This window comes from Python bivittatus, unplaced genomic scaffold (genome assembly GCF_059951505.1).
Source record: "Python bivittatus isolate LINGU-HERP-01145 unplaced genomic scaffold, Pbiv_v1 ctg000480_np1212, whole genome shotgun sequence".
Taxonomy (NCBI): Eukaryota; Metazoa; Chordata; class Lepidosauria; order Squamata; family Pythonidae; genus Python; species Python bivittatus.
In genome coordinates, this window is record NW_028277075.1 from 4,603,557 (window position 1) to 4,747,735 (window position 144,179).

The window sequence follows — 144,179 nt, forward strand, 5'->3', positions numbered from 1 at the left end:
GTTCTTGGTGTTCTCTGAGCTTGGTTGTTTGCTTGCAGATGTTTCATTACCCATCTACCATATACTATAGGTAACATCACAAAACCTGGAATCTTTTTGTGCAAAGTATATGCTCTGTCACTGATATATAGCCCATATTTTTTCATCCCAATGCAAAGAATTGTAACTGCGATCCTTGACAAACATGAACTGGGGGAGAAAATGTCCAGACAGTGTGATCCCATGCCCTCTCCACATGTGAAGTGTGAAAGGAAAGTATGCAGGATTTAGCAGGAGATACTTCTCTCTGAACTTCTGGAGTAAGGTATACTAATTTCTGAATGGGTTAGAAGAGAAAAAATAATCAAATAAAGCCAGGAATTTTATGGCCTGAGGAAACCAAGGCGAAATACATTATTTTGATCATCCATAGTTTGCAGTCCTGGATGTCTCCTCTAAACTGTCCTCTTCTGCTACAGATGTGAAGTCCTAGGATCACTGCCTGTCCAGGTCCTAATGAATACTTTTGTTCTTTAAGGAAAGCTCTGCACAGAAGCACCCTACAGGAGAGCTACTAACCTCGGTTTCAGCCTAACCAGTCATAATTCTTTCCCCCAGATGTGTGAGAAAGTAGCCAAAATGGTGAAAGGTTCAAAGAAGCATGCATTTGCATGCACACATGGCTGTTGGTTTAAGTGATCCCAGACTGGCAGTTTTATTGCTCTACTTGTCTTCATTATCTCTTATTTGTGCTTCTGGGTTTGATGCTACTTCTTGTGCATTTTCTGCCATTGGATACATTAAACTTCATTGAGTTTAATCAGGAAAAAACAAACACTTTGAGACAAATTATTAAACAATGTCCATATTTGGTAATTCTGGATAAAATAGTTGTTTATAAAACAAAATCCAGGGACTTCCTCCTCTTTCTTTTTATACATTCAGTGGTGAAGAACATGTGAAGAAATCATATTGAAAAGCAAGAGAAAACCATCTTACAGTTGCAGATCAGAGGTTTTATGTCAAAGGGGGTAAAAAACAGCAAGAGACCAGCGGATGGGAACTTCATTTCCTTTTTTCAATTCATCTCCTGTTATAAAATTCACTGAATGGAACTTGTTAATTGCAGAGTTGATTGCTGAATTGATTTGGTTTACAGAAAAGAATACTACTGTTGCTACTCTTCGCTCCCCCCACCTCACTCTAAGCTTTGCTGAAGCATTTTAAGGAAATTTCTTTTCTGACTACTAAGATAACATACATAGATATATTTTCATAAAGTCTTTTACTTGATTTGACATTTCCAAAGCCTGTGGGCAAAGTGCAATTATCTCCTTGGAGTGATACCATCTCCAGATGACAAAACCGGAGCTGAACATTTGGCCCAAACTAAGCTGTCTTTGCCATAACCCTTATATCAGGGAAGGCAATCTTTGGCTGCTGCACGACAACGAGGCTGGGTTGCTGGAGGGGCTGGTAACAGAATACAGAATGTTTTATCTCTAGGTCACAAGTTCAAGACCAGCTGCCAGTGATATTAATTCAAAGCCATTCCTTGTGACGGCTGGTAAGATACAGGTTGGTGGTCATAGTCAGTTTAGGATTGCCAGATGTTCTCTGTATAAAGGAACATCCTTTCTTTTAAAATATATTCCCTTTATTATATAGTCCAGACTCCAGAGAGAATTACAAATGCCCCTTACACTAAAACTCTCCTTTTACTCAGATGGAGGGAAGTGGAACTAAAAAAAAAATGTCCTTAGAATATTGAAAAAAATATTCTTTATTTGGTTCATGTAATGAAGAATGCCATTAACAGTTTCTTTATGAAAAAATTAGCTGTTATCTCTATTTATCATGGGCCAAACAAGAAGTAATATATCCAACTGCATCCAATAACAATTAAACTAGATGTTAATAAAAACATAAAATTTCCTTTGAGTCAAGCTCAGCTGCTGATGACTTCACAGAGGTATCAGATCTGTCTAGTTTTCTTGGCAACAATACAGAAGTAGATTATCATTATCTTCTTCTGGGCCTTTTTTTTTTTTTTTAATATAAATATATTTCCCAGTCTAGCCAAGAGCCCTAGAATTTCACGGCTGTCTCCTATCCAAATACTAACCAAGTCCAATCCTGCTTAGTTTTTCAAGATCAAGGATAGCTAGGATGGCCATTAAAATACCTTAAGAAAGGAGGACAGTAATCGAAATAAACAGGACAGTGATAAGTTGTTTTTTTTAACAACTAATCCAATCCCAACCAACTCAAACCAAACCAAACCATTAAAGATTAGTATCAGATATCTGCTCACCAAACCCATACAGGTTAGTGCTGATGCTTGTGCCTCTTTCTGACATTGCTGAGCAGCTTTTTGTTGTCTAGGAACGTTTTGAAGAGCATCCTTTCCCTACAACACAGGGATCAGGATGCAGAATGCATGATGATCATCCTTTTAATCGTTGTTATAAATGTGTGTTCTTTTGACTATTTTGGGGAAGCTACCTAAACAGTTCAGTTTCTAGAAAACTGTGTCCTTGGGTCTCCCAATCTAAATAAGCAACATATTTTCCTCTGAAAGATACACCTTTGTTTGTTTGTTTGTTTTTCCCACCCTAAACTTTTTCTCTCTTACACATATAAAACTTTCTCTTTTCTTCCTTATCACTTTATACATAAACACATGGGATGATGATGATGATGATGATGATGATGATGATGATGATGATGGTGGTGGTGGTGGTGGTGGTGGTGATTTTTGGACCACTATCAGATCTGGGTTGCAAAGATCCAGGTTATTACTAAATGGCAGCAAAGAGCTGGATTTACCAATATCTATGTAACTGCCATCTAGAGGTCATTTGGAATTTGCAGGCCAAACATCTTAGTTTGACCTCCTAAATTGGGTTCCTCTGAACTTAAGAAGAAGAAAGAAGCAGAGCAGATGAAAAAAGACAAAAGGTAAATTTTCAGAGAAGCTCAGATAGCAAAATTTAAAAATATGACTGTCCAACATAATTCTGGATGTCTGGCCACCCTCAGCTAGATGCTGTCATAAATCCTAAAAAGAATGTTTACATTGTAGAATTACAAAATTCTGAATATTATCAGTGTCTCTTATTCACTTGAGGTTTTTAGTGCAGGTTAAACTACCTTATGGTTAAATTATTTTATTAGTGTAAATAATCATTACTTTGAGGCAAACTATAGTAGTAAAATGGGAACAATAAAACTTGTAATATATAACAATAGAGTAATAGCATTAAAATGGATAGTGAGATAACTGAAACATCCATGAAACTGTTAATCCAAACATTAAAGGTGGGGCCATGTCTCCTAAGCTATGAGATGACTTTAGAAAGCTGAAAAGCTAGCTAAATTTTTGTAAAAAGGCCCTCAAAAAGGCAGAAACATCCAGTGAAATTCTTATGGGTGCAATGTAGGTTTCTTGTATGCCATCTTCTTTTGCTGTAAACTCATCTATCCAGCAGTTTGCAGCCTCCTGGCCTCCTATGCTTCAATTGACACTCACTCATTCGCTCTCTCTCTCTCTCTCTCTCTCTCTCAACTAATTGTATTAATGATCATAATTACAATAGTAAAAACTAATACAAACTAAATACAAACTAAAAGAAAGATAGAAAAATAGAAAAAGTAAAAGGTGCAAAGGGAAAAAATAGGAAAGACATAAAGAATAGGAAAAAGAAAAGTAAGAAAAGTAAGAATATAGTAAAGAAAAAGAAAAGAAATTAATAAGTGACTCCCAACCTTCATCACAAATATAAACAATTTTAGTAACTTTTCATCTCCTCTTAAATTACAACAAATGACCTCTTCTTCTCATATCCCATTTCTTTTCTATAAACAAATCCATAAAGCATCATCATCAGTCTTGATCAGCAAAAGTCCATTAGGGGTAATCAGAAATAACAACATATCTAATTTAACTTTGACCAAATAAACCAACTTTATATTCCTTTCTTTTAATTGTAACAATCTTAATCTTTAGTCCATTCAAATAATGTTGTAGAACTTGATTTCATTTCTTCTTTGTCCCTTCTCATGAGATTTTCAAAGTTTTAAAAAATCTATTTTGTAAGCCCAGTATAGAAAAGTGATCCAGGTCACTCTCTTGGTATATTGTTTGTATGTCCCTTTTAATTATTAAAACAGCCAGTTTCTTTCGTATGTCCAGTGTAACAATTTTTTTCCCCATGTCATTCTTGTAACCTGTCATTTGTAAATCCATTTTCATCTCAATCTCTGTCTTGTCAAGTAAAGGTTTTTCCTATTCTATAACTTCTTTTAGACACAGTCTATCAATAGAGGCAGATAATATTGACATTATTAATATTAATTTCTGACTCCATTTTTCAAAAAAAATATCCTTTAATATTTCCAGTGTTTGTGCCATTCTGTAACTGTTAGTCAAATTAATGTATTCTTCTCCTTTAATTGAAATATTTAGTTCCCTCTAGTGCCCAATTTTTAAAATCTTACTTTTTTTTTTTTTAATCAAAGCAAAAACATTTTCCCACAGGAAGGATTCTTTATAATTAATTCCAAAATTTTATTTCAAATTTATCTGGAACCTTAGTTCATTAGTAACTTTCTAAAATCAAAGTTTTAATCAACCCTTTGCTGTTTATTTCAAAAAACTTTTTTTTTAAAGTTCTTAAGCTTGTAGTTAAAGTTTTCTTTCATTAAAGATTGAAGACAGACTCAATTGGTATTTTCAGACTTGTTGGCCCAAAGGTTTCTAATAGCTGAAAAGTAGTTAATAAGCAATTTCCAAATGTGATTAGAAAAGAAAGTATGTGAACTTAGTGTCCCTTTGAAGGTGTTGACTGTATTCTGAGCAAGATGGCTATTTCTTCATCTCCCAGTGCTCAAAACCTGCTGGAGACTGCTGTCTTGTGGTCTCCTTGCAAGGAGCAACTATCTGGAGCACTTTTGGGCAATCTCCCATCCTCTCTTTGTCCAGAGAGGTTCAAAGAGCTGGTCTACTCACTGGCTTTTCATTTTTCACTGTGGTCGTCAGGTCTGCTTTTCACAGAGTTGTTTTCAGTCTGCCATTTCTTCCTCCAGGCCACTTCTTTCTCCAGGTCACTTCAGTTGATTCTCAACTTCCATTTTTCCCAAGTATTCCAGGAATCCACATTGATATGAATACAATGTAGAAATTCCTCCAATGGGGCTTTTTAAAATCAGGAAGCCTAGGCAGCCAATGAATCTGCAGAATAATGTGGAGGTATCTATAGTGGGGGGCACAGCAGTATCTTTGGCCATCTTGCAATGGGGAAAGCAATAGGCCACAATTTGCTTGGTACCTAGCCTTTCACAGCTGAAATAGCAGACCAAATCTTACATACAACCATCTCTCAGCTTTTATTGGTAATAGTATCTACACTGGTATAAAGATTAGCATGTAAAATGGAATGCAAAATCTTCAGAATGGGCTTGTCCTTAAGAACTATTATGAAGAAAGTTCTTCACCTTTCAGAAAAACTTCATTGATATACATTCCAGGGATGAAGAAGTTTAGACACTAATCAATTTGTCACATTGGATTTTATTAGTAATAGGTGAAAATTTAATTCACTTCTCCTTTTTTACTAAAAGAACTCAACAATGTTTGAAAAATTATTCATCGATTGAAAAGAAAAAAAGTCTGGATTTTTGTGTTCAACATGTTTCTGGATTTTAAATGTGTGCTGCTTAAACAGGTGAAGCATGTTTCTGATAGGCTGTACATTTTTCATTATTATATGAGAGGTAGATACAACATGTTTGTTTTCTGGAAAAAAAATCTACCAAAAATGTAGAAATTTCTTCATTAGGATGGACAGATGAAGGGAGGGAGAGAGAGATTCTCTGTGTTATACATTTATATGGGAGTAAGTGAAACTGACATATTTATCTAACCCTACAGACTTTTTGGTATAATCACATTTTCAATTTGTGATTCTATCCTCTTTATTCCTGATATTTCATAATTAAAATGTCAGTTTTCCATCTTTCAGTAGCCCTCAAAGTCAAGAAGCAATAAAATATTCCCTGAACCTAATAATGTACAAATTAGTGTTTCTATTAATAAAATTATATAGCATGATTAGTATTCACAATAAAACAACAATCAAAAACTGTAAAAACCATTTAGGGAATCCTTGAACAAAAGTTTCCTACATAAGCAGATATTTATCCAGCCAAAAATTAGATGATATGATAGATATGATATGCTATCTAAAATAGCAAAGAAATGTAAACAAGCAGATTTTGGCACTGGATATCGGGTAGAGCATTTCCAGATGCTACCATTCTCTCTTAAGCTTTTCATGAGGTGGAGAAAAGAGTGACTGCAGGTGACATCCATTGCCGTTAAAACATGGTTCAGAGGGGTGACTTCTAGCATCATCCAACCATCATATAACACTATGAAGACAAGCTTTATGTTGCCTCAAAAACAGCTGGGTGTTAAAATTCTAACATGGGGAAAGGTTCATGCTGTGTTATAAACGTAGGACAGCTTAAGCCACACCTCATCTGTGAGAAGAGTCATGGGAGATGTAGTGTCTACATTTCCATTTTTCATACTGAACTTTTAAGCTATCTGCAGGCCTGGCCTAAACATTGCTCAAACCATAATAGAATATTCTAGAATTCTTCATTACAATGCTGATTCCTGTAACAAGCAAACAGAAACAATGAAGCACTATTATTTTCCAGATCTACTCAGAAATTTAGCATGAGAGACAGTCAGTCTACTTGGTATCAAATTAACTATGATTATCATTTTTTTTAATATAATGGAATTCAGTGTGACATATTCACATGATATCATTTATGGAGCATTGTGTCAAATATAGAAGCAGGAACACTTTCACCAGTATGCTTATTTTTCAGTCATTTACTCAAACATAATTCTGTTTTTGGTCCAATGAAAATTCTTCCAAATGAAAAGTATGAATTTCAATACAAAAATGACTACTATGGAAACATAAGCATTTTTTAAATGCATTTGAGTTATTTGCATGATTTATTCATAAGTATTTGTTCCCTTCTGATACCTGCCTTGGAGTAAACCAGATATTGGATTGTAAGTGCATTTTTTCATCCTCCTCCTCCTCCTGGAAATTTTTTTGTCGAATATTCAGTTAGAAGGTTTAAAACAGCTTTCTCCATCATAAAGCCTATATCACACACTACTTTAACAAATGCTATTTCCCATGCAAGCAGTGTGGAGGGGAGGATGTTTACATTGCTTCCATCAAGGAAGGATCCATATACAGCTTCACTAGATGATTTACAATATTTTGAAAGATGAATTAACTCTCCTACCTGAGATTTCTCTACTTCTAAAGTTCTGTGCCTCTGTATTAAAACTGCAGGGCAAACACAGGGTATTGTCCCACATTTGTCTGAAAACGGGAAATATTTTTGCCCTACGTCTGAATTCCCCTTTACCAGTAAGGAAGCAATAGTTCAAGATTCAATTATCTCTTCCTTGGCTTTGATGCACTCCTCAGTTACTGTCCCTTGAGTTTATCATTTCCAAGTGGAACATGTTTCCCTGACCTTATCTACTGCATTTTTAAGCTTTGAGGACTTCCAGACAGGGCCTTTGCACCACTTCAGGATCATCTTCAAATTTGTTTGATCTCATACTGCATTCTGTATTTGGCAGCAGATCCAGCTAATTTCAGGTTCAGCTAAGGTTGAATTTGGAACCTTGTTAAAATACTTTGTTTGAAATGCTGTCGCCTGTGGAGTTTGCAGGTGGTCTTTTTTCCCCACTTGTATGAACTCTTGCCTTCCCATCCTTTCTGCCTCCCGAGTTTCAGCCAGCCTGCTAGATATTTCAACAAGAAAGATGGCCTGGTGCCTTTAGAACTCTTCACCATTACAACAGTTCTGTTTTGCTTTTGTTGTTCTTATTTTGCATACAGACAAATGCACCAAAGTATGAAATAAAGACATGGGGGAGGTGTAAGCAACTTATTTTATTTATGGATCATGAGGTGAATGGATTATTGATACTCTAGGACTCAGAGGAGTGGAGTCATTAAATTATATGGAATTACTTTTGAGAGATTGGGGAGTGGAAATAGTATGAAATTGCCCTGTGGCTTCTTAGCTGTGTGTATTATATTAGTTGTGCAGAGTATATTAATGTATGTAAGATATACCAGGCCATGTGTACCAGCTGAGCCTCCAAAATCTGCATATATGCTACCTGACCTTTTCAATGCTTGATCTTCCTATGATGCAGGTAAGGGGCATGAAATCTAAACATGGCTTATTCTCATGTTCATTAGAATAATCGAAAGCTTTGATTAAAAAAGGGTCCCTGATTATGCAGATGCTTTTACATGCATTCAGGTAAGTGTCTTCAGAATTCCCAACAAAACACATTAAGCATTGAGGATCAGGATGGGAAACAGGGGACTGAGGACCCATGCCCTTTACATCACTTGGTAAATTTTATTAGGGCATCATTATGTTTGTACATCTTGCTGTATGCCATGTTCATCATTTATTAGTAGCATTAAAAGAACACTGCTAGAATCTTGATCTTGCCTTATTAGATCATTTCTGCAATTTGATCACTTTGGTCTGTGTATAAAATTTAACACATTTTGGCTGCTACTTATATTTTTAGCAGTTATAGTAGCAAATTTCATGACTATTCCAATGAGTAACTGGAAAATACTGTGAATAATTTGAGCTGTGAAATGTTCCTATCAACCAAAAAAAAAAAAAAAAGACAATTCCATTCAGATATTTATTTATTTATTTATTTATTTATTTATTTATTATTTAAATTTATTGGCTGCCCAACTCCAATGGACTCCTTTAGGCACTATTCTACACATGCATCTGTGGAATGAGGGTGGATTTTTTTTTCCTATTAAGTGCTAAGAATATTGTTCTTAATCATGGTTGTTTTTGATAAAAAAAATCAAAATCATGGTGAATTTTGCAGTATGGCTGAATTCTTCTCTTCAGGTATTTGGGGAAGGGAAATAGTAGTAGGACCAAAAGAGGCAAACAGTGTGTCTTTAGACAAGTAGCTAAAAGTTCTTGATACTTTTGTATGCTATGAGTTAGAATGAAAGTTCTGAGTTGTATTTTCTAAATAATAAGGTAAAGGGTGGGTTTTTTTCACCCTCTTGATGTACTATTTATAATAAAACCACATGATATTTTGATGCATAATATTTTAAACATATGTTCAGCAGTGAATAAGCTTGGAAGTGATATTTTTGCCATAAGGTATGAAGTAACAACAGGCTTGATTTGTAGACATTATGTGGGACTTGTGGATTCATTTGCTTCCTTCATTCTTCCACATCTTCCTGAAACTACGGTCATGTTTATTTGGAGACTATTCCAGAAGATTCAGAATCCTTTTATTTTCCTTTTGCTGTCATTTTTAACAATGCTTAATCCAGACAGCTGTTAAAGGGTTTCCATAATAAAATTTTAATGAAAACAAATTTAATATGGGCCTTACCAATTACTGTGTTAATGTTATAATGTGGAATCTTAGCAGCTGCCTGAAAGAAAACTGGTATTATTAATGAAATAGTATATAGCTGAAAATGTACTTTATTATTCAGGCAAGAACCCAAGAGAAGAAAATTGTTTTAAAGAAAAATACCTAAATGTATTGGGTTCTTAAGAGCACTTAGGTGGGAATAACAAATCTTGTGTGTTTTGAAACAGCTAAATCAGTAGAAACCACTAGTTTATACATGGCTACACTATGTACATAGCTATACTGAGAAAGTTATATGTTTTTTTTAGAATTTCAGTTTAAAAAAAAAGGTGTTTGCGTGTGCACAGGCATGTACACAGTTCTTTAATTCTTATGTTAAGGATCACTGTAAGTGTGCATGCAACAGCTGCAGGATTTCAAAAAGAAGGCTGTGAGTTATATAACTTACTGTTCACATGCATGCTATACATTTTCAATAAAGACAAAATTCATTCCTAAGGAAAAAAATGGCTATTGGTTGGTAGATAAGACTTTTAAACCTTATTGTCCTGCTTTCTCTGATGTAGACCCTCCTCCCATCTGTGCTTCCTCCTATTCATGTCTTCACTAAAGCTTTGGAGGTACGGTCAGAAGACTGAACTCATATTAGGAACAGGACTAGTCAACATAAAGCTGGTCAACAGGGATGAGTCTAGTCAACTTCCCTTGTTCCATGATATATTAAGACAGCTATGCTTAAATTATGCTTGCTATAATTGCAACCAGCAACACTAAAATGGTCTTTTCAAATTTTCCACCATATTTATGGGAAGAGCAGGTGAAAATACTGGCCCAACATTATCTGGGCTTAGAAACTAAGTACAATTGGGTCTGATTTGTTTTTGAATGGGGTTTCAGTAGAGAAATTCAAGACTTTGGACTCGACTGGAAAGTCCAAAAACAGCCTGGAAAAAGGAAATGGCAAACCATTTCTATATTGTTGCAAAGAAAATGTAGAGATGTATCCAGGTAGTCATCAGAGTTGAGGTTGATGTGGTGGCATTGTTACCTTTATCTTTTGAAATTGGTGGAAGTGTGATTTGAATATTTTAAGCAGAAGAATTTTTCCAATAATTTCTCAGGTATAGGACTTCTAGCAGTATTGTAGCACTAGTACTGGAACAGACTAATGAGAAAAGTTATTTCATGATATTTTTCTTTGGAATTTAATTGAAGAGTGGGAAGTTGGGGTGGTTGCAGACTACTGGAGACAAATTGAAACTATGAGAATTCTTTTCTCCTCTGAAGAATTTTAAAGGAAATTCTGTTTCACTAACTTGAATGAGAAAGGAGAAAGGGGAAAAAAAGAGAGAATTTATCTATCTAGCATTAGTAAAAATGCCACATGTGGGTGCATGATGGAGACAGTCAGAACCAATAAGTTCCACTAATGAAAGATGTGGCACAGAGTGGGATGGTCAACTGCTTTCTTAGGTCACTGTAGGGTGGGGTGGTGGTGGTGGTGGTGGTGGTGGTCCAGAAATAACAATTATTTCCGAAATCCACTCCACCTTTTCTTGTATATACATGATCCTAGACTATACCTAAATTATGTTAAGCCATCATTTTGCAAGCTAAAAGTGTCATCCTACGGCTTCTGAGAGTGGTCACCCTGAACTGTGCTGTGCATCCTGGTTTCATTCAGAACTTATTCCACAAAACTCATCATTCAATTTGGATTGCTGGGAATGAAATACTTGGAAGTACAATTTAAGTGTACTTAACTTGCATGGAAAGTTAAGACAGAATCATAGGGAATCCAAGGCCAAAATGTGATGGGAACTCCAATATAAAACAAGTACAATTACTGCCATAAATTTTGCAGTCTCTACAGTCTCCAATTATGGCTAGATTTATTCCTGATTATTCACTTTTCCTTTTTTTAAATTACTTTTTTAAAGTACTAGAAACTATCAGATTAAAGAGACTGGAACCTGGCTGTGTAATAATGTATATGGTTCAAAGTTACACAAGATTCTTTTTAGTTATTTAACCTGCAGAAAGTATCCTAGTATAATTTGAACTCTTGTTAATGTATGGGTGAGGATGTGGTGTGACATGGTATTAAGAATAACATGCTGTCCTATTACAGAGGTCTTTCTAATTTTGTTTTGCAAAGCAGGTTGGCATCCTTACTCCTATTGCACAGAATTACTCACATAACATGGAAGAAAGGAATTATCTTCCTGATAAAGCACTGAATTGAAGCAGTTGGCAGCATCTGTCTAAAGGTAGATCTATATGTTATGATTAATATAGAATACCTGAAAAAGATACTGATGCTTATATTTTGTTACATATTACAGAAGAGAGCCAGATTGATCTAGTGATTCACGTGTTGGATAAGGACCAGGAAGACCTAATTCAAGTACACCTGCAGCTTTGGAAATTCACTGGGTCACTTCTAATTACATTTGCTCAGCCCCACCTACCACCCGGGGATTTTGTTGTGGCAGATAATTGGAGGAACGAATACTGAGTAACCTACCATAAGGTCCTAGAGGAAAGGCAGGGCATGCATCTAACAAGCAAACTCAACATTGAAATACTGTTTTGATATCAAAGACATGGTTTTGCCAGTGGGCCTGGAGATCCCAGGTTGATACGGAACCCATCAAATGGCTAGTGTAAATATGTGGCTGTCACTGGGGTGGGGTGGGGGGGTGTAGTGGTTTTGTATTTGGGGTTTTTATCTCTGCAAGCCACCCAGAGTCGCCATGAGTGAGTTGGGTGGCCAAATATATAAATAAATAAATATCTTCTATGTGTGTGAACTTGGGTGCCCATGGTGTGACAAAAATTATAGATTCCTAGGGAGCCCCTTCTTAGGATCTTTTGAAAAGTTTTGCAAACCACAGTGTTATTCTTGTTTACCTAATCTATATTTACTGGTATTATGATATTTGCATTGTTTTTGTAAAGCAATGTCCTTCCAGTTGCAATTTAAAAGTTCCTCATTACTGTTCCTTTGGGATTAAATTTGTCTGCAGTGGAACACCTCTGAAGCATCCAGAAGCTTAATGAACCAGAGGAGTGTTTGGCTTCACTGATTATAAAGTTTTGCAAGCAAGAATGTCATATTTCTCATTGGGCTAAGATCAGTTGCATTGCAATTATGTAAAATAGACTGCCTTTACCAAGGCAATTTCTGGATTGTTCTGTATAACAATGATGCTCCTAGTCAAAAGCATTTTATTCAGTTCAGAGCTTTTGAAGGACTCAGAGGCAGTAGTTATATAGGCATGGAAGTTCTTAGCACAGTTGTCTGAGGGAGTGATGAAAGACCAGTTTTATTCTGTAGGGATAGGAAGATTTGGGGGTTGCTGGGGGAGGGGCAGAATCTGGTGCCCAAATAATTTGTCTGTCATTAGATATCACACACCTTAACTTGGATGAACTGTTTCACCTCAAGCAACAAAATGTCCCTCATTTTACTCCATATGTGGTATGCTGTAATAATAGTTGGCAATCTTCTATCTTTTTGTATTTTCAAAATTACAAGACCCAGAGTAAGGGAAGAATGTCTGAGGAATATGTAAATAGCAAACAGTAAAAGCATAGTACTTGACTGCTCTTCATCTGAAGTGTGCACTGAATACTGTCTATTTAGAATTGCATGACTAGGAACAATTTAATTGGGCACAGGCTGAATGCCTAGAAAGATACAATATTATGCATATTGGCCAATTTGGTAATCTGAATAATGACAGTGTAATGTTGTGAAAGTGGGGTAATTAGTACAGCATAAATATTTTGAGAATAATGTGTGCTCCAGAATTAATATCTCACCAAATTGCAACAAATCCAGACACATAAAATAATCATACACTCATTTTTTAAAAAATCCTGATGGAACAGACCAAGTGCACATCTGATCCACAAGTCCATTTTCAGTAGTAATGGAGGAATGCCAGATGCTACAATTCAATAGCCATCCTTTCATCAAGTGTCCTAATAGGTGGTTATCAGAGCTACATATATTGACTCTAAATATGGGGGATCCATTTAGCTATAAATGTTAGTCAATTATACAATTAATTCTTTACTTAGCAAAGCTGGTGACTATTTTGAGGGACAAATCTTGTTACAGAAACAGTGGAAGCCAAATGGAGCAGTTAAATAGTTGGAGAGAAACTAGATGTTGCATTCAGTGTGTGGCATCCAGTGAGGAATTAAAAGTATTTGCTGATACATCTGAGGCAGCAAACTATCTTTGGATGGCCATGTCTTGGGGGTAGGGGTAGGGGAGGGAGGTTGTTTCTCTCTCCTTCACACCTTCCACTTATTTTACCATTATACTGGAGGTCACGAGTCAGTATGTGTCTCTTGTTGCCCTGGAAGTGTGGGGAAAAACTCCCCTCATATGGGCCAGATGAAATCAATGACAGTGAGGCCAAATTGTAGCCTGTCCTCAATGACATCATTGCATTTCAGGAGAGTTTCAAAACAACAACAGCTTGCAGGAATGCCAACTGAGTTACCCACATCTCATCCACCTTGAGTCTTCTTCCTTGGAGAAAGGGTGAGAAAGCCCAAAGTGAGCCATGCTTGCAGGTGCTGCAGCTGAAATGCAGCAATTGCATTTTTCAGTGCAGATGACAGGAAAAGAGGGAAGGGGTTAGCCTGTGAACATATGCAGTCATGGAGACAAAATAGCTTGTTAGCCCTAGAAAGAATCATGCCTTGGATCCAGCCGTATCTGGAGAGGAAGTTTGCTGTTTTCTCATATGCTTCTATTTATTTATTGATACCTTAATAATAGTAATAGTTATGATGGAATATCATCTTCAAAAAGGGGGAAAGGTGGATCCAAGGAACTGCAGAACAATCAATCTGAAAGCAGTACATGGTATCCAAATTTCATTTAGATTTACATCTAAGGATCATAAACAGATTTACTTGTAAGCATTTTGAAAAAAAATGCTATAATTACTAGTAATCATCATGGGTTTGGAAAGGCCACATCTTGCCAGATTAACCTTATCTCATATTTGATTGGATAACTTCTTTGGCAGATTGTGAGAATGTTACAATATTTTGATTTTTAGCAAAGCATTTGACAAAGTACCTCATCTCACTTAACTAATCAAGCTAGTTGAAATGTGGTTTGAGTTGTAGTACAATTAAGTGGATACATAGCTGGCTTGTAAATTGAACTCAGAAGTATTTATCTATGTCTTTCCCTCAAGCTGAAGAGAGATATTTAATGAGCTACCATGAACTTCCTTCCTGGCCTCTGTACTCTTCAACATTTGATCTTGGTGAGAAGGTGGTGGGAAATTTTATTGTATTTGCAGATGATGCAAAGTTTGGTGGGTAGCTAATACCATAGGAGACAGACATAACATTCAAAATGATCATGATGGGTTAGAGAAATGGGATTAAAATAAAAACATTTATCAGAGAGAAATGCAAGTTACATGTTTAGAAAATATTAACCAAGCATATGGGTAATAGAATAGTTTGGTAATAGTAATTGTGACAAAGCATTTGGTACTGATGACAAACTGGATATGAACCACAGGTGTAATGGGGCTACCAAAAACACAAATGCAATCTTAGGCTGCATCAACAGAAGTATTTCAAAATTACAGGAGGCAATAGTTTCATTTTATTCTGCATTGATCAGACCACAATTTGAATATTTGTGTCCATTCTGGACACCACACTAAGAATTCAGATAATTTGCAACAGGTTCAGAGAAGAACAATAAAGATAATTAGAAGACTAAAAAAAAAAGTTTTGTAAAAAGGGATTTAAGGAATTAGGAATGTTTATCTTGATAAGAGAAGATAGTGGTGATGGTTGGGGCAGAGAAGGGTATGACACCATTCTTCAAATCCATGGAAGGAAATCCCTGAAATAGAAGAAGATCCAGGCTTCTTCTATATCCTTCTAGAGTACAGGTCACAAAGTAATGGCTTTAAGTTACAGGAATGTGAATTCTAATTGCATATTAGAAAAAAATCATGAAAGTAAGAACAGTTTGACAGGAACCAATTATTCAGAGAGATGGTGGACTCCCTTGTGCTTGGTATGTTTAAATGGAGGCCAGACAGCCATCTGTCAGAGATTATTTAATTTGGATTCCTGCACTGAGTAAGGGAATTGAATTTGATGACCTAAATTAATCCTTCCAACTGTATGATTCTATGTTCCTCTGAAAGCAGCTTGAAATTGTGTGCATCTGAAGAGTCTGCACAGGAGAAAAATATGAGGCCTACTCAGCTCTCATCACACAAAGCTTAACAAACACAGGCAGGACAATGTGGGTGGCAGATGATGCAGACAATGAAGCTCTGCCAAGGTGTCAGAGTTTATCCCTAGATAATATTTTCATCATCAGATGCCTGAAAAAATGTGGGAACTCAAATTACATATTTCTATGGAATAGACAGCAATCATCTTTTGAATATCAGAAGTCACATACTCCTGCAGTAATGGGATCAACACATTACAGATTATACACGAAGATGCCCTCAATGAAGGGAAGAAATGTTCTTTCCCCTGACCAAAACAGCATCTGTTTCCTTCACAAAGACTCTCATCACAGTTACTTTAACCAATATATCCCTTGAAGTGTTATTCTAAAATAAATGGGACTGTTCAATAAATAGGCTGAACAGTTATGTAATATTTCCTCCAATTCTTTTCTGATGTGTGTTTTCCCTATTTTCTGAAAGGCACCACATACAATTGTATGGTATGTTTTGCACCTTGTGTCATCAATACATTTGCCAGATAAAATGGGATTCTACATTTTTTTATTGTTAGCAAATGAAAAAGGTGGTTATAGAAAATTATTTACAAAAAAGATGCTAGGTCAAATAATATCTCAACACAGAAAACTACTTTGCTATGATTCTTAAGCGAATAGACCAGGTCCAAGTGCTTTTTAAATATCTCTATGCTTAGAGAGAAAGAGAAATGGGAAATTGTGTTTCTAGATATAGATAATACACGTTATCTATAAGTGAAAAGCAATTGCTAAGTAATTTTAATGGATAAGATAAGTGGCAGCCCTAGAGATTACTTTCAGCCTGGAGTCAGTAAGATTTAGCTTGGAACATATTTTAAATAACATTTAACATTTTTTGGAATTCATATGTATCAAAGAATAGTATCTATGAGCATGTGCAAAATGCCTTTTTTCTACCCACATATCAAAGGCAAAAGGCAAAATCAAAGGCAGGGATAGAGATATTATTTGTAGCACTGGCTCCTAACTGAAAGCAAACAGCCAGAGCTCTGGAGACATCACCAAGGTTCCAGATGCCAAGCTTTAATTCTTCAATGTACAACTTCTGAATAAACTTTTATTCAGGGGAAGACCCGCTCCTTAAAAACATGTTGCATCATTGGGCCTAAATCTCCAACCTTTCCTATTTTTCCTTGGAGCTTTGGTCTCTCCTTCTGAGTCAATGAGAGATTCTCTGAGATTTGAGTCTACAACTATTTTTTCTCAATATATATTTGAGATGTCCCAAACCACATCTGGAAATGTGTTCTCATCTTTGGACAAGGATTCCTCTCCATTCTAGACATATTAATGATTCTAGAGGTAACTACAGCAATGATCAAGGATGTCAAAATGGGAGTGTAACCAGGATATCAAATCCACACACTTTTTACGTGCTTGTGATGCATATTCAAAACAGGCAAGGCTCTTGATGTCACTGTTGTTGTGGAAGTCCCTGAATGACCCTATTTCCATCAACCATGCCATCCCCTCTTTCTACAGCAAATAACTCCTGAATAAAGTTAGATAACTTACTTACCCTTCCTTCCTTCCTTCCTTCCTTCCTTCCTTCCTTCCTTCCTTCCTTCCTTCCTTCCTTCCTTCCCTTCCCTTCCCTTCCCTTCCCTTCCCTTCCCTTCCCTCTCTCTCTCTCTCTCTCTCTCTCTTCCTTTCTTTCCAGGATCCCTACACTTTCACTAAATTTACTTTACTGGATTCTGCTATCAGTTAGGGATGTTGAAGGAATGCATCTAGTAAGCGTGTTTTAATTTTCCAGATTAATATGCAGATTGGAACACATTATACTTCATTGTGCACTTCAATTAATTTTGTCATAACAGTTCTTGTAAAAAAAAAGTACATACAGAAGTTTATCTACTGTGGAAAGTTGTAAATAAAATGTGTACATTTGGGAATGATGTATACAAAATCAGTATATTATGAATGAAATACATGAAAACAAATGCATTGTTCCAAAACAGCAGAATGATGCAGAAATGGGATGGATAAGACCTTATTAAATATGTGACAGACTAATTCAGAATAAATGTAGACTGATTCTATACATTCCTACTAGTAACTTATGCTTACTGGCCATTTATCAGTCCCTGAACTTCCTTATCTTATCCTGTCCTGTGTAGTCTTAGAATCCTAGTCTTTAGCTAGTTACCAGGTAGTCATGAGAATGTTGGTAGGCAACATTTGTCTTCTACCTTCCTTAGTGTTGGCTACCATAAAGTTCCCTAACCAACTCGAAGATGTCCTTTAACAGTTGTTTACTTCTGATTTGGAAACAAGGCAGAAGGCATCTGATACTCACAAGGACCTACTTTTGCTGCTATTATAGGATATATACCACAAGACTGGCATTGAATTCATATAAAATAGCAATTATTGTCCCAGAGTGGATGAGAGACTCAGACTTCAATAAGCCATCTGTGCATAACTTAACAGATACAGAATATTTCCCAGGAGCCTAAGCATACCTGAATTGGTTTGAAGCTCATTTTTTAACAAACATTCCCTGAATTATACTTAGATATTAAATATATATAAAGTGATAAGGCAGGATGAAAACCTATTTTGAAAAGCATGCAAGAAAAGTAAAAACAATGCATAGAAAGCATCAAAAGAAATACAAGTTAAGCCCGTGTACAGATTTTTTTCCAGGATGAAACAGTACAAATGAAAGAAATTATGTAGGAGGCCTTCAAATGTAACATTCTTTTTGTCACAAAAACAGCCATAACTGTTAAATCAGACATTTTCAGGCCTGCTAATGCTAGGTGTGCTAGGAAGATAGAAACCTTTTAGTTTCTGTGCTGTTACACATTAACTATGCTAACAGTTAAGGATACAAAAGCTGTTTCTGTGCATTTTTGTGTATGAGGTTGATGATCCAGGTTTTTTATCAAATAGTCATATTTAGGGTAAAATGCTATAGTCCTGGGTGGGTAATTGAAAGTCTTTAAGATAGATCCCTTTGTCTTTAGCGAGGGGATCCAACATTGAATTCTCACTTCTAGCCTTCAGAGAAACTTTGTTACCCATTGCCTTTATGACAACATAGGCGCACCTTTTCCTAGTATGACTATTTTGCCTGTATTTGACTGAAATGAAAAGCTCACTTTTATAATACCTGAAATATGGATTGTTCAGTTAATTCCCTATAGATGATCATCTGGCTAACAACAGTGAATACAGGTTTTTTTTTTTTTCCAACATGTACTGAAATTAAAGACAATTTAATGCTCTTCCAGGAATAACCCTGATTTTTTTTTCTTTCAGAGTATCAGTTTTGAATGGTGCTGCTATTAATTTTATTTCTGGATTTATGATTTCACTGCTGTTTTTATTATTGTTTTCTAGTTGCTCTATTTATTTTAATGTCTTTACATATGTAGTATTTATTTTATTTATCATCAGGAGCACTGAATTGTGGAAACACAATCTATTTGCTGTAAAAAAGTAAAGATATTCATCTGAGATTTCAAACAAGGTCCCTTGCATTTCAATGCATCTCACTGGAACAAACTCATAATACATTGCGAAGTCATGTAAAATTCCTCCAGTTTAGAAAGTTATGATGAACTTTATAGGATTAGCTTGTAGAACCAAAGGCATATGAAGAGTCAACATTTTATTAAATTAGCATTTGTCATTTTTGTCTGTGCAGCTTATTCTATTCCAAACCATTTTTGTATCATGTATATGGTATTTGTATGTATCTGCTCATCTGTGCATACACTAAACATAAAGTTTCCTGCCTATATGTGAAAACTGCATATAAAAAATGAGGTGTGTAAGACTAACTGAAGATGACAAAACCTAACCCATTATGCAGTGGGAACATAGTTGCTGAGCCTTGAAAAAAATAAATGATTTTGCATTCTAGAAACAGTATATTTAACATTAAGGTTCTCTTTTCAGAAATGTCTCTTATTTTGAAGAGCAGGTAATTTGACAAACACTTAAAGAATAATCCAACCAAAGTTAGGTTCATGGGGCTTAAAGAGAACCAGTATATGCAGTGGTTAATATCTTAAACTGGGCTCAGGCACAATCTTCAAGGGCCACTTGTGCGTGTGCTCGCATGACATTAGTTACATATTATAGGAGGGCCCAGTCTGTCCTGCAGTTTCATTTCATGTATGGAAATGCCATAATTCATGCTTTATTGCTTTGTTCTTGGATTTCTAGATTGAGGTAAATCTATGGTAAGGCTGATGGAATAGTTGATGTGAGATTTCATGTTAAGTTGATGCTATTGCATTTGCAACCTGTTAGTGACAATAGCTGATAAATGTGTCCTCAGCTCTGACATCTTACCTACAGTATAACTCTGTAAGCTGCCATAGGACACTGATGCTCTCCCCTTCCATGCAACTGATTTTTCAGTATCTAATTTTCAGTATCAAAATCATGGGTGGGGGGAACCTTTGGGTTTTTAGTAGTAGGTAATGTTGGATAGTAATTCCCATCAACCTTGATTATTGCCCATGTTGGGAATGGGGTCTAACAATATTTAGAGACCCAGATGTTCTCTCCCTGGTAAAGCAAATAAAGATCTTTCAGTTGAAAATCACTGGGATCACTTAGCCTAGTGTTTATTCTTACTGGTGTAATTTCTCCTGAAAATCAGAAAATACATTCCCCTTCACCCAGCTAACCCTTTTAACTGAAGATTGGACTTGAAATGTTTTACTTGCAAACAATATGCTCTGTCATTGAGTGTGACCCAGTTGTCAAGGCAAATACTTATGTAACTTTGACCTGTTAACTGATTTTTTTTTCCCCCAAGAAGAAAGTCAGGCAGTCAGTTTTGGTGACTGGGTGACACATGAATCAACACCCACACACACTGATGAAATTTTTGACACTAATGAACTAGGCAAGATTTGGATTTCTTTCTTTAATGTAGGGTGGGATCATATTTTAGGTTGTTTTCATGGTGGTGAACCCTAAAAGATGGCTTGGACAGCATTTCTGTTTTTCTAGTAAAATGGTGAAAATCCATAGGTCTTTCTTAGCAGTCTGCCACTGAAATATGGGGACTCAATTTGTGTGTGTGTGGGGAGGGGGGGGGGGGTTAAGGCCACAAAAAGGGCTGGGAATTGCACACATTCTACAAAGTGAAGATTCCCCATTCCTGCAATGTGTTTGTAAAACCAAAAGTTGGGGTTTTACTTTTACTCTACCTTGAACTAGTCCCTTACAGCATAGGAAATGGTAACTTGAACCCCCTGAATGCATTCTCTTCATGTCCCAAGACTGTGCAAAATGTTCAGAAGAGTGTTTCTCAACATATGAGATTGCATATAAATAATTTCTACTCACATCATTAATGCAGCCACAACAGCAAAGTAAAATTTGGTCTAGTGGTTAAGGCACCAGGCTAGAAACCAGGAGACAGTGAGTTCCAGTCCCACCTTAGGTATGAAAGCCGGTTGGGTGACTTTGGGCCAGTTGCTGTCTCTCAGCCCAATCTCCCTCACAAGGTTGCTGTTGTGGGGAAAATAGGAGAAAAAAGTGGGTTTGCATGTACCTGCATATGGAAACAGCTGGGAGCAGCTTCCAAAACAATGCAAACATGGAAAAAGAGGTGGGTGCATTAAAAGCTTAGGATGCTTTTTGAATATACCCTCTGTCTTCCACTTTCCAATTTGCTATGGCGATCATAGAAAAAGATGTGAACTAAAGGGTCTTAAAATTAGCCTCTCAGCAAAGCAATACCATTACCGGGAATATCAAAAACATGTAGTTGTTTTATTTCTGGTACTTTTTCAAAAAAATGCATGAGTTGTGTTTTCATTGTTTCCATTCTCTTAAATTTTGTTAAAAGTGTACTGCATTGTTATAAAGCAGTGCTTTTCCAACTTGGCAACTTTAAGATGTGTAGACTTCAACTCCCAGAAATCTCCAGCCAGCCTTGCTGGCTGGGGAATTCTGGAAATTGAAGTCCACACATCTTAAAGTTACCAAGTTGGAAAAACACTGTTCTAAACTGCTTCAGTATCCTAAGCTGAGGCTGGGTCTGCCCTAATATCACCCACAAAGCATGCTCACTGCTTACTGGCTATTCTTGTTTCATTGACCTAAGATGTACTAAGATGAATTCCTTTCCCAGTTGCGAAATAAGAAAGTGCCAGGAGGCAGCACATGCTGATTTAGGAGATGGAACTAGCAGCACAGTCCCACATTTTCTGGCTGCACACATAGTTCTTCTAAAGATGACTTTTACCCTGGGGTACTATGGCAGATACCTGAAACTTAAAAAGTGATGCACCATTGGATTCACAAGTTTTTTCAGCTGTGCTGGCATCATGCCTGAAAGGTATTGGTCCCATTCTGCTTATCCTCTGAGATGATGTGGGATTTGTAAGAAGCTCTTGGTACATACAAGATAGTTTAACTTTGGAGACTAGGTGCATCTCTCAGTATGACTGTAACCACTTCCACAGGATGGATGGATGATGGATGGATGGATGGATGGATGGATGGATGGATGGATGGATGGATGAAAGGACACATTATATTACTTTTTGCATTATCCCACTCAGCAACCAGAGTTAATATATGCTTCTATCCAAAAAGATTAGCTCTTGTATATGTGAAAAACAGCTAGCTATTTTGTCATCAGAATTAGCTTCTACTCTCCCTATCTAGTAGGTATGATTTTGGCTGGCCAATCAGAAGTATCCCAAAATCTTTAATACAATCATTTCCCTTATGTTATCTATGGGAGATACTGTATCATTTAAATTTGGGGAAATTCAGTGTTACCTCTGAAACACAATGAAGCCACAAAATGACTATTTAGTGAGGCTGTAACAAATGCTACTCACTTGCACATCAACGTTTTGTGTGATCTGAGATCGTTAGTGCTTGATCCCCATTTTTATACAATCTGAGCAAATTTCATCCAAATCACACAATCTCATGGGAATTGAGAGAAATCTTTAATGTTATCATTGGCTCCATCTAGTCTCTCATTCTCTTGTGAGCCTGTGTTTTTGCATGGCATTAGCTAGCTAAGCTATCCTAAACTGATTTACTTTATGGAAAATAATAGTGAGCTAATTCTGTATAGTGGTTCAAACTCTAACAGTCAATTCTACTGCTTTTAGAAAGTGTCATGTGCTTTGCTTACACACTTCTGTTCCTTTGCACAAAAAAACTACTTAACAGACCTATCCGAAATTTGGCAAAGTCATTCCCCACCATCAGTGTTTCTATAAATCTATGAAATTGGGCAACAGCCCCTCATAATGGTCTTTATGCCTATAAATGTTATCCCATCCTGCTGAAAAAGTTGCAATCATTTCTTTTTTCCATTCAGTCTACAGGACTGTGGAGCTCCTATTTTTCTTTTTACAGTTAACCAAAGCAAGTTGAAGCCATGACTCCAGCATTCTCTGGAATGATCCAATTAGATCAGGACACTTTCTGGATTCTGAAATGGACTCTCAGACCACACTAAGTGGTCTTGACACTCTGCTAGCAAAAGCATCAATGATGACCTGATGACCAGCTGTCGATTCACAGTCATCTTTCAAATCTTATTGCTTGTCAACTTTCTGCATAGAGTAGCTGTTTTTAAACAAAGCGTTAAATGCACTAAAGCCATTAAGTTATGACCATCACGAACCTATCTGAAAGATAAAACAGTAAATGTATCCAGGGGAAGTTTTTAAATAGTGGATTAAAGCAATCCTGATGTTTTTAAACTGTTGTGATAGGTCTCTTTGGCTGGGTTTACACAACATATTTGGCTAATCTGAAATAGGCTTCGATAGTTTTCAATTCAGAAAGTTGTAGGAAACTCAACTTTTGACTTAGCATGTTATTTGAACTTTTAGGTATCCTACAGTGTCATTGTTTGGCTATCACATGTTATATAAACACAGTAATTGTGCTTCATTAACCTGGGTTGAGAATTAAGTGTGTTATAAAAGACTTGAGAGGGGTATGTATGGGAGGTAACGTAAATAATTATGCAGGCATTCATCTATTATCTTATGAAAACTAAAAGTAGGAGGAGCTCATAGGGAAGAAACCAACTGAAAACTACCCATCCTCAGAAGCACTAGGAAGAAAGCATTTGCATTGAGACTTGAAAAACTATTTTTAAAGTTCAACCAAAACTAGTTAGTTAAGACCTTATTTGGAATAAACTGTAACTTTCTTGAGAGGTGATCAACTTAATAAATGCTTACACTATCTGAACAGAATGAAGCTACCTCAAGGTTCAAACAGCAGACTTTAGATGGGGCAGAGAATTTCTTCCTAGTGTTGGCTGAAAAATCACAGCACTCCTGACAACAACCAGGAGTGCAAAGGAAAAGGTAAAATCCTGACAGAGCTTACCAGGATAAAACAGGTTCAGATGCCATCCTACTGGCATTGCTCAACATCATATTTACTTTCTTTCATCCATGTAAATGGCTGCCATATCTATTGCAACACAGATACATGATCTAATTTTTAGACCCTCCATTTCATTACTGATAAGATTGTCTCTGTGTGTATTTCTTATATCATGCTCATGATATATAAAAACGTAACTAGAAAACAATTAGATCAAAAGCCTAGCTAGTCTATCATATTTTTATGCCTGTGATTAGGGGAACATGACAGTAACAGCTGTTATTCTCAGCAACTTAAATTTAGAGACATATATTCCTTATCCTGGATATAAGATTTAGTCTTATGAAGGAATTCAGTTTGGAGGACATCCCATTATCTGACATCTATAAAGAATTAGTTTAACTATTCTGAAGCTACCCCCATTCCATTAGGATGACATCCTCCTTGCAGGAAAGCCTTTTCTTTCTACCTTTTTCATAGACCTACGTGTGTCTTTCTTCTTAACTTTCAAACAATATCTTCTGTCAACAGAAGGGGGGAAAAAAGCAGTTTTCATGCAGTTTTCTAGCTAAAATTAGACCATTTCAAACCATATGGCAGCCGTTTAGTTAGCAAAGTTTCAGCAATTACACTGATACAGTATCCACACAGGTCACCTAAAATGCCTGTTTATAGCTGGAGAAAATAGCAAAAGAATGGAAATTCAAAAGTGATGTTGAAGGATGGTTGGGAAATGAAAAAAATCCTTAGGGAATTATTGGACTCTGCCATCTTACACCAAAGTGCTGATCCATCTGAATGTTGTCAACCATTAATATAGCTGTAGGCATGATCAAGTTTTGTGATTAATAACAGATTAAGTAGACTGAGAGGGCATACTGACCACGTTTCTTATTTCCATACCTTAAGTAACCCTTGTTTTTCAAAGGTGATTTTTGTTAACCTTTAATTAAAGGGTATATTATTGAGATGACTAGTTATGTAGGTCATCTCTGATTATTAGAAAACAGTTTTTAAGCCCCTATTTTGAATTAACATGAATGTGGAGGAGGAGGAGAACGAGAAGTAGTAGTTTTTAAAAATGAATTAGTTGATAATTGTGCTTAATTCTCAAGTATTCTGCACGTGACTGGAGAGAGTGAATTTAATTAGATTAAAAAAATAGAGAAGAGTGCAAGGGAAGGCCACACTAATTTATTGATTAAAAATAAATAAAATAAAATAAAATATGGGTAGTATAGTCCAGCCTTCTCCAACCTGGTACCCTCTACATTTACTGGACTATAATTCCATAATCTCCAGCCAACATCTTATTCTCTGGCTAATATCCCAGTCACACCAGTATATGAAACCATCATACAGTTGTGTCCTCAACTTCATGCAGAGACTATATATTGGGGAAAAAGTGTTAACTAATCTACCATCAGTGGATCCTTGCCTAATACTAAGAGCTGCACTAGGTTCTTCATACAATAACATACGATGTTCCATATGATGCACTGGAAATTGTTCCTCTTCTATCACTAAGGGGGTGGGTTTTGTTTTTGTCATGTTCCCGTATTAATAGAACTGTACAGCTTAGAATCCCAGGGAGTCCTTTTGCAAAGGTACACAATTGAACAAAATAATGTGGAACGGAACCAGATAAAGTTGAGGACATTTCCTTAACCTGAAATAATGCAAGTTATGCATTTGGCAAAATCGGTTTGGCAAATAATGCCAAATGGATGCACAAGACTACAAGCCATCCAGATTTCTGTCCCTCCCTCTTTCAAATTGGAGACATTATCATTTTATCTCAAAGGAAAACACTGGGATGCTTTAGACAGGAATGTTTACTTACTTTGATGCAACCTAGGGTTTATATTCTCCTTGAAGAGGAGCAATTTAAGTCACTGAATTAACCAAAGAAAGTGGAGCTGAGAAAGTGGGAATGGGAAACCTTTCACTGGCTTTTACACCATTTGGATCCACATTTGACTTTTTGTTTAATAAACTTTTAGTGATTAGAATGGAAGTAATTATTGTATTCTGCCCAAGGTAGTCTGGATTGCTAATAGAATTCTTGAAATTTATGACCTAATGTGATTTCACTGGGACTTCAGAAATGCATTTCTGGAGAAAAAAGAAAAGTCTAGATACAGTTTAAAATTTTTTGATAAGGCCGGCCAGAAAGTGTTCCCATTTTGATGAAAATTTAAGAGCAGATGCCTTCACCAATTCCATACCAGATTTTCTGAGGAGAAATAAACAAGTGATATACTTTTTGAAGAAAGTGTTAACCAAACAAAGGATACAGGTTTGTTATGTGTGATATCCAGGAAGTTCCTATTTTTACCCGCTGACTAAAGGGACCCTAAAGGGACAGAGGCAGGCAAAGTGGCCAGTCTAATTTTTACAAGTGTTATTCCAGTTTTTGAATCACCCCAAGGAAGTTAAACTGCATTCCTCTCATGTAGCACAACTTAGGCATTCCTAAAGATTCCTCTTGTAATACAAAGTTATCTCCTAAACTAGTGATGGATATACGAGCCAAAATCCCCCAAACAGCTCCAAAACCAAAGTATTGAATGTTTGAAGAATGAGGCATTTTGTTTTGTATTTCCTTTGCCATGGCATTGGGTTCTTATTGTACAACCCTGTACAGTACTTCTGCAATATATATATATTTATATATATTTATATATATTTTAAAGATTTAAAAAGCAAAAAGTTACAAAACTGTTTGCAATTAACTTGAAATAGAAAAGATAGCACTTTTTTAAATCCCATTATATAGTACACCATATAAATTACAGAGTATCCAAATGCACAAATGCATTTGTGTAACATTTATCAAATGTAATTTTTGTTGGTTTGTGTGTGAGTAGATAGATTTTGCTTGCTCCCTCTGGGTTTTTGCTTGTGGTAATATTGCCTCACCACACACCTCACTATCACGTATGACAGTGTTCCAGGTCTGAGACACTGCTGTTGCAATATCGCATATTGTTGGGGATGTGGCAGTCTGTATAGTTAATGCCCCCATTTGGGGTGTATATAGGCTGCAATCTGAAATCTCCTTTAAGGAGCTGATCATTATTTAAGGAGACAATCTGAAAGCTGGTTTCTGTCATCTCCAGGATGGAGTTGTCCTTCTTGGTTCCTGCCTCACAGTAGTCATCTTTCCGTCGCCCCCGGTTGTATTTCCACTTCTGAGAGGTGTAGCGTCCTTTTTTGTGCATGTGCCAGCAGAAGATGCTGAGCAGAACCACCAGCACAAATACCACAGCCCCCCCAATCAAGCCTGCTAACAGAAATGGAGAACCAAGGTTATGAGAAGTTGTCTGCTCATGGCTAGAAGCTGAGTTGCTTCCGTTATTCAATAGGGAAGCCTTCGTGGTGCCTTCAGAGCACACGGTGTCCTCACCAATGCGGTAATTATTAAAATCATCCAAGGGAACCAAACAAATCCGATACGTGGATTTGGGCTCTAGATTTGTCAAGCTGATGTTCTGCCTCTTGTCAGTAACTATCCGTTCCTGAATTATGCCTCCTTCCAGACTATGACCCATTTTAACCCAGGTAAGCTTGTAGGCCATCACATTAAAGAGGGAGTGCCAGCTCACTTGGATGCAACTGTCATTCACAATGTGGATAAACAGCTGAAATCGTTCAACAGTAGGAAGGGTCATTTTTTCTTCATCATCCCTCTCAGGCACATTGGGGAGTGTGGCTATAGTAGGGGCAAGAGGAATGTGTTTCTTACTTGGGGTTAAGCGTGATGAAGTAGGGGCCATTGTGGTTGGCAAAGATGTTGTGGGAATTTGGGTAACAAATGAGAGATCTGGGGTAGTTGTGGGGCATGACAACATGTTCATGTTGAGTTCCCTGACAGCCATACCTCGGACATGTTCTGGTCCCTGACACATGAATCCTCGAACATTGATGGAGGAAGGAATTAATTTGAGCCATTCAGTAACCCATTTAATACTACAATCACATAGCCAGGGATTATTCCTTGCTGTCAGTTGCTTCAGGCTGTGAAGATTGTCAAAAACACCTTTAGACAGCATCCGGAGTTGATTGTTGGAAATATCAAGTCGCTCCAGGTGATGAAGATTTGAAAAGGCTGAAAGTGGTATGTGAGATATCTGGTTGTCCTGTAAATAAAGCCTAAGTAGATTTGTACCTGGAAGATCGGGGGGAGGATATGTTAATGAATTCCTTACTATAGAGAATTCCTTAAGTTTGGATAAGTGGCTGAAGGTGCCATCCGCAATGCCTTTATTGGTAAGGAGATTGCCATCCACTATGAGACGTTCCAAGCTTGTGAGATTCTGAAAGGCCATGTCTGATATGATGGCAATTCGATTTTCATCCACTCGTAGTTCTTGTAAGTCCATTGGAAGGCCAACTGGTACACTGCTTAAGTGATTCTTGGATAAGAACAGAAGCTTGAGGCTAACAGCTTCCCGGAATGCCCCATCCTCAACTCCAACAGTGGAGATAGAATTATCATCCAGGTGAAGCTCTTCCAGTTTCAAGAGTTGCGCCAGAGCAGCCCGAGAAATGGTCTGGATGTTGTTTTCTTGCAGGTGGAGAACCCTGACATTCCTGGGGAGATTCATAGGGAACTCATCTAGCTGGTTGCCATATAGGTAGACTGTGTGCACAGACTGGACATTGTGAAGTTCTGCAGGAAATCCAGCATTATTAATTTGGTTATTGTGGAGGTAGAGTATGGTTACACCCTCCGGTATTCCAAGAGGCACTGAGGTCAAGCTTCGTTCATTACAATAGACAAAATTTCGGTCACAACGGCATACGCTTGGACAGGCCAGTGCTTTGGAAAACTGCACATACAGCCCCAGAAAAAACACAAGCCAGGATTTCAAGAAAGCAAACCTGTCCATGGGCCACATTCTAGTCCACGGGCCCATTTCTAACTGAAGAAACAAGGGAGAGTGTGAGCAAAAAGAAGAAATAAAATAAAATAAAATAGATGTTGTGTTTTTGTCCTGTGTGCAGGTAAAAGTTAAATTCCTAGAAACTAAATGCAAAATAATCCTTCTACAATTCGACTGTCCTCCAGTCTGCTTCTGAAAATCGCAGTGTTGTTAGCCAGGTTTACACACTTTGATGTCTTTCTCCATGTATGCTGAATGACAGAATAACTATGTGCTATACAGGAGGCCAACCCACAACGTGAAGTTCCAAATGTTGACAGCAGACAGGATGGCTGGATTAGCTCTTCCTTTCACTCTGGTATTAGTGGTGAAAGTGCACTCAGCTTCCTTCCGTCTAAAAGGCATTCATTTCAGCTTTAGGCTGGATTTGAGAAATCTGTTGAGAGAAAGGAAAGAGGAGAGAATAAAGAAGGCTGCTTTGTTAGCTGACAAACATCCTGTGAAGACAAATTTACTAATGGTGTGAAATGGTAACATAAATAATCCAGACTACGCTCATAAATAATCCAAACTAAGTAGAAAAATCAGATGGGAAAGAATGATGAATAATTGGTTCCCATGATATGGACATGACAATGGATCTAGTGTACAGCAAGTGGTAGAAACAAAGGGAAAAGCAAGCTAGAAATACATATACAGTACATATTTTACAGGAACAGTATATGATACATCAGAAAAGCAGTAAGTGTTTACTGAAAATGACTCCAATAGTCATTTACAATTATTTACAAATACATCTGTCTTGGTTATCAAGTGTTTTGCTGGTACAAAGGGACGGTTATCATCTGATATTTGACTGGAGGAAAAGTAGCTAGGTGATCAGAGCATCTACAACTTTCCCCAATGTATTGTACTGGGGAATACAATTTGTTTCTCTGCTGTAAGAGTATAAAAGTTAAAACTTGGTTTCATTATATTAGTAGCCATTTATTCCAGTCTCTACTTTCAGCTTACACGTATCTGTATGCCAGTAGTCAGGACAGTGACAAAAAGATCTGAGTGAAGAGTATAGCCAGATATAATATCAGGGGAAAGAAGTCTGAAGATCAGTTTATTGAAATGTGCAGAGGCAAGAACCTAAAGCAATGAAGATATAAAGTAGAAAGTTAAGGTTATGTGAAACTGAATGGAATGTAGGCAACTTCTTCCATTTATGACTTACAGGTATGTAATTCACCATGCTAATATTATCTAGAGGATTGTTTTCATTAAGACATTTGTTTCTAAAATTCAAGCTTTCCAAACACCTTCCTGAATTTCTCATGCTAGTCTGTGTTAGACTGTAGTCCTGTATATTGGCTCTTTAAATCCAATTTATATAGAATCACTACATCAAGGGTCAGGTTCACCCATTTTAATGCAGTTTGGACTAACCCTGAGATTGTATTTCTAAAAGCAATCCCACATCATGCTTATAGATACAGATCTTTTTCATTGGATAGATGAGAAAAGCATCACTTCATACTTTTAAACTATGGCACTTTAAAATTTTATTAAAGAAGTAACGATAATAGCTGTGATTTTGTATCACAAGAAAGCTTATGCTAGATTTCACAATAAGGCTTGTGAGTGAATGTACAAAGCTAGAGGTCATAAAATTAAGACACTGGGAATCAAAATGACAGAGTTTGGGGAACATTTTCCTGCACTGTTAGGTATTCCATTATATTTCAAATATTCCTTCATTTTGCTTTCTCCTTCTGGCAGTATTCATTATTTAAATTTAAAAGTGATTTTTTTTTTTTAGTTCCTTAAAACATGCTGGGATTACATTGATTATAGAAGATTTCATTCAAGATTATTCACCATTCAATTATGAACAATAATTTCTATTTTTTACAATACTTTACATGATTAATAGTTAGTGCCATAAATAATTTAACAATTAATTTATTTAAGTGAAATACTGAGCAAAGTGCCACACAAATTTAACTCCCAATTTCTCTCATGTTTCATAAAGGCTATTAACAACTGTCACAATTTTACCCAAACTATTAGATGAGAAAAAAATTCAGTATTTCTACGTAGGCATATATATAGACAGAGAGAGCTGTCTTTTAGGTAGGAAGAGTATATAAACCAAAGGGAAATCTTGCAGCCTATATCTTTCTTGTTACAGTTCTCAGTACTGTATAATACAGGTAGTCCTTGACTTACAATCATTCATTTAATGACCAAAGTTACAACGGTGCTCAAAAAAATGACATACAACCAGTCCTCACACTTACCACCATTGTAGCGTCCCCATGGTCACATGATCAAAATTCAGGTGCTTGGCAACCAGCATGTATTTATGATGGTTGCAGCATCCCAGAGTCACATGATTGCCATTTACAACCTTCCTAAGGCGCTTCAGACAAGCAAAGTCAAAATGTGACTAAGCAAATCACGTGATTCACTTAGCAATCATGGTGTTTTGCTTAACAACCACAGCAAAAAAGCTTTTAAAATCAAGTGTGACTCACTTAACAATCACATCGCTTAGTGACAGAAGTTCCAGTCCCAATTGTGGTTGTAAGTCAAGGACTACCTGTACTGAAATACTGATCTTACATAGACTTAGAACCTTATTAAGTATAGCAAATAGAGAAAATTATAATAAAATCTATCTAATCTTAAAGTTAAGACAGCTTCCTTTCTGGAAACAAGAAAGGAAATACACTCCCTTTTGCTCTACTTGCACAAACCCAGCATTCTGCCACTACCAGATAAGTTTATTCTGCCCAGATGCTGCAGCTTCTGCCCCACAACTCCACAATGGGCACAGCATGGTGTAATGATTAAGATGTTGGACCTGGGAGACCATCTTCAAGTTGATTTTTAGCCATGAAAGCTCATTTGGTGGCTTTCAGTACCTCTCAGCCTAACCTACCTCAAGGATATTTATTTTGCTGAGAGGTGAGGAAAGGGAGAAAGTTCTGTTTATGTTGCTTCAAGGATATAGATCTAACAAATGAATTATTATTCATATAGCATTGTGTCATGTATGTGTCTGTACACACAGATACATACATACACTCTTCAAATTCTGAAAATAAATCAGCAAATACAATTTTATGGACTGAGGAAACACATCACATGCCCTTAATGTAATTCTGGTAAGCTGAAGCTTAATAAGAAAGAAAGTAGTGCCCTATATTTTAGTTTCACCTCAAATGTTGGAGGGTGGATGGGTGGGTAGAGAGAACAGAACATTCATACACAAAACCCAGGTGAAACATTTCTCTTTTGCCTTCAAATTTCTAAAAATCTCACTGCAATCTGGATTAGTTTAATCACATGATCTTATGGTATTAAAACTCACATTATTCTATGATACTAGGAAGCAAGACTATAAAGATTATTCACCTTCTCCTTGTTCATATCCCTCTTGACACAATTTTAATTACACCTGTCTTTCTGCCTCATTTACTAATGGAGTTCAAAATTAGAAATGGAACAAGCCAAAGCCATAGGCGTGAGATGGAGAAAGCAAATTGATGAATGAGAAAAGGGAGATGAGGGCTGAACCCAGGGGAAATGTGCTAAGTGGAAATAGGACTAATAACCATCACGTTATAGCTCTTCTGTGCATGTGTCCACTGTCAGCCTGATCAATGGCTGCATTGTTTCCATCTGCAATTTCCTTTGTCAACTGAGCATTCCTCAGGACAAAAGCTGCATCACCCACTATATTTATAGAATAAGTCAGAGAAATAATTTCACTAGAGAGAAACAGTGCCAAGAGTAGAAAAGGCTAGCCAATGTAGTTTAAAACAAAGAATAAGCAGTAAGATACAGCGGAACTTGTTTGTTTTCAGGTTAGCACAATATATGAACCCGGCCGTTCTGGGCAGTAAATCCTTGTATAGGATTTGGCATTATGCTTGTATCTGGCCATTACAGTTTATTCAACAAGCTATGGATAAAACAAACTATGGCTTTGTGTAATGTGTCAACCCAGCCTGTATCATAAACCAACAGCCACCATGGATATTTAGTTAGGAAATGTCTGAACCAAACATAGGAAATGTTCTTTCTATGTTAATTTTAACATTTTTCCTTCTATTTCTCTCTCCCCACACCCACCCCAGCAACAATTTTGGGGCAGGCTGGGGAACAGATTCCACCCCACACATTTTTATTGATTTCTACCTCCTTCTTACTCATCCTCTCTCCCACTGTTTCCTTCTTTCATTAGTAGTCGGACTATGCTGACTTGTCTGAGTTGGATCAGCACTATTACTGGCAATTACCAGTTCCTACAGTTTGAACAATTAAAATCAGAATAGCTGACCCAGTTTCAGCTTATGGCAGCACTGGTCCCTGGATGAGCTAATCAAGTGCAAATGGAAATCGGTATAAGGTGACTGAAAATTGTATATGCCATAGGCTCAAAAGATTGTGAGAATTAGACCTGAGCAACACAATACATATTCTAAGATCAGCAGTATGACTCTTCCATCAGGAGCTCAATGTCTCATTCCCTGGAGCATAATTTCAGAGGTGAAACTAGAGGGGGATATAACAGTAAGAGAAAACAAGAGTCAAAATGAAGGGGAATATATATATATATATATATATATATATATATATATATATATATATATATATATATATGGGCATTTGTTGCAGAAAACAGAGATATTTGTTCTTGAGGAACAATGTTCTCAGACACTAAGGTTGTCTTTACACCAGCCTAGATCTATTTACAAGTTTTGTTCATTTTGGGAACAAAGAATTTTCAAGGATTTAGGACAGCAACAGCAGCAGCATAGCAAATGACCAAGCTGTGGAGAAGAATTACAATCTCTCTTTTTCTACCCTAGGTAGCTGATACGAATACCACCTTCCTAAATAATGAATTGCAAAGTGGGAGGCTCTTCTTAGATTCACCGAGTAGATGCTATTCAAACTAGGGAGCAGGCAGGAGCTGCTGATGGCGGCAGACATTATGGTGGTGTAAAGCTCTGAACGGGTGCTTTGTTTTGACAATGCATTGAGTGCATTGGGAGCACATGAGGTGGCTTTTCTTCTGTGTACTCACAGCACACTCAGTAATCCCTTCTGGCTACTGAAAAGGCCAAAGGAAGCCTCAGAAGGAATGCAAAGTATTTTGAGATTAATTGCATGCTTGCTTTGACTTGTCAAGGTGAAGCACAGTTACTAAAAACAGGCCTGGTTGATGACCAACACCACCCAGTTTTGTTCTTGTCTTTCTACTCCTTTCCTCTTCACCTTGACTTTTCCTGAAGGAAGAGGGCAGCAGTCTAGCCACTAGGACCAGATTTCTTGGTAGTTTCCTGTCCGAATACAAACCAGGTCTGACCTCGCTTAGCTTTTGGAGAACAACCAAAGTCTGATAGGTGCTGCCAGCTAGCTAGGGTATATAACGTTGTTTTTTTAACCAGCAGTTTTATTTGCATGCACACACACATGTGTGTATGTGTGTGATATTCATAATCTTGATTTTCTTGGCCTTTTTTCAGTGGGGCTTCTACATAGCAGTGTGTGGGAAAAATCTCTAAATATTAAAGATGTTGGTGTGAAGCTCAACTGTATACCAAAGCTTTGGAATCTGACTGCTGTATCAGGAATTATAGTTGTATCAAGCATTGGGGGGAGGGCAGAGGGTAGCTAAAAAAAATCATATTGAGAAATCGGAAAAGTGTTACTATTCCAAAAGTTAATTGGAATAATAATAAATTGGAATTATAGTCAGAAATGTGCAATCTATCTGTTTTGGAAAAGGTAATATTTTCTACTAATCAAAGGATGCAACAATATGTGCTACTATAGCAGAGATTTTGTGATATTTTACAGTAATATTTTGCAATGGTTATATTATGGTAGTGTGCTTATTAGTAAATGAGTGACTATCAATAAATATAATGTATATTTTTCCCCTTTCTTCTTACTTTCTTTGGGTTTTTTATTTTAACTTTTTGTTTTGTTTTGTTTTTGGTTTTTTTTCTTTAAGTTTAAAGATTGTTTTGTTAATTGTAAATCTTAAAAATGTAAAATAAAATAAAAATGGAATGTGTATGTGTATATGGTATGTATGTATATATGTGTGCGTGTACACACACACACACATGCACACACGCCTCCCACAGCCACGCAAACCCACACACATTTGTACATATATGTACATACATATATTTATGTGGGGAGATTTCTAGGCTTGGTTTCAGCTGCAATCCCAGATTAACAAGGTGGAAGTTGCACAGGTCTTTTCTCTGTACTTTTATTTATGTCAGTCTGATTCTCTATTGTTCCTTGTCAAGCGTTCACCTTGAATTCAGGGTAGTCTTCCTCCTGGTATGTATGGCATTATTTGAAAAAATATATATCTCTATATCTGGGCAACAGACTGAACAGACACAAGGTCAGCTGGTCACAATCTACTGTACGTCACTAAATAGGAAATCACTGCATTTCAATTTAAATTATAGCAATTGTAAATTTGCAATAATATAACTGAATTGTAGAATATGAAAATTAATATACAACCTTATCCTCTTTTCTCTTCCTCCTAGTGAAGCACATGTAGTCAAGGTGAAAAGCAATCAAGTTATGTGTGTCTGATTGTTCTGTGGAGAGATTTAAGGACCAAATTGTTTTTGTCAGGGCTGGGATTTAGAAGATAAGCATATTTGTAAGGTATACGCTTCATTAGTTTTCCAAGATAAACAGGCTACACTTCAGACTTTATAATATTTTTTTAAAAAATAGAATAAACTTAGATCATACTTAGGGATATTTATAGAAATTTAAATCTCCTTGTACTTATATACCTATTCTCAACCTCTTGTGAGCTTCTCTGAAGCCAATCAAAAGTGGTATTAAGAACATAAGAATCAACTGTTTTGTTTTTTGTGAACAGTGAGTTGGTGGCCCAGGGCTTCTCTAAAACAAAGAGAGTGTCGTTGTGCATTAAATTAGGCTTTTAGTTTGAAAAACAAAAAGAAACAGTGCCTCTTTGTGTAATATGCTTTCGTAAGAAATGTCACTCTCAGACTTCCTTAATATGGGTAGAGAAGAGAAGGCAGATAAGACAAACTTTAGACAATATTACTACAGCTTTAAAGTAACTAATAATATTAATTAATGTTCAGTTCAATTCTACGATACTAGGGCCTGAGGACTTGGGTAAATGTTTAACATTGTAGTATTCAACAAATCTTTCTAAGAATGTTCCTTCTGAAATATTGCCTATGAGAAGCAAAATCAATTTTTATTTTGGAAAAAAAAATATGAAGGATACCGACTATCTGTTTAAATAAGATCTACTTTCCTTCTCTCAAAATTGCAAATAATTTTCACTGAATAGTCATAGTTTTATATTAAGTCTACAGGTTGTATATAAACCCCAGCATTTGTAGTCACCCAGATCCTGGACATTATATCACTGAAACTGAACAGCAAAATGATGGAATTCTACTCACTTTTTTTTTTTCCAGATATAAGGGTCAGAATGGGAGGACTATTTTTATTCCTGAGTTCAGGTAATCTTGAGTTCATTATTTCTACTCCTCCGGAGGGTCTGAAATTGCCATATTTTGGCTAATTTTGGCTGGGCTATAGGAGCTTTTTTTTGGTTTTTAAGAGTGGGAAAAGGTGAGAGAGGCCATGAGAAGGCAAACTGCTCCCATCCCCTTCCTTAACTCCCAACCTCCAAAAATGGTCCAACATTGCCCTCCCCCCCCAAAAAAAACACCTTTCCCCCACTTCTGGTGACAATTACCAGGGTTGAAATAAGTTTCAGGAAGATAGCACTTCCCAAAACTTATCAAAAACAAAACACCTAGCTTTTTTTCTCTATTGCATATGAACTTGCGAGAGGAAAAAAAATCTACAAAATTTTGCAGTGCTTTAGAAAAGTAACAGTGATACAGTGTTAAAGTGAACACTTATAAAATCTTGCCCATTACAAGAACAAAAGTTCAAAATGACCAGTTGTGCCTGCTCCTGGATCAGGAGGTTCTGCTCACAGTTACTCACACCCTGGTCACATCCCAAACGGGACTGCCCTTGAAGAGTACTCGGAAGCTTCAACTGGTGCAAAATGTGGCAGTGTGGGCAGTTATGGGTGCTCCTAGAGTGGCACATATTACACCTGTGCTCCACGAGCTGCATTGGTTGCCAGTTTAATTCCAGGTCCAATTCAACATGCTGTTTTTGACTCTTAAAGCCCTACATGTCACGGGGTGAGGATATTTGAGGGACTGCCTCTTCCTTATTACATCTACCCAACCCATCAGGTCAGGCAAGAAGGGCACGTCATGGGTCCCATCTGCTAAGGAGTTCTTCTTTATGGGAACCAGGAAGTGAGCCTTTTCTGCCCTAGCACCCATCCTTTGGAACATCATCCCTCCTGAGGTGAGATTAGCTCTGACTCTATTGGCCTTCCAGAGATCTCTCAAGATGTGGTTTATCCAGCAGACCTGGGGATCCCTTGGGAACAGGGAATCTGCAAGATGTATGAGATTTATTATGTATGAGTTTTTAAACATTCTCCTGCCTGTTTCTTGTTTTTTCTTGTTATTTTAAAAAGTGTTTTATTGTTTTATTTTTACTGTATGCTGCCCAGAGTCACATTGGTGAGATGGGCGACTATATAAATTTGGGCTCCAGAACAATGTAAGAATTTGGGCTACAAGTAAAGTCCAAGAATTGAAGGTGGCATGGTTGGAGTCTTCAAACCTAACTGTGGGTTAACAGCACAAATAGTATGCACAGAAAAAAACAGCAAAAAAAAAAAAAAAGAGAGAGAGAGAGAGAAATAAGACCTTACTTTATAAATTCAACTATGCTGCTTAGCTCCACTTTTGCTGCAGGATGTTCAAAGTGTTCATTTAAGTTTACAAAGTGAAGAATGTATTACAAGCACATTGAAACAAACTGGTTCAAACAAGGATTTGTGCTGTGGGCAGAATGAAGAATCTACATCAGGGAGCAGGTTTGGGTGACATGTTGAAGGAGTATTTTTTTAAATGATCAAATTTGTTATTTTAGTTTCATTACCAGTTACAGACAGAAGCACTTTTGAGATTTTCTGCTGCCTGTCTTTCCGCTCATTTTGGCAACTATATTTTTGCTACACTGCACTTTACTGAAAATTGCTTACATGTCTTTTACACAGAAATTTATAGTTAAGTAAGTTTATTTAAGGAAAATGCCATCATATTCCCATCAAAATAACTCTTTCCCTATATATATTTTAAGTTAGCCATTTTAATGTCTGACCTTTTTTTTTCTTTTCTTCCTACTTTTTTTTTCCTGGCAAGAGTGGTTCTAGGTATTTCATTATCTCATTATCTCTTTTAACTAAAACATGCTGCTAAAATGAAGAAGCTTCTTTTTTATTCCATTCTCACCTTTTTCATATTTTAATAAGCATTTCTTTTCTTGCCATGTACAATTTCCAGCTTTTATAAATTACTTTAGTTTGTAGCTGGGAAACACCTCTTTAACCAGGAAGGTAGTTCTGATTTATGTCAGTGTCTACCATAAATCACAACAATCACTAGATCAGGTTTACAGTTTGAATCTTTAATTTAACTGCACACTTTTAAATGTTTACGGTAACGTAATTGATTCCAAGTTGTCCTCTGGTACAGAAAACCTCAATGAGGTCAAAACAATGACACACACAACATCACGTAAATGCCACAATTGCCTCAGACGTGCCTGAGACTGCCTGATGTGGGTATGTAAGTGGCACAATTTATATGATGTTATTGGCTGCATGACATCATTGGTTCCCCTTCCCACTGCAGATCCCCATTTTAAAAATAGGGGGAATGGAAACTAGCTGAAGATTATTTTGAAGCAAGCATTTGAACTCTGAATGTCCTTTCAGATATTAAAAGAACACATGGAGAGTGCACATCAAAATCATATCTCAAATCCCCACTTGATAGGGAGACAATCAGAAGTGCAGATTTTTTAGTATAAAGAAAGCCCTTCTAATCAGTATTGAAGCTGAGAAAAGTAAAAACGAATGATATGCTGCATCAGAAATCTGTGCATAGTATGGCATAAGGGAAAAAAGGAGGGAAAAACCCACTTTTATGTTTTACTAAGAATCTTCCATCTTAATCATGGCAACTATTTGTACAGAAGCCTCATCAAGGCTAGCCACCAAGTATATGCATATGTATGACATATTGAATTCAATTTAACACTTACTTCATATCATCTCATACCAAATAGTTTATTTTTCTTAGACTTAACTGGCCTTGAATTCAACTCTGAATTACTAGAGTTGGAAAAAAAATGTTTTGTGGTAAGCAACCAAAATTCAGATCAACTCAACATGAAATTAGATCACATTTTTCCATCACAAACGTTTGTTTGGTAATCATTGCTCTTTAAAACAAGTCTTTGTTTTTTGTAGCTTTACATATGTAATTTTGCTGAACGCAACCTGAAAATTGGTTCCTGAAAATTTTAAGCAGCTGATGCCATAAACATGGAAGTGGGCTGCATCTACTGACTAAAGCGGGCCCTTTTATCTGAATTGAGCCTCGGCTTGACTGTTGGTATGCTTCTTTTATTGGAAGGAAGGAAGGAAGGAAGGAAGGAAGGAAGGAAGGAAGGAAGGAAGGAAGGAAGGAAGGAAGGAAGGAAGGAAGGAAGGAAGTCAGTCCAGTGTAGACTGTGAGAACACAGATTCTAAGTGAAAACGGCACTCATCCAGCAACTATCTCTCAATGTACGGTGATGATAAAATAAGAAAAATCTTATGAATGTTGTCCCAGCTCTTTGAAGGAAAAATAGGATACATATGTTATAAATAAATTCTTTAAGCACAGCTAAACTCATTCCCCTTGTTTTGCTAAACAAATAGAACCTTTAATATTCTTCTCAAGAAACAAATTGCACATGAATAGATAATGATGTATTTATTATCTCAGGGAGGGCATACCATAACATTATTGTTGAATAAAAATGAATGGGGGAAAAATCTCTTTCCCTTCCCCACTCCCAAATGTTTCCCTTTGTATTTCAAAGATGAGTATTTTTCATCTTCCAGGGCTGCTGCAGTAGAAATGCAGTTCATGTGAAACAGAAATGGTCTGCTTTCAATGAATCAGGCACCCCTCACTCTTCATTAAATTAATTCCCCAAGTGGCGTATCTGCAGTAAAATATAAATACCTGGTGGTCCTGGCCCTGTTTCCTATCTCTTCTTTAATCTTGCTTGGTTAATACTTGCTTCGAGAATGTTGCAATAATAAACAGAGGAAGCAAACTATTATGGTACTGAAGTCTTTTTTTAGAAAAATGATTTAAATATTGAAATTGCACTTATTCTATTTTATGTGGTTAACTGTCATGCACATGTGCACGCATGGATGTATACAGACTATAGGGACACATAGATACACACATATGTACAGAAGTGCCACTGGAACTTCCTTCCACATTAAGGGAAGGGTGCCCACAACTGAAGCCTTTGAACTTTCTAAACGAATCTGAAGGCAGGGTTCCCTGAAAGTGTGTGATTTTTAACTAAATATTTGTATATGATAGATTTAGCTAAATTCCTAACTGGGGGTTCTTCACTGTCTGTGAGTACAAATCACAGAGCTGTGATCAAATCTGGAGTAACGATAATTTCCAGGCTATCTCCCTGTCATGGAGTTTCATCTGCTCTTGGTTTAGGTTGCAAGCTTTATTGATGCAAATGATCATGTAAAACAAACCAAATAAGCCCACAGTGTCAACGTATTGAGATAACCTCTCAAAAGGAGCCCACCACAATTTTCTCTCTAACTAGCAGTAGAGGGAGCTCTTCCACAGCTACTAATGTCTCTTTTCTGCTCTTTCTCAGACCCTGAAACCTTTAAAAAATGTTTTCGATACAGCTGTAGCATTCCATGGGATAGATGTATATACTGTGTCTGTTAAAATAACTATTCTTTTTCCTTGGCCTGGAATGTTAGTTCTCATTGAACAGGGAGAGGAGATATGTATCTATGTATGTGTGTGTGTGTAAATATAAAAGCAACTTAGAACATATATATTTGAAGATCTCTCTAACCAGTTCAAATCGTTAGAAGAGTTGACCAGAGTTTATAATGAGATATCAAAACACCTATAATTTCTTATTCTTCTTTGCAGTGATGGGAGCTTCTTTAGAGCATTTTTCACCCAAATAACATCCAAGTATTTCACCAATGTACATTGTTGAACCACCACCACCCCCGCCCCGGGACTCTTTTAAGGCAGGGACAGCATAGATGAGGAAAGGGCAGCACAGCAACTTCTGAACTGTCCAACAAAGAGGGTATGGAGAAATTCGGAAAACATCCAACTCTAATTGCAAAAGAAGAAATTTCAAAGCCTGCTTAATAAATAAATTCTTACTAAACAAGTAAGAGTCTGCCACTCTCTAACCACTTGCTTTTTTGGATTTGGAAGTCAACACTGCTTAATGGTAAAACAGTCTGATACCCAGTAGTCTAACAGCAAGCATACTATCTCAGGACACAATGAAGAAATCTACTCAGAACTACACAAGAGAGAAACAGATAATCAGTAGATAAAAATAAAGCAGAATTAAAAGAATTGGAAGGAATAAGAGAATGAAAGAGAAATAAGGTAGCTAAAGAACTGAGCTTAGATTACACACAGATTAATACAGACTATTTTAATATTAATGCAGACTATGCATTTTCAAGACCCAGTTTGGTGCAGTAGTTAAAGGCACCAGGCTAGCAACTGGGAGAATTGCTATGAATTCTAATCCTGCTTTAGGAGCAAAGACAACTGGGTGACCTTGGGCTAGTCACTCTTAGCCCTAGGAAGCAGGCAATGGCAAACCACTTCTGAAATCTTGCTAAGAAAACTGCAGGGATACAGGTAGTCACCAGGAGTCAAGACTGACTTGAACTCACCAAATAAATAAATAAGTAAATAAATATAAATAGGCAGGTAATAAATAAATAAATGTATGTAAGAATTATGAAATAGAAAAATTTAGGGGAAAAAAGTGAGTTAATCTAAGTATTGTAATAGGATGATACTAGTTTTATGAGTGAAACAACAGTTACATTTCACTTATTCTCACAGTAAATGAACAAGCAAGTAAATTGCCTTATAGAAATCACACATTCCTATATTTTCACATTGTAAATATATTTATGGAGTTCTTGGTGCTCTCTGAGCTTGGTTGTTTGATTGCAGACATTTCATTACCTGACTAGGTAACATCATCAGTGCTAATGAGTGAGGGGTTTGCTCCCTGTTTATATACAGTAGCTAAAGATATATTTATCTTTAATGTTTTACCAAAGGGGAAAAAAAAGTAATTTGATTCAATTCATCCTCATAATTACAACAAATTAATTAATTTAAAATATGACAAAGAATCAGAACATTACTTTAAAAAGACAAGCACCAAAACCATCAAGAGATAGAGGCCGTGATAGACAGTTGATTTAAAATTGTGTTAACAGGCACTATTTCTTTTAAATGTTTAAATAAAGAAATAATTTGAAAATGGAGGCCAATGTCATTTTCCTGCTGTGTACATACATATTACAAAATCTTCTTTTAATGTATGTATAATCTCTTTATCCACTGGACATCAAATTCTTATGCCTATACTACATGCAATACAAAATTTAGCTTCATGGTTGAATCTGAAAAGAGGATTCTATAGCATATAAGTGTATAATTGTTCTATTGACGGGTACCATACTGGAAAAGCATTATATATATATATATATATATATATATATATATATATATATATAAGCAATATGGAAACCAGGAAGTCTTTAAGACCCAGTTTATTTCACCATTTGGTCTACTATCTCCTAGAAAATATCTCTCTCTATCTCTACCCTATCTAGCTATCATGAATTAACTCAGATGCTTTCATTTTTTGTAGAACATGAAGGTAATGTGGCATTGGGAACAGGCTGCTTGTACTTTGGAGTACATTGGGAAGGAAATGTAGAACACAGCAACATATGATGCACAGGTACAATTTGTTCAACTCCACTAAACAAATGTACTCAAGTGCCCTCCATTGACTTCCTGCTTGTATTCTTTAGTGTCAGCCCTGAGTCAGTGATGATGAAGTGTTTGCCCATAGACAAATGGATCTCAGCTTTCTTCTAATATAAAAAGTTGTGAGCACTCTATTCTGGCTAATCTTTCTCCAGATAGTCATCAATATAATATTTTCACTCCAATGGGCTGAGAGGAACAGATGATCACCTTCAGGACTAATATTAAAGCAAGTTTCATGTCTAGGAGGATACTGCTATGGAGTAGATCAGTTTGTGATTTGATTCACCTTCCCTCAAGGCCACATTTGTCAAGGTAGTCTCTGCTTAAACCTGATCAAAATAGAAACTTAAAAAAAAGTGAGAGCTACAAAGACCAGTATGACACTTCATTTGCCAAGTAATTGTATCATGGGTCCCTGATACACGTGGATCTGATACTATTTCCAACTGAACTGGGGAACTGTAAAGTGAAATGTGCCTCAGATTGGATAGCTACAGTGGTTAAAATTAGAATCCCCGCTTCACATAGAAACATGCTTTGAATAGTGAGGAACACATAATTCTCTGCCCTTTATTGTGTGTATGATGGGGCAAAAGGATAGGAAGGCATTAACAATCCAGCTTGATCAAAATGGTAGCACTAATAATGATACATGAATATGCATGGTATCAGAAGCAAGTGTTGAAAATGGAAATAACTTTTCAAGATCTTACAGAGTAGAGTTTTTTTTCTTTTTAATTTTGTCTATTTCAAAGAAACTACGTTTTTCTATCTAATAAAAATAAGGCCTGCTGCTTGGTAAGAGTAATGAGGCCAAATTCATTAAAATATAGGTTCTTAACCTTAATGCTTAGTTTTGCATGTGGCAAAGTGCATTTCTATTTAAAAGGGGTGGGGGAAGAAACAGCTTGCTGTGTTTTTGCAAGCAAATTGGCTTCTGCCTATAAATTATTCTACACAGTTTGCTTTCATCTAGGACAAGGCAGGCAGCCTAGCAAAATGTCTAGAGATAATTTGAAAAAGCTGCTTTCTCTGGCCTGAACAACTCAACTTTGCATGTGCAGAGGCATGATCTTGACACTATAATGCCACAAGCCTAGTACTGCATTACTAATGGGGTGCACAGCATCATGGGGGGCAAAAAGATGGGTTTGCATTCCTCTTCTTTCTTGCCATCTTAATTAAGATGGCAAATTGGCAAAGGAGACAGGTTCCCATGATGGCACCATGTTTGTGACATAATAGGAGGTGGGTTCCATTATGTTCTCTGGGGCTTTCAATTCCCCTATCCTTGCACACTGAGTCTGAAGTGCAGTGGGTACCCTGGGACATGGGCCTGAAGAACCTTGTGCCATTTCCCAGATTTATCCAGCAGCCGTGGAAGGCAGCTGTGCAATCCAGGGAAAAGAGATAGTGCCTTGAGATTTTTCAGACAGATGCTATGTTCATGCTTTCCCCACCTTTTGGAGATCAAAGCTTAAGCACTGCACAGCCTTCTAAGAAGAGCTTTTATGATCACACCAAATGTGATGCCTTTGGGACCATTATATGAAACAAGAAGGCAACAGTCTTAGTAAGTCTGCCTCTGGTCTAAGCTGCTTGGAGGAAGGAAAGCATACACAGTTTTACTTATTCCTGCTAAGACAAGGTACGTGTGGTAGTTTGAATAAATGAGGCAATGTTTAGCCACCAAACAAGTTCTGCAACATATATGGTGGAGCATCAGTGCACAAAGATGTTGTTCCCCAGGAAATTGTGCACACACGGAAGCCCAATCTGCACGTTTCTCTTCTATCACAGAGCTAAAACATATGTTACATGATAGCAGCTTCAGCCCTTCAGGATATGAATTGCTGTTGGATATGAATGGGATCAGTGTTTTTAAAGGTTGTGGCCATCTTCCTTTTATCTGCTAGCCTCCCAATTTGGGACATGATTGAACGCTGCTACTCCAGAGGTGGATAAGTATTTTCGGTAGTCTTATGAACTTCAGAGTGATCAAAAGGTCTTGAAAAGTCAAAAGACTTTCTCCCCTCAGATTTTTGGAGATGTCTCTAGCAAGTCAAGAATGTTCCTTCTGGTCTGCCTAGTTTAGGAAACTTAACCAGAGTCACACAGCATGCATAGAAAGCTTTACCACCTCAGCCATCAAAGCTTAGACTTTGTGCTGTTTCACATGCTGCTACTGTATGGAGTTTGAACATCGCTTAATTAAAAGTTGTTCCAGGGCAGGGCTTATTCTTAAAATGATGCTTAGGAGATTATACTTGTTTTCTCACCATCACATTACAGAGTCTTAAAAGGAGACCACTAAAGATAATTTAGGCATTCTTACCTTGCCAGAAAATGTTCTTTCCTTAGAGAAAATTATATCAGATGTTACTAGGAGCAGGAGGAATTTGAGGAATTCTTAAAAAAGAAAAGATTATTTATAGCACTGTATAAATAATGCTTATCCCTTTAATATAGATAGCCCATTGCTATCCACAATATGCTTACAATATAGTTTTCAACGTTTGTTTTGGATTAGAATGATTTGGAGCATTATATAGTCTAACACATAATTTATTCCTTTTCATTATTCATTCCTTGTAACTATTTGAAATTTACTATCTCATTCACTTCTTTTAAATATGCATACCTTGTGGCTGATAGCCTTCATGCCTTCCCCAACCTTCATCCTTCAAAGGTGGTGGGATTGCAACACCCAGGGATCTAACTAGGAGTTGGCTGGAGTCTTGGCAACTGCAGGCCCCAAACATCTGGAAAGCACCAGATCAGGGAAGACTGCTACACACTTTTAAATTACTACTAGTTTTCAGTATTGAAATATAGAGAGGGAGGGAGGGGCAGGCTCTTCTAACCCCTCATCAACATTTGTGTTTCATTATATGCTTGCTTTCTTTTTCTTTCACCATGCCAACAGTATATTATGGATAAGTTTTCTTTGTATTACAACAGTTTTACAACAGTTAAAATGGCTTATTCCATAGTCTTTGACTTCTACGTTGATTTAAATGGCTGGTTTTGCTTGCAGCTATCAATGTATATTACTTATAAGATTGGTTACAGTTATATCTAAAACAATTAAAATTAATCATCAAATAATTTGTTTCACTGGGATTGAGAAACTGAGGATGAGGACTGCAAGCCAGGATTTAGCCAGTGAAGCGGCTAAGTAGGGAAAAAAGCTATTGTTCTTATCTATTTGCTACAGTTTCTGTTACAAGGGTTTCTGGACACCTGAACCAGCAGATTGTCCTGTAAAATAAAATTAGACGATGGCCATTAACTTAGATGATTTTAAAAAGGGATTGGATAAATTCATGAAAGATTACCATTGACTATCAGTTTTGAAGACACATAGTTACCTTTGGGTTGGGCACAGCATGCCCAACCACATGCTGCAAGGGAACAATGAGTCTGCCTCTTGCTTCTGAGCAGCCCCTAAAGTATTTGGGCGACCATAGTGAAAAAGCAAAGTGCTGGACTAAGATGGGTTTTGCTCTCAGTTTTATGTTCAAGTGTCACTATTTCTCCTAAGAGTAGAGAAACAGTGGGGTTTTTTTGTTTTTTTTGCCACTGCCTCCAGGTTGCAAAGACAACAGTTAGAAGTAAAGCCTTTCTTTCTTCAAGCTATTCTGAGAATGTATATGCATATCTGCACACAAATCAGGAAGAGCAAAAGTGCCAAATAGGGTTTATTTTTTGGCTTCGTGCATTGTGAGTATCTATGCAGTATAATTTCTCAACAATGCTCAGTGTGTGGCATGGGCAAAGCCAGTCTCTCTGAATGAATGAATTTATGTATATGAATATGTGTTCCCGTATGTGTGTGTATGTGTGTTGGGGGGGGGGGTCCCATTGTTGTTCCATTTACCTACATGTTACGGCATCTACCAGGTTAATGGAAATAGCAAAACAGCCTTTCAACTCCAAAACATTCCTAACTGGGCTTCAGAAATAGAACCGGTATAAACATTGGACTTTAGGATTATGTCTTTGGCACAATGGATCCACTCCTCCTCTACTGTAGAAAATGTGACATTTTATTTCCCCGAAAGGGTCAGGGATGGAGTTCTTCTGTTCAGCCAATCATATCAATTGGGGGAAAACATCTTTAATGAAGTATCACAAATAACAAAGAAGGCTGGAACCCGATCTGTATTAAACCCATTTCAATCACCAATGGAGATTGGTGCAAAATTACTGAACAATTTACTCAGTATGAATTTTGCATATTTGATTAAGAGATAATGAAAGAAAAGAGCAGCAAATTTTCAACCTTTTGCCTCAGATTATCCTTGGTCAGCTTTTTCTGATGCAAAATAGTTTTGAATTATTTATGTGTAGAGTTGAATAAAAATGAATGTTTTTTCCTACTTTTTTGCCTCCTTAGAGAAACTGCCACATTCTCTGTTTGAAATGCAAGCTAATGCCAGCTCCATACCTCTCCATAATAAGCTCTTTCAACTGCTTGGGAAAATGCTGCATCTTGTATATGAGAGCAGAGGGGAAAAAAAATCTATGTGATGTATTTCAAATGTTTCATAAGATTCATCTTGCTTGACTCCTTCTATAGCTGAGCAGAACAATCTGGTTGTTATCACCGATCATCAGATTTTAGATTGCTATTAGAGGCAGCAGAATGCAAGAAATAATGTTCATCATCATCAAAGCTTCTTGGCATTCACTCCCCCCTCCATACTTTAATTTTCTGCCTTTTCTCTTGTTAGTTTTTCTGTCGGCCAAAGCTGTTCCATTTTCCTGATGTCAATAATCATTTCAGAAAGTGAATTTCAATGTTGCAGATTCATGAACCATAGAAGACAAAACTTGCAGATACATTTTCATCCTCTATTTGATGAACAGATTTAAACAATTAATGGATACACTTGACACGATATATTGGGAGCCATAGTCTTACAAAACCTGCAAGGCTAGATGTGTACTGTACTAAGGTATCTGTACAACTGAATCCTACTATGTAATTATTCCCTACTTCTCTTGCTATAGATGCTCTTGCCAATTGCATCTGGCTGATTACAAGCTAGCAGTGATGTGATACAAAACACCTAAAAATTCCAGGACTTTGCCATTGCTGAAAAACCAGGTCTGTTTTCATCCTTTCTTAAGCAACAAGTGAAATGAATATTCCAGTAAGTTCATCCTGTATTTGTGTGGATTTGTTTTTTTCATTACACACACTGCCTGACACCATTGCTGCCACTTCCTAGTATTGCATTCACTCAGATCCTAGTATCTGTTTCTTGCTTTGGAAAAGCCCTCAAATGCCGTTTTGCTGAATTTGCAAAAGGTTTGCTGACGTGCCATTGCATGCTCTGGATTTGCTGAGATATTTATTTATTACTTGATTTTGGCCCTGTCCAATTCCAGACAAACTCTGGGAAGCGCCCAACACAACAAAACAAGATTTAAAAAAATGTCCAATAAATAATGAACAAGATGGGAGGTCCCGTCAAACAACACAGAAAGACATATACAAACCCAGCAAACAAGGGGCTCCATCCACCCTAGCCTAAGGCCTGGGAAAAGAGCCAGGTCTTTAAGGCCTTCCAGAACAACATCAAGGTGGAGCCATATGGGTCTCAGGAGGACTCTCATTTCAGAGGGCAGGCACCGCAACAGAAAAGTTGCTGATCTGCCACCATAGTGAGCAGATGCTTTTGGGACTTCACTGCATTTGCTATTAGTTTCAAAACAATCTATCGTTATCATTCCTTGCAACTGCCTCAAAACAATATTATCAAGAATGTTTTTGCAAACTGCCAGTAAACACACATATATATGTGTCTGGCTCCGTCTATGGAGGAAATAATAGAAGCATTTTTGTTTATTTTGTGAAGGAAGGAGGAATGTCTTTTCATTCATGGAGCATGGGAAGCTCTGGTGGGAGCAGAAAACTCTGCGTTTGGCAAGCTTGATGCAGAGAAAGTGAGTGCTGTTTGGCTGGTGTTCTTGGTATTTAACTATTGGCTAGCTCTGACTAAGCAAAGATTAGTTGAAGTTGCAGACTGAACTCTGGACTCAGAAGTATATAACTAACACTATGTCAGATTTGTTTCCAGTCTGCAGATGAGGACAACCACATGGAGGAAATGCAAGCTGGTGTCAATGGGTGTTAGGAATGAAGAAGAAATGGAATGGCTGACGGTATGGCATTGTTCACTATTTGCCTATTTTACCTAGGCTAAAATTTCCTCTTCCTCTTTGGGTGAGGAAGAGGAGGAGGAAGATGCAGCAGCACCACCATCCAAGGGCAAAAGTCATAAAAGTACACCTGGGAGTACAAGAAGTTACCAACAAAAAAAAAACCACAAAAAACCCCCACCAGCTATGCTTTGGAAGCATTAAGCAAATGTGACTGATCCTCTCCAGTAAAATATTTACAGTAATAGTATCCTAACTATTCATTGAACAGCAGAAGTAAAATAAAGCTAAGCATCTTAAAGAGCATCCTCCGTTATGCTCTGTAATCAGCCTGTCCTAGATAGCTTACTGCAAAAGTAATGAAAGCAAATAAGATAGAGTATCCTTTGCTGGCTTTCATTCAACTGGCTTGTATTCAACATAGTACAACCTAAGAGTAGAAAGGAATGTGCTTAGTATCTTGTTGCATTGTACAATTTTACCATGGTTGTCTAAACAGAACTATTTTATTTTATATCTTCAGCATGCCCTTCTTCTCCAATCTTTAGACTCAATTGTTTAAAAACTAAAAATACGGTATATGGTAAAAGACCTGACATTAGCATAAGACAGAAGAGAATGTATGTAGCTTGAGGTTGAACTTTGGAGTCCTTGTTGCTCTCTGAACTTGACTGTTTGGCTGCAGATGTTTCATTATGCGACTAGGTACTGTGAGAAGGCAGGGAGAAGTGAGGGCCTCAAACGAACCATGTTTGCTAGGGGAGAGTGCTGTGCACCATGGGGCAGCCTTGGGGGGGGTGGCAGGAGGGAGGATGGGCAGAAGGCACACTCACACCAGAGTGGAGAGGGACGGCAGGAGGGAGGAAAGACTGCAGGCAAAAGGCACGTTCGCACCAGAGTGAAGAGAAACGGCAGGGGGCGGCTGTCGGGTCAAGTGGGGATTGGAATGTGTATTGCGCTGATTGAGTGGAATGTCTGCGGTTTTGCGGTTAATTAGCGGCGCTCCGGGGCGGTAAAAAGGTGAGATTGTGAGCCAAGCCCTCGTAGGAGGGGGAGGACAGATAGGGGGTATAAAAACCTGTCAGACCTTGCTTCGGGGTTCCTCCATTGTTGCGGGAGGGACCCACCTTTGCAAACGTGCCCAATAAAAACTTCTGTCTACTGGACAACCGAACCCGTGTCTGTCGTTTTCTGACAAAATTGGCGAGCCAGCCAGGAGTCCTCGACGTGGACCGGACTGTGGGGAACCCGTGAGTAATCGGCCGTAACACCCCGTTGAGGTGTCTCCCGTTTTCCCCGGAGTCGGGTCTGGGACGGGACTCCAATCGCCAGTCAGACAGAAGTAAAGAGGAAGTCGGCCGACGAGGGGACCTCCGGGAGGTCTGGTGAGTACAGCCTACCCATAATCTCGGGGAGATTAGCGTGGTTACGAGGCGTTGGACGCCGCAAGGGGACAGAAGAGTCCGGGACCTTCTGTAAGGTGGGAAACGTAGTCAGGAAGGATGGGTAAGGCACAGAGTAAGAGTGTAAGGCCAGGGGCCAGTGGGAAAAACGCAGTAGGGGGAATCCCCACGGATTCTACATTAGGACAATTGTTGCAACAATGGGAGACACCCTGGTTGTGTCCATTCACCAGGGGTCTGGAAAAACCGACCATGATAACTTTGTGCACTAAAGAATGGCCAAAATATCCACTAGTGGACCCCGAATTCCCCTACCATTGGGATACTCTTGGAATCCCCAGTAATTACTGGGTGACCCAACTAAAAAACTACATTGTGGAGCATAAAATGTTAACACAGGAACCCTATGTGGAAGTCTGGTTCCATGTTCATTGGGAGGGGCCACGACCCAAGTTAGCCAAAATTTTTGTCCAAAAAGAACAGGAGGATGAGAAGGACCTCTGGCTGACTGGACCTCAATGGGGGCCGCCACCTCCTCCTCCTCTTCCTACCGCTCCCCCTCCGGCGCCCCCACCCTATCCCGGGCTGCGGAAAGAGCTGGACCAGCTGAACCAAGACATTCAGAACTTGCCCTTTAGTCTAAGGTCGGCCAGTGCCTTCCCCGTCCGGGAAGTACCGAACGGAACGAACGCACAGGGGGTGACCGTCACCAGTTACGTAACGGTTCCCATCAAACCCAGTGAGTTGAGGGAATTAAAAAAGACCCTCCCTCGTATGCAAGAGAACGCCCATACCGCCGCTGAACAATTGGAACTTTTTCTCGGCCCGGTGGAATACTCCTGGGGGAACTGAATTACATTTTAGCCCACCTCTATACGCCAGAAGAGAGGGGCCAGATTTGGCGAGCTGCGCTCGGGGCTTGGGAGCGAAGGAATGCAAATGTCCCAAATGCCCCGGCCGCGAATACTAAATTCCCTCTGGCAGACCCAAATTGGGATCCCAATAATGCTGAACATCGGGAGAACATGAGAGGAGTTTCCCCCGTACGACTAGGGGGTCATGGTTCCCCAACCGGGACCCACGGGGAACCCTTGGTAAACATCACGGTGGGTCCCACCGGCGAGGAACAGCAGTTCCTCGTGGACACCGGAGCCTCTCGAACATCGCTGTGCCAACCGGGACCCACGGGATTGCGAAATCCCGGGGCGCGTCGGTATCGGTGATGGGGGTGGGAGGCTCTCCGGTCAAGGCAAACGTACTGGAGGGAGTAAGACTGGAGTGGAATGGGAAGGAGGTAACTGCAGATGTGTTACTGATCCCACAGGCGAGAGTGAACCTGCTGGAAAGGGATCTAATGGGTAGTCTAGGAATGGAGTTGTGGAATGTGGAACAGGCAGAAAGGATGTGTTTGTTGCGGGAGGCGGACGTGGAGGTAGTGAACCCTGAGGTATGGGCAGGGGGGGGGGGGCGGGTCGGTTTCGCATAGCCCCAATTAGCATCCCCTGGAAACCAGGGGTGACGGGTTTGCGGCAAGCCCAATACCCACTGTCCCGGGATGGGAGGCGCGGGCTGAAGCAACAACTGAGATGGATGGTGCTGCCCCAGGGGTACACCGAGACCACCCTCTTGTTTGGACAGGCATTGGAAGAGAAACTCCAGGGGTTCCGGGCCCCAGGGGGTTCTCGGGTGCTGCAGTATGTGGATGATTTGTTGGTCTCTGGAGAGAAGGAAATAAAGGTGAGAGAAGACTCAGTGGCTTTATTGAACTGGTTGGCTGAGGAAGGATTGAAGGTGTCAAAAGGGAAGGTCCAATTTGTGGAAAGGGAGGTCAAGTATTTAGGACATGTACTCCGGAAGGGCGAGAAGTTGATTGATCCTTCTCGGATACAGGGGATAATGCAGTTGAAGCCCCCTCATACTAAAACGGAGGTGCGGCGGTTTCTGGGTCTAGTAGGATATTGCCGGCTATGGATAGATGAGTACATGAGCAAGGCTCAGTTTCTGTATGCGAAGTTGAAAGGATCATCTGACAGGGTAGAATGGACAGAGGGGGACAAAGAGAAGTGGGGAGAATTACAAAGGAGCCTGGTGACGACCCCGGCTCTGGCTCTAACAAACCTGGCCCTCCCCTTTCACCTGTACGTTACAGCCCATGGGGGAACTGCCATTGGAGTGCTGACTCAGAGACGGGCTGGGAAATATCAACCAGTGGCCTTCCTGAGCAAAGCCCTAGAACCGGTGGTGAGGGGATGGCCGACTTGTGTGCAGGCAGTGGCTGCCGCTGCTGTGCTAGTGACAGAAGGGAAAAAACTCACTTTTGGGAGCCCCGTGATTGTCCATTCACCCCATCAGATCTTAAGTGTGCTTAGTCAGCAGGCGGCTGCTTGGATGACAGAAGGAAGGATGTTGAAATATGAGACAGTTCTCCGGATAAGTCCTGATGTGGTGGTAGGAACAGACAGGAATTTGAACCCAGCGGAGTTTCTTGCGGGGGAGCGGAAAGAATGGGAGCCGGCGGAGCACGAGTGCTCCACCCTGTTGCAGCTGCAAACAAAGACCCGGGAGGACCTGCAGGAGGTCCCGCTGGAGGAGGGGTGAGGTCTGGTTTGTGGATGGGTCTAGCCGAGTAGAGCAGGGACAAAGGAAGTCAGGATATGCGATAGTGACGGTGGAGGGAGAGACAATAGAGAAGGAGGCACTACCAGCGGACTGGTCGGCTCAGCTGTGTGAAGTGCACGCTTTGAAACGGGCACTAGAGTTGGGAAAGGGAGTGTCCCTCACCGTCTACAGAGACTCGCGATACGCCTGGGGAGTAGTGCACACTTTCAGGAAAATTTGGCTGGAACGGGGTTTACTCACAGCTGCTGGAAAGGGAAGGTTGCAGGGAGGAAGCAGGTCATTGGGTTACAATTGAGGGGACCCCAGTAGTGAGCCGTGCTGACATGAGGGGGATGGTGGAGAAACTGCATGAAAGGTCTCACTGGGGGGTGCAGGCTTTGATAGACACTGTAAAGCCGTGGTACTGGAGCCTGGGGGTTCGATGGGAACTCCACACCCCTTGGCATCCTAACTCCAGTGGGAAAGTGGAAAGGGCCAACGGGGTGTTGAAGCAACATCTCACCAAACTGGGATTGGAAACAGGGCTATCTTGGACAAAGACACTTCCGGTTGCCCTGCTTCGAATGCGGACAGCCCCTCGCAAGGATGTGGGGGTCTCCCCGTTCGAGTTGATGATGGGAAGACCTTTCCTGGCTCCAATGGGAGAGCCTATCCCCGAGCTAAAGGATGCCTTCCTAAGAAAGTATCTCTTGGTACTGTCACAATCTCTCTTGTCTCTAAGAAAACAGGGACTCCTCGCTCAACGGCCCCCTTGCTGAAAGACCAACACCCCCACAAGCCAGAGGATTGGGTCCTGATAAAGACGTGGAAGGATGAGAAGCTGAAACCATCTTGGGAGGGACCATACCAAGTTCTCCTGACAACTGAATCAGCGGTTCGGACCTGACAGGGGGGTTGGACCCACTACCATCGGGTTAAGCGAGCTCCCGACCCCCGACCATGGACTGCCCAACCGGGAGACGGACTCAAAGTAAAACTTAAAAGGAACTGAACTAAGGCAGGGGAGGAGATGACCAACATAAAGGCGTAGAATTGGCACAGACAGCTTTGATCACTGGGGATGATCCCCGTGGGGTGATGTTCTATCATTTTGGGTCTTCTCCCATACCAAGACCCTGGACTAATCAAAGGCAAATGGCTCTAAATCTCTTGGGGATAACCAATGCAACTCAATGTGTATATTTCAACAATACCCAGAACCGTACCCCCCATTGCCCTCAAAAGGTCCTGCTTTCACTTGTGGAGGGGTCTATAATATCTCTTACGCCTCAACCCCTCTATACCTACCTAAAGGTTTCTTTTTGTTATGTGGACATGAAGCTTACACCTATGTTCCAGCCTATAGTTCAGGGGGCCCTTGTGCCATAGGGCGCCTGACCTCTCTATATGCCCTGCCTCCAATGCAAGCGCACCCATCAAAAGAAAAACCGAAAAAGGGAGCTGCCATCTGATTGTGAGAGTGATGTGACACTCTTGTCCGAAACAGAAGCCATGGCTCTGGCCCTCTCCTTAGTAGGGTTCCCTGCACTAAGCGGAAGAGCTTACCTGGACCTAAGGAAGGTGGCCTGCCTCCTGGCTAAAAGTGTCAACCTTACATCCTCTCTCATTGCAGCCCTCACTGAAGAAGTCACTGAGATCAGGAGGGCGGTCATTCAAAATCGGATAGCTATAGACTATCTCCTATTAAGGGCAGGACAAGGCTGTGAATCTTTTCAAGGTCTTTGTTGCTTTAACCTAACCAACAATGAGAATTATATTGAAGCAAAACTAGCCAAGTTGAAGACCTTAGCCTCTCGCATATCCGAGGATCCAGAGGGATGGAATTGGTCGTGGCTCACTAGTTGGTTACCTAACTTTGCTTGGTTAAAACAACTTTCTGTACTAGCTATTGGCTTCATTGCCTTACTGGTCCTAGTATGTTGCTTAATGCAATGCCTCCCTGCTTGTGGGAATTACCTGTCCCAGTGTGTGAAGCCCCGGGTCCGGGACGAGGGAGCAATCCTGTTAGCCAGGTTTGAGGCCCAACAGAGGCGTGAAAAGAAAAAGGGGGATTGTGAGAAGGCAGGGAGAAGTGAGGGCCTCAAACGAACCATGTTTGCTAGGGGAGAGCGCTGTGCACCATGGGGCAGCCTTGGGGGGGGTGGCAGGAGGGAGGATGGGCAGAAGGCACACTCGCACCAGAGTGGAGAGGGACGGCAGGAGGGAGGAAAGACTGCAGGCAAAAGGCACGTTCGCACCAGAGTGAAGAGAAACGGCAGGGGGCGGCTGTCGGGTCAAGTGGGGATTGGAATGTGTATTGCGCTGATTGAGTGGAATGTCTGCGGTTTTGCGGTTAATTAGCGGCGCTCCGGGGCGGTAAAAAAGGTGAGATTGTGAGCCAAGCCCTCGTAGGAGGGGGAGGACAGATAGGGGGTATAAAAACCTGTCAGACCTTGCTTTGGGGTTCCTCCATTGTTGCGGGAGGGACCCACCTTTGCAAACGTGCCCAATAAAAACTTCTGTCTACTGGACAACCGAACCCGTGTCTGTCGTTTTCTGACAGTACCATCATCAGAGCAAGTGAATGTGGAGTTTGCTCCCTGTTTTTATACAGTAGCTTGCCCTGCCAGTGTGGGTGAGGGTGTGGTTTTCTCCTTGGTAGTTCCTTGATTAGGGTATTGTTTTCTGCTTGTTTGTCCGGTGTTAATCCCTGCTTATCTGGGTGTAGGCTGCTGGACAGGAGGTGTTCTGGTCTTATGTGTTTCCTAAGGACAAACAATCAAGCAGAAAACAAGGCCCTAATCAAGGAACTACCAAGGAGAAAACCACACCCTCACCAACACTGGCAGGGCAAACTACTGTATAAAAACAGGGAGCAAACTCCACATTCACTAGTGCTGATGTTACCCAGTTGGGTAATGAAATGTCTGCAAGCAAACAACCAAGCTCAGAGAGCAACAAGGACTCCATTAGCATAGGAACCCTGCCACATCTCATTTTTCAAATGGCTGAGCTTTAGCATATTAGTATTGGATTTGCCTAAGTAAATAAAGTACCCATTTGCCTGCACAGCTTTGGGATGGGGGCATGATAAACATACACTGATTTTGCCTATATCATGCCGTATAACTAGCCATCTTTTATTGGAGAAACCCGGCCAATTTTCTAGTATGTTTGCAATCACACAATTAGCCAGATGGATAAGGAATTTCTCCTTGAAATGAACCAAAGTGCCACCTTGTGTCATGTCTCACGTTAGGGGACAGATGAAACTCTGTACTTCAGCCAGCTAAGGGTTTGTAACTAATCCTCATGACAGCATTTTGAGACAGTTATGTTTAATTACTGCTGGAGAACAGAGAGTGAAAGTAACACAGAGATGAGGTAGCACTGCCATATGCTTCACAGCCACAGAGAATATGTACACTGTTATTACTGTGCAATTTACAGGGACTGCTGTGTGGCCAAACTTCTTCTGTCAGTCCAGCCAGAATTACATTGATTAGACAAGCTGTTAGACTTGGATTTTTTTTTTTTTCAACTAATCAAAAATCTTGGATTGGCAGCACGTCCCTCACAATTGCTATCCTCAGGTAGTTGATTTACTGTACAGTCTTGTGAAAATGTGTCAAATTATTATTTTATTTCTCCTTTACTAATGAAAGATGTGCCCCAAGTGTCAAAATAAATTGACTGATCTTGAGTAGATTGTGCTTTGACTTGGAGTAAGGTCGAGATTCCTGAGCAGTCACAGGCCCTTGCTGTATGCAAAGGAGAAGGTACATTACAATAAAAGTGTTTGGTCTTTAGACCATTTTTACAGCACACAAAATAGAATTGGATTTTTGGGAAATGCACTCTCCATATACTCCACAGTGCTCTGTCCTAACTTTTTAAATGTTATTTGCCACCTTTTCATTAAAAAATAATACCCAACAGAAAGTAACTAAATAATTCAACATAATCTGCAGTAGGGGAGCAGGGCAGAAAAATAACACCACCATCACCATCACCATCACCATCACCATCACCATCACCATCACCACCACCAGTAGTAGTAGTAGTAGTAGTAGTAATAATAATACCACTTGAAGACCATCGGCATTGACAAAAATCACCATCAGTCAATTACAAAAGGCAGCTTTATTTGGAACAGCTTACATCCTGTGATGATACCTTTAACACATCAAACAACAACATCTGCCTAACCCCTATCCTTGGGAAGGAATTGATAGGTAGATAAAAATGCCAAATCCAGTCTAAACAACTGGCTGACTGTGCGACCAACAACAACAATAATAATTTGACTAAACACCTATTTAATATATACAAAGTTTTGCCTGGTAGTGAAAGGTTATCAGCAAGGACATTAGGCTATCCTCTCTTAAAGGGAAGGTTAAAGTTAGGGTGTAGCTACTCAGGAAGTCTTTTTCTGCCAACTACTGGTCCTCATCAGTAAGAAGGCCACCTTCCAAGTGCTCTCTACCATCCCAGCTGACCTTTTCATTTTCCCTGGAAAGGTGGGCCTACTTGCCCTGGGCTGAAACAATACCCCCTTGAAGCAATGCCTGAATGGGGCTTCAGAATTATATTAGTCACTGCCAGAGTTTTCCCCTTTCGTCTGTAGCACGTGAGTATTCCTGTTATTTTTATTTGAATTAAAAGATTTGTTTTTAGTTTTGGAAAACCAGCAGGGGGACAGTGGTGGTCACATTTGTGGATGGAGGTATCCTAGGCCACAGCTGCTCCACCATATTGCGTACTCCTGGTCTAGTGAATAAAACCGCCATGCTTAGTGTTTTAGGAGGTCAGCTGAAGGCTACAGTTGGTGGGGCATTGATGTAAACTGAACGGGGCAGGTTCAGGATGGATGGATGGATAGACAGATAGATAGATTTCTCTCCTAACTTTCCTATTTTAAGGTGTATGCTTTAGTCTCATGTATTTCTCATCTCAGAATGGAAAGAACTGCCCCAACTGCAAACACTTATAGTCAAAGAAGATTCCAATCTCATATGCCGTACTTGTGACACAGTTGCTTATTTTTGCTGAATCAAGCTTGGAGCATTTGCTCAGTGCCATTGTCACCTGGGGCCCTTCCCAAGGGGAGGGGGCGAGCAGGGGAGTTTCCAATGGAGAAGTTATTTATATAGATTCAAGTGAGAGTCTTCCTACTCTGTGTGGTCTCCGTTACTCTGACTTACTTCATATCTACTTTCTAATGCAGATATGTGAATCCTTTTCATTTAGAATTAAATGAAAGGAGAGGAGAAAGCTTTGAGATTCAGTGATGTGTGACTACTCAAACCAATAGGTTATCTCAGCATTCAGCAGACTAGTGCTCAGCCAACCTGTGAGAGACCCAGCACAACGTCCTTAGGCTATATATTCTTAGTTATGTGCCGAGGAGGCAATGAGGCCTCACACTGAGTGATCACAAAGGCATACTGGAATCCTCACAGAATCAAAACAGCAGCTTCCCACCTACTTCTGCACTGGGGTGTGCAGATGTCAGCAGAGCAAAGGTGGGGTAAAATAATTAACCCTCTTTTTAAGGTGCTATGATCCTGATCTTGCTCATTCCTTTTAATACACATTAATTCCTCACTTCCAGTTAGCGTAATAGATACATTTGAACAACAGGCTGTATAATACGTTATCTGTCAACAAACCCAGGGGCTTCTCCCTCAGGAGCAGCAAGCCTGTATCACAACCAGCTTTGGTTTGTTTTAATCCAAATCCTTTAATCAAGGATCCCCTTTTTTTCTTCCATGCTTCATCTGAAAGAAGCCAGTACACCATGTTTGGGCATGGCAGCATAAAAACCAGCCATACACAGATGATAACTAATCATGTCATTTGCAGAGAAGAGCCCCTGGAGATATTCATACTTTAATTATGGTTGGCTGCAGCTGTTGTTATCAGAACACACCCAACATTTCACTTGCCCCTGTGACATAGAGCAACTTTTCCCATCCTGATGCTCTCCAGATGTATTAGAACAGTATGCTACTTGAGGATTATTGATTATGTGCCATCAAGTCAGTGTTGACTCTTAGCGACCACATAGATTTTGTCCATGACAATCTGTCCCTATGGGGATTATGGGAGTTATAATCTCAATATATTTGGAGAACTATACCTGATTGTTTAAGGCTGATCTGAATGTCTGTCTCACATCGTTCTTAAGCCTGTTACAAGCACTCAGTTACACTTTCAGACATCTTAAAATATTGATTTTACCATCTGGCTAAATCTTTATTTTCAATTTGAGTTACTTACTATGCAAAACACTACTTTAAAACTTCATGTGTTCATATAATTAAGTAGGTGTTAATCAAAGGATGGGGAAGAATAGTTCCATTCCTGTAAGGGAGGTAATGGTTCTTTCCCCTAGGCCCATTTTCTACAATGCAACTGAACATGTTAGCCAGGGGCAAATCTATCTGAAACTACATTTCTCTAGAATTTCTTTAACTAGAATTTAAAGACCTGAGTTCCTACCTCAGTACCTTTGTGCTAAAACCACTCAGCCACACTTCTTTTCACACCTAGAAATCCACACTCTGGGTTGGGGTGGGGACACTTGGCTTACTTTCCCTACAGCCTACTAGGTTTCTGTTCTCCTTTCTTTAGTTTCTTGTGCCAACCTTACAGTAATTCAATGCAAGTGCAAAGCAGGGAATGGAAATCACAGTGGGGAATTGACTGTAATGAAAGCTCTTGCTGAAGTCCCTCTGTTTCCTGGAAGAGCACAAATGGATGATGTGATTTACAAGGTTAAAATGAAACGAGAGTACCATTGCCCTGGATACTATACTACAGACATCCAGGTAAAGGCAACATTAGCAGAACAAATGATGTGGTTGAAGGTAAAATCTCCTTCAAATTGAGTTTTCTCTTGGTAACTTCATAGACACATCCACGTAGTTTTCATGGCAAGAGTGCAGATATGATTTGCCATTATGTTCTTGGGCCTTGGACGAAGAAGGCCTTGGATAAAGCAGATTATCTGGATCCTTTTCAGTCTGGATTCAAACCTGGGTGTGGGACAGAAACAGCATCGGTCACACTTCTGGATGATCTCTGGTGTGGGCGGGATGGAGGTTGTGCATCCATCCTTGCCCTAACTGACCTTTTGGTGGCTTTTGATACCATCGACCATGGTATCCTTCTGGATTGGCTCAGGGGATTGGGGGTGGGCAGCACTGTATTGTGCTGGTTCATCTCCTTCCAGGGTTGATTCCAGTAAGTGGTGGTTGGGGATGAGAGATCCCACCCTTGGCCCCTGTTATGTGGGATGCCGCAGGGTTCAGTACTCTCCCCCCTTCTATTTAACATCTACATGAGACTGCTGGTGAGCTCATCCGTCATCATGGGGTGAGGTATCATCAGTATGCTGATGATACCCAATTATACATCTCTGCCCCTGGTGAATTAAGCAATGCTGAGGATGTCCTATCCCAGTGTCTGGAGGCTGTGAGGGTCTGGATGGGGAACAACAGGCTGCAACTGAGCCCTGGCAAGACTGAGTGGCTTTAGGTTCGGGGTTCTGCCAGTTCTGGGACTATACCATCTTTGGTGCTTGATGGGGTGTCACTGCCCCGGAGAGACCCAGTGCACAGTTTGGGGATCCTCCTAGAGTCGTGACTCCTGGTGAAAGAGCAGGTGAGAATCGTGGCTAGGAGGGCCTTTGCACAACTCCATGTTGTGCACCAATTGCACCCTTTCCTGGATTGGGAGCTCTGCTCACAGTCACTCATGCCCTAGTCACTTCCAGATTGGACTACTGTAATGCACTCTACATGGGGCTGCCCTTGAAAAATATCCGGAAGCTTCAATCATTTTTTTTTTTAATTTTGGTCATAGACCTGCATATCTGGAAGCTCCAACTGGTGCAGAATGTGGCAGTGAGGGCAGTTACGTGCGCTCCTAGAAGCAAGTTGCATTGGCTGCCAGTTTGCTTCCGGGTCCAATTCAAGGTGCTGGTTTTGACCTTTAAAGCCCTTCATGGCATGGGGCCAGGTTATCTGAGGGACCACCTCTCCCCAATCATATCAGTCTGTCTCATTAGATCCGACAGGGAAGGTATGTTACATATTCCATTGGCCAGGGTCTTGTATTTGGTGGGTCGCAAGAGGTGGGCCTTCTCTGCTATGGCTCCCTCCTTGTGGAACATGAAGTGAGGCTTGCCCCTTCCCTGCTGTCGTTTAGGAAGTCCCTCAAGACCTGGTTGTGTTATCAGCCCTGGGGGTCTTTGGGAACCAGAGACGGCTCCACTGTAATTGATACTCTGCTCTCTCCATGGGGTTTGTATATTTTAACATTTTTTAAAATCTTTTTAAAAATTGTTGATAATGTTTTTATTCTAATAATAACTTTTTATCTTTTTCTAATGCCTGTTTTTATTCACTATTTTAATTGTTGTACGCTGCCCAGAGTCGCTTTGCGAGATGGGCAGCTATATAAATGGAATGGAATGGAATGGAATGGAATGGAATGGAATGGAATGGAATGGAATGGATGGATGGATGGATGGATAAATAAATAAATAATTAAAAATTCTCTTAAAGCTCTAGTATTCCTTGGTAGTCTCCCATCTAAGTAGTAACCAGGCCCAACTCTGCTTAGCTTCTGGGTCCAGATGAGGTCAGCCAAATCCTACCACCTGGTGAGGCACAAAACTACTTGCTTCTCATGTTTTCAATTTTTAATAATGGTTTCTCTTATTTCACTTTCTCCTTTCAAAGGACAGATCACATATACACATCGCTTGCCTGTCTTCAGTCTATAGCCTTACATGAACACTCTGAGATGTTCTGGACCAGTTACAAAAATAAGGTTGCAGGGAACACTTCCCCAGAATCAATCTGACATAGGATCAGACCCTTGGAGTAAAATGCAAAGAAACTTAATTAGTAAATGATTTGCTATAAACAGTGATGGAAAAATATAGGAGTATTTTAAAAAAATTGTAAAAACATGCCTCAGATAGATTGTGAATTTAGAAATCTTACTAATATAATGTCTTCAGAGAAGAATTTGTTTAGATCATTACTCAATATTCATATTTGCTTGCTCCATTTCTCTTAATTTGCTTAATGTCAGGTTACAAGATCTACTCCAGACATGAAGGAGTAGATTCAAGAAATGCGTAATTTGTCAATTTTTGAAAAACAAATTCTGCCAATCAGAATGGTGAATTTTTTTTACTACCAATCAAAAAATGACACAATATGTTTCCCTTTGGCATAGATTTCATAGCATTTTACAAGAATAGATAATTTGATATTTTGTTATTAAATATATCTGATATATTTAGGTGATTTATATTAATTTAACATTAAACTTTTAAGCAGAATTATGTTTGTTTTGGTAATAGAATTTAATAATCACTCACTGGATAGCTGTACATGGGTTGATTATGTGCCATAAAGTCAGTGTCAGCTCGTAACAACTACATAGATAGATTTTATTCATGATGATCAGTCCCGAATGTGATCCTTCATTTTCCAGTGGTGTACCTATTGCCACTGTAATTGAGTCGATCTGCCTTGCTGCTGGTCATCCTCTTCTTTTCTTTCCTTCTACCTTTCCCATTAGAGACTTCTCCAAAGAGCTAGGTTTTTGTATAATGTGTCCAAAGTAGGATAATTTGATCAGCATCAGTTTTACCTCGAGTGAGAACTCTGGATTGATTTGTTTGATGATCCATTTGTTTGTTTTCTTGGCTGTTCATGGTATTGTCAGGAGTCTTCTTCAACACAAAAGTTCAAAAGTGTCAGTGCTCTTCCTATCCTGCTTCTTCAAAGTCCAACTTTCACATCCACAGAGTATCATAGAGAAAACTGTTCCCTACACTATTCTGATCTTTGTAGGTACAGACATATCACAGCATCTGCATTTCTTTTCCAAGGCCTTCATGGCTACTCTACGAAGTGCTCATCAAGGCATATTTCTTGACTGCTTGTTGCTTCACTGTTGGTGGTTGATTCTAAAAGGTAGAAGCCATCTACTACTTCAATATATTTGTTATCAATTCTAGGGCTATTTTTTGTATCTGTTGTCATGAGTTTGGTCTTATCTTTTAATTTTAGTCTTTGTTGTTGTTTTTTTTCACTTTGCTCCTTGACTTTTATTATTACACTTTGTAGATCCTTTGCATTTTCAGCTATCAGAGTATGGCTGTACATTACTGTTTTTAATGTATGCGTCTTAAAATTGTTCTTAGTATTTTTGGTGTTGTTATTGTAGGTTGTTTTCTCTGTATTGTCTTAGAAATTGCAATAAAATATGTAACAAAATCACCAATTTTCTTGCAGGGTAGTCAGGCCTGATTCCATTAAAAGTCCAAAGCAATCCAAGTTAAGTAACATATAAACTCATTCACTCCCCCCTTTCTTCTTCCATATTTCAGTATACTTTCTAGAATGTATTAGATTATGAACAGAAAGTTGTTTAAAATTGGAAGTCATATTAATTAACATCCAGTTACCAAGGCATTCGTTTATCCCTGCTTTCTAGAAAGTAATGCTGTAACACCAATTTCCATGATTATTTTTTTTTAAAAAAGTAGGGATCCAAGCAGCAGCTAGCCTCTTCCAACTGCATAATTCTATGCTTCCAAGAATCCAGTGTCACAATCTTGGAGGAACACTTGCTTGTTCCCATTATGTAGAATGTTTAGAGCTGTTGCAGACTTCCATGGAGACATCATCCTCCACAATCTTCTGTGCATCTGGTATCATGTTTTGAAGTAGGAGGAAGGGAAGGAACTGCCTTCCTTCTAGGTTCTACCTATGTTAACCTTTCTGTTTCTCCATCTTGTCTGTTTGCTAACTCTGTTCCCAAGAGTGTATCTCAGACTTGCACCCAGAAGATTCTCAAGGACCAGATACTATAACCTAACTGTCCCCTCCATTAATCACTCATAGTTTTACAATAACGTGATCCAGCAGCATCCACAGGCTCTTGTTGCTTTCATCAGATGACAAAAGCAATGTTGCAATGTACATACAAAAGAAACAGCACTTGTGTTATGATGCTGCTTCCATCACTCTAAATCTCCTTATCCCCCTGACAATCCATTGAGTTAAAAAAAAAAAAAAAACCTCTGTAGATTTTAATATTATTATAATATATATTTATCCTGGAGTCACTGGCTTCCAGGCCCAATTTAGTCATTGCTTTTAAAGCTGTTCATGGCACTGTACGGGGTAACATCAGGCAATACCTTGGCAAGATAGAATCTGCTTGACCAGTATGAACACCTTGGAAGGCCTCTTGAAAGGCTTCCCACTCAATGAGGACCACAAGATATGGGCCACAGAATAGGCCTTCTCAGTTCCCACCTTACCCCTGGAAGTGAGGATGGTCCCCTCCCTTTTGGTTTTTAAGAGGCAAATTACTGTGTGATCCCAACAGGCATTTGGCCCATAGCTATCCTGATGCTTCTTGTAAATTTAATTTTAATTTGTTTGGATTTTATATTATGGTTTTAGCTATGTATACTGGTTGTGCTGGTCACTGTCCAGAATCCTAGTTAACCTAGTTGGCTGGGGTAGGTTATGCCAAATAAATAAACAAATAAATAGGTAAAATAATGTACTAGTTTGGTAGTTTTAGTCATTTTATAATATAATAGCAATTTTACAAGTGCTTACTAAAGCATGAAAACAGTTATAGTAGTTGTAATAATAGTAATAGTAATAATAAACACAACCTCAATAAAAACAAGGTCATGGACCACTGCTGCAAGCAAATGCATTTACAGGTAGTTCTCGACTTACGACCGTTTGTTTAATGACAGTTAGAAGTTACAGTGGCACTGAAAAAAGTGACTTATGACCAGTCCTCACACTTATGATCATCGCAGCATCCCCGTGGTCACATGATTAAAATTTGGCCACTTGGCAACTGGCATGTATTTACGACGGCCGCAGTGTCCTGGGCGTCATGTGATCACCACTTGTGACCTTCCCAGGGGGCTTCTGACAAGTAAAGTCAATGGGAGAAGCTGGATTTGCTTAACAACCACAGCAAAAAAGTTCATAAAATCAGATGTGACTCACTTAACAACTGCATTGCTTAATGATGGAAGTCCCAGTCCCAGTTGTGGTTGCAAGTAGAGGACTACCTGTATTTAAAATAATATGCCTCTTCTCAACATGATACGACTTCACAGCCCTATCCTCTTAGTGTCTACATGTTGAGCACCTGCACAAGGAAAGGGATAAATTTTCTTTCCGTATGTTAAGGTGTTGTAGCTGCAAAAAGGAAATCTCAATGAGTAGCATGACTTGATGGTATTTTAATGTTTTGATTCCTTTTGAACAAGAATAAAGTTGAATAAATTAAGAGAACTGCTCAAGTGCATCATTTTCTTCACAGTCATGTTTGATCCACCACTTTGAATCAGCTGCATGTGTGTTTCTATTCTTTCTTCCTATTCCCCATCCCCCATGTCCAGTTTAAGTTCTTTTCTGACAGGAATCTATTTTTAAATTGGCTTTGGCAACCCTGTAAAATGCCATGTTCTCTGCTGATATGTATACATTTGCTATGATTTTTGTTAATGGTATTTCTTAGAAAGAGAGTCCAAAAGTTCAGTAAGATACAATCTAAAGCTAACTTTCTAGGAGTGCCTGAAATGTGCTTCTTCTACTCCTACTCGTTTAGGCAAATCTGCCTGGACTATAAAGATCAAAGAGATAGGAACACATCTTAAGAGATATTCCATACAGTTTTCAATAAAAATTGTTACAGTTTCTTCAGAGGCATCTTGCAACTTCTCCTGCAATGCACAAATTTATTGCAGAAATATAAGCATACGATTGTAAGGCAGATCTTGAATTATAGAAGCTGGTATTACTGGTATTAAGAATGATGGCTCTGATCCTGATTTTTTTTTTTTTAAACTTGAGTAAAAATGGACTGGGGGGAAGAATGGATAATTATATACTTATCAATGCCTTTTCTTCCCAGACAAAAGAAAAAAATGTTGGTTCTAGATTTTATTCAAGAAGAATAATTGATTTCTGTTCACAAAACAGTTATAATCTCCTTTTATAAGGAGTAACACAAACAACAGACTGAAATATCTGTTGCAGGAGTATACAATAACATCAGGGTAGTTTAGATTAAAACTTCCTTCCTACAGTACTGTTAAAAAAAAAAAAAAAAACAGCTACAGTCTTATTAGTTATAAGCAATCATCCCACAATCTGGCACCAACGAGTTGAGCTGGATTATAATTTCCAAACTCCCTGTGGAAATTCACTTATGACTGTGCTAATGGGGTATTATCAGAGTTGTAGTCCAACAGATCTGAACAGCACTAAGGTGAAAAAAAGCTATGATGATTTCACAAACACATACATTTGTTTACTCCAACAGGAGATAAAAATTCTATACTAAGAAAAGTGTATGTTTATACAATTCACATTACTTCTCATTCTGAATGCCTCATATGTGGTAATTCCATCCTTTATTACAAAGTTGAAGTATTCTTCTAGAAGCTTATTCCTGTGTTAGATGGTTCTGCTTATCTCTGTAATCACTTTGATTATTCACTTCTCTATTTCTTCGGAATACCATTTCAGTCCAGGAAGTTTAATTGCAGAAGGACACAGATAATTATTCCTTTGTCTCCATTCAAGGACTTTCTGATTTATGATTGGGTGACTCTTAGCTACTACTTACAGTAACTATTTGTATTGCTGCCATCACATATAAGGCTTGAGCCTTTTGGAGAGTGGGGGTAGTCTAGCTTTGGAAGAGAGAGTATACAGCACCAATATTAAGGCGGTCTGTTATGTGACCTGAGTCAATAATGTCCTACAACTCAAAACTGCATCTGAACTTCTTGATAAATAAACCTTTTGTCACCTGTACAATACCAAGAAATCAAAACTTATCAAAACTAACTGAAAACATAAGAAAACCAAGATTTGAAATAATTTCCTCTTCTGGGTGAGAACCACTTTGCATATTATGTATATTTCTTAGAACAATATATTGGGGGGAAATGTGCAAAAAAAGGTTTCCATTAAAAAAAAAAGCCAATTGCCTTTAGAAGGTAGAGGAATTTTTAAAGACCTGAATAACAAAACCAGATAATAGGTTCAGTCACTTCTAAAGGATACTTTAGTATTTAATTCACTGTTCAAAATGAACATTTAGCCTGAAGATTCAACTAGTGAAGCAATGCTCCATCACATACTCTATAAACTAACAACCTTCATTTGATTTCATCTGATGAAAGGATAAGATATGATTACACATTAAAAAGAGCTTTCTCTCAAAATAGGTTGGCTGAAATTACAGCCTGACATTCTTCTGGCATTGTTTACAGAGTCAATGACTATAGGTGTAAATACAATAAAAGGTATAAATACACGCACACCACTGGCAATATGGGTGCTAAAGCTCTTCTTTTTCCCTTCTTTTAAGAAATAAATACCCTTTTAACAGCTAAGAGTCAAGGATGTCCTTGAAGGCAATATCCCATTTAACATAGACAAACCACAGCTCAACATTTCAATTCTCTACCCAGGACATACAGGCAATGTTGACTTGCAGTGCACACAGGAATTGTGAAATGTGTCTGAGATTAGAAGGTGCTGAAAGGTTCTTTTTGTTGATGGCCTGTAAAACCTTGGAGAGATAACCAATGAGCCAGGATGATCCCAGCAATCATTAAAGTAGGGTAGTAAACTGAATAATCTCTTAGAACAAACTATATTTTTAATGGGTCCCCAGCTGTTGCTTAACACGGCTTAACTCTTTGTTCCTTCATTCCTCCTGGCTCCAGACAGGCACAATCTCTGGGTATCTGATCATTTACTACTCGAAGTGACATACTGAAGTACAAGGAAAATAAGTAGAAGCAGCCCAGACAGTCCTGATAAACAATGGCTCTTTGATGGAGTATCTTTCTGATAATATTCCCCTCCTCAGTGGTTATTTTCAATGCATAATGCAACCCCAAAGCAACATATTTTGCCTGGAATGAATTGTGCTTAACGAAAGCCACTGTGCTTTCTTTGCTTGCGACTCTCACAAATCAAAGTTGCACCCTGTGCGGCAGAAGCCAGTTCATGATGTGTCATCTAGAAACAGAGTATCCCTTTGATTCATAATGGTTCAGTGCAGCACTTCTAAGTATTTTTCTTTCCCTTGAACATTACAGCAAGTAACCTTAAGCAGGGTCCCTCAGATTGCAGAACTGGGTCTATGATTTTGCTGTTATCCTTAATATGTAGTTATTTTACCAAAAGAAGAGAATGTATGTAGTTATTTTGAGAATATATGTAGTTATTTTGCCAAGATGGTATCAAAGGAAAAGCATTAAAAAACAGCCTCCTGCCCCTTTCCATCTTATCCCTCAAACAGATGCTCTGATCAAAATGGATTTAAGGCCGAAAGTCCCTTCCTGTCTAAGTTAACCACAGCATTTATTATCCATGGTACATTGGACATCTTTGCAAGCATTAGCCATGGATTTTGGAATCTGCTAAGAAAACAAGCAAAAGTTATTAAGACAGAAAAAAAATCCTAGAAATCAATCAAAATGGTCAAAGGCTAATATTAATCAAGAATACTCTCCATTGCAATACTGAGGATTTATAATACCTGACAAAGTATAGTCCCCATAAACACTAACTCTCCACAATCCACCCCAATTCTACTCAACCAGGGTGTCCTTCAGATGAAATCAAATCCAAGAATTCTCAGCAATAGCCATTTGTCTGGAGGTTGACACTATAGTACACCTATTTAGAGAAAGGCAGTGCTTTGACAATGTCTTCTCACTTGGACTGTAGTCATAGTCATGATGGCAAATATGTCACAGAATGAAAAAAAGAAGGAAAGCAATGGGTTATAAACCTACCTCTTTGTCTTTCTTCAGAAATGAAGATGTTCTGAAGAAAGATGTCTCTTTCTTCAGAACAAACTCTTCAGTCTCATCAGTATGAGTGGCAGTTGTTCCAAACTAAGCAGATTCAAAACCTGAATAATGAGTAGGGTCTCCTTTAGTGTTTTATCAAAAGAGAGTAGAATCAGAGAAAAAGAATATTTTGGTTAGTAAAAATGTGGATATGGATATAGATATAGATATATAAATTAGAAATCTTCCAAAGTAAGCAGATCAAGGCCTGAATAATGAGAAGGGTCTCCTTTAGTGCTTTATCAAAAGAGAGTAGAATCAGAGAAAGAGAATATTTTGATTATAAAAAATGTAGATATGGATATATCATATATATGAGTAGAAATCTTTCCAAAGGACAAGGTCCTCTTTGCCATGGTGAAATGGCACTGGAGCTTTCTAAAAGGTCAGATTATTAACTCTGCCCTTTGGAAAACGAAATGTTTTAAAGTCTTTCAGTGAATGCCAAAATTATCTTTACTGCCTACTGAAAATCAGAAACAGAATGAGAAAAGGCACAGGTTTCACTTCTAAAACTGCATATGCTTCCTTTAAATTATTTTATAAATCTGGGATTTATAATATTATTAGGACTTTAAAACACAGTTGATAGAAGTAATAAGGAAAACAAAGGTAATCCCACTAGTACTCAAGATTAAAATTTAGCCCTGAAAATGACATAAACATGAGACAAAATGCCAGTTGTATCAAATCTTACACAATAGAAAAGTTTGTACATGATGATTGTTTCAACCTTTTTGCACAGTTCAGCCCCAAAACAAATGTATAGACGACACCATTGTTAACAAAAACAGCTAAGAATGGAAAGAAAGTTGACCCCAACAATTTCTTAAGAGCCTGTCATTTTGATCCCCCAGTCAATCTTGCTAATCCACAGCAGGCTGTTCTAAGAAGCAAGTAATGGCACAGACTTTTCAAGTTTATTTTTGTCAAATGCTGATTCACACTTTTCAGAGAAAGAAGTCTGCATTTCCTCTGAGAACATTTCCACCAGAGAACCGTACCCAGTCCCTTGACAAGGATAGCTAGTAAAGGTGTCCCAAATACCTTGCTTGCCATATTCAAACATCACATTGCAAGATACATGTCTAAAAACATCTCTCTCTCTCTCTCTCTCTCTCTCTCTCTCTCTCTCTCTCCTATCAAGGAATGTATTTAGTCTAATTTTGGTGTGGTAACTGAACAATCCAATGGCCAAAGAAGCTTAATTGTAAACTCTGAATAATCAAAAACACTTCTAATTGCATTGGAGAGAAAAGAACACATTTTTAAAGGGAATTTTTTGATCCTTTTTATAGTTGATGGATGTCTCTTTCCCAAATGATTTACAAGCTTCAGATGTGCTGAATCAACATATTTACATATTTTACCTCCCTTCCTTTCCTATGCCTGAACCAAATGCTCAATATGGACATCCATCTCTATTATTTCTCTGCTGTATCTAATTCCAAAACTATTCCCTGCATGGATGTCCTCTTCAAGTTTCCAAAACCTCAACTACATATTGGTTAAATGATTCTCATAGCTACATTATTTGCATTCTAGCATTGCCAGCTGTTACTATGCTGAGTGCATTCTTTTGTGACTACAGGAAGAAAATGTGAAGGATGAATGAAAACATTTAACTTCTCAGCTGGATATGTGTCAGTGTTCTAATATGATAGGCATTTGTTTCTGTGCATTGGGCCAGCTTCTTTTCAGCTTCATGCTTTCCTAATTCATTCCACATCACTGTCTAGGAAAGAATTTTTGACTTGATAAAATTATGCACTATCCTAACTTCAGAATAATAAAATGGGCAGGGAATAGAGGGCTCATGTGATTGGTAAAAGGTTCATATTTCAGTGCACTGTTCATAATTTCATTTATAATAATCATTCAAACATTTCTGTAAACAATTCAATGTCTTCAGTGAGAAGAATAAGTGTGAAACTCATTACAGTTTTTATGTAGCATGCACAGAAGAGAACCATGTGTCATAAAGCTGAAATCTAAAATATTAGTGAATCCCTTATTTATTTGTTGCATTCCCTTTATAAGCCACCTAACTGGAAGACTTAAAGTGACATACAGAAATTTGAAATGCATCATCGAAAACATAATAAAAAAACAACCACAAGAAAACCAGTAAAGCCACAACCCTACTTGGTGATGTAAATAACATACAGAGAGAGAGAGGGAAAGAGAGGGAGGGAGGGAGAGAGGGAGAGTCTCACAGAATGCCCTAGCCCAGGTCCTATCAAGAAAGCCAAGTCTGAACACTTTCCTAAAAGACAGTAGGGTTAGAAACCACAGGGAGAATGCTGTTCCTGAGGAGAGGACTGGCAACATCTCTCCTATGACACCTGCCAGTGGCAAAGAACTTATTTGTGGATGGAGGCCACATTTTAAAGAAATGATTTGACCTTTCAGGGTAGCAAACTGCATGTCCACTGGTATGATGTTTGTGTCCTGATTTTGGGGGCCTGGGGGAAGTTAATGGTTAAGATGAGTGTCCTAAGCTATTTTGGCTCAGTCTACCAAGGTGTTACTAGTGTGTCTAATGATGTCACTGGAATGGGTAGCCTAGTTTTTGGAAGACTGGGATGTTTGGGGGAAAAGAAGATTTCAATGCAAATGAGGTACGTTAAACCCAGCTGAGACTTATTCAATGTACTGTACCTACTTTCATTCCTATGTCCAAACTGGGGGGGGGGGCACCAATTAAAAAAAAACCCCAGCATGAAATAAAGAAATACAGTGTTGATCTTGATCTGAACACTAGATACGGTGGATTCAAATTACTATCATTCAGAGGTCACCCCAGATTAGATGTTGGGGCAGGTACATGGGAAAGCATTATTACTGAGTGTTTTCTCATGGGTAGAAAGTGGTATTCTTGCACTTACTGTACTTAGAGATGAGGCAGCCAAGTGCATGTGGGTGTGAATGGTTTATCTTTCATTGTACAATCATTTTTCTAGGAAATTGCAACATCTGTTCAATGTTATGGGGGAGTCCTGTCCTCAAGAAATATTCGAAGAAATTTTCTTTCTCTGGAGCAGATCAGGGAAAAAAATGTGTATCCACAAATTTAGTAGAGAATTTTGAAATGCCATTTATACTCAACTCCAATTACCACACCTGGCCCTTGCACAATTCATCGAGAGAAGAATCATATACTTTATATTACAATTTTTATTGTGTCCTTAACAAACGTATTCTCTGAAAAAAGAGTAATAATGATAAAATCACATTATTAATGCAAATACCTGCAGCAGTAGAGTTTCCTTGAAAATCAGGAAAAACTGTCTCTGTTTTCATTCCTAAATAACCAGTTAAGAACTATCACAACCTTTGTGAAAAAGCCAAGATCACTGCTAGCTGGACAGGGATACACCTGAGCAGCGATTGCTGAGTATCTTACATTTCCCTTCTTTTACCTGTTGAATATCTTCCCCCCCAATAAATTGACTGTTCAAAGAAATGAATGCAATTCTAAAGTAAAGCCATTCTTTAACAGCCTAGGTAATTTAAGATTCCCTTCTGACACCTTTGCCTTAATTCCGCTGTCATATTCCCTGGGCTGGTACAGCCTGGCCATTTGCAGCTAGACAGAAATTATGTAACGGAGATTATTTGTGAAAAGATACAGCACAGCACAGCACCTTCATTTTTTGTATTGGGAAAAAACAACAACCTAGCCTACTTTTGCTGGAAAGTTTGCATAACGGCTTCAGGAACAGGGCTGGGATGGGGCAGAGATTTGACTAAAACTTCAAGGGAATCATGCAATGAAAACGTTTCCCTTCACTGGATGTGTTCAAACAGAAGCTAGATAGCCGCCTGTCAGTGGTGCTTATTTGGGCTTCCTGCATTGTGCATAGGGTCAGTTTCACTGGCTTAATAGCCCCACCCAGCTCACTAATTCTGTGGGAAAGGATTTGTTATGCCAGTGTTGTTTCTCATCATCCATTTGCAATTCTTCAGGAGGTTGATTTGTAAGATCGTTTAGTGACACTAATTTCTGAATGAACATGTATAGGATTGTATTGTTAATTTCTGATTCCCCTTCGTCCTTCCAATACCCTTCAGAAATTGGTACAGGAAGTCCTTGCTTAACAGCCATTCATTTGGTGACTGAAGTTACAACAGCACTGAATGAATGGAAGTTATAGCCGTTGCAGCACCCCCACAGTCACATGATCAAAATTCAGGCACTTGGCAGCCTGACCACATTTATGATCGCGGGGTGCACTTCAACTCTCCCCACCCCACTATCTCCCCCCACATCTCTGTCCTTCTGGCCACCCTGCAGAGGTCCTACAAAGGGCCAGCAATTGCCTTGGCTGGGCATACCTCATCAGCAGTGGGAGGAAACAGACGTCGAGGGTCAGCTGTGGGCGGCGGGATGGCAGGGGGAGGCAGAGGAGTGCAGGGTGGCCAAAAGGGCACAGATGGGGGGGAGACAGGCGAGTGGGGCAAGTTGAAGCCGAGGCAAGTGTGGCAGGGCAAGAGAAGCATGAGGTCCTCACCTAACAATGGCACCATCCTAGCCTAACAACTGCAACCGGGACTACCAGAACTGCTGTTGTGAAGTAGTCTGGTCACATGATGTTTCACCTAATGACTGCATTGCTTAACTATGGAAATTCTGGGCCCAATGAGGATCATTAAGTGAGGACTACCTGTATATGTAAGTAGACATGTGGACATACACATCCCCTTTCCAACCAATAGCCATATAATTTTAACATCAGGAATTCACAGAATCATGCACTGTGATTTATGACTGTCTTTGTCATAAGGACAGATGATTGATGAAAAAGCCAGTTCATGTCCACTACTCCTCCAGCCAAGAAACACAGTTCCTAAATAGCTCTTTATAATTTGTTTCAGATTCCTATGTCATCTTCAGGATACTTCTGGGTTCTACCAGCAGATAACATTCCTACAATGGTATAGCCCTTTCTTTGGAAGAATATTTAACTACATTTCCCTCTTAACTAAAATGAGGAACAGTATCCAACCTACATGGAAGTTGCAGTTTAATTACTGGAAATTACTACATTGGAAAAGGGCAACTTACACACCCTACCTATAATGAGTTTGAGTAAAATGCAAACAGTTATCAATTTAACATTATGTATCAGCTAAAAGGCCAACACTTTATAAACCAGAAGTTCTTTAGCTGTTGATAATGGCTACCTGGTTCCTATTTATTCCTATATCCCAATTGCAATTTAATGGTCCAAAAATATTCAGTTCCTAATTTGTAGGACTGAAGTACTCTTAAATTTAACACAATTTTCAAGACTTATGGTAGTATATAAAGGAATGTCTTAGTTGCAGGTGGAGTTTTTTGTTATTACAAATATTATTGCCATCTTCCTTGTACTCCCTGACAAACTGTTATCAAGAGATAACATTTCTGAATGCTTAAATGATTGCTGTAAAGATTATACACATACACACACACACACACTTGCACACATATAGAATTTTTATTAAGGATTTTAAACAAAAGATAAAAACTAACAAGAACTAATATAAAGTGAAAAGATAAAAAGAACAAAGAAAAAGCCAGAAGTACAGAAATAAAAAGTAGAAAGAAATAGAAAGAAGTAGCTTCTGATTTTCTTTAAAGCAATTATAAGTACAAATACAAAATTACCTCTTACTCTATGGTTACAAAATAAACTTTTTTCTCGATTATCTATTTTTTTCTAATCATCAAAACCATATGTCATAAGCTTCCAGTCAGCAATAAACTGATTACTGATCTCATGCTATCAGCATTTATTTCTGGTTGTTAAAAGCCTCACAATCCGGTAACTAAGCACTGGAGCATCTTTAAGACAGGTGGGCCTTTCCAGTTCATGAATGAAGTAGGAGTGATTTTGTAAATTGCCTGAGTTGCCTGGTTAATAAGGCAATGAGGTCAAGGAACTGAGTGACCTTCTAAGAACTTTATGAGAGCCAAGGAAACTGCCATAATCTGGGTTAGAGAGATTTTCTATAGGGAACAAGATAGCGAATAAAATATTAGCCCTCAACAAAATTTTGCTAGTGTATGTAGGGGGAGGGGATGGGGTCAGAAAACATAGGTGCAACTTGCAAATACTCCAGCTGGTGAGGAATCTTAATGAAAATCTTTTTACATGTAGCACTAACATCACTTTGTATAGCTCTTGGATTTGTAGTCAGAATTCAAAGCTAGAAGTAGCTTTTATTTTCTGTCTATGTCACCTTCACTGGCTAAAATACACATTTTGTTTAAAAATTATTTATCACCCATTCTCTCTTGCATGAAAAGCATGCATACATACGTACATACTTAAAGTAGATAGACTACTGCAATGCACTCTACATGGGGCTACCCTTGAAGAGTATCCAGAAGCTTCAGCTGGTCCAGAATGCAGCCGTGTGAGCTATTTTTGGGGTCCAAAGAAGGACCCATATAACACCTTTGGTCCATGAGCTGCACTGGGTACCGGTTTGCTTCCAGGTCCAATTCAAGGTGTTGGTTATCACCTTTAAAGCCCTACATGGCATGGGGCCAAGCTACCTGAGGGACCACCTCGCCCCCACGATTTCAACCCATCCCACCCAATCTCACAGAGAGGGCATGCTCCGGACCCCCTCAGCAAAAGAACTCCGATTAGTGGGGTCCAGAAGGCGGGCCTTCTCTGCTGTAGCCCCTGCCCTTTGGAACATGTTGCCCCCGGAGGTGAGACAGGCCCCCTCACTCCTGGCCTTTCGGAGGGATTTGAAGACCTGGATCTGCCATCTGGCCTGGGGTGGGGAGGGAGGTTGTCAGAAATGGGGTTGGCTAGCCCCCTAGAGGCCTGGTGGGCCTCTTGGATTTTTTCTCTTTCTTCCATTTGTGTAAATGTGTTTTTTTTTAATAAATTTTAATAATGTATTTATTTGTTTTAATTTGATGTAAACTGCAGAGTCCCCCATTGCGGGGAGATGGGCGGGGATAAGTCAAATAAATAAATAAATAAATAAATAAATAAATAAATAAATAAATATTATAAGAGTCTCAAAATACTTATCATTGTAGCACTTTTAAATATATATGGCTAGGTAAACCCAAAGATGAAGTAGAAAACTGCTGAAAGTTTTTGATTTCACACATCAAGACAACAGTGCTGAGTGTCGCCAGCTATGCAGAAGAAAAATGGTCATAATCGGCATCAGGGGTCATTCCACACATTATGCAGCAGCATACTCAGCATTGATATCAAATGTCCTAAACTTTTCAACTAAACATCAAGATTCCTCTGAGTCAGGCTTGACTCTTGGTGACTACATGAGCATGTCTATGTTTTGTGTCAACAACTTTCTCCTGAATTTTTTTCCCCCCAACTTCCTGCTCTAATTTATGGTCCTGAAGATTTCCTGGCAGTCCCCCATCAAAATACTAACCAACTCTACTTATCTTTTAAAGATTAGCTAAGCTCCGTAGGTGCTGCCACCTAGCTTTTCTATTAGGCTCAATATCCAGGCTTTTTATTTAAGCCTCCTCTGCTTGTATTACATTAGGAAAAAAATGACAAAAGTTTTCTCATTTTCTAAGAAACAGTCCAGTCCCCCCCGCCCCCAAAAAAGCTTTGAGGATTCAAGCATTTATTTTTTAAAGTAGTTTATGTCAAATGAGCATCAAGCATACCAGTGCTCAAGTTCTACCTCTATTTTAGGACAATGTGCATTATTAGCTAGGTTATAAAGTGCCACTAGGTTTAAACCCAGTCTATAATCTGCCAGTCTCACAGGCAGTCTTCTCATGCATCAAGAATAAACCAATCTCTGACATTCCTTCTGCTGCTTCCAAAAAGGAGGAAGATCAGAAGTAGTTTTATATCTGAGCATTGCCCTCCCTAATGACAGGGTTTTGTTTTGCTTTGTGCCTTCAAGTCAGTTTTTGAATCCTACTGGCTGCCTGGACAAGTCCCTACAGTTTTCTTGGCAAGATTTTTCAGAAGTGGTTTGCCACGGCCTCCTTCCTAGGGCTGAGAGAAAATGACTGGCCCAAGGTCACGGAGCTGGCTTTGTGCCTAAGGCAAGACTAGAACGCAAGGTCTCCCACTTTCTAGACTGATGCCTTAACCATTACACCCAACTGGCTCTCTTAATGACAGTACTCAAATATAAAACTATGTCTGAACTTCCTGCTGTTCTAAGATTTTAGGCAGGATCACAATAGGAATTGAATTATTTCATCACCAGTTTCTTTGCCGCAGCACCATTATCACACAAGTACAGTAGGCTATTGCAAGTAGGAAGTATAGCTGAAACCATCTGTAAAGCAACTAAAGGGACTTTTTAGTGGCAAGGGAGACAACTGGCACCAATAGGCACTAACTGTTTTGCAGAAGCCAAATTCTATTTTTTATTATTGGGCATCTGAAGTTAGGCAATTATTTTCCTAGGTCAGGCTTTTTGCTATACATATCAACTCTGTTTCAGCAGCAAAAGGTACTGATTATCATTTCAACATCCTTAGAATCAGATTACAAGAAAATTTTATGTTGCGATGGGAATTTGCCAAGAAGGCAACTTTCAAAGGGGTTAAAGAAATAATATTAGCAACATAGACTGTTTATGACAGCAATTTTCAAATTCATGGTGCCTTCCAATGCCAGAAGCAATAGCACAGGGAGAGTGTTATTATAACAGCATGATTCTCTGTGAAAGCTTGTCACCTTCTGCTCTTGTGCCTTGCTAATGCACAAAGGCAAGATGCCCAGTTTAGAAAAGGGGTGTTTTTCAACAGTTACATGGTAGCTGCTAATTCAGATATTAATGCACAATAACAGTCGATTCTTGCTGCAACTGGCACAGGAAATGCTTACCTCTGAGGACAAGAAATGTGAATGTTGAGCCTGAACACTCAAAATGAACCAATTCAGACAGTATTATTTTTGGAGAAATATTGCCAAAATGCTACTCTGACTTTATCCTAGAAAATTTCTATCCAGATCCCATAGATAATAATTAGCCAAGGCTAATTGTCTCTGAAAATCCCAAAGATCTTCACCATGTTACCACTACAAGTGACCCCTTCCCCCCGGGCCAAAGTGATAATTTAGAAATGTATCCCTAACTGAAAACTGGTTATTTACTATTATACTAAAGGATTTTTCCCAACTGTAAGATAATTAAACGGGGTGGGTGTGAACAAAACTCTAGAAGATAGAAAAAGTAGATCACTGTTTCAGATCACTCTAACCCCTTTGGATTTCTACAGAAGAAATACATATACAATACAAACATAACCACTTTAATTTAAAATATCCATGTCCTCTTATTCAGCCAACTTCCCTTCAAAAGAATAAAGGAAAGATGACCCAGCCACTGGGAGCAGTTTGCTTGATGCAATACAATATCAATATCAAGATGAGAAGAGTCATATGGTTCAGTTCCACTTGCCAGGTAACTTCTCTCTCCCTAGTCCCCACCTTTCTTCACCAGTTTCATTAGTTTCCCTTGTCTGATGGTGTAGACGTGAATAGACTCAGGATATACAATATAGGACTCAATCAAAGATGTACAGCTGCAAGATGTTGAGGTTACAAGCACAGGATCAATCTGAAATTCCTGGGGCTTGATCCCAAAACACTGTTCAATTATACAGGCTTAGTCCTGCATAAGTGAATTTCAGATTGTAGTCTAAGGGGCACACTTTTTTGCTACTAGTTGTGAAAGATGAATATTTAATGAATAATGGAATATTTCTCCAGCCAATGCTGTATTTAATTATTGCTCTACTATGGCAGACAAATTACATTCAATCATCTGCAACACTAAATGTCTCATCATGCATTCTTCACCAACCTAGTATCCTCCAGATGTGTTTAGAACAGCCAAAGCCTAGAAAACCTGTAAATTGCCCTCCCAGCACATCTGGAGAATGCCAAGATGGGAAAAACTGGTATAATGAATTAATTCATTAATTCATAGAAGTATACTATGCTATTCCTTCCAATACAGGAGTCTGAAAACAGCAGTGTAAACAACTGTTTTCTTCTGGTCCATTAATCCAGCCAACTGCCCTCTTCAGATATTTTTAAGGTGCTGCAGGATATTTTATTATTGTTTTCTCTCTCTCTCCACCACAATATCTAAACGTCCCTATCATGTCAATCAGACTCTATAGAGAACAGGACAGAATGGAACAAGAAGCTTCCTTAGCTTAGTAAAAAAGCATAGCATGCAGAGGTCTTTGTATCGCCAGTTAAAGGGGTCTCAGGCTGCAATAATCATAACAAGCTACAATGACATCAAAGGACATCAGATTTGTCATGTCATCATCATGCAATAGACACCCAAACTATTTAATACTTGTATCACAACTTCTGATGCAAGAAGTCATGTCACTGGTGTCACGATGTCATGATACTCACATCATAATTTGCTTCCCTGGAAGCCCCCTACCCCCAGTTGCCTGTGGTCTCAGGAGAAAGATGCTGAAAAGGCTGTTGGCCTTATCTTCCTGGAGCCTTTGTTGCCAGACAGATTGCATACAGTAGAGCTATGGGGGGGAAAAAAAGGGGGGGGTGGATTTTCTTTCTTACACCCTGGGACGGCTTCATAGAACTAAGAATGGGCAACCTATGGCTCTTAGGCCACATTCAACTCAGCCTCATTTTTGTGATCCAAACAAGATCCCCAGATCATGTCACTTGAATTCAGTATTGGAATTACTGATCTTTAGCAATATATTTTATTTTGTAAATATAAGGTGCAATTTTGCAGCTTAAAATCCCCCTCCCCCTTAATATATCTGGGGGGAAAAAAAACTATGCTGGAAATATTCAACTCTACATCTGCAGCCTTTGGAGACCTTCCAAAGAGCACAAGCTCAGTTGCAGAATGATTGATCTGACCCTTTGTCAAGCTCTACTGTGGTTTGCATGGCTTAGAGCAGTGTTGTCCAAACTTGGCCACTTTAAGATGAGTGGACTTCAACTCCCAGAATTCCCCAGCCAGCATGGGAATTCTGGGAGTTGAAGTCCACTCATCTTAAAGTGGCCAAGTTTGGACAACACTGGCTTAGAGGATTGTCTGAACTGTAGTTTGTAGAAATGGCTTATGGCTTTAGCATTTTGCAAGAATGTAGCCAATTATAAGTGTATTCAGTAAACAAACCATGGATTGGTTTAGTTTGCCAATTCATTCCAGTAATGGTTTTAGAAGGACCTATTCTGGGACCTCAAAACTCTCATATTCTGATTTAATGGCATATAATACTGGACTTCACTTCAGAAGCTCAGCAAGGGTAAATGGCTGAAATGAGAGTAGAAGCTTTCTCAGAGATGGCTGTTCTCTTTGAACTGTATGCTGTTGACTAACATTCTAGTGTTGTTACAGTGTGGCAGACTTATGAACCACTTTCATTTTTTTTAATTAAAATGTAGGTACTATGTATTTCTACCATGATTATGTGATAGCCTAATATGTCTTCATAATAAAACCCCGGCAGGAAATTCTATATCTTAATCTCCCCCTCCCTCATCTGTACTTATACCAAACAGTATTTCAATTTGGCATAAAATGTCATTCTTGCTTTTGAATTATGAAATGAGGTTATTTTATTTGCATTTGGTTTGTTGAGCAGCATGTTAGATATAGGCCCAGGAAGCCCATAGATGTTTGAATTGTTCACTGGATGGTCTTTGACAGCTCAATCTGTAAAAGAGAGATAATAATTATCTCACTGTCAGAGGTGAAAAGCAATTCTGCTGCTAAGCTAAGCAGGTTTCACCCCATCAATGTTTCCCTCAGGCAGTTGAGATGTTAGCATGGAAGCTTCTGGCATGGGTATCTATCTGTAGTAGCTTTGTGGTTTCACTGAGCTTTGATGCAATTTTGTTGGTTTTTCCTTTAATGAAATTCTTTGTTTTTATTTTGTTCATGACCCAATTTTTTTTGGATGGATGGGCAGCATATAAATTGGATGAGAAATAAATAACAATAAATAAAACTGCCAAGGTGGTAGACAACTCAGAAACAGGTTTACATTGCACTGAGGTTATTTGTGGAAGAATGGGGATTATGCTGAGTTTTCAAACAGAGTTGCACCAAGCCTTTTTTTTTTTTTTTTTTAATTGCTGGCTTCTTTCAAGAGGCATAATGAATCAGAACCCAGTGTCTAAGAAGAGGGTCAGACAAGATGAGAACTTTTTTTTTTCCCAGAAGGAAGAAGGCCAGTGGTCAGAGAGACTAGGCAACAAGATGTAATAAGTTAAATTAAGTATTAAATTAAAGTGCTACCAACACATCCTTAAGGTGGTAGAAAACTAAAGTAGAATGAGATCTGCTGTCCCTATTTCTGTCCTGATTCTACTGCCTCAGTTCCCACTCAATGCCAATCACCTGGTTCCATCTAAAGTAATGGGTGACAAAAGCCTTAATGACTTCATGCAACCTGAGGCTCTTCTTGAACAGCTTTAGAATGCAGGTAAAAAAAATTACCTGAACAGCTGTACCACTAAAAATGACTTTAAGGCTGTCTTACCCACAGGCTGGGGACAAGAGGAAAACAACATCATGGGATACAGCAGAAAAAAGATGTTGCCAATAGATGTTTGACCCTTGGTTGGATGCAAATGGGAAAGCCCATTGTTCAAATATCTCACTTAGTAGAACTGAAGTTTTTCAAACATGAGGTATCAGGTCCACAGGCAAGGTTCAGTTGCAAATCATTTGAAGGATCATTTGAAAATTCTTAGTCATGATGAGTGCTTCTTCATGATGGGTTCTGTCTTAGTCAAGCATTTCTTCATCTGATAACTAATTCAAAGGGTACCTTCTTTACATTTACATTGTTTTAGGACTGGATAAAAAATCAGTTTCTTTCTCAGAACTAAGAGGAGATTTCTTACAATGAAAAGTCTAGACTTCATCTTTGAGGGAAACTCCAGTTCATCCAGAAGAGGAGGACCTATAGATGTCTTTTGTAGGGCACTGTTTCTCAAACATTTTGGTCTAAGGACCCCTTTACATTCTTAAAAATGACTGAGGGCCTCAAAGAACTTTGGTTTATGAGGGTTATATCTATCAATATTTATATTAGAAATTAAAACTGATAAATTTTAAAATATGTATTTATTTATTTCACTTCACAGACCCACTGAAAGGGTCTTGAGGACCCCAAGGGTCCCCAGACCACACTTTGAGAGCCATTGTCCTAGGAGATTACAATTTACCTGATCAGTCCCAGATACCTACTAATACTGTTTAAAACTATTTAATTCACAGAATCGGCTTGTAGCAATGTATGTGTAATGAACAAATAGCTTAGGGCCTGGTTATCTAAGGCAGTGTTCCTCAACTTTGGCAACTTTAAGATGTGTGGACTTCAACTCCCAGAATTCCCCAGCCAGCTAAGGGATCACCTATCTTTCATAGTACCTGCCCAGCTGGTACAAGCTAGTAGGGTTGGCACACTCTGGGTCTCTTCAATTAAACGGGACTTAGGAAGTGTGCCTTCACTGTCACGGTGCCTGATCTCTAGAATGTTTTCCCCAATATCCATGTAGCTCCCACTCTGATAGCATTGCAGAAAGCCTTGAAGACCTGGATGTTCTCACAGGCCTTGGATTAGGGTGTGGGCATTGTTAGCTGGACTCATCGTGTGTTCATGTTCTTCCCCCCCCCTTTCTTATCCTTTCATTTTTCATAATTTTATTATATTGTATTTTCTATTTTGTTTGGTTTTATTGTATACTGCCCAAAGTCAGTTTGGAGTCAGGAAGTGCTTAAATTGAATTAATTTAATTTAATCTAATTTAATTTAATTTAAAAAGTGTAGCTTTGTTAAAGCTACACCCATAGCATCTATGTTTGCCTTTTCTAAGCATTGTTCACTGATACATTTTCTACTAAAATTCACAGAACTTTCAAGCCATTCTGCTTAAAATTACATTTTTTTTTATGTTTGTTAATGAATTAATCTTTAAAGTACTCACTCTATATGTTAAGTCAAAGTCTGTTAGCATTAACTGTTAGTACCTGTAGCACACAAAATTATGAATTACCAATACCACATCAAATTAATGAATATGATACTACAAAAATCCAGCTTGATAAAATAAACATATAACATGAACAAAGAGAACACAATTTGATATTTATGATGTCACTGATTTCTCGAGTGATTCAAATTTTATGGCTTATCTATAGGTTTAAGTAACAGGAGAAAGGCTTGTGCAGCTTCAGCTGTGCAAAACTCTCAAGAACATCAGTCAACTGCAACAAATTTCACAAGTGGTATTCGGCAAGTACACTTAGAACATATATCCCTATTATCTTTTTCAAACACTTTTGTACAAAACACTCAAAATTATACGAAGTAAATATAATGAAGAAATAAAAAATAAAAAATCGGTACAATTCATCTCACCTTTGCAACTTTGCAGGTCAATCTGGAGTCTGTGTGCATGTCTGTATGTTTGCTTGCATGTACAAGGAAGAGAGCATCACATTCGTTACCAACTAGATTTAAGCATTCCAGAAATAAGTGCAAAATCAAAATATAGTCATTATACTCATGCTGTTAATCAATTAACATTTCAAGGCCATCAATGAATACTTCTCTATGAAAATCAGTTCTTTTACATTATATTATGCTATGATTTTTGGTGATCTACATTCTAGTCCATTTTTATTTTTCTCTGCTGGATAAATATGCATGAATATATCTATAACACGTGTTAGACATAATGAATGCAGGTCTAAGTTGGCAGCTGAGGAGATGATAGGAGATAGGGCTCTCTAACTGAATCCTAACCCACCCAAAAGGCCTCCCCCATTCTTAAATATAGGATGCTGGCTTCCACTTACTATGGTAGACTATTGAATGAAAAATGCTAGTGTTATATAAGTTGCATTGTGAAATATACAATATAGAACCAGGAACTCTTGGAAATATACACACAGTGACACTGTGTGATCAAGATCTCAAACAGAGGGCTTTGATAGTTTCAGATAACCATACCATATGTCTTGCAACAGTTTTGCAACAAGTTTTGCAACAAGAAATCTTTCCTGTCATAGAAATCAGTATTTTAACAAGAAATGAGACACAGGTGAAACTCCCTTGGATGTCTCATAAAAGCAGTATGAGAAACACCACAATATTCTGGTTTGATCAGTACTAAACTACAGCACTATAGATTACTGCAGTAACTATAGTTTACTGCAAGAGGAAGTATCTTGATACCTTTGTAATTGGATATTTTGGTCTATGATTCCCATGCAACCCAGATTTAAAGATACTTGTTACTGATTGTGAAAGTTATTGTCCAGAGAATACCATGTTATTTTTCTGTTTAGCACTGTAAGTATGATCTTGGTAGACTGACTAAATGCACCAACTCAGCTCACATTTTCCTGCTGCTTCCTCACTAGACAAGCCATAACAGTTTCAGAAGATTTCACCTCCATCTGCATTTCATATGAACCTGACAAACTGATTACTTGTTCTTATTTGTTGAAAGAAGTAATCTTCAGTAAGATTCATTGCTTCCACGGTAAATTTAAGAATAAACACTATTTAGAAAGTGGGTGTAATTCTATAACATGGTTGAAAATTAAAGTTTTAGTGCTGTATATGGCTGAACTAGGCAGAAAAGGTGAAGGGAATAGAGAAGTAAGCAAAATTGTGTAACAATATCAGATCAGTCCCAAGGCTTATATAGCCTAGCATTTTGTTTCCTCTGAGTTGGTTGTGATTGGAGTGGTCTGTAAGCCTTGTAAAATGACAGACAGATGATAGCAAGGTTAGTGACAAGCCACAAGCAGGACACAAACATGCTAGCATAATAATATATTTCTGCTTATGTTCCCCAGTAATTGATACTGAACGATATACTGACTCAGATATCAGGACTGAAAAGAGGAAGATCCTTTCTGCTCAGAGAGCACTCCAGTTGTACAAAAATTAAAAATGTAGTCACTGATAATCATTGAAAATAAGCTTGTGTAAAATGTTAAAGGGCTGTTTTGCTTCCTTAATGCTTTGAGCAGAATGATCCTCCGAAGCTGTTTGGTGCAACAACGTTGTCCTATACTTCCAAAGAGCAGAGCAAAGCTGCTACTTTGCTTCATATCACTTCTGAGAGCACCTCTGACATTTTGAGCAGGAGGCGTGGTAAATTCTGGCTAAATTATATCCATACTGCACCTCAAGGAAGTGAATAGTGCTGCCTCTATAATGTAAAGCATAGACACTTTGCCTAATGGATAACTCTCTGCAGCTCACTCCCGTAATGTTAAGCCATTATATGTAAGCCTTTTCTGTATTTCTTCTTTTGTAAGACAGCAGTTCCTTATGCTTAAAAATTCTTCACCATACCATTAAATGTGTGTACATCAAAAACATGTATTTTTTTTTTTTAGCTACATCCATTCCATCATTTTATTTTAAGGATGGGAATGCACTATGTCATGCACACCCATGAATAACATTTTTTTTAAAATATGCATGTAAAGCCAAGCCATTTTTCTTTCACCAGTGAAGATAATGCAACACTGGCATATATGATCTAAAAGTAATTCTAATAACATTTTGTTTGTTTTGTAAGGGATTCACACTACATAAAATTGTAAGGGGCAGGATAAAGATGTATATGAAGGCAGTGCAGTTTTGCTTCAAATACCAGAAACTGGAATTACCAGGAAAGATAAATCATCTCTGATATAGCAGGAAAATAGTTCAACCAGGTTTTACTGCTTCTTTGCCTAGAAATAAGTTCTTCGGTGTTCATTGAAAATTGTGGATCATCCACTCTTTTCATGGTTGTTTCACATGCTGAAGAAAAAAATGATTCAAGACCAGCTTTATTCTTAAAACACACAAGAATATTATAGGGCATATTTTGAGTGTTATCGCTCCGTCCCAAGCTATTGATATTTGTATGCTGGAATTAAAATCCAGTCTAGCTCATTTGCCACCCTAGAAAACAGGAAATCTGAAGTTCTGCATTCGTAAGAACATGTCCAGTTGTTTCAAAATTGCCCATCAGCTATGAAAACAGCCATATGGGAACTTTTCCTTCCTCTTTTAAATATCTGTAGTTGACTCGGGGCTATCAGGAATGTGGAGAAATGCAAACAAAATGACAGATCCCTCAGCACGGTCCATCTCCCCTTAATTTGCCCAGCCCATTCATATCCAGAGCCAGTAAAGAGAGTGGTGTGCGTGTGTGTGTGTGTTCCCCATTTAGTTGGAATCACCATTTGGAGAGAGGCATCCAGCCATGTCTGAGAAATCTGTTTCCCAAAAAAGCAGAATGGTATAGGGTAGTTTGCTCTGCATTTAACTGTGGGGAGATACCACCATGAAATATGATTCTATTCAATGAATTGAAGGAGGAGCCAACACCATACACGGCAAGGAAGAAACAGAGTTGGCTGAGAAATGAGGCCTTCTGCTAGTAAGTGCAGATTAAAGACAGTAGATAGATTATCTAATTTGTTATTACAAATAATCCTATTCTGTTATTGTTGTACAAGTCTCAGGCAGTTTTATAAATGGCTTGGTGCTGTGCTGAAACATCTTTTTTCAGCCATTCTCATTCAAGTGGATGAAAAAAAAAATTCTTTTTTTCCCCCCAAAGAAAATTATCTATAAAAGAAATTCTCATAGGTGGGCTGCAGAATTCTTGCACGTTTTAGTTATAAGGCAGTCAAAAGATATGTGTGAGTGTTATGTCTTTCACTGTACAATCAGTTCTCTAACCACTCCTCAATTTACATGCTTTTCACAATCCATTAAATCCCAAGGGAAGACACTGTAAGAGAACTTCTGCAAGATTCTCCCCTCATCCACCCAATTCGGAGAGCAGGAACAGCCAAGGAAGCTGCACATGCTGAACAGAAAAACAACAAAACCTGTATCCTCTGCCACAAATTAAGCTTAAAAAAGCCTACTGGGAGAAATTCAAAGATTTTAAAGCAGAAGCCTCCTGAAGATGAAGAATAGTCCTGGGAAATTGGAAGACAGATCAGTGATATACTATTATGTTAATTCTTCTGTCTCAGACATTGGTATGTCTCAATTTAATTCAGCAGCATGCACCTTCTATGGTAACAATTCCATATGATGAAAAATACATGAAGTTTGAATGCTGGTCTTTTTTCAGGAGACTAGAGCTATTCAAAATTGTAATCAAATGCTTCTCTGAAACAAAAACTCTAAGCATTTGTAAAGATAAGTTGTTTTTTGGCAGATACAAATTTCAAAGAATTCATTAAGGTATGTTTCTTCACCATACTAATAAATTGCCAGTAAAAAAAAGTGTTTAGAATTGCTGACTTTGGATCATGCAGTTTTAAGTGCATATGCTAAATTAGGTTGAGAGTGACAGGATTATGTTTAAAATAGATGAATAATTAATGTAATAAGAGAAATTGAAGTTGTACGGTATTCATGACTGACACATGTATGGAAGAAAAATGTGCTTCTTCATTTCTCATTCCATACAGAGGCCACTGCTAAATGTGTCAGTCCCAGGAGATCAGAATCAGAAAATCAAGGATTTAAAAGAATCAGAAAATAACTTTTATTCTATCTAGTTTATAAACCACTTACACATTAGGAAGCCACACTGGCATCTACATTTATGGACAAATTTACCATTCAGAATGATCAGATTTAAAATCAAAGCTGAATCCACCAAATAAATAATTAAATCACACAAAACAAAACTCACAGCTGCCATTTTCAAAATTAGCTGGAAGCCACAATTTTCACTGAAGAAGCTTTGGCCTTAAGCAAACATGTAAGGCTGATCAAGATGATACAAATGGAACTTGATATCTCTCTTACTACAGGGTTAGTCAACCCATGGCTTGTGGGCCCCTCTGCCAGCTCCCCACTACCTGAGGTCATGCTACCAATTTATAATAATAAAATCTTTCAGTTTTTTTCTTCAGCATAAGGTGGGAATAGGAGTAGGTCGTCTATGGGATGCAAACTGCTCCAAAAGTCACCTTTAAATCTCTTCAAACTCCTCCCCATAGTCCAACACTCAGCCACTGATGTGACCGTGTTGCGGCTGAATCTCAGTTGGATGTTTTCAGCTCATTTGGGGATGACTGTGCTACTTTTTGGTTGAGACACTTTTGAAGTAAAGTGAGAGTGGCCTGCTTTTTTGGAGGTTCCCCTCCGTCATTTCCACCCTTTAAACTCCAAACATTCAGGCCAAATGAAGATGATGGTGATGATGACAATCGTAATAACTAACACCACACTCACATCCCTTTCTGTGATATTACTATTCTGGTGGAATCACACATGGCTTTCCCCAGCTATCTCATCTATGACCAAACCCACAGACTCAGACGTAGGCAGACAGAAAACAAACTAAATATCAACTGATGCTCCAGTACCGGAACTCTACATCAGCATTAAAATCTAAAACTCCAAGCTCTCAAATACAGAAGGAGAATACAACAGCATTCAAATAGTAGACAAACTGAACTTTCCTAACTGGCAACATGAACAGGCATTGCACTACAATGTCCATAACATGTTTGACTGCAAATTATGGCAGTAGACATCCAGCATGTAATTTAGAAAAAGTTGCTATAACCTAAGAAAAGAAGAGTTTTGAGCAGAAAGGATTAAAATGGAGTCCACATTCAATTCCTTTCTATCTTGATTGCTAAAATATATGCCCAAGAATTCTGGGCATATCAGGACAATAAACCTATCCTTAAACATTACTTTTATTTCCAAAAGATTCAGATTGCAATTGTATTTGCCACATCTGATGTTTATTTTTGTTTAGTTTGCTTCTAAACAATATTGGGATTCATCAAGACGAAGACCAAATTGTGCTGTAATTTCTTTCCAACTGCACCTTGATTCCTACCCAAGCCACTTGCCATAGTAGGGAACCTGTGAATGTACTCTGCTTCTCAGAATGTAAGTTTCTGGGTTTTGTGGTTCTTTATTTAAAATATCAATCGTGATATTCATTTGTATTCTTAATAAATGAATTTATGAACTAGTGATTGGCCTCCTCACAGGTTTTAGGGGGAAAAAAAATAACCTTAATGAATCAATATGGGAATGTTTCATCAAATTAACCATTGGTTAATTACAAGTACAAAGTCAAGGAAGGCTGGGTGCCAGGGCCACTCTGCATATGGAGGGGCTGAAATAGGTTTTCTCTATCAGAAATGCTGAAATTTGTTCTCAGACTGACAGCCAATGGAAAGAACTTTCTAGGCCACAAGAACAAGAACTACTAATTCCTCTCCAAGAAAGAAATCCAGCAAAGGAATCTCAGTCTGGATTGAACTGTATATAAATGCCTGCTTTTACATTTCCTTGCTATATTTACATTGAAGAATTCATCTCCTTTGTCTATCTTTTTCCTCAACTCTCCTTGCTTTTGTTTGCAACCCTCCGTGTTTTTGTTTGCAACCCTTATGGCAAGGCTATTTTTTAAACTGATGTGAATTTCTTTAGGAGACAGCGATTGCTTTAAATGAGGAATTTAAAAAAAGACAGTAAATAGACTCCAACTATAGTTTGGCATTACATTTGAAATTGCCCTACATATCTCCTCTTTTAAATTAAGTTCCTACTCCTGACAGAGTCTTCAGAGCGAAATGAGCTACAGCCTAGATGGTCATTTATTTTTATCTTTTATTTATTAAATTTCATTTGTTTTTCTTCCAAAAATGGAGTTCTGTTCCACTTTTTCTCTTCCAAAATTAAGATACATAATGTAACAGAATGAACAGCAGTCCTCCCTTCTAAGTCCATTAAATAATCTAAAACTAATTCAGTACTTTTATGGTACAAGTAAAAAGTTGTACCCTCCTGATGAACATTTCAGGAAATGGTTTCAGGACCTTCGTTATTGCAATGGTCTGTCACTGGATGCACAGGGCTGGGGGTAGAAAAGAGTATTCCCATAATTAATACTTCAAATAAAATGAAACTCACAAAAAAGAGTTTGAGTTTTTAAAATAATAACAATAATAATAGAGAAGAAATTGCATTTCAGTTTCTATATCTTCAAAGGAAAAATGCATCTGATAGTTCACATTTGAACCATTGCTTTATTTATCCAGGGAGATCCACTTCCTCCTTCAAACTGGGTACTCACTGGTTTACTGTCTACTCCTATGGCTTTTTATTATGTGCCATTCTTATTTTGCAGAAAATAAGAAATCTTATGACATCAAATTAAATATGGAGTTGACAACATTCTTGATAAATATTTTCCTTCTGCTCAAGAAAAAGCTTCCTGGAGATGGTGGGAAGTGGTAGTTTCATATCTAAAATTTGAGAGTATGTCCTTCCCTCTGCCCATTTTATTTTATTTTATTTACATAATTTATATGGCTGCCCATCTCACAGAAGTGACTGTGAAAATTGATGGTTCTAGACTTTATTCCCCCTCCACACCCCTCCTGAAAATGGGGGACAGCCAGCTGCTTTTCCTGACAAAATCTAAGAGACTGGGCTGACTCCAGTGGAGAGATGCAGTCCTGCAGGTATGGTGGGAGTTGTGCAACATCTAAAACCTCAAGGCCAAAAAGGGTGAATTAGCTAGTTCCTGGAGCTAGTGGAAGCGGGGGGGAGGGGGGCAGGGTGACCCATGGTTTGGTTTTTATCTATAAAATATCAGACTCAAGCATTCGAGGAAAACAGTTCAGTGTAAAAAAGTTTCAGGTAGTAGGAATGGGGGGGGGGGGAAATGACTTGAAACATTGCTTAGTGTCTGGCAGTGCTATTCTGCATTTTTTTCCCTATCCATTTTCACTGAATAGACCATTCAGACAAATTCTCACGGGTTGAGTGTGATGCTGTTTATTTCATTATAAACTGCCAAGGATGTTTGTGGATGTCTTTCCAGTGGTCTCTGGTTTCCCTGACTTCACACACTTTAATGAAATTCAAAGGGAAGACTTCATAAAGGAACTCTTTTCACTGTGCCTTTTTCAGTAGTGGGACTGCAGCTACTGCTACGACAGAGCTCCACCCATTTTCCAAATTGTTGGAAATTTCTTCTTCCCCTGGAGAAATTCAGAGAAGTTATCTGCACAAACTGCTTTGCCGTCAAATTTGGTAGGAAATTATGAAAGTCCTTTGGCATTCATATCCAACATTAGCAGATTGAAAATAAATAGCTGAGCTACACAGCCCTAAATGTAGCCAATGATCTCCAGCAGATTCCGATGAGAAGGATAAATTGTCTCTTCTCACACCACATGACTTTGGCTGCTGAGGTTCAGTATGCTATAGCATCTAAACTGATTTTATGAACTAGGGTTTTTCCGTTCCAGCCCTCAATTCACAGGATCCCAAGGCAGACACCATGTTTGAAAAAATGGCTGCATAAGCAAACACTGTTCTGGGTGTGAGTCCCAAGAGAGCCTAGAAGAATCTATTTTAATTCCCTCGCTTCAGCAGTTGTCCTCAGTGACCCTTCTGCCAGCATTGGGCCCCAAAATCTCTCTGGATTTTAATTATACTGCAAGAATGATTCCCATCTGCGTCAAGCAGGCATTATCAGATAATGAACAAGGTGCTTAATCCACATCACTGCATAAAGTGTGCATATGTCAAGAGGAAATCAACAACCATTTTTTGCTACGCTGGCAAGTGACTATGCATGCACACATGGTACATACAAAGTAAAGTGGTACCCACACACTGAATTTCACTGTCAACTAAATTAATGCACCGTGAATTTAGCTTATAAAGAAAGAAAATGTGCGTATGACATTCACTGTAGTTGTTTATATTCCCCAGATATGTCCCAAGTGTAGATTCTAGGATAGGCAGATTGGCTTCAATGTATTGCAATCAGATGCAACATTAGACATGGTAGATGGCATATTCTATGGCTTTATCGCCATTATTATTTGACAGCAAGTGTGGGGTAGTGGCTAATGTGCTAGGATTATGGAAACCCAGGTTCAAGTCCAGCTTCAGCCATAAAAGTTCACTGGGTGACTGTGGGTCAGTTAGTCTTTTTCAGACCAATATACCTCAGAGGGTTATGGGGGTGGGGGAATGGAGGAGGCAGTGCTATGCAGGACATCTTGATCTCCTGGAAGGATAGTTGTGATATAAACCTAGTAAGTAAATATCATTTATCACTTAGTGACTATAATTTTCTGTATTACAGAAAAAAATAACAAATATGAATAAATATTAGATAGTTCTGTTGTATAAATGATAGGGAGGGAGGGAGGGTCAAAGTCAAGCAAATTCAGGAGCAAATTCTAATTGTTACATCTGATTGAATACTAAAGGATATTCAAGAATGTAGCATCTCCTTTTACCGTTTCTCAAAAAATCCAAGGTATGAATAGTAGAACCACTCCTTATTATTTAGAAATGGAAGTCTAAGTTCCATCTAATGTTAACTAGACAGTTAAAGAGCAACTGCTGGGAAAATGTACCAAAAGGGAGCATGAAAGCAAAATGGTGACACTATTTAAGCCTCGCACAGCTCATTCAGCAGACTGGTCTGAGAGGAATATATTACTGGTCTATAGCCACTACCCATCACCTGTTTCTTTTCAAGGTATAAATATATGGAAACTATAAGCATGTGGACACTTGCCAGTTGACACAAAGTTGAGAGTGACCATTGCAACAAAATCATTCTAAATTCTCTCTATAAAATTATTTACTTCCTGCTTAGTTATGGAAGAGACAGTGTAAGATTTCTTTATCATTAATAGATTATGGCATTGTGTGGTGGCAATGATGCTGCCAATATGAGCAATCCTAAAAGCCCCTACAAAATTATAAAACTGTAAGGAGCCTTACCATATATCCAGTCTAATACCTTTTTTGGAACCAGGAACCCAGAATTGTAACATCTTTGCCAAGTGATTCTCTGAGCTCTGAATGAGGACTTCCAGTGAAAGACAGGGTACCATCTCTACAGGCGACTGGTGGCATTGTTGAACTGCTGCTCTGTCAATACATTTACTTTACTATTCTCCCAAATATACCTTCCAGTAATTTAAACTCACTAGATCTAGTTCTAATTTCTTGAATGGAGAAAAGTCATTGCCATCTTCTGTGTGGCAGTCCTTGAGAATTTGTTAGACTCCATTAATAGAGCTGAGTGTATGATAAAATGCTTTTACATTCTTAAAATCCCATCACTGTAACATTCAGTTAAAAGATCTCACATAGCTGTACTGGGAAATATTTCTTCCTGTGGTCTCAATACAGCTGCTTCCAACACTTTCTGTGTAATGCTTGCTTGCCATACAGTTAGAACCTTTTTTGATTATACATTACCTGTGTAACCTCTAATTACACTGGTCCTACAAACAATTGGCCTACATCTGATAAGAATAATCTGACAGACCTATATTGTAGCTATGTGAGTGTTGTGAAAATGGCATCTCAAAACTTCCCACCCTGTGTGTGGGAAGAGAGCCATTTCATTCAGTATCTCCAGTGGAATGAGAAATTCTCCAGTGGGGTAGATCTCACCATTAACTTTTCTTTCTCCTGTCCTATTCTTTTTTAAGAATGTTATTGTTATAAGCCCCTAACAACTGTTTTGCACCCTGCACAATGTCCTTGCCCTGGAGTCCCTTCAAGGTACTATGGGGAAAATTAACATTCCCACAAAATAAGATCAAGAAGAAAACAACTGGAATGGAATGTTCAGGACGGGGGAGAGTAGAGATGTAAAAGAGGAACCACAGAAATACTCTCTGTGTGAACTACATCTGAGAAATATTGATTTAGCTCTAGTAGTGTCTTTCCATTACTTCCAGCAGGATTCTTTCTACCACAACGAAAGTGTCTTAGCCATTCTAGCATTATTCAGCAATCACAACAGCAGAAGAGAAATACCTTCCCAAAAGAAGTTAGAATGTAATACCAGAGAGAACCTGACTGCTTGTCCTTTTCTAAGCCATGGTGTGCCTCTTACAAGAGAAGACATTTAACTCACTAATCCCAAACAGTTAAAATTTAATGCAGAGTGCCATATGTCTACAGCAGTGTCCGTAAAAGCCATTATAACTGCAATCTTCTGACTCACAGAGAGATGAAAGCCTGGTAAATTTTTCAGAGCCTTCTTAAATGCCTATAATGATCAAATGTATATGAGAAACCACTGAAAAAGATTACAGAATATATTCTGATAGACATTTTTTTTTCATAGTGATTAGGAGAGAGGAGAAATGATCAAGAAACAGGAATTAAAATATAAATAGACTTCCTTCTAGTGAAGCAGTCAGGTACTGGAAGCACCTAAGTTTATTTCAGTGACATGTGTAAGTCTACAAAACTGGAGGCAAAAAGCATTTTTTTAATGTATTGTCCTATCCTGGATATACCCAAACTCAGATTTGCTAAAATCTAAGTAGCTGTGTCATGTGCCTTCAGATTATGAACACAAAACAGAAGGATATGAACAAAACAGGGCAAGTGACACTGAATTGCCATACTTATCCATTTTCTTGTAACATGTGAGGCAGAAAAGAAAAATCAAAGTTCAGTTACTATAATGCGATATATATGGAACTGTTTTTGAAAATCGTTTGAAATCTTTGATTAATTCAAAATATAATAGCTAAGCTGCCAATTGGGACTTTCTAAATTGAATGCGTTTTGTCAGTTTAAAAATTATTCCCAGATGAACAGTTTACTTTGAAATGAATTTTTAAAAAGTTAGTTTTGACCTGAGGAACTATTACTGCCAAACGAGCCTGTCCAGCTGCTGAGATCCTATTCAGATTATTTGCCCCAGATGCACAACTCTTTGAAAGTTAAACAATTCCTTTAAGATAGTTTATATGAACTCTTCCTCCTCCTAAGTAGACCCCATTCAGAAATTCATTAGAGTCCTAAAAGTCTTGTGCCAAAACCGTTCAGTGTGCTCAAGAGAAAGGTAAAAGAAGTGCAATGTGGAAAGATGGATAATCATGCATCTTTTAAGAAATGTTGTGTGCAAATGCATACTTTATTAAAAGTCAGTCACAATGCTGGAACTAGTTAATACTTGAATATATGCCAGAATAACATAAACCCAGGTTGAGATGATCTATACATTCTAATACCAGTATAAAGAAAATGTAATATCCACAATTTTACAGTTACGTTCTAGACTTACAACTTTCAGCTATGCTGTTCTGGACGCAAACTTCCTGGGTACTTTTGGCATTATATTTCAATCTTATCAGAGAATTAAAAGTTTTTGAGACTGGATCTGCCTAAAAGGAGTTTATGATATGACCCTTGAATCATTTGTGTGTGTGTGTGTGCACGTGCACACCTTCTAGTCATTGCTGACTACTGCTGACTGCCTGGACTAGTCCCTGCAGTTTTCTTGGCAAGATTTCGGAAGTGGTTTTCCACTGCCTGCTTCCTAGGACTGACAGGGTATGACTGGCTCAAGGTCACGTAGCTGGCTTTGTACCTAAGATAGACTAGAACTCTCACAGTCTCCCAGTTTCTAGCCAGATACCTCAACCACTATATCAAACTAGCTGTCTTGAACAGAATTGCTCAGTCCTATTATTCCCATATTGTGGGCCCTGAACAGAGTTGGCTCACCATCCTGGATCAAGACCACCATATAGTATCTTTATAATTATTGAATCAAAACTTCATTGTCCCCTCTTTATTGCTGTAAAAGGGTGTCAAACACACATCTATGCAGTGTCCCCTGTGCTACAATACACAGCACACAATATGTGCAGACATGATAAGCTTTGTAAATTTCTATCTTCATGATATATGCAATTATTTTAAAGAAACACATCTCTCTAACCATGTCATTAAGATATAAATAAAATATGCATGAATGCTACAAGTCATAATCAGGTTTTAGATCTGTCCCAGTTGGTTTTTTTTTTTTTTTTCAGTTTTAACATAATGAATCCATAAAGTTAGCACGCAACCATAAAAATATATTGCTTAGTATACTGGATTAGAATTATGGCCAGTCAGTTCTACCATTACATAGAATAATATGGACACCTAGGACAATGGATTTGGGTGTCATGGAAAAATATATATTTAAGCTAGAAAGCAGTTCCTAAAACTACTTCAACAATGCATGGGATGATGCTGTACAGTTTTCTTACCTAGGTATCAAAGGACTTGACCAGCCTTGGGTACAAGGGAGATTTGGGACAGGATACCAGAGGTACTATCTGCTACTCACCTCTAGCAGCAAAACATCTGGAGTCAGCCCAGTTCATTTAAGGAAATTACTGAAGGTGGGAGATAATTTTGGCCTAAATCTCAAAAAGCAGCTATGAAGCAGTTATGAGGATAAATGAGGGGACACACAAATTCCCCATCCTGAGCAAATTTGAAGAAAGACTAGGATACACATGGCACAAACAAAATATTCAACTCATATTCAATGGTGTAGAAATTAAGAATCACTCTATTTCAATATCTAGCCAATCGTGCCCTTTGAGAATACAATGAATCCTAGATGTTGTTAGAATTACATATTACCCAGAACACAATCAGGTCTGAAGATATCTATGTAAAAGTAGATTGAATTCTTAGGCAACTCTTGCTTTCAGTTATTGTAACAGCAGCATGAATGTGGATAGGATGATATATTTTCTATAATAGCACTGTGGGGGCGATCACTTCTTCAAAACTTCCATTTACAAAACAGAAGGCATCATTACAAGTTATGAAGTGCTAAATTTGTTATGGCTGTACCCTGCCATCAAGGATCCTTAACAAATCTCAATATTTTGTTCTCAAATTGTTGAAAGAGATCAAATATTCAGGAAATTACTAAAACAAATCCATCTCTTTAATAGCTATCGTATACTGTATGTGTCTTTCTCTACAGATATGTATTATTGTTATGTTCTATACTTAGTGTTTATTTTTGGGGTTTTTTTATTATTATTATAGGAATTTATATGTTGCCCAATTCCAAAAAGACTCCAAGCAACTAGCAAATAATGCAAAAAATAAAACAACAAGAAAAACAGAACAACACTCCAAAATGAGTATCAATAAATCTTTGGTCCCATTAACACACTTAGGAAAAACAGACATAACAACAATAATTACTTGTTACAAGGAGGGGACTCACCGCACTATCAATCCCCAAAGGCTTTCCAGAACAGCCAAGTCCTGGTCTTGGCTTTCCTGAATGCGCACACAGTTGCTGCTGACCTGGCCTCAGGTGGAGCACTGTTCCAAAGGAGAGACACCCCTGTGGTCTATCATCATCATCATCATCATCATCATCATCATCATCATCATCATCCAAGGAGGAGATTTGAAAGGTATCCTCCCTACAAGAGCTTTTATCCTGTCTTGCCTCCAGGAGTTCAAGGCAGTGTACATAGCATTCCTTCCTCCATTTTTTTCTCCCAAACAACCATCTTGTGAAGTAGGGTGAAAAGAGACCAAGACTGGTCCAAAGGTCACCCAGTGAGCTTTCATGGCTGAAGATTTTAAACCTGAGTCTTCTCAGTCCTAGTCCATGCTTAATTGGCTTATCTTACTTGGATAACAATGCAATCTGTCTTTCTCTGGATGGCTTTGAAACTCATCAATGTACTATGCTGAATAGTCAAGTTCCATATGTTTTCCTTCGAAGGAGTAAGATACTGGCAAAGACAAACAAAAGTGCAAATTTACAATCTCTAAATATAAATGTCATGTTTTATGTTTCTGAAAAGAACTGCACTTAGTGTTTCAAAATTTCTTTGGCAGGGAACCCCACCATCCTACATTTAGCAACTACCGCATTGACTTTGATCATTGTCATGAGCTTTTGCACACTTCTTTATCAGGATACAGAATTAATTTTAAAAATCAATGGTCTTTATTCATTTTCAATGGAAGCTACACATAGTTCTTGGCAGTTCATTTGGTTTGCTTGAAAAATATATTCATTTTCCTCACCTCTCAATTCAATACCTGTATTTCTGGACTGAATCAGTATCAGACTAACTTCTGTGATAAGAGTGAGTTAAAATGATGGCTATTTGGGTGGCCTCTGTCAAAAGAATGTTTTTGTATCAGGACTCCACATATCAGACTTAATTTTTAAAAACCATTTGAGTTACAATATCAGCCCACAGAGTGTCTGTTTGTCAGGTCAGCAGACCTGACACAGCATGTGCTACAGGCATGCAAGCATTGCTTGTTTGTTAATGAAAATGCAGGCTGTTTCCTACCAATGTAGAAAAATGTCGCAGAGATTAGAGAAACATGGTATGCCAAACATTAGAAATGCAGCACTATTATCAAAGTCACATGTATTTGCCTGGATTCAACAGTTTCTAAAGCTTTCTGCTGCCATGTCCTTTCAAAGGCATCATACACACGTTACTCAGAATATTTCAGAGTCTTTCACAAGAGTTTTATAAATGCAGGCATGCAGCATAAAACTGCAATCAGGTTTCTCCGTGTTGAATGAGACTTACTCCATGTCAAGTATGTGTAGGGTTAGCCTCTTAGCCTTGCCATAAATTTATAGTATAATTTGTTGGAAGCTGCCAAGAGCCCAGCAAGAGCCAAACCATCATAATCATCATCTATTTAAACTGAACACATTTTTTTTCCCCAGTAGGGATTCAACTTCAACTCAGCATCTATACATGGCATTGAAGATTCCTACTGTACATTCTGTGGATCCCAGTGGAGGACACAACTTTAAATTTCTACAGTGTCCCAGACTGATGCTCTGTCACAAGTAAAACAGTTTACACTTACCTAGTCATCTAAGGTAGCATATACCACAGATACACAAGTTTTTCAGGCAAACATCCACACATGGCATTTGTGTGACATGTTGAGGATCACATTCCGCGAAATGGGGGGAGGGCAAGAGAAAGAAGTGGGTGAAGCCAAGACAAAAAAGCTACTTTAGTTTAATTAATGAATGAATTAAAATGTTATTTGGTAACATAGAAGAGGATCTATCAAAGGCCATTTTCCTAATGGAAACTTAAGAGGTATTAGTTCTCTTTCAGTCTCTGGTTCTTCCCCTAGCTTAATCAATCTAATGTCCTTCACTTTGTTGGACTGCAGTTCCCATAACACCTAACTGCCACAATCACACAAATGTTTAATACAACTGAGAGATACCAGATTGAGGAAGGCTGCCATAGTCCACCTTAGCCTAAGAAGTCTGATGCAGAGTTACCATATGGATGGATGGATGGATGGATGGATGGATGGATGGATGGATGGATGGAAGGAAGGAAGGAAGGAAGGAAGGAGAAATAAAAAGCACTAAAAGCATGAAAAAATAAAATGTTGATGTAAAATGTAGACTGAAATATGACGTACGCCAGTCTTCAGATTTGGCAATAACTTTGTGAAAGTGTATTGTTCAGCCGCTTGTCTTCTTTCTGCTTCCTCCCCCCAACAGAGATCGTGACTATAATTAATAAGAAATTTTAAATGGTACAATTACAGAAAGTTAGGAATATGATTCCTCTGCAGAGATTTGGTTAGGGTAAGGAGTCAGACATCTTGTCCTAATCAGCACACATGTCCCTAAACTATCATCCTGCAGCTTGTAAAATATTATTGTTTATGAGATATTGATGGCTGGAAGGGAACACTAAAGAGCTGAGATTCATAATTAGAAATCCAGTGCATTTGATCCAATGAAGATTCCATCAATGTCACTGAGAGATGAGTGGCTGTGAATCTTGAAGTCATCACGGCCGCATACAAACTGATTTATACATGTACAAAGCTGAACAAATGAAGGGCAAAGAATCTATGCCAAATAATTCCAGCAAGGCACCTCCTTACTTATATTTTGGCTGATTGTGAAAATGCATAGACACTCTGGACTCAGCTGTTTTAAATTGTAGCATTGTGGCGCTTAAAGTCAAATCCATCTATATTTAGTGAAAGTGCTTCCTTATCTGGAGATCTAGAATTGCATCATGCTGGATTGTATTAGGAGCAAAAAAAAAAAAATCTGCAAGAAAACAGAGTCTAGGCAAATCAACAGACTCCTCCTCCACCCCCTTTTGCCAGGGCTGCTGGTAGTAATTCTAAACACCTCATTTATTTTGGATTTATAAAGGTCTTCTATGCAGAATGTAGGGTTTAGCTTTTGACATTTATATATTCCTTCTCTAGAGATACAATTGTATATGTAGAATATTTTTGTTAAATGGTTGCAGGGGCGCAGCAATTAAAATCAACATTGTTGTCTAAAGCAGTGGTGCAATATAACTAAGAAAAGTATCTGTAAACAGTGAGGGAAATTCCAAAAAGTTGCTCCAAAACATTTAGGTTTTAAGAACAGCATTGTCTACTGTATCTTTTATTGCTTACTATTTTCCAAACTGAAAAAAGTGAGCATTTTTCTTCCGGTGTAAAGATTGTTATTGTGTAGCATGCCATTTCTACAATGAAAAAGTATTGAAATTTCAATAGGTGGCCAAAGTAATTTCTCAGATAATAATAATAATAATAATAATAATAATAATAATAATAATAATAACAATAACAATCCAGACTACTACAGTCAAACATGTGTTTTACAATTTACTGAGCTGTAATTTATTTTAAAAACAAGGAAGAAGAGAAAAGAAGCAAGAGATTTTCACTGAGCGTTCTGGCATCAAGCCAAAGACAGTCCAAGCATTACCACTGGGAATCACTGGAGTGATGCAAAGAATTTGCAGGATGTTTTCATTCCTCTATCTGCATTAAAAATTGTGTGTTTAAGATAACCTGTACAGCTTTCATTTGGTGAAATACATCTGAACAGTTACACATAAAAGAAATATCCTCACATGCTATAACAAAAAGTACTTTTGCTGGCATATAAAATAAGGATCCCTAAAAGTAATTACAGATTATAATTAGGGATTAGCCTTTTTTTGGGGGGGGGTTTTTTTGTAATTTTTAAAACCTTTTTAAAGGTTGTTGGGAATTGGAAGGCCAATAGATTATATAAATAAATAAATAAATAAAATTAATGTATGTTCCTGGAAGGGTACATCAATTGTTACATCTCTACACAACATATAGGCTGTAGCACCTCAAAAACTGTTTCTATACATGCTATACATGCTCAGATTCAATAAATAGTACAGTGGAAGAAAAATATAAAATTAGTACCAAACTCTCCGGTATGAATAAGAAACATCAATATTTGTCTCTTGATGACCTAGAAAGTAGGTACTAAAAAAGACACATTATTTTATTTGCTTTCAATCATCATTATCTACTATAGAGATAGTAAAAGTTCAGGTTCATGTAGAAATACTTTTTTTTTTTTTAATTGAAACCTTGAGTCCCAGCAATTGGAATAGTTTAAAAATAGCACTTAGGGGTTTTTTTTAATATATATTTCCTAGTTCACAAGCTTTTTTCATTTTTCTTTTTTTAGAGAATGACATTCTATTGCTGCCTTTGCTGAACAATTGTCAATCAAAAATCTTTGCTGATCTTCTTCAAATCACTCAAAGATTCACCGAGAGATCCCATTCTGCCCAGCCCTGATGTACTAGAAAATAATAATCAACAATGGAACCAACTATGTTAAAGAAGTCTAGGCCATAAGACCCTGTAAAAGTCAATATTAAAAAAAAACTGAGATAAGGGGATAAGATTAATGATTATCATAGGGTAGAAGACTCAACTCACACACAATTTACTTTTCAGCAGGCCAACTTTCAACATGAGGACAAAGACCAGTTCCATGTGATTAAACCTTTTTACTGTGTACTGCCAAGAGTCGCTGTAGAACCGGGTGGCTTTAGAAATGAAATGAAATAAAATAAATGGTGGACATCCATTCTTTACCCCATGTAAACAGTGTAATTTACCAATGCCTGCATCCTCACAATGTCTACTCAAAGAAAAGAAGAAAAAGGAGGACATCTCTGACTGAGCCTGATGGACCAGAATGCTGGTTCTATTTTGAAGGAAAAGAGTTTCCCAAACCGAAACAGATTAATGTGCTTCTTTCCAGAATGCAACTGGAGGGCATACTGCAGATTTCAGTCCTTCTGCCTTTGTGTGCTTCCACAGAATGTATACATAATTCACAGTGACAGTGTTTGTGTGTGCGTGTGTATGTGTGGAGAAAAATATGTTTGTCCTGGATCCTTCAGAGTAGACTGATAACCAAGATTCCCTGGGTGAAAGTCATCCGGTACCCTATCTTTGACTAATAAGAAAATGTCCAGAAAAGACGCAAAAATGTCCTGTATATCCTGTTTAGGCATCTAGCTTATGCACTTCACTGTAAGCAAACTGTGTGGTCACCATTTCAGGTATTACACAAGAAGTGTGAGAAGACGCTGCATCTGCCCTCCTACCTTAAAATACCCAGAGGGTCTCAGTTTCAGCTGTTTTAGCTAAAGCTATTAAAAAAAAGAAAAAAAAACCTTGCACTTCCAGTTCTACAGTTTGATAATTCATTCACTGAGAGCCAGCCAACCTAAAGATGTTGTACAGAAGTGGAAGGGTTTTGGTCCCCCCTACCCGGCCCTTTTGGTCTGAGTATACTGTATTTCCTTTGTTTAAAGCAGGAAAGGCCTCATAATAGATTTAGGATTATTCAAAAAAAAGTAGAAGCACTAGAAACAATTGTAAAACAACAATAAATAAGTTTCTCTATTTCTAACTATGAAGAAAAATAAGGCATCAAGGCTTTTCAAATTGCAAATATCTATCAGTATTTAACTGCTGTCTGAATCACATTGGTAGATCTCTGAAAACCTAGTAGATAGATGGACTGATCTTTGAAAGAAGAGGAACTGGTATGGAAACAAGTTTGGTATCTTCTAGCACTATGGTTCTGTGATTAAATAGCTCTCCAAATAATAACTTGGTATTTCAGCTTTAAATAAATCAATAAATAACCCAACCAATTAACCTACAATTTCCAGATGTCTTTAAATCAAACATAAAGCACTCTGAGTGTGATCTGAGTTGCCAACTTGATTTTAATCACTTTGTACTTTGAAACACAAATGTTTTAAAGTTTGTTGGGCCAGAATGCTGGTTCCATCTTGAAGGAAAAGAGTTACAAAACAGATTCATGTGTTGCTTTGACAAATATTTGACAAATACTTTCCCAAGGTAGCATGTAATTGTTCATGAAGCATGTCAATGCAAATACTTAATGGTCAAGAAGCTTGAATGTACAATGGCAGAACAAACGTAGGCACACTTTTCAAGGCACCTATGTTATGCTGTATGATCTAGCTGCATGTGCAGTTCACATGATCATTCCCTCACAGGGTGACCTATGGTTTCCCATTTGCTTCTGCTTATGTGACTGACACGTTCTACCAGCTGCAGTTGAGAGTCATGTTTGGCAGCATTAACCCATTTCTGTCCTGATAAGGTCCTGGATTTAGTTTCCATTCTGGGCATTGACCTTTTACATGGGTATATCTTGTACTAGGTTTCAGACAGTTTACAGCAGCTACCTTCAGAGATATGCATTGAATCAGATGGCACAAAAATATCAAAAAGAAAAAAAAAAGAATCTGGGAAATAAAGCCTGACACATTTATAAGCAATTACTTTGGGAGAGGAAAAGCTTGCTTTGGTCTGGTCTTAAGCCACCTTAGCCTGTGGGCTTTACTCGTCTATATTTTATATATTGGTCCTTCATCACTGCTTTAGCTGCCTGCCAGATGGACTTTAAAGTAGCTACAATTTTAAAGCAAGCTTCTGGTAATTCAATAAAGTATGCATGCATCTAGCAAACAGTAGGCATTAGATATTTTTAGTGGTGTGAGAGAAAATTGATGTACATTTTAATATAAAAGTTGATTTTAAGTTATTGAATAATGCAGTTATTCTTTAAAACTCTTGTATCTCAGAATTTCACAGTGCAATTTTCCCATCAAAAATATGCATATCTAAGGAAGAAGGAAAATGCATATATCAGTGAAAGGAGCATACAAAATATCATAAGATAAAATTGCTTGCAAAAGCTCTTATCAAAGTAAATAGATTCTTATGGAGATTTTACAATGCTCCAAGTGAAATAGAAAAGGGGTGAAAGACATTAAGCATTAGAAAAATGAAGAGAAACTAAAATTGAATGGTTTTTCAACCTAACCACCCTTAATATATTATATTAACAATTCTAATTTCTCCAGTACATTCATACCAAGAATGGAAGCATATAGAATAAAAACTTGACTTTATTCAGCCAGTCTTAACAGGATTTCAATAAAAATTTGATGCTGTTCTTAAATTTAGAGCGTTCCTACCAAATGAGCAATACAATATAAATTTTGTGTCTGTTCAAAATATACGGTTTCATAGCTACAATATATTCAGTGGGACTCAAATCAAGATAACTTCTTCCTAGATTGGGCTCTTTGTCCTTAGGTTTAAAAAGTTACTTTAGCCTTTAAGTGAGTAAACTGATTCTGGTGGTAATAATAATACTCCATCTATTCTGAACTGAGCAAAATTAGATGATAAATTGATCCCATAGCCAACTGTTTGAAAGAATCAGAAACAAAATATTCTTCAGTCACTGATCTCACATGAGCAAAATTTATCAGGATCTGACCATGTAATTATCACAACTATTTAACAATTATTACTTTAAAGAGGTTTTGCAAAACTGTTTTATTTTCTGTGATAGTGGTCATTACTCTATAAATTATCACAGGAAATTACATTATTAATTTATCCGTTGTTTAGCTATCCAGTGATTAATAATGATGAAGGACTCAAAACCCATATTGGAATATGTGTTGTAACATCTAGGGAATTGTTCCAAGGAGAGTTAAGCAAGGGCCAATCTTGTAAGAACTTGAGCACCTCCCAATTCATTCAAAGCATGAACAAAAGATGCTGATAAGTATTCAGAAGTAGTGGGAGTATAGAATTCAGGTTTGCATCAATAGTTTTATTTTGACAAGTGGAAGACTGGAATCTAAAGAATATTGCCATCATAAAATCTTATTTGAATTGAGAAGAAGTAAGTTCAGCAGCTTCAGAAGAAAGGAGCAGTACAAAAGTTTTCAGGATTCTATGACTAACATGCTTCCGTCCCTTATTGTGGAGTAATCCCATGGGTCTTTTCTGTATAAAAAATTAAGGTTGAAAACTATGTGGAGAATTCAGCGGATTATTTCTTTTAAAATTTTGCTTCCACCAGTTTATATACAGAGGAAAAAACATTCCATGTATTAAATTAAATTGTAAGGGTAATTTTAAACTAAGAAAGCAATACAGGTTTGCTCTAACAGAAAGCAAAAGAAGAGCCTTTTAAGAAGTAGGCCAGAAAGCATGCATATTCTTTATCACATTTCAAATTAAGGATATTTTCAGATTGAAAATACCACTTTTTTAAAAAAAATACTAACTATAGCATGGTATTCTGTTTTAAAGAGCTCCCTAGTGCTGACTTTGGATTCATTCAAAGAACGATGTCAAGAGAAGGAATCAAAGAGAAATAAAGCCAGTTAATTGTGTAAATCACCAGCCAAAGACCAAAGAACAGGAAGATCACAACAACTTGGGCCACTGACTGAAAATAATCAAGCTCATTGTACTAACTAAGCATTTTGTGGGTTGACTGAACTTGAAAAAATTCAGACAAGACTGGATCACTTCCCTCCAGAGTGTTTGCCTTTCCTAGGAAGCCGAAAGGTTTTGTTTGTTGTTAATTTATATAAAAAATGCATCAAGGTATAACCGTTAGTTTGGTCTTACAGTTCTTTATTTCTTTAAAAGAAACCATAGAATGAACATACAGTTTATTTACTGTTTTAAAGAATTAAACTTAATACCATCAATGCGGAGTAGCACTACTGAGAATAGCCACTATGAATTCCTATATTTTTTTCTCTTTTTCTCACATAAACACAGAAAAAAGGGGCAATTATTAATCTTGGGCAGCTTTCAGCTTTTCTGATGTGAAGGAAAGGGAAGGGAAGGTGTCAAAGACTTAATTCTTAGGACAGACTTACTAAAAAAAGAATATGGTTTTCTGAAACATCTACTGCCACTCTATTATTCAAAAGCAAACCTAGAACATCGTTTGGTAAACGTATTCAATTTTCAATTCACAATAATTATCTCAGTCATGAAATATAGATCTGGATGTAGGCAAGAGACAAATTAGTACTGGAAAGCTGGGTTTAATAATGTTTTAAAAGGGAACATCTGTTAATAGCAATCCATTCCCTTGATCTCCAGCATGTATTCACAGTACAGGAAAAAAATTGTTTTAATGCTATTACCTAAAATCATGCTTCTCCTATATTCAGATGCTCATTATTATACATCTTTCCTGAGTAAATTTCCAAGTTTCTATGGATGTGTATGGATATGGGGTAAAATCATTTAATCAGATGAACCCTTGGAACGAACGAAGTGTACCTCAAACTGCATTCTATCTTGTGTTTTCTGACTGTGACAAGATAACTAGTCCCTACAGAACACTGTCCAATTGGCTGATTTTCTTCACATTATCAACACTGGACCTGAATTGGCTTGTATTAATCTATTTTTTAATTGATAATACAGTGGACACTCTGACAACATACTTGAAAATAACAAGCAAAGGAATCAGTTTAAGATATCAAAACTCCAAGCAGTTCAACTATTCCTCTCTTCCAATCTACTTCACAGAAGAAAATGAAGGAAAGAGAACATGCATTGATTCTGTACGCTTCTCACAGATAGAGGTCACTAATGGACTGAATTTGAATCACTGTGGCAGAAACCACAAAGTTATATGAAAGTAATCCAGTGAAAAATGAACTCACTTTCAGATTAAGAGCAGGGAGTACAGTGGTAACTAAGAAACTATCCTTCTTAGAACAAAAAAAGCAACAACTTTATTTTAAGAGGAACTATTTCCTTTATTCGGAAGGTGCAGCAGAAGAAAACCCCACTATTGTTCTTGAATGTTGGCTTTTTTCTACCTACCTTCCAATGCTTTCTGACAATTATATCTGTATTCCCGATTCTTGGCTGAAACTGTAGTCTATGGGATGCATTTTGAGCATGAGTAGAGATGAAGTTGCTTGCTGCAGATAAGCCTAATTCTATATCAAACTCTTCTGCCAACCAGGATATAATCATGACTTACAGAAACAGCTCAAATTAAATCCGGAGACGGAAAGCCAAAAGCAGATAAAAATCACATTTCACAATCACTCTGCCTCTCACACTTGTGTACATTCCAATAATTTCTTTTGTCTAAGTTCTAGATTTCCACAAACTGAGCCCAGTATTTTGACTAGAGTCCATATTGGAAGCAAAATATTATTATTATTACAGGAAAACAGCATATTGATGTATAGTGCTTCTAGCCTGTGGCTTCCTCCTTTTATTTCATAACTAGATTTATTTTTGTTAGGGTTATATAAAATGTTTGGTCAAAAGTATGGTACTAGGTCTTATTAAGGTAACACAGGAAACTTGGGAAGAGAAGTTGGTGGGCTCAAAACAGGCTTAATGGCATTCCCGGTGTGGTATAGCAGTGGGAGAAATACAAGAAAAACTGATCACAAAAGAAGGTATGAAAAGCTTAATAAACAGAAGGGAAGAGGAGCATTAGGGGCCAGAGATGGAATCTTACAATATTAGTGAAACAGATTTTAAGATAAATAATGACCTCACATCTGAACATTAAAAAACCCAGTTATACAATAGTTCTGTTTTGTGATCAAGTAAGTTACTACAATTCTAAAAGAAAGGCCACCACTTCCGAAGGATTGCAAGGAAAGTTTTATCTCTGCTGAGCCTAAGATGATCTGCTATTGCCTTCTAAGTTAACAGAGCCCACCATATTCTTTTCCTGTAAATATCAAGAATGTGTAGCTTGCATTAAAAAAAAAAAAAAGCTACTTCACTCAGGTATGTTTGATGAAATACAAGCAACTTGACCAAGGGCCTGTTTTTTCTCCAACATGGATTCCCAAATGCCTCTGCAGAAGGGGATTCCCAACATACACCTTTCAGGGAATAAATCTATGAATGAACTCAGTGAGAGGTCTTTCTTTTATCAAGGCACAGTTGGGGACTGTCAGGTTAAGTTGCCTGCAGAAGATTAAGCTTCTGCTCTAAATTGGTTTGATTAGTTTGTAAGCACTGGGGAGCTAAAAGGCCGTAAATAAACTTCTGGAATATGCTTGCATGCAAGAGACAGAGAGAGAGGAAAAAAAGACAGCAGATGTTTATCAATACTTTAGAACACCCTCTTTCTAACCCAAATCAAAGAAAATAAAATAAAAAGTGGGGGTAGGGGGAATCAGCCACTACAGAAATCTAATCAGCACTTTCTATATGCAAGAAAAGGATTTTGCATGGATTTGTGCTTTGGAGTTCATTAGCTTATTGTGAGCCTTAAAACACATTTCCTCCATTAAAATTAATTAAAAGCTCCTGTTGACTGATTCTCCATTCCAGAGAAGAAAGTTGATAGCTTATCCCTTAGTTTTCAGCTGGCATTTTATTTAATGTATGCTTTCACACTCTGCAGAGCTGTTTCTTTCAACTGCCCCCCTTTTTGTCTCTTAGCCTGACCATAGTGATCAACTCTGACCGGTTACATGAAATTATGCTGCTGTCCATCTAATGGACCTGAAATGCCATATCTGCCTCCCCACCCAAGCCACCAAACCTGCCTTTATGAATGGGAATCTGATGAATACTGAGGCAATTTACAAATCGTTCTTGCATCCCCTCCGCTTGAGTCTCAGACAGCCTGTCAGCACTGACTCCTAGATTCCTTCACAGCCTTGCAACTACTAGATTTGTTCTTTCCTTGCAACTTCTCCCCCCCCCCAAGGAGATATTCCCAGTCATTCCAGATGCACAGCAGTAGAGCCTGATGACCACAAGAAAAGGGTTGCTAAATGGCCCTGGGGAATAAAAGGGGAAATTAGTGAGCTTGCTTCTACCTATATTCACCTGGATTGCCATACTCTCGTTAAGAGAAACAGGGAACTACCCCGGCTAAGAATGGCTGCCGATTCCTCCACTTGTCAGACAGGCATTGATCAACTCCGTGGTCCTGCCTGTGTACAGGTCACTGTCTCTCTCACACACAAACAAATGACTCTTCTAATGAAACATCGTAGTAATCTTGTGCCACCTTGACTCCCAGCCATTCATTTTGGGGGGGGGGGGGGCTGTTTCAATAGCCTGCCGAAAGAATCAACCAGCCAATTGCTGGGGGTGGGTTTGGGGGTTGAGGAGAGAATCGCTGGAACGGGCCGACAGAACAGACACTCAACTCTACCTGGCAAGTCTGGGTAGGAGTCCTCCTCCGACTCCGATGCTTATATAATCCCCCAGGCGCCTCTGGCCGCGCAGCACAGAGCAAACTTTGGCAGCGGCAGCCGCGGGTTTCTCTCGGGCTGCCTTGTGCAGGGTCCGCTGCAGCGCGGAAAGGCAGGCGGGATCCCGACTTCGGCGCCCTGATCTCCTCCTCTTCTTCTCCCCCGAGGGCTGGTGGCGCTTGCCTCCGGTGCCGCTGCCGCCAGCTCCGGCGCTGCCTTCCCTTTTCTTCGCCTCGCTCTCTTACGAGGCAGCGACCACATCCTCCCCCTTTCTCCTCCAACTCGAAGCTCGGGACTCCGGCATCCCCAAGAATGCCCGGGCGGGCAGGCGCACGCACGCGCGCGCACACGCCTCCTTCCCACCTCCCAGGGAGAGCAGCGGGGCGCGCGCGAGAGAGGCGTCGAATCCCACCAGCTCCAGGCAAAAGGAGACGCCGAGAGGAGGCGCGAGGCTGGCGCGGATCGTTTTCCCTGGGTCTTCGGAGATCTGGAGAGCGGATCACACGGGGAGGAGAAAGCCCAAGCAGGCAGGAACTGGAGCGATCACAAGCAGCGCCGGGCACTTGCAGGCGTGCGCGTGTGGAGCGGGAAGCGTGCGGTGTGTCTGAGATCTCCTCCCTCCCTTTCTCAAAAGTCCAGAGCCTGCCTTGGAGAGCAGACGCTTCGCAGGTTGATCTTCGGCGTAATGAGGTCTCGGATCCGACTCTTCCCGGCTAATGCAAGCTGTGCCCTCCCCCTTTTCCTCGCTTGACACCCCAGGGAGATGTTTACAGTAATGAATTCAGTTGATAGCCATCTCGCGCTCTCTGCCTCTCGCGCTCTCCTGGAGTCCCTCCCACATTTCTAGTTTAAAGAATGCTTGGAAGGCAGGGCCGTAACCTGAAAGCTTTCCAAGATGCAAAGGCGGTTTAGGATCCTTAAAAAAAGAAAGAGCAAAAACGAAAGAAAAAAAAAAAAAAACCACCTTTAACCCATCCTTCACCAGAAACCTCTTCAGCTATAAAGCGGCGTTTCTGCCCGGATTAGTTTCTCTCCACCCATTTTTCTTTCCGTGCGCATCTTTCAGATAGAATACGGGAGGCAGTATCGAGTGGCATCTCAGAGCTTCGCCTTTTATTTCTCGGCTTTGCCCCTTATTTGCGGACGGGCGCGCCGGCCGGCGAGCGCGCGCTTGCCTACGGTAAGGGCTTTAATTGACCCAACAGAGATTCCTTGACGAAAGAACGATCATAAGAAAAGGCTTCCCATCTCTTCAGAATGCCTTTGCTGGACAGAACCCAGACTTTTCTGGTGTTATTAAAATTTTCTCCCTCCCCCCCCCCCAAAAAAAGCAACAGTCACCACCCCCTAGTGTTACCATTATTCTGAGATGCCTGGGAACCGTCTGAAACTCAGCTTCTTTAAACTAACCTTCGAAAAAAGGATCTACACCCGGTGGGCTAAACTCCATTAATGAGAGTAATTACGGCAGAGAAACTGTGTTAAGGAAAAAAATCCTCACCAAAGGGGATTTGTTCTAATGGTCTACGATTCTTTCCTCCCCACTTCTCTAAATTTTTATTTAGCAAAATCAAATTAGGTAGTAGACCAATAGGTCCCCAGAGAAGGAAAAACTCTTTTGTGTTATCTTAAGAAAACCAACCATATATTTCTCTACATGTCCCTCTGCTCCTAACAACAGGAGTAACAACAACACATAATGCCTTATCCTAAATGATACTGTTTCCAGTAAACCACTGGGGAGGGGGCAAAAGAGACAGATTTAAGATCCTCACTTAGTCCCCAAACAGGGGTTCCAGTATGTTCTCACAGTTTTAAAGCTGCAATGCTAATGCAGGAGACAGGAAAGGAGAGTGGTGTACCTGCTAGATCTTGCTGCTTAAAATATACATTATCCAGATTGCATGTTTTAGATTATTTTTAGTGCCAGGGGTAGTGGAAAATCAAATTTGGGAAACTGATCAATGCCATGTGTCCAAAGTTTTGGGAGAGATTTTGTTTAAGCATTGAAAGGCCCTCAGGATTTTTTATGCTGTCTTCAGCTCCATAATCTAGAGTTCAAAAGTGGTGGACTGGGGGAAGGCTGGGATATATTACATGTGCATTTTTCAAAATCTGGCAACTGCAATATCAAAGTAATAAATAGAACAAGTGAAAGGTCCATCTCAGAACCAACACTATAGGTAAAACTTCCACATGAACTCGAAGACAATGCATATCCTCATACAATCAACAATTCTCAAATATTCAAATATTAGGTGCTGGCTAATAGAGCAATTCCATGGAAAAGAATCCTGTTAAGTTCAATAGGACTTACTTTAAGAAGTGGGTGCAAGCAACTGAAACCAAGAGACAGCACTGTAGCAGGCCTAAAACATTCAAACATCATCATTGTGACAAGCCATTTCTTCCCTGCTGATTTATAGTATCATCCTAACATTATTGTGGCAGTATAACTGTGTATTCATTACTCTTAGATCAGCACAGCAATGGTTGAATGACGCCATATATCATTAGTGAGGAAATGGCCAAGACTGTCTAAAGAGAAGTGCCATATTGACGGTAAGAGATGGGTGGCAATATTTCACTCCTTTCTCCTTCATGTACATCTTCAAACATTCTCCTCAGCGCCTCCCCCATAACCCAGGTCAACACTGCAAACTAAATCAGAAAATATCTTTAGGCTGGTTTATAATGCAGCCTAAGAAAAATGCATGGGGTAGAGGTTGTGCCAATGGAAGATGGCTGGCCAGCCCCATGTAATGGCCATTTGCAAACAACTGGCCAGGCAGCCACAGGGGCAATATCCTCACCCCAGGCTAGGAAAGTGCTATCACCACGTGGGCCAGCAGTATGTAATATTCTGTGGGCCTAAACCAGGAGCCTGCTACAAATCCCATTTCCTTCAGCCAGCAAAACTGGGATTATGGGGGCTAGCAGTCCAACGCCTCTGACCAGAGCGAGATTGGGAAAGCTTTCTTACACTTCCACCCAGATAGAAATCCCACAGCCAGGCATGGAGCGGGGCGGGCCAGACACGTTCGCCGTTGGCCGCCCGCCGGAGCAAGCAGCCCTCGGAGTGCCAGAGAGGCTCCGCTGCCGTCGGCAGTGTGGAGGAATCCCCGCCCCCTCGAGGGTCCCACCCACCTCTTGGAAACACAAAATCGCCGGTGCGCTGCCGAGCCCGCCGAGGGAAAGGGAGGGAGAGATTCGGCGAGCCGATCCACCCAGCTCTGACCGAGAAGGCGCTGTCAGTCGGAGAGCAGGGAGTTTGGCGAGCAGAGCAGCCCGGCTCCGTTATAAAATACGGGCGGGAAGTTTTGCCTGTGGAAAGCTGCCACCAAATCGAGGGTCGATCTGTGATTTGCTAGTTCACAGGACCTCAGAAATATGGAAGATTGGAGGACTTGAAGGAGTTAATCACCTCCCTAGAGCGCGGCACCCCTCTTCTGCGGAGGCGAAAAAAGATATTGGCGGGGGAATAAAGGGGGGTTATTTTCTTCAGCAGGGTATTGGGATGAAAAGAGGAGGGAGCTAAGTAGGAAAAAGGGTCCCAGAAGGATTGAATCACTCTGTTTCCAACTGATTGATTCTGCCCCCTTGTAAGGTCTTTGTTTCTTTGCACAAGGGATGAGGGGGGAGGCAAACCCCCCCCCCCCAAGCTAGTCATTCTCACGTCTGAGCTGATGCATTTTGCCGGTAAAACCCTCTTGAACTCACCCAAGCTGCTTCGCGGCTAAATGCAGCCAGGTTTCAGCCGTGCAACCAACAAGCGTAGAACAGATACACTCCCCCCTCCCCTCGTCGCTAAAAGACCGGTGGTTTAGGAATGAAAACATGGGATAGTTCACCTCCCGACGCAACGCCAGGATCCACTTGTCATGGATCTTTTGGTAGGGAGGGAAATAACATTTTCGAATAGGAAATTGATCCTCTCCATGCCGGTGTCTGGCATGTGTGTCGAAGTGCCAAACTGCCCCAACCGAACTGAACCTGCCACGCTGAAAATCAGATTGGCAATGACGTAAAAGAGAACCGGGGAGTGAATGGTTTTAAGGCCATCATAGCACCATCATCACTCTCGTATTACTGGATGGACGATTCCTCGATTTTGCTAGGCGCTCCCAAGAACCTAACCTCGTACCCGCGGTCCTCCAACCACAACTTTAAACTTTGGCGAAACGCGTTTTCCCAAGTTCTTTGCTTATTCATTTCTGGATCAATGGATCGATCTTTCTTCTAGCGGTTGGGGAACGGGAAACCCCTGCAAAGGAGAGACTTTAAAAGGATGTCGCTTTACCTGTAGAGAAGACGGTCGCGCGGCTGGTCTGCGGTTGGATTTCACCCAAACCCCACTGGGTCAGGAAGGTGGAGGGAGAAGCAGCTCAGTCCTGGCATTGTACTGGTTTAAGGATCACCGCCAAGGTCTGGCTTGGTTCCATAGCTGGCAAGAGCCAAGCTCGTCCTCATAATCACACGGCTCCCGGCGAGCGCGAGGAGACGATCCTCCTGAGATGCTCGCTCAGCCGGGCGTTCAATCGCAGCACCCCGCGACGCAGGTCCGGCTCGTTCGCTTTCAAACCTTCTGCTCCCTCTTCCCCATCGCAACAGCAGATTTCCCCGGAGAGGGTCGAGGACCGGGGCCTAGAGCAAAGCACGGACGACCGTCTTCCCAAGTGAGCCGGAAAGGCTTCTAGCGAGTAGGTGCCACAGCAGCAGCCACACGCCGCGTCGCCTGCCTCGATCACACAGCGCCTTCCTAGAAACTCCGCCGTCTAGCAAAGAGCGGGAGGCAGCAGCGGCCGCTTAACCCTTTGCGGGCGTGACGCTAAAGGAAGAGCGGAGCCGTGTTCCAGCGTTCCTCCTGCCGGGGGACAGGGTTTTGTTATGGCTGGCCCCAGAGTGTCTGGAGACAGGCTCGCTTGAGGAAGCACACGCACGCACGCACACGCTGGGGAGAAAAAAGGCGAGGGGAGGAGGGAAGCAAAGCCCCACCCCTGGCAGAATTGCTTTGCGGATTAACTGTCCCCTCGGAAGGAAGGAAGGAATGAACGGCAGAGATGAACTGGGTCTTAACTCGGGAGAAGGGGAGGGGGGAGGTCTAGTGACGTCACGATTTGATGAATCTTCCCACCTGCTCAATTCTTCGCCCCACTTTTTTCACCCCTGCGTGTGTGCACCCGCTTAAAGAAAACCGTTCCGACCACCTTCCAGGACCAGTTTGTCTGCCCAGAAACGATTGCTGCGCGAGTCCGAAGAGTTTTGCGAAGGCGTTTTGTACAACCACGTTCTCACTCAATCTCTCCCTTTCTCTCTTGTAGACCTAAGGGAAAACAAAGTTTTACTTGAACCTCGATCTCTTTCGCTGTCCTGTTCAGATATGGGATACGAATTAAAAATTGATAATCGGGTCGAGAATACCTTGGAAACCCCATGTTTCACTTTGATGGCGTTATCTCATTCCTAGTCCATGTTTTAAACAGCCTTATATCTCTCCTTCCATTTATAGAGCAAGTATTTTGTTTTCCTGCTTAATCCAACACCGAGCCATGATGCGTAAACTTCTCTGCGTTCTCCCCATCCCCCATTTCTGGTTACTCTGCACATAGGACCACAATAGCTTCGACGTGCCTGTACTTTAGGAGGGAGGGCAAATGCACGTACATCAGTATCCCCCAAATTGCAATACATTTCATTGGCCAGCCTGGACATCAAGGAGAGTCGGGAAAGAGTTTCATCGATTCAACCACCATTGAATTCAGAGACAGAAGGAGTCTCCGGGCTGTAAACCCCGCGGCACATCTTGTTGCTTTCGATGTCTCTCTTCCCAGGCCAGCGGGGGTGTGGAGCTAATTCGAGCCGGAGACAAGACGGGTACGTTGGTATGTGCGCGTGCGCGTGTTTTGTGTATATTTGCCGGTAGGGAAACTTAGAATTCCTCAAAGGTAAATTCGCCTATGAAAAACGGGACAGGCAGCTGCAAAGAACGTGTTTCTTCGGGACGCGAGGAGGAGGCTGTTCTGCGATAAGTGGCTTGGGGAGGAGGGGGGAGCGCAGACGACAGAGACGATCGGTAGGCCCGCCGCTGGAGCTTCCCTTGGAAGCGGGGGAGGGGGGTCGTCCCGTTGGCCTCAACAATTTTTATCCGAGCTAAACACCTTCTGGCAAGACCGTGGAAACGGCGGCGGGATCGATATCTGCGGGCGGCTGTGCGAGAAGGACAAGGGAAGAGCCGAACGGGTGCGCGGGGTTTGAATCGTCGCGCTGCAAAACCCTCGGCTTAGCCAAGGTGGCAGTAGAGCATCAGAGGCTGGAAGGACGTGCATTCGCTCGCAGCGCCGAGGAGAGCTGACGAGCGAGCGAGGACATGTTCGCCTTAACCGACTAGCCCACGCTTCTTCCCCACCCCTCTGTTGCTTTTAAGTGGGATGATTTATCTCTCTTACCGCACCCCCGCGCTCTTTGTATTATTTATTTATCTTGGCTATTGCTCGATTACTTAGATTTTTAAACCCTGCTTTAAAACCAAATGTTCTTTTGTACTGTGTTTTCTTCAGATCCTTTCCATAGTTGGAAAATCACCTAGGAAAGGTCGAAGCCGACGTTGGAACAGCAGCGGGCGATGTGTGGCCCTCTAGATATTGCTGAACTCCAAATCCTATCATCTCTTACAGTTAGCCATAGGAAAATCAACCAAGCTGCATTCAGAAATGGGACCAAACAGGTGCTCTTTGTTGACCGATCAATCAAGTCATTCATAAGGCTGCAATCCTCTCTATACAAGCCCTCTTGGGTTTAATCCAGCACCGCTTTCTCGGAGCCATCCCGTCCGTTCGTTCAAGGGGAAAAAATTAAAGTTCTATTTTGTTATGGGGAAGAAGAATTAACCCAACCCAAATGCAAAATAATAATGTGAATTCAATCACTATATAGAGCAGAGAGAGAAGATCTGTGTCTCTACAGCTGTGGGGGAACTGCCATTCCCTGCAATCCACAATAGTGGTTAGGGCTGCTAGAAATACAGTTCAGCCCTCTGTCCCTGCCCCGATGTAAAGGAGGAGGAAAATATTGTTACCATGGAAATGGAGTGTGTCACTGTGTGGGTAGGGGGAAGGGGGAACCATCACTAAAGATTTCCTTCTACTAAAATAAAATAAAGGGAGGCGTCTGTTCCAACAGAAAACAAGCAATCTTCAGAAAGCTACCAACTCAGTGATATCTCCTGGTCTTCAGCTGAATTAAAAATCAGTGCAGCCTTCTTCCAAGTGCAAATGCTTCAGACTAGATGAAAAGCAGATTTTATAAATAAATAAATAATTTGTTCTGCAAGCTCTGCTGTGGAGTAGTATAAATCAGCTACTACCTTCCTTCCTATCTCTGTATTAGGCAAACATAAGTAACAAATTTCTGCATTATTTCTATAAACAAATAATTTGAAATTTGGCATTTTGGCAGAAAACTGGGATAGTGCTAGAATCAGAACACAGAACCTTAATAATAACTCACTCAAGATACAATAGTACACCAAAACAAACTTCTAGCTCAGCCTTGTCTGCATTGCAGACTCTACGCTGGTTGTGTTTCCATGCTAAATTAGGTCAATTACAAAAGTAGTGCTTGCAGTCACATGACATGCTATGCTTGGTTAGCGTTAATCTTGGTTATTTTTCCCCCTCCTTAATGACTTAGTGTTTTATGAATCCAGAGTTATTACTGCATGATTCAGTATACTGTGCAGATCCAGAGCATAAACGATGAATTCAATAATCCAGGCAAAGCTTATTGTCCTAACATAGCTGCTCACTAACAGAGGTCCTCAGGAATTTAGACAGAAGGCTATTCAAACCCTCTCTAGAGACCAAATGTAGGCCCTCTTGCATGCTTGGCAAGATGCTCTCTGACAAGTTCCTACAATTCATATATTCTCCTTCCCACCACTACTGGTGCTCCCCTAATTGCTGTCCCTCACACCCTTCCCAACAGTAGCACTAGCTCTTTTCCTTTATAACTTTGGAAAAGAGCTTAGATGAACTGCAGAATGAACCTGCAGCCCTGGGCATTCAGGAGAGTAAAGATGAGAAGGACAGGACTAGACCTCTGTGAATCTGGAAAGATATATGTGACCATGAACTTGAGATTCTACAGGGCTACAGTGTGCTCAGCCTGTGTTTAGTGGATCAATTAAACCATTTGATTTATCATGGAGCAGCACCTCATGTGAGCAGTCCGATGGGGAAGATTTGGATAGTGCATGGAAAATGGGTAACTGTGCATCTATTGAACTAAAAACTGAGAAACTGAACCCAGATAACCTGGGAGAAAAGTAAGGAGCAATTCTTGTCCTGCCAGCAAAGGTGGCCAGTTGCAGAACCATATTTCTCCCTTAGCAAGGAGAACTAATGAGATTTATCTTGGGGCTATAAATAATGAGCTCTTGAAGTCAATGAATCTTGGCATTTACTTGAATGGCTTGGAAATTAATAATAGCAATGGTAATAAGTTCCAAGCCATAATAGCAATAGCAATAGCAATGGTAATACTTAATCATGCTTTAAAATGTTGCAAAATGCCTTAAAATCAAAATCTCTTATTTTGCACAAAACTCCTGTTATTTTTATTACATATAATGCAGTTCTAGCAGTTTGTTTTTCAAAGAAAGCGTCAGTGAACATAATGGTACTGCCTCCTAAGAGTTCATTTCCAGGTCTGAGTTATTTATATGAAATCTGTTGCAAAATGACTTGAGATATAAGTCCATAGTAAATCCCAAGAATACAGAGGATTGTGTTGGTTGGAAATCAGGCACTTCACTTCAAGTTTATTGGCAAATATGTGCAACTTCTCATTTTATTTGGTCAGACAGACCCTTCCTTTGACTCATTTGACTCATCTTCTTATTTTGGCAAGTGAAATAAAAATTATGCACACTGCTGAATTTTTATTTATTTATACTGTATTTCAAATTTGTCACCACCCATCTCACTACAGAGTGACTCTGCAATTGAATACCTTTTTTAAAAAAAAATTCTGAGAAAAAAATAGAAAAAGAGAGAAACCTGACAAGAACATAAAAAAGTATGTTTTCCAACTCTCTGAGGATTAGCTGCTGCGTTACTCTCAAGCTATACAGGGCCCTCTCTGGGGACCTGAATAGCCACCCACACTCGCCATTTTAAAGAAAAGAGCCTCTTCAGTCAGGCCTTTTCAGATGGGTTAATGAAGATTCTAATTGGATTAAGGATTGTAGCTGCCTTTTAATGAGTTTTAACTGTTTCTTTGATTTTGCCTCTTACCTGCCTTGAGCATTCTAGGAGCAGAAAGATAGGATAAAGATTTAAATAATAAGGCAAAGGAAGGTCTGCTTTGAGTCAAGCTCAATTTCTAGCAACTTCATGGATACATCTATTTAGTTTTCTTAGTAAAAACACAGATGTGGTTTACCAGTGCCTTCTTCCAGGGTTTTTTTTTTTTTAGCTACAGATTGAGGATTTCCTGGTGGTTTCCCATCCAAGTATAAATCAAATATGTTCCTTCTTAGCTTTTTAAAATCAGCAAGATGCTGCCCCTGGAAGTAAACTAATCAATTACAAGTTTCAGTCCTAAGGTGAAGCGGGGGGGGGGGGGGGCTTAGCACACTGAAGGGAAATGAAGAAAAGCCAATAGATATAAGAATATTAAGAGATGTATTACTAATAGGACTCTGCAGAAGCTGCCTGATCTGTTTTAAAGGCCAGATCTGATGCTCTAAAAAATCCCCATCCTGCTCTGCTTTAGGCTCCCGGTAGCCTACCCCAACCTATTCTGAACTTGGGAAATCTGGAATTCTGACCTCCCATAATTTTGCATAGAAGAACTAAAGCATGCAATTATTTTTATAGCTTGTTATTATTATTTTTAAAATAGTACATGATGAAATTAGCAGAAAACTTAAGCCATTATAAAGGAATGAAATGTACAGATTTTTGCAGAAATCAATGCAGGTTTTTAAAGTTATTTCTTTAAAATCTGGTTATTAGAATACTCATAACTTTGTTTTTGTTTTGCTTTTCACCAAAACAGAATGCAGTTTATAGAAAATCTGGATTACTCTGAGGAATGAAACTTCTTGAATGTTGTAGAAATATGCTAGAATTTTCAAGTTATAGTAGTTTAAAAGCTGGTTTTTGTTTTGTTTTTTAAAGAAAGCTTAATGAAAATCATCCATAATTTTTGTTTTAAGACAGAATGTCATGAAAATTCTAAAGTCAAATCATGGAGAGTATCTATGGCAAATTTAAGAAAAATAAGAGGTTTTGTGCAAAAAGGAGGGGTGATGTTATATAATAATGATGCCTCTTCCTTAATGTGATAGAGCTGATTGTCAGAATTAGCTAAAATAGCTCACTAAATATAGCTCTATGATAGTGGAGAGCCATACATTTATTACTGGGAAATAATCCATGGAATGAATGATAAAACTAAGCTTCCCCCTCCCAAGACCACCACCCCCCACCGCCCAACTTTCCCAAATGCTGCATTTGGAACAATTGATGGTGATCTGATTAAAAGGGTTATTCTAGTTTGTGAACTGATCTCTCAGTTTCTGAATCTACTACACTTCCTTCCTTCTTCCTGAACAGACAACAAAAATCAGGGTTTGGTGAAGGTTTTTGAATCAGTACAGGATGGCTTGGAACCATTGATCCTCCCTCAAGAGAATTGAAGTCTGCCCAGAATTGTCCAGGCTTGCTCTAGTTTGGGATTTGCCAGATGTTGAAGTCTAGTCCTAGTTGTTGGATATTTCAAATGTCCCTATTCTTTCTCATGGGAAACTATTATACAGTACATCAAGCGTTAATTCTTATAAAATCTGAATGTGACTATGTCAACCTTGGTTTCTCTTAATTCTTCAGTTTTGCAAATTTGAATACTGGAAGAGAAGTATAATCTGAACTGGTCCCAAATGCTAGTGAGAAATGTACAGCCTTTAACAGCTACTGCTGGGGCCAAAATTCCTCACTGCACATAGATGGATATTGGTAGCAAATGATAGGGATGCTATGGAAAAGTGGTTTCCATAACATCCTTGGAGAGAAGAATTAAGTGCTATGTTTGGTAATTTGACAGTGAGAAAAATAACTTGCAGCCTTATGGTGATCCACAGAATATAATGGAGCTCTAATACCCATTTTCCTTGAAAGAATTCTCTCTTTCTCTCTCTCTCTCTCTCTCTCTCCCTCCCTCCCTCCCTCCTCTTTCCTACTACTTGATAATATTTTTAGCAAGAAAGCTACAAAGATATCACCCAGTTACAGTCCACTCTATGCCTTCAGGTGCAGCAATTTATTTCACTTGACAGACTTTACTTTTTAAAAATTAGCTTTGGTAGAAACATGGTCACTCACACATGAGAATTATTTCTTGCAGTTCCTCAGTATCTCTTCCCATGGGATTCAGACTTTACAAGAGTCTTGCCCATTTCATCTGTAACACCCCACAAGGGTGTGTTAATAGTTTTTCAGCTTGCAGAGTCCTTTTTCTTTAAGCAAATTCAATCACAAGTGTATCCTCCAATAAACAAACCCAGTAAGGATTACACTGTAGTTATCTTTCTGCTCTCATTGCATCTGTGAATTGCCATCTGCCAATAGTTAAGGTGACCTCACCCTCTTGGGGAAGAATGGGTCAGAAGGCCATCTGAAGGGCATTGTGAGGATTATTCAATTATTCATTATTTCTGTCAGAGAAAGTCCCTCACATTTGCTTTGAGTTGGAGTCCAGCTGCATAAGCCTTGTTGAGTTCACTGAGGTAGGATCTAGCAAAGTTATCTATGGGTCTGTTGACCTGGAGGAAGATGTGCTGACCTGGAGGAAGAGGACAGAGACTTGGTGCAGTTAGAACAACCACTGGTGCATTAGATCCATGTCCTTCCTGGGTGGTCAAGGTGCCCCAGGAGGTGACAGCTAGGTGGATCCAAGTGTTGGGGAATTCATCCTTGAGAAAGATGGTGATTCCATCTGTAATTAAGGAGGTGGTAGTCTAGCCCCTCCTCAATGGATCCTACAGCATTGGATAATTTCTGACCAATTTCTCTCCAATTTTCCCTTTTCGGGGAAGGTTGCTAGGAAGTGGTTGGTCTGCAGCTTCAGCAGTCTCTGATGCCAAATTATCTGGACCCCTTTCAATTGGGTTTCAGGTCTGGACACATTACCAAAATGGCATTGATTATACTTGTTAATGACTCATGGTGAGACTGGTATGGGGGTGGTGCATCCATCCTTGCCTTCACTGGTCACTTGGTGTCCATCAGTACCATTGATCATGGAATTCTTCAGAACCAAATCAGGGGGTTAAGAGTGAGAAGCTAGACATTGCACTGCTTCTTCTCCATCAGTCAGTTGCTCCAGTCACTGTTGATTGGCGGGGGAGGGGGGGGAGGGACATACAGCTCTTGGCCCATGCTGAGCCTTATTTCAGGGCTAAATTCTGTCCTTGATCCTGTTTAACATCTGCATGAGGCCACTGGGTGAGCTCATCTATTGGCACAGGGTTAGATACCATCAGTAACTGGTCATAACTTTCAACTCTTGACCAACCAAGCCATGCCATTCAAGTTTTATTTTGATGTCTCTAGAAATCTGGAAGGGGAAAAAAGGCTCAGGATCAACCATAGCAAAACTGAGTGGCTGTGGATTTTGGGCTCACCTGAATCCAAAGAATTTTACAGCTTTGGGTGGGGCTGTACTACCCCAGCTAGACCTACACTCCTCCTGAGCTCATAGCTCCTTCTTGAAGGGCAAGTCACAATCATGGCTGAGGAGACCTTTACACAAATCCCTCTTTTGCACCAATTACACCCATTCCTGGATCCCTTATTCACAGTCATTCATGCCTGATCCACATCTCATATAAATTACTGGAAAGTTCCCTACATGAGGCTGCTCCTGAACGCCACTCAGAAGTTACAGCTGGTTCAGAATGTGACAGAGTAAATAATTACCAAAACACTTTGATGATTCCATATAACACCGCTGCTCCATGAGGTGCACTGATTACCAGTATCTTTGTCGGTGTAATTCAAGGTGCTGGTTGCGATTTATGAAGCTTTGATGGCACAGGGCCTGGTTACTTGTGGGATCATCTGTCTCCAATTACTTCTGTCCAATACATTCACTCAGGGTAGGTTTGCTTCTGGTCCCCTCATCTGACAGGAACCAGGAGTCAAACTTCTTTGTTACTGAACCTGCCCTACAGAAGAGCATTTCCCCCCAAGATCCAGATGGCCCTGAATCTACCTACCTTTCAGAAGCCTGATTTTTCCCCATGGCAGTGGATCAGTTGGTTTTGTACCCATCTTGATCTCTTTTAATTGTTTTTGGTTGGTTGAAGTTGCCTCAGGTATGACATGATACTTAATGTTTTCTTGGTTGTTGTGTGATGCTTTTATTTGTGTACTCTTCCTTGAGTCACATGTCAACTGAGCAACTATACAAATTGATTAATAAATTATAACTTCGAACAAGGTCAATAAATGTATAAGTCTTAGTTCCTTATATGCACATTTGGTGACACCTTGTAAGGCTGTATGGAAATTAAATCCCATTGAACACAAATCAAGAAATAATACCATTATAGTGGATTTCTCAACTGTCCTCATGTGTTAGAGAACAACTCCTGATATCTCTATCCACCATGGTTGGGGAAACATAGAGGATGGCAAAGAAGGGCAGAAACTTTATTTCCTTGTTGTTAACTAAATCTCATTGGAATTTCTGAGTATTTGAAAATATATATTAATTATCTTGATCCATCTAAATTAATTTTAAATCAATTTGATGGGGGTCACACTTTGTACTAAATAAACTTTTGTTGGTAATATAAGCTCATTCAATTACACATTGCATTAACTCATCTCTGATTTTAGCTCAGCAGAGACCTAAATTTCTGCCTTTGAAATGAGTGGAATTTAAAAATGCCTAATTTTGGTGGATCATGCCCATTCTAATGAAAAGCTTTTTGCTTCTCATTTTGTTTGCATTGTGTTTATGTAATATATAACTAGTCCCTAATGAAATTTCAACATGATATAGTCATAAGAAAATGATCCTGGCATATGTCTAGCTATGTTTCTACCAAAGCCAGAGAGGAAACTTTTCTAATTAAAAGAAAGGGCATATTATTTCTGCCAAAGACTATTAGCTTCCACAGTGGATAATCATAAGTTAGATCTTTAAATACTCTGAACAATTTTTTAAGATGATGATAACCTTCAAATTGGCTCATCAGCTTAGCACTCATATTCTCTAAGACTCATAACTAGTTAATTTAAAATTATTATTGATATTTACATGAACTAATCCAAAAAGTTCTGCTTTCTTCTGGCCAATTTCAGACATGTAATCATTTGCTTGAAAATCAGCAACAATACAAAATGGGTTCAATTGAAATTAATGAGAACAGAAGCAATTTGGAACAGTTAAAAAGACTGCAATCTGTACAGAGTAGTGGTAGGAATAGTCAAGCAGCATTTTCTCTGTGGCATATTGCCTCTGGTGTGGAAGTCACTTTTATTATAAATAAAATACATATGCTATGGAGGACGGTTAAAACAGCTGCTATAAATGATAAGATTTCAGAATTCAGCAATATCATCTGGGAAAAAAATGGGTTTTGCCTACAATCAGCCATGCTACTAATTTCTAGAATAAGAAACTAGAGTCCTTAAGAAAATGTTGTACGTGGAACAATATTGTTCATGCCATCTCACCTTTTTCATTTCTTCCCTCCTTTCTCAAGAACTGGATACCTTACTGTGGTCACTATGTCAACTTTCATTAAAAATTTGGAGGTTATCTCCCATGTTTTCAGGATAGGTGATCTGGCACTTCTGTATGCTCCAAGTCCTATTGATATGTCCCACATGCATTGGTGGTGATGCTATGTGCATTTGTACACACACACACACACAAATACATACACTTCTTTCTTACTTGTGTGCTCTCTTGTTCTCTCTGTTTCTCAGCAGAACAGGGCATTGCTGAAGAATACAATTTACAAACCATATTATGATTTGATTTTTTAAAAATATCATTTATCAGAAGTTGTAAAGTGCACAAGCAACTTACTATTATGTTTACTATGTCTGATTGTTATTGATGGGATTTCAATAGCCCAGAGAGTGACAATGCTACCAGTATGAAGAGAATGTGATAGTCTCCTTCTGACATGTTGCTAACATCACAAAAGAAAGGTGACTGGTTAAGAGAGAAAATCTTCAAGAACTATGGCATTTGCAATGTTTTTGTTTAAGATATTTTCACCTGACATTCATAATTTTCCCTTCTCCAACTGTGGGATTAATGCAAAATTTACATTGGCTCCAATGTATGAAATTTTAAAAATTTATTTATACTAATTTCTGCCCTGTATTAAGAGTTTTGACACTGCGCAAATAGCCTAAGAAGTTCAAACATGTTTTAATACCATGTCGTAAAATGCCTTTATTTTTGATGGGGTTTAAACAGAATCAAGTTTTTTTCTAAGATATAGGTGAATGAGAAAATTAACCAAAACAGTTAATTTCTAAGAGGAAATTTAAAGTACATAACCAAGACTAAAATCCTTTACATCAAGAGTGTGCAATTTTTATACAACCAAGGGGCTGAATAGTCTTTGAATAGTATGCAGGGAGTTGCACTGCAGTTATTTCTTTCTCAGTTTATTCCCCACCTTTCTCTTTATTCCAATATTCAAGTAATTAAAAAAAAGAGTGTAAAGCATAACAAAATTAATTTAATTAAAATCAAAACAAAAATGAAAAAGAATAATTCAAATTACCAATTAAAAGCATTGACAAAGAAATTATTTCTATTTCTATTTATGCAATTTCTATAGCCACCCATCTCAGTCCAAGTGACTCTGGGCAGCGAACAATTTAAATAATTGTGCTTTTACCATCTTCCTAACCACTGTAATGATGGGAGCCAAACACACATCTCCTTAAGAAGCATATTCCATTGCATGGGACTGTGTGGGATATAAACTGTTGGTTAAAATTACCTTTGACCCTCTGGGATAAGACTAATGTAATGCAGTCCTAGTCTATGGAATGAGCTCCACAGGACATGCTCCTTTCCCACATAATCAATAGTCAAGCCTCTGGCAGTGGGGACATCAGAAGGTTCTTGCCTACTGATCTAAGTAACTGGGCAATTTCATATTAGGAGAGGTAGACTATAGATTTAAGCCATTTAGATCTTTAATGATCAATAACCTCACTTTAAGTTGTGCCCTGTGGTAATAAGTGCAAATATCTCTATATAGATATAATATGGTCTCTCTGTCTTGCACTGGACAGTAGCCTAGTTGTCACATTATGCACCAACTGCAATTTCTGCATACTTTTTAAGGGTAGCTCCACCTAAAGAGCATTGTAGTAGTTGATGTGAGTTTTAATCAAGGCTGGACAACTGTCATTAAATCCAACCACCTTAGGAAGGGTACTAAAGCACTCCTTACCACAGCTACACAATAACAGCTGGGGTCATGGAGCACTCCCAAACTATCAACCTACTCTTTCTGGGGGTTGGGGGGTGGAGTGCAGCCCCATCTAGAATGGGTTTCCCTCAATCTCAGAGTCCAACTTTATCCCTAGCACTTCTGTCTTGTCTGGATTTAATTTCAGCTTGTTCTCCCTCATACAGTTTATTATCAAGAGTAGGCAGTTTCCAAGAGTGCTAATAATTTCCGTGATGTTGTAAGGCACAGTTGAGTATCATCAGCAAACTGATAGCATCCTAGACATAAACTTTTAATAGCCTTCCCTGGCAGACTCATATATATAATGAATAGCATAGGAAACAAGACAGAACCATATAGAATGCCATAAGTCAGTAACATAAGTTTTGAACAATAGTTTCCTACCATCATCTTCTAAGCTTATCTTCAAAGGAAGGACTGGAACTGTTGTGAAAAAACAAACAAACCAAGGTCTAACTCAGTTAGGTGGCCCAGAAGGATACTGTGGTTAATGATATCAAAAGCTGCTAAGAGATCCAAGTGATCTAGTAGGGTTGCATTTTCCCATCTAGTTTATGGCATAAGCCATTTAGCAAGGCTACCAAAGCATTATCTTGTGATGAATAAATATGAGTTGAATTGAACCCAGAAAAATCATTTTTATTCAGATGCTTCTGGACCTTTGAGGCCACCACTGTCTCAGTCACCTTACCAAAGAATAGAATATTTGAGACTGACCTATAATTAGAAATATCATCCAGGTCTAGAGCGGGCTTTTTCAATAAATGTCTTATAATTGCCTCCTTTAAGCAGACAAAAACGTAACCCTCACTCGAGGTGTTAATCACCATTTTTAACTATGGGGCCAGTTCCAATCCTTCCAATTTAATCAGCCCCAAAAGGCAAGAAACAAGTGACAGCTTTCATCCTTCCACATCCCCAGTCCATATCCCTGATATCTGTAAGTTGAAAAGAGTCCATATGACAAGCAGTTTGTCAAGGTTACCTCCCTGAGCCTCCCTCAGTATTGAAGTACAAATTTTAGTGAATCCTATCTTCTGCAAAATACAATGAAATTTTTACTCACAGGGAGCCTTCCATTATTCCATGTCCCTCCATCAACATATTGATAGATGCCACACAATACAGAAAAACATCACTGCCCTGTTCAGTGCAGAAGCAATGGAGTCCGAAAAATAAACGCTCTTTGCTTCATCCACTACTATGGAACAGAATTTTAAATAGCCCTAAAAGAGGGCTTAACTCTGTGTCAAATCTGATTAATCAGAAGAGTTCCTCCATTCACATTCCAACCTTTTACCTATCTGTTTCATTACTTTCAGTTTCCTGGTATACCAAAATGTTACAGCAGAAGCTTTTTCAAAGAAACAGTATCAACTGTCCAACCCAGCTCCATGTCCCACAGGAAAGCAAGGGCTCAACAGTACTGCTAATAGATGACGCAGAAAATTCTCCAAACATATTCAGAAAAAACATCTGGATGTATCAGGTACCAGGGTCATGCCATTTTAAGTAGTTCTTAGTTCCTGCAGATGTGTATAACAGATGACAACCTAAAACAAATCAGAAAGTGATCTGACGAAAGATATATACAGTAGAAAGCTCCTCAGTTTTCAGATTACCAGAAACCAGCTGAACAGAATACTATATCTAGCGCATACTTTGCTGTAGGCAGAAGTCCATGGATGTCCCAGCGGATGTAAAATCCTAAACCACACTTGATTGGACAACTGTATTCTGGATACAGAAATCCTCAAGATAGTCCAGTCCCATGCTAGAAATCACAACTGCTGTCTCAGGAAGAGAGTCTGTAGTGCAGTAGGATGGATGATACACTGATAGTATTCATATACTAGCTGCCCAAATGCAGCAGCAAAATTTCAAAACTGGTGCTGTCAGATGGAGCTTTTGGTCATTGAGATGGAATTCCTATACAATATAACCACAAAAGGGGGCATACTTACTATGCACCCTTGCCATCTTAACACTCTTCCTTGATCACACAACATTTACCTTATCCTCAAGTTATGATTACCATTGTCTTATGCCAATCTTTTGCATACTGAAAAATAACTAACCGTTGCTGATTAAGCTGCCAAGCATCCACTACAGCAGCCAGGATTTAAAAGGCTATTATTTAGGGCACCACATTTTTCACTCTATAAGTCCCCTCCGATCTATGAAATGCAAAGCTTTCTAGATCAACTCGTAATATCATAACTCATTTTTGAGTGATCAAGCACTTTTGCCAGTATAGAGTCTATAGCAAAACAACCATAGATTGTTTCAAAAATTCAGATGACCTGTAAAGGGCAGGGGAAAAAACGTTATATGGTATTTATCTCTCTAGTGATTCTACAGATTACTGCATCCTAGAGATAGCACCCTAGGGTGTAGTACTTATGCCTGGGAGTATGTCATTCAACAGGGTTCACTTCAAGATTAAACTCATAGGTGTCTACAAAGCCACCTCAAAACTATCTTTGAACATCTCAGTTAAGCTATTATTTATGTAACTGTTGTTTTGTTACTAGATAAATCACAAGCACAATATACTAAACCACAAATTACAATAACTGTTCACATTTAAATAAGATCAATTAAATTCAGTATATTGGGGAAACCTTGCTGAACTGTTGCATCTAGCAGTGCTTTTATCCTTGGGAAGAGCTCTTCTGTTCATCACAGTCACTGTAAAAGCCTTATGTTCTTCGTTATGCAATCATAACTATGAATACTAAGGAATAAGGTTCATTTAATACAGTGGAATATCCCTTATGCAATTCTTGACTAACTGTTATGCAATTCCTGAATAATTATTTTATGCTGGCACTGCTCAATTATAACTGCACCATTCTAAATAAAGTGATTATTTTATGAAAAGGTCAATTATTCTATACATACACACATGCACACACACTAAGCAATATTTAGAGAGCAGATGGTATCTATTTTGTGTATGGATATGCTTTTTACAAAATATTCAGGACATCAGTATAATTATATGATTATGTAACTGCTGGATGGAATGCTATGAATTCTTGACTATGCAGCATGCAAATAAACCTAATTCCTACAATCCTAGCTTTTTAATGAAGACAATAAAACCTGTAAAGCTTATGATAAAATGATACTGATATTTTGCAAACATCACCGTAGGAATGTTTAGAATTGAGTTCTCAAATTCATTCAAAGTTTCCCATGTTTCCTCATTAATAAAATGGCAAAATATGGGCTAGATGATACAACTGTTAGAAAATTGACTGAACAACCACACTGAGAGAGTACTCATAAATGGCTCCACAGCAGATTGGACAGTAGTGTTCAATGAAGTGCCACAGAGCCTTATGCTGTTCAACATTTTTATTAATGACCTGAGCAAATTTGTAAAAGACACAAGACTATGAGGACTGAGTAACACTTTAGAAATGAAACACAAGATCCAAAAAGAGCCAAGCAAGCTTGAACTATGGGCCAAAATGAACAGGATAAAATTGAAGAGGGAGAAATGTAAAGTCCTGCATTTAGGAAGAAAAACAAGTCCTATGAAGAATGATTAAAGAAACTAAATACATTAGGTTAGCCGACAAAAGAGAAGAGTGAGGGTAGGTACGATAGCAGTCTTCAGATATTTAATGGCTGCCATAAAGAGAAGGGAGAAGCCTTGTTCTCTGTTACCCTGGAGTGCAGCAGCGGAATCAAATGGATTGAAACTAAGGAAAGTAGGTACAGGCTAGATATTAGGAAGAATCTCCTGAGGGTAAGAGATGTCAACCAATGGAATAAGCTGCCTTGTTAAGTGGTACATTCCCTTCATTTGGAGGTCTTCAAACAGAGGCTAAATAGCCATCTGTCCAAAATGCTTTAGTGGGTTCTGCATGGAGCAAGGGGCTGGACTAGATGACTTTTGAGAATGCTTCCAACTCCATGAATCTATTTTTTTTTTCCTGGTTGGCTGGCAACTGGAGTTCCAGGGATAGCCCATATGTAGGCAATGATGCCCATTTAAGTGGAACACAAATTTTGAGGAAAAGGTTCACCCCAACTTTCAGCATAGATTAATCCTTGGAGTTTGGGGCACAGATTACATGCGGTTGGCAATATATCTTGTGCTGCTACTGTGAGTTGCATAAGAGTTTAATGCCATGCAGCGCAGAAGGAATAAGCTGCAACACACCAATCTTCCCTAATTGGTTTTAGGTTAACTCATTGTTTTATTTTAGTTTTGAAGGGTAAATTAATATATAACACATACTGTGATTTCATTATTTTCAGACAACTGGGTGAGTTTATCGTATTGGAGAAATAAATAGAGATCTGGTGAGTCACTGAAATATTCGTCAACTTTTCAGGAAACTTAGATGAGAAAGAGTTAATTTAATTATGTGCGAGCTATATATGGCAGCGGGAAAGCAGAACTGAAAGGTAAAAGACCAGTTTTCTTGCTGATGTTTTTGGAGAATATTTCAACATTGAAATGAATCATTTCTTTTTCATACTGTCATTCCCTGATTTTTACAAGGATTGTGAAAGATTGTGGATTTTATTAGTCTTTCGAGAGAGTGAGAAGAGGCATCTGATGTGTAAACACACTTGCAAAATCTTCTTAAAAGCTTGCAAGCTTAGGGTTAGCTTAAACAAGATCAGGATAGACTAGAACAAATTGCATTCTCCATTTTTTTTTTCCTTTTTAGTCAAGTTTGTCTTTATTGGCCCAAGAACCATGACTGATAGAATGGAATGTAGCTAAGTAGCCATGTCTTGTTCATCTAAGTTTGCATAGGCCACATCACATACTGAATCATTGGAAACTACCAAAACCAGTCTCTAATTCAGGTCAACAAGTACAAAACATGTATCAAAGCTCATTTGTTTCAGTTTAAATCCTGAAGCACTCAGACATAGGCACATAGGAGTCTGCTTTCCACTAAATCAGAACATTATCTATAGTAGCTGAATGTTTTTTAAAGCACAGAAGGGAAACTGCAGATATGCCTGAACCACAACTTCCAGCACTCCAGTCAGGGATAATGGAGAAGGGTATTGAAAATCATAGTTCAGCAATATCTGAAGTGGCACAGATTCCCCATCCCTGGTGTATATTCCCTGACAGTGAATGTTTCAGATAGGAACTTTTCAGTATTTATTTATTTATTTATTTATTTATTTATTTATTTATTTACTTTTTTTTTACACAGACAGTTCACAGATAAAAGCACATAGAACAATAAAATGATACAGTGATAAAAACAAAGAATAGAAGATGGCAAAAGACAGTACAAACTGGACAATAACCAAAGTAACTCACATTACCCAGAAGGTATCACCTAAAGATACCAGGCTTCTTTCTTTCTTTCTTTCTTTCTTTCTTTCTTTCTTTCTTTCTTTCTTTCTTTCTTTCTTTCTTTATTTATTTATTTATTTATTTATTTATTATTTTTATACTCTGCTGTAATCCTGCAGGATTCTCAGCAGTTCAAAAGACTACACTAAAACATCCATAGTCAGATTCAACCAATCAAAATCTTATAAAGCATACAAAATCCAAAAATCCAAAAGCAGGCATCAAGACCAAATGCCCTCCAGAAGAGCTCCATTTTGATCTGGTTCTGGAAGGCACTAAGGCCAGAGCTAACCTCGGCTCTGAAGGGTGGAGGCCGTCCCAGAGGGCCAGCAGAACTACAGAAAAGCAGCACTCAGAGCCTCACCCCTCCCTTTCCCAAAGTGGGGAATCATCAGGTGCTTCTTTTGGCAAGATCAAATTGGTTGGGCTGATTCTAGTGGGCAAACACAGTCCTGAAGATAACTTGGTGCCAAGCTACTGTTGAATTCAGCACGAGAGCTTTAGCATACAAAGTACATGTACCTTCATTATTGAGACATATGATATAGTCATGCACTGTGCGTTTCTGTGTGTGCACACAACCACACACACACATACTGTCATTTTAGACTGGTTTGCCATCAAAATTGCTGGTCATGTTGAGTCTGTTATCTCATAACTTATTCCTTCCTTTCTGTGCTTCAAGCAGAGAAACAGCTACTAAGATGTTTCAGCAGGGCTTTTCTCTGGGGGTTTGAAAGAGACTGTTGAGGCTAGCCCCTAAACATCCAAAGATTTAGACCATTAGAATATGATGTTGAATCAGACAACGGTCTTTGTTTTGAATCCTGTGGCTAGTACTGAGAATCAACCAACTCAAGGATGTTGGCTTTAGTACCAAGAAGTCACATGGATTTTTTTTCTTGGTTTTGTTGGACTCAGAGTGATACGTGTGGCTGTTTAATCAGACTTGCAACTGAAGTATGTAGGTCATATCCCCCACTGATCATCTGGGCTGATGCTCTGCTTGTTGTTGCACCATTTCTGCAGCAGCACAGGAACCATCAGTAAACAGTTGAAAGGCATGACTGGATAAAGATCCCCATTATCTCTAATTCTTCATGATGTTTAAACTTTGGCAGTTTAGTAAGTCCTTTACAAGCACAAATCCACACCCGTAACCTTTCTTTATCATGGTAATTGTTATTCTTTAAAATCTCACCTTTGAAGTTTTCCATTCAACTGTGGCACAACACTAAATAAGTTATGGGGAGGGGGTAAGATTCTATGAGCAAAGTCTACTATGAATTTCATAGCATGGTAATTATACAATTATCATTCAGTTTCAGAGGTATAATTTGTTTCAATTTTTTTTTTTGGTCCCTTCAAGTCAGATATATATATATATATTTAATTCCTAGTGACTGCCTGGAGTAATCCCTGCAGTTTTCTTGGCCAGGTTTTTCAGAAGTAGTTTGTGATTGCCTCCTTCCTAGGGCTGAGAGAAAGTGACTGGCCCAAGGTCACCCAGCTGGCTTCATGCCTAAGGTGGGACTAGAACTCCAGAGTCTTCTAGCCTGGTGCCTTAACCACTACACCAAACTGGCTCTCTAAAAAATGGTTACAAATTATTAATTAAAAAGGTAAATAACCTTACACAAGAAATCATCTGGGCAATGCTGTTTGAAATAGCTAAAGTAATGGGCCTTACAGTCTGTGATAGAATGCATACTTCTGATCTCAAAATATATTTTTTTGGTGCCAACATTTAATATGCTTTTTCTTTTGCAATCTTTTTAGGGTCTAGGTTTATAGAAAGTGAAAAGAAAGAGGAGGAGAGATCAGTTTCTCTCCTAAAACAGGTTTTAAAAAGTTCTGTGATTGAGTTTAAATAAAATTATTCTGATTTTTATAGGAACTAAATACCATTAATTTATCAAACATGTAGATAAGAATGTAAATCAAAGAATTCATTTTGTTTCTGCTATAAAAACTTAAGCTAAGAAAATTCCAATCAAGTATATATCTATTTGAATACACTGTAATTTTTGGTCATGGGTTATGCTGGAAAGCTTCAGGGAATTGTGATTTTTTTAAAGGAACAAAAATACCTCGTTTAACAATATTATTTTGTTATCATTGTCTCAGTATTCATATTGCATGAAGATTATAACCCCTTACAACTAGGCTATTGTTAAATAGACTAGTTTGTCTTGTTTTAAATCCCATTCTATTCACATCAGTCATTAGTGGTACAAAATAGCTTACCTTTTGACTTTTACTTTAAAAAAAAAAAGTTATGTTTTATCAGGAACAAAGAGTAAGTCACATGCCATAAAAGCTTGTCAAAGTCATAATTACAATTCATTTGTCTGTGTTCAGCTGTCTGTCATCTGTTAGCAGTTTGAATGCTCTGTACGTCTTTCTGAATTTGTTGAAATTCTCTTTAATTATTTACTGCTCCATGATCATCCATTACTGATTACTAACTGCTTTTGGCTCTCTCAGCCCCTGGTTCTCCTGGCCTTGTATCAACATTGTTCGTAACCTTCAAGCAGTTCCAAGCACGAAATGCTGCTGATGCTTATTAGCATTTCCATTCTACAAATGTATGAAAATATCCTTGTTTACACAACTAACAAGAATGGTTGTGTAGATAAACAATCTGTTCATACAGTGTGCCAGAGCACAGGAGGAAGTCTGATCAAGCCACAAGAATGGGATTTCAGAATTCTGGGTTTCTTTCTTGTCTGTTTCCTCCATAGTTTTGGTATTAGGTGGAGTCAGGGTTTAATTTTTGAAAGAGGAGAGACACTGCAGCTCATACTTGATGAGTAATCATGTTTGTTGTCTCTGAAATCCATCCCCATTAACTCACCTTTGACTGTTCTTGCTGCCAAGAGAAAGTCAGATAGAAATACAGTGATATGAAATAGTTGGTGCCAGCCATGGTACCCTCAATTTCAAGTGTGTCACTCTAACTTTTGTAGGACATGAGGGCTGTGTTTGTTTAAAAAATGAGGCAGAGAGAGGAAATAATCCCCTTATTTGAGTGCAATGCCAAAGGATATATATATCTCTAAAACAAGTATGTCCACATACAAATACCTGCAACTTATTTACTGTTGTATTAATATTCTGTTTTACTGGATATATTTCATACATGGTGCTCCCTTCTTTCATTTTTCCCCACAACAACAACTCTGTGTAAAGGTTGGGCTGGCCCAAAACTGTCTGTGATCTTCCATACCTGAGGATGGACTTCAACCTGGGTTTCTCCTGTGCCAGTCCAATGCCTTAACAACCATACCACACTAACAAGAAGCAGGAAACAATAATAAATGTTATTTTTTTCTTACTTAAAATAATAATTCATTATCAAAATTGGGGTGCTGTAGTCCTTTGCTATGTGCTATGGTTCCAATCCAGGATGGCACATAAAGTTCCTATAGGATTAAATTAATTGGCCTCCTATCTGCATGCCAATTGTGGACTGGATTAAGTTCTGTACAGTTATTTTTGAGTAAGAAAAATAACACAAGCAGGTCTTCACAATCAGTATCTTGACTTGGCCTTCAGAGGAATAATCTGAATTAGTTTGCTAACTTTGTGAACATCCAGATGCTGACCACAAGAACAATCACAGTCTCCATAAAGAGAATAGAGATAGGCAATTCCAAAAGTTTCAGTAGCCAATTAGAAGAGATGTTGGGAGTCATGACTTCTGGAGGAACACAGTTTGCCTGTTGCTGCCTTAAAGTTTTCTCTTTGCATTTCTGGCAAAGTATCTCAATTAACATTTTACAATAAGGAATGTTGCAAGTATACCAAACAGTTGAAGAAGAAAAAAGGCCATTGGAAGAATATCTGAAGGACAGTGAAGAAGATGCACTGAAGCTAGTACACTAAGAAGGCTTACTGAATACTGAAGACACCAAACTGGCCTACAAGAAATACCAAATGAAGAATAGAAAACAGACATGGCAAGGCAAAGTATTACATGGTCAGTACACCAAAAAACTAGCAGGCAAAGCAGATAACAAGCAGACCTGGCAATGGCTAAGAGTAGGAAAGTTGAAGAAAGAGACAGAGGGACTAATTCTGGCTGCACAAGACCAAGCCTCAAGAACAAATGCATATAAAGCCAGAATTGAGAAGACAGCGACAGACAGCAAATGACGCCTCTGCAAAGAAGCTGAAGAAACAGTGGACCACCTAGTAAGCTGTTGCAAGAAGATTGCAGACTGAACACAAACAATGACATGACATAGTAGCAACAATGGTGCACAAAAGAGACAAAGTAATGGAAAATGGAGAAGCTCAAGTGCTCTGGGACTTTAGAATTCAAACAGACACGCACATGCCACACAACACCCCAGACTTAACAATTGTTGATAAGACAGACAAAAAAGTCTGGATAGTGGACACTGCAATATCTGGAGAAGGCAGAATGGAAGAGAAAGAACTGAAGAAAATCACAAAATATAAAGACCTGCAAATAGAAATCGAACGACTGTGGCAAAAGAAAGCAAAGATAGTACCAATAGTTATAGGCTTATTAGGTGCAATCCTAAAACATCTGGAGCACCACTTGAACAACACTGGCATTGACAAAATTGCCATCAGTCAGTTGCAAAAGACAGCTTTCCTTGGAACAGCTTATATCCTGCAACGATACCTTTAACACCATCAAAGGACAATATCTGCCTATCCCAGGTCTTTGGGAAGGACTTGATAGGTGGATAAAAATGCCACATTCAATCTAAACATCTGGCTGACTGTGTGACCAACAGTAATAACAACAACAACTGAGGAAGGTGACTACTGTATGTACATTTATCTGAGAGTAATTCCCATTGAACAGTGGATTTATTTTTCTGTACATATGCTTCAGATTGCCTTATAAAACAGAATAACATATCTGTATGGCAAACACTATGGCAACCACTAGATGCCAGAGTTTGGAGTGTAGGCTTTTGGTGGACTGTCTTTACTGCCATCTAGTGGGCATCTGGGTTTTGCAGCCCAGATATGGTTGCTTTACTGTACAAGTTGTGGAGAGACAGGCGGCAAATAAATTTAATAAATTATTATTATTAAGTATAGCCAAATCCTGAAAATAATCATTCACCTTTCTCCCACCCACCTATTCCCCCCCCCCCGATCTCTGCCCTTTTGGACACCCTGTGCTCTGCCACTTTGTCCCCCTGTGCTCCACCACCCCTGCCACCCCCATCTGACCTTTGCCATTTTCTTCCTCCCGCTGCTGACAAGGCGTGCCTGGCCTGGCCATTCTCAAGGCAGCTACTGGCTGCACAAGACCTTCTTCCCAAAGCCATGTGAGGCCTTCCCAAAGCCTCCCAAGGCTGCAGCTGCCTTGTGAAGGGCCAGGCCAAGTGCGCCTCTTCAGCAGGGGGAAGAAGATGGTGGAGGTCAGCTAGAGGCAGCAGGGGTGGCAGAATGCAGGGCAGCAGAGTGCAGGGCAGTGGGGGTGGTTTGCAGAGGGGGTGGCTGGGGCTTTGTGCTGCAGCGCTGGGGAGGCTGGCCATGGCATGGGGCTTGAGGCAGCATTCCTCGGTGGTGGTGGTGGGGCTTTGTGCTGCAGCGTTGGGGAGGCTGGCCATGGCATGGGGCTTGAGGCAGCATTCCTCGGTGGTGGTGGTGGTGCAAGGGTGCTGGGGCTGAAGTAGAGGTCTGGGGGCGGCAGTGGGCTGAGATTGCCTTCGCCCTGAGCCTCTGCTTTAGGCCCAGCACTGCTGGTGCCACCACTGCCACCAAGAAATGTCGCTGTACAGGGTGGCCAAAAGGGCAGAGATGGTGGGGGGAGATAAGCGGGTGGGGGAAGTTGAGGAGGAGGCAGACCCTTACCTTGGCTGGGAAAGACCAAGCCAAGAATGACTTGGATCGGGTTGGGTCCTCAGCTAAAAACCAGGTGAGATTTGCTTAACGACAGCAACAGGAACTGCCAGAAATGTCATTGTAAAGTGGGAAAGTCATGTGAAGTCTCGCTTAATGACCACATTGCATAGCGACAGAGTTGCCAGTCCCAATTGTGGTTGCTAAGCAAGGACTACCTGTCGACTTAAGTATTTCTAATGAAAACATCTTGTTCTTTGTAGGTACCTGAATCCAGTGATGAAGGCCACATGTACTTTTCTTTGATAAACAAAGGAGACTGGGCTATTTTGCGCTCAGTTGGTTTTAAATAGTACTAATATACATTTAATTAAATGGCATGGGATTGTTCCCTTCCCCCCTCCCATTTCACAACTTATCAAAAGTCTGTTGAGTACCAGTAACTTTGCGACTGCTATTTTGCCACTCACACTCCCCAGCTGCTGCATAGTATTTCCTATCGCCAGTTCCCAAAGAAGAATAACCAGAGGGATTTCAATACTACCTTTAATTTCCCTAGCAAATTAGGCAATTGAAAGTACTTATTAACACAGGTAACCTGTCAATTAGATTATTGTTGTTGCATTTTGTATGAAAAGTTCACATAATTAAATGTGATCTTTTAAAGACAGGCTGGTGTGTACGTGTGTGTGTGTATGTTGACTGTCCAATGCTATAATCAGGATCTAGAAATGGATACAATTATACCTGGAAATAGAAACACGGCTTTGAAGCATGAACTCTTTTTAGCGTTGTTAGGAATCTAAATATTCATTCCACAGATAAACACTAAATCATGGGAAGTGAAAATTTATCTTTATTCTGTGCTGTTCAGAGCCACTGCTCAAGTACTATGTCTTTTACTGGCTCCACATTTCAGGAAATATTGAGACAATTTGGAACAGTTTCAGAGAAAGGAACAAAGACAATTAGCGGGCTGGAGATAAATAGTACTTTTTATGTACTTTAAGAGATGACATACACAAAAAAGCTACTAGAATGATATTTTTGCATAATAGGAAAGCTAATTTCAGTTGAAAGTTAAGGAAATTTCCTAATGATAGGAACAGTACAGCTGATTAATCTAGGAAAATTGTAGGCCCTCCTTCATCAGATATATTCAAGTAAATCTGCACAGTAGATCTAACACAGCATCAGATGATTTCTGTGTTAAATGTGGAATTAAATAGTCTAAAAATCCATATGAGACCATTTTAACTCCCCAATCCTTCCAAAGGGTGTTGATGGGGCCATGTAACAATCTTCAGTTCTCACTACCAATCCATATTTTCACTAAGACTATACTCCATTCTACTTAACTACCACTCTTCTCTTATTCTTGCATTAAAATGTGTAATTTGGGGAGTCCAAGAAAATACATGGGAAGCCATATAGGAAAGGGAGATGGTAGGAAAGTTTCATTAAGTCCCTCTCCAGCTTTCTTTCATGGAAGAGCATTCATGATGAGACTGTTAGTGCCTTTTACTATTCTTTTACCCCTTAAAGGTGGACATTACAGAATATTGGAATATATCTTTCACCCTACTGTGCTCCCATGAATGTTGTGATGTAAGGATAGTCATCTTCTGACAAAGTGTGGGGCATCTTTGAGTTCCATATAAGGAGGAAGAGGAGGAGGAGGAGGAGCCTCTGTTATGCTCCACAATGGAATGCTAACTGGTAATTCCACCAATAAAAACTCATGATCCATTTCTTTAGCTTCCTCTGTTGGAACATCCCATCTAGATATACTATCTTAAGAATCAGCAATAAATGCCTCAGCTTGTCGAAACCTTGAAAAATTCCCCATTCTCCTGATATGTCTTGAGTCACCAGCTCATAAAATGACAACACTCTGATACCTACTCTGTTTTTTCTCTATTTAGACCCAACACAAATAACACACCCTGTTTTTTAATTATGTCAATTGCTTTGGAAGCTGGAAATGCAGTATAATAGCACTTTTTATTTTGAAAAGACTTAGTATTTTGTAGGTCATCAGTAACATTTACTAATTTTAGACCTGATATGAACCTTCATGCTGCATAGTCCAATTCCCCTTCCTGCTCATTGTAGTTTCTTCCTAGTCTCCTTACTTCATTTAGGAAACAGCAAAATTTTGGCTTTTGGAAGAAGAAGGAATGGGATATGATATAGACTGGTCAAATTTCATTATAGTCCTATTCAGTTGTTGAAAGCTTCACCCAAGTTGGGGAATGAGGGCATGCTAGCCCATTCCATTCTCCTTACTGTATTTCTGTTTTCCAGCCCTACCATCTTTGTGGATGAAAGCAAAGTTTTCCAACAGGAAGCCTATTATAGAGATTTAAAACCATGATTGCAGAGGGTTCAAACTTACATCAGGAGCTTCCACAATAACATTAGCTTTTTGCTGCAGACCCACAACTTCCATTGTTGGAAGTAGCAAGGCTAAGGGATTAAGATGGATGAAGGGGTGGGACGACCTAATATATCCCTGCTCCCCCTCTGTATGATCTAAATTACATGAGGCTCTGAATATTTGAAGAAGGTTTATGAACCATCCCTATTCTTGAACTTTAATGTGTCCAACCAATTTTGAAATAATAAACTACATGCTATATGTATATTATATTTCCAGATATGTACCCACTGTAATCATTTTCTTAAAATATTTCCTGATTATTAACGTTTGCAATGGCATTCATACTGAGGCCATTTAATACATTATGGTCATACATCAACTTATTCTGGCCATCACTTCATTGGTTTACAATAAGCAAAATTAACTCTAAATTCAAACGTGTTTAAGCAAACAACTAATATTGCAAAGTATATATGTACCGACTACATTTTTCAACCAGATTAATTAACCCCATTAATTGATAGCTCTTCTACTAAAAATCAACAGGACTAAAATACTGAACTTTGGATGGCCAGTGTCCATGTGTTTGAACATACATATATCAAAGAGATATCTCTTCAGGGAGTCATAACTGACAACAGTTCCATGTTGATGATAAACCTGAATTTACCTTTCAGTAACTGGAAATAGCTTATAGCAGATAACCTGAGTTTCAGGAATTCATCTCTGCTCAGTACCAGTAACATATAAACTAAAAGGCATTCACATTTTTCTTCTAAAAAGGAGTGTCTTAATCCTTGTTACTGCAAAACACCCAGTCCACAAAGGGGAAGTATGAATCCACACTTGGGGGTTGCCATGACATTTCTACATAAAATAGTTAGGCCACAAAGAACAATGAGAGAGAGAGAGAGAGAGAGAGAGAGAGGGAAAAGAAGAAGAAGAAGAAAGAAAAGAAAGAAAAGCAACTTTGTTTCTTCCCCAAATTCCAAACTGAAATGAGTTTATTAGGTAAATAAAACTATGATGAATTAAAAGCAATAAATTAAGTTAATGTATTGCTAATAACAAATGATAAAGATAGTTTAAATACATTTCCAATGCATGTGTACCTGGGCAACTCAACCATTCTTCAGCAGTTTATTTTTATTTACTTATATTTTAAATTTAGTCACTGCCCATCTCACTCAAAGTTTATGGAGATAATGGTCTGACCTTCCAAAACAGTCTCATCTTCAAATACTATGAAGAAACAACAGAAGGGCATAAAACTAAGAAAGAAACACCAACATTAACTTTCTCTTATTTTTTTCTTAAATTAAAAATGAGGTCAGCGTCTGTATAATTCTCCCTTACCATCAAATGGTATTTTCTCAGAACCCCAATAATATTGATGTCCTTTAAATTAAAACTCATTTAGTCTACAATAAAGCCCCAAGGTGAATTTTCCAAGGCAGGCCATCTCACCTTGGTTCTGCTTTAAACTGCTTCATTTTTCAGGGAAAAAATATTTCCTTCCTTCCTTCCTTTTGTATTGATGGATGGAAGAAAGTAAGTCCTGGTCATAGCCCAAATTGGCTTGTCTCATGATAGGCTGAGAAAGAATGCCTTACTCTGAGGGGGACAGCTTCTCATGAAATGTAACTCCACCTACTCTGCAGATTCCAGCAATTTAGAATGAGAAAAAGGGGGGGGGGGAGAAAGAGAGAGAGATGGAGAGAGAGAGAGAAATGTTCTTCTACTTTTGATAAGTTATTCACTAAGTGATACACCAAAGAATGAGAGAAAGTAATACAGATAGCTTAGCAGGCCAGGTTGTTTTGAACCACACTGACCTTGCTTCATTTAGCAACATTAATAACTAGAAACAACTTAGATGATCCATCCTTGTGTTCCCACTAAACACCAGTAAAATCTACAACCAGTTAGCTCCATCAGTACTACACTTACAGTTTTTCACTGGAATAAAGGAAAGACCATAGTGCTTTTGCTTCTTATTTCAAAAAGTTAAGTATGACTATCATCTTAATATGCAGTAACTCAAAAGACTGTAAGAGGACATTATAAGAAAGAATCCCTTATCTTTCTGTTCAAAATAGCTAACCCTTACATCAGTGTTCTCCAAACTTGGCCACTTTAAGATGAGTGAACTTCAACTCCCAGAATTCCCCAGACAGCATGAGGATGTTTAATGAGGCAGGTGAGATGGCCTACCTTGGAAAATTCACCTTGGGGCTTTATTGTAGACTAAATGAGTTAGTCCAATTCTGGGAGTTGAAGTCCACTCATCTTAAAGTGTCCAAGCTTGGACAACACTGCCTTACATAATCAAAGTTCAACAGCTGGTTTACTTAGTCGAAGCTGCTCCAGAAAGGAGATTGTTGTTTACCCCCCAGAGGATTTGTTTCAGCCTTGGGAGGAAGGACCTATTTATTTATTTTTCTGAATTTATTAGTCACCCAACTCCAATGAACTGTGTAATGTAGAGTGGTTATTGGTTGCAAGCTTGATTCTATGAGAAGTGACTCTTGAAAATGTGTATGTTTTTTCCAGTTGCTACAAGGAAGATTTCATTATATTTATTATACCACAAGCAAGAAAATTTGGAGCAAACTAGGAAAAAAAATGTATGCATTGAGGAAGCCCATGAAAGGTCAAAAGAAACGATGCTTTAAGGAAATGAAATATATATATGATTACTTGCTGTGTATTGGATTTATAATATATTATAGGCACATTGGGTGTGTGCATGTGTGTGTGCATGCCTTTGAGTCAGTGTTGACTCCTCAACTGTTGTTATCTTGGCAAGATTTTTGGAAGTGGTTTGCCATTGCTTTCTTCTTTCTAAGGCTGAGACAGAGTGACTGGCCCAAGGTCACCCAGCTGAGTTCCATGCCTAAGGCAGGACTAGAACTCATGGTCTCCCAGTTTCTAACCACTACACCAAATTGTTTATATATAATACAATTTCTGATAAAATGTATTTTTATATTTATTCATAGGACATATTTTTAATAACATCAAAATTATCCTGATTATATTTTTATTTTACATTATATTTCCAATTTAGGTGCATTTTTTGTTTCTGGTTTTGGATAATTTTTATCCCACTAGCTGCATCTTCAGTAAAAGGGGGGGGGGTCACATCCAAGCTCCTTTTGAAATGGACAAGCAATGATTGGGAGCATAATGAAATTCCTAATCCCTTCCAAGTCTGCTTTATCCTCCAATTGCTTTTTCTTAGGAAAAAAAAATGTTATTTGTAAGCTACTTGATGTCTCTGTCTGTCCAAAAAAATAGGCTTAAATATTGCTTTTGGTAAAAGGGATAACCATTGCGTTAAACAAAATATCTTTTTCTAGAAAGACATATATTCTCTGACATGAAAATTAGGTTTTCTTAGCCTATTATAGCTTTCCCCAATCTTCTGCTATCTCATAGCTGAACATTCTGGGATTAAGAATGTAATAGTCCTGGCTGGAAAAGGCAGGTCCACTACAGCTTTCCTTCTGTTCATATTTATTTATCTATTTATTCATATTTCAGATTTAATCACCACCCATCTCAGAATTAGTAGGGTCATCCTTGGTTACACTAATTGAATGAAGTACAGTTAATTTCTTTCATTATGGCATTCAGTCATTCTTGTCAAATACGTCATGAGTGAGCACTGTGCATTCTTTAATAACTGGAACACCAGTTTATATAACAAAATGGATTTTTTTTCCCCTTTGCTCTTGGGTAACCTTGGTTGAGCAATGTAGCCTTTATATGCTTTGTTTGCACATCTGTTTAAAGTTGGTAATAGCACCTCCCTATCTGATAGGAGAGCTAAGTAAATGAATAAATTCCAGGCCACAAGACACTTCTTTACCATGCTAATAGGCTAAATATGGGAATTAAGGATAGAACTAAGAGGCTGTTAGTTTACTCCAAGCCATAGCAGTGATATCCAAGGTTACCTTGCACTGATGTTTGGATCATTTAATACCATTAGATTGATTAGAAGCTGAATGAAGGCACATAATTTGTACTACATTAAAAAGAGTTGATTTGATTTCTTAGTGTTTTATCCTAAACATCTGGCCACTGGTTATAGTAAGTATTTCCATTTGCAGGACTTGGATGAATGGTTTAGCAATGTCCTGACATAATATATGAAGTTATCTGTGGCAGGTCTAGAATATTGTCATTGTTAGGAACTTTAGATGTCCATGACTGCCCTGGATATTCAGGAACGGTTTGGACTTCCTGAGGTGACTTTGAGGTGGAGGATGTATCCTTGATAGCTGAAATCTCTTTCAAAATTAAACTCTGATATGTTAGCTTCTCATGTCACAGATTCTTTGCAGTTGTCACCATAGATCCATGGATGGCATTTTTTTTCCTCCTTTAAGTATCTCTTATCAGTATCACACTCCTTGTTACTATATTATTATGCTAGCTTTTTCCCTCCATCATTTTCATAATATTTTTTTTTTCTGTGAAACAAAAGCTTTATTTATTTTGAGCTTCTTTTGCATTCAGCATCTTCTAAAGCAGTGTTTCTCAACCTTGGCACCTTTAAGATGAGTGGACTTCAACTCCCAGAATTCCCCATGCTGGCTGGGGAATTCTGGGAGTTGAAGTCCACTCGTCTTAAAGGTGCCAAGGTT

The 144,179-nt window shown here is 38.9% G+C and overlaps 1 protein-coding gene across 2 annotated transcripts; it reads right to left on the reverse strand.

Annotated features, from left to right (window-relative positions):
* Positions 1 to 17,415: 17,415 nt before the first annotated feature.
* On the reverse strand, positions 17,416 to 114,572 carry FLRT2 (fibronectin leucine rich transmembrane protein 2). Of its 2 annotated transcripts, none has more exons than XM_088145259.1 (2): positions 113,744 to 114,572; positions 17,416 to 29,447 (listed from the first exon to the last, which is right to left on the reverse strand). In XM_088145259.1, exon 2 carries the CDS (start codon positions 29,042 to 29,044, stop codon positions 27,059 to 27,061), a length of 1,986 nt encoding a protein of 661 aa, XP_088001385.1. In that variant the 5' UTR covers positions 29,045 to 29,447; positions 113,744 to 114,572; the 3' UTR covers positions 17,416 to 27,058. The 2 variants fall into 2 exon arrangements, with proteins under 2 accessions (XP_088001385.1, XP_088001386.1); XM_088145260.1 differs by lacking the exon at positions 113,744 to 114,572 and adding an exon at positions 109,404 to 110,333.
* Positions 114,573 to 144,179: the final 29,607 nt, after the last annotated feature.

Bases quoted from the DNA above. Each gene is read 5' to 3' on its own strand.
- FLRT2 (XM_088145259.1), bottom strand. From the start codon at position 29,044: ATGGGCCCGTGGACTAGAATGTGGCCCATGGACAGGTTTGCTTTCTTG.